We start from the raw sequence: 135,540 nt of genomic DNA, 5'->3' as shown, positions 1-135,540 counted from the left end.
GCCAGGCGCTCGGCAGCCGCTGGGCTCCAGGCATAACGGAGAGGTAGAAGCCTGGCTCCTGGGAAGGCTAGTCTGAGAGCCTCGGGCCCTGGCAGTCTCTGATATAAAGCCATCAGCCACCCAGCCTCAGGAGATAACTTGGGCGCAAGACGGAGAAGAGTAGGGTGGTGCTAGTGGGCTCCAGACCTGCGTGGGGAGTCCTGATTGCCACTTCTGCGTGCTTCTGGGCAGAGGCTGCCCCCTGTGAGGGCCTCACTTTCCCCATTTGTAAGATCTGGTGAGGAGAACAGGGCACAGCGCTCACCTTTGGGGAGCACCTAGTCTGATGCAGGAGGAGGAACAAAAAACATAGCGGTTCACAAACACAGCGACCAGAGCCATAGAGAAACAAGACCAGAGTATGATCAGGGGACTCTGAGGAAGTGACATTTGGGCATAGGGGTGGGGATGGGGAGATGGGAGCGCCGATGTGGGGAAGGGCGTTCCTAACCGGGTAACGGTCAGTGCAAAAGCCAAGAGGCCAGGCCTGAGCTTGGTGTGTGTGGAGAACAGCCACGGAGACCAGAGTGGGAGGCTGGGGCGGTGCCGGGGCCAAAGGTGCCGGGTGGGGGACACATGAAACCGCCAGATAGCCGGGTGGCTGCTCGCTCTGGACCAGCCACATCCGCGTCTGAGTCAACAGCGCCGACCCTACAAAAACGGCACGCCCAGCGCTGGAGGGCGGGGGATTGGGGGGGGGGGTGGCAAAGTCAACAACACGAGCACGCGGGCGGCACGTCCCCGCCGGCTGGGGCGCGTCACGGGGGCGGACGTCCAGGACCAGGAAGTCGGCGGCAGACTCGCCGGCCGGGAGCCCTGGGCGCCGGCCCGAGTTCGCGGAGGCCAGAAGAGGCTCGGGGGCGCCCGGGGCCGCGGGGAAGGGCCCCGAGCCCCGGGAGGGCAGCAGACACGCCCAGCCGTGCGCCCGCTCGCCACGGGGCCAGGACCGGGGCCGGGCTCCCCGCCGGGGGCGCCTTCCCCGCGGTGCGTCCCGGCCTGCGCCATGCGCCCGGGGGGCGTACGCAGCTTCGTGCTGGAACTGGCCCGGGTCCCCGGCGGCGCGTATCGCGGCGGGGAGCGGCTCTGCGGCCGGGTGTTGCTGGAGGCGGCAGCACCACTGCGGGTGAGAGCGCTCGAGGTGGCCGCACGCGGCGGGGCGGCGACGCACTGGCTCGAGGGCCGAAGCGTGGGCGTCAACGCGGTGTCCAGCGACTACGCGGCTGCGGAGACGTACTTGCGGCGGCGGCAGCTGCTGCTCCGAGGTGAGCCGATCGCTCCGCACTCCCCAGCCGGGATCCCCCGCGTGCCCCTCTCCCCAGGTCTGGGCGCTCTTCTTCAGTGCCCAGAGAGTTTCGACTTAGAGATTGCGTGGTCGGGTGACCCGTCTTAAGAAGTGGAGACCTCCTCCCCAGGGTCTGGACCCTCTCGCCAGGACACATCCACCTACCTCCACGCCCAACCCTCTTTCACAGGGTCCCCTCTCAGGGTCTAGGCATCACCCCCCTTTCCAAAGCCGGGAAGCCCTCCATGTAAAGACTATGCGGCTGGACCCCTACCCCCCACGAGAGTCTGGAGAAACCCTGGGTAGAGGCAGGACATCCTCCTCTCTGGACCCTAGGATCCCCCTTTATCTCCAGACTTGGGGTCCCTTATTTCCCAAAGACGACCCCCATCTCACGTTCTACCAGTGCTTCCTCCCTCAGTTTACCCCTAGGGCTTGCAGGGATGAGTTCAAACCTGGGTGGGGAGTTCTGGTGGTGTTTGCAGGCAGGTTTGCATTCCCAAGAGGCAAGAGACCTGGGATGGGGCCAGATCACGCTGGGAGGACTCCCAGATGTCTCCCAGCTCTAAACTTCAGTCCCTCCCACTCAGGGCACACAGCGGGATCAGAAGCAAGCCAGGGGTGAGTCTGTGCCTCCGCACTGAGCTGTGTTTGCTGGTGGAGGATGTTGCCACCCGCTCAGCTAAGCCAGACCTCACTATACTCTTCTGTAAAATGGGCAGAGGCAGAGCTGTACACAATAGACCCGTTGCCCACAGCCTTTCAGCCTTAGCCCAACAGCCCCAGATGTGGGGACTGTCCCTACTAGCTATGGAAACCCAGGCCTAGAGGGCCCTAGGACGGGACAGGAAGAGGCCCCAGAGGCACTTCCTTTCCCCTGAGACTTAAGGGAAATTGGTCACACCCCTGGTCCCACTCAACCAGCTGCTTCATTAAGGCACTGGGGTGAAGCTTGCAGAACCGCCAGGTAAGGTCTGGTGAGGCCCTGCTCCTCTTTGGGCCTCTGCGGACCCATCTGTGAAAAGGACTCACCACATCCTCCACCTTCTCCTGGGCTTACAGCCTCCAGGGCTTCACTTGGCCCTGGAAGAAGGTACTAGACTTTCATTTCAATCCCAGAGTTTCCTCCTCCATGCAGCCCCCCAGGCTGATCGTTGTGTCTACAGCCTCTGCCCCTCCCTTAGGTACGGCTCTGACCAGTGCCTCTGTGGTCACTCTGCAGGGCACCATGTCCGATTATGACCGCCCACCATTGGGGTTCCGAGGCCTCAGGAGGTCAGACTCCACAAAGGTGGCCTCCCTGGTAAGGGGTGGGTTCGAACGGCTGAGCATCTCGCTGCCACCAGAGGGCGTAGGCGTCCTGCAGACCGCGACCAGGAAACCCTTCGCTCAGAAACGCTGTTTGAGGTTCTTGTCTGAGTACACTGAGGCCCAGACAGCAGTTCATACCGTTTCGTGGGTGGCTCCTGGGGTTCATGGGAAGTCCCCTCCACTTGGCTCTATCTGTGAAGGGATTGGGGCAGGGTGGAGGTGCCAGGAGAGGGCCCAAGGGCTGCGTCTAGGGGGCGTGTAGGAGTTTGGCCGGGGGGGGGGGGGGGGGCGCAAGTTGCGACGTGAACTTCGGGTGATGGGAACAGCTTGGGCAGAAACGCTAAGTCGTGACCGAGTGGCGATATGTGGGGAGTGGGCCGAAGACCTGGGAGCGAGGATCTCTGGAAACGGAGGGTGTCCAAGCAGGGGCTACACCGTGACTCATGCACAATACTCTGAGGTCGGAGCCGATTTTCTTCCAGCTCTACAAACGACAAACGTGGAAACTTAGGCTCAAGAGGTTGTCACTAGCCCGGGGTCATCCAGCTGAGCGGGATTCGAATCACAAGAGGGGGCAGCAGGTGCCCAAGCAGAGGGAGGCCCTACCCACTTCCTCCTCCTTCCCGCATCGCTCAGAGTGGGGAATTGACGCTCAGTCTAGTCCGAAGCTCCCAGCCCCGATTGGAGCCAGGCCATTCCGCAGCCTTCCCGCTCGGGGCTGGACATGCCTCGAGTCAGATCTGCAAGCTGTGGCCAGTTGATGATTAAACCTAGTGGCCCCATGCTCTTGCTGGGCCTGGGGCCCGCTCCCGGCCCTGTTTCCCACTCTTTACCCCCGAGGTCCGCGAGAGACAGGCTCTGGTCCGCGATGCTTCAGTCTCACGCTAGGGTCCACGAGGGTAGAGGGCAAATGCAGAGTTTGTTATTTTGTTTCACGCCTGGGAGGAGCCACGCCCCTCGCCGCGCTATTGGCGTATTCCTTCATGGGGGTGGGGCCCGCGTCGCGCCCCGCCCCTCCCGCCGTATAAAGGCAGCGCCGGCGCAGGCCGCGCAGGAATTTCTGACCTGGTCGGCAAGTGCGCCTGCGCATCCCGGGCAGGTTCGCGTTCTGAGACTGTAGCCTCCGCGCCTCGCGCCACCGCGTCGCGGGTTCGAAGCCAGGGTCTGTGTGTCACGGGTTCGCATCCCAGGTGCGATGCTGTTCGACAAGGTGAAGGCTTTCGTGGTGCAGCTGGATGGCGCGAGCGGCGGCGCCGAGCCGGTTTTCAGCGGCGGCCAGGCCGTCGCCGGCCGGGTGCTGCTGGAGCTGGCGGCCCCGGCGCGCGTGGGCGCCCTGAAGCTGCGCGCGCGGGGCCGCGCCCATGTGCACTGGACCGAGTCGCGCAGCGCGGGCTCGAGCACCGCGTACACGCAGAGCTACAGCGAGCGCGTGGAGGTCGTGAGTCACCGTGCCACGCTGCTCGCGCCAGGTACGGGCCGGCTACCCCGACGCGGCACACGTGCTGCACGCTCCTGGAACTTGGAGCTGCCGCTGAGCCTCCCCCTCTTGCTCCTACCTGCAGACACAGGAGAGACCACGACGCTGCCTCCTGGGCGCCACGAGTTTCCATTCAGCTTCCAGCTGCCTCCGTAAGTCCGGCGTCTGGGGCACGGGATTGTCGGGGAATCCCTCAGCCTGCAGCTCCTTTCAGGTTTAGGTCTCCATTGCTTGGTTTCTGGGGACCTCTGGACCCCAAGACTGCCATTCCCCGGGGGAGGGGGTCCTTAGTGTCTCTCTCTCTCGCTCTCTTAAGTCTCTGGGACCACCCACACACACCTGGGTGTCTCTGTTTTTCTGCCCCTTGAAGTACCTTCCTTCAACCCTGCAGGACACTAGTGACGTCATTCGAGGGTAAGCATGGCAGTGTCCGGTATTGCGTCAAGGCCACCTTGCACCGTCCCTGGGTCCCTGCCCGCCGGGCAAGGAAGGTATTTACGGTCATTGAGCCGGTGGACATCAACACACCCGCCCTGCTGGTGAGTGGCTGCTCCCAGGGGAGATAGGTTGAGAGACCTTTGCAGGTGGGGGAGGGGGCGGGCTGGTAACTGGGTGACCCCAATTGGCTCCTCACCCTTTGGCTTCCTGCACAAAGTGGGAATCACAGCTGGGCTCTGGCAGGGAGGGAGGCAGGCACGGGAATGCTTTTGGAGTCCGGTGGAGCTGGATGCAGATCCCACCTGTGCCAGTTTGTTGTGTGGCTCTGGGCAAGTGTCTTACTCTCTCTGAGCCTCAAAGGCCTCATCTGTGAAATAGGGGATAGCCAGGGCTTGTGATAATAATAGCTTTCTGAGAACTAATTACATGCTAAGTAATTAGCCTGTTCCCTTCATCTTCAACTTTATAAGATGGGTTTCATCTGTGGATTTATTTGTCCAGACGGTATTTGGTTGTTAAGAGAAAACCAGGAACTCTGCCCCCGAATCCTCCCTCAGCTGGGAATGGCTTGCACAAAGTGACCTGTTACTTTCCCTTTCCTCCAACCCGCCAGGCCCCTCAGGCCGGAGCTCTAGAGAAAGTCGCCCGGTCCTGGTACAGCAGCCGTGGTCTCGTTTCCCTCTCCGCCAAGATCGACCGAAAGGGTTACACCCCAGGTACCAGGCAGGCGGGGTGAGATGGGGAAGAGGGCTGACCTCAGGGCTGCAGACAGGGAGTCTGATGCCCCCCACTGCACCCCACCACAGGCGAGGTCATCCCAGTTTTCGCGGAGATCGACAATGGCTCCACGCGCCCCGTGCTTCCTCGGGCAGCCGTGGTCCAGACGCAGACCTTCATGGCTCGGGGCGCCCACAAGCAGAAACGAGCGGTGGTGGCCAGTCTCGTGGGCGAGCCTGTGGGCCCTGGGCGGCGGGCGCTGTGGCAGGGCCGGGCGCTGCGGATCCCCCCTGTCGGTCCTTCCATCTTGCACTGCCGGGTCCTGCACGTAGACTACTCCCTCAAGGTAGAGTGTCCCGTTGATCCGAGGAGGGCAGGGGGTGGCTGAATCCACCCGGTCCCCCAGACCGGAGTTCCCCCGAGGCTGTCCGGGCGCCCTCCCGCATGGCTTGTTCCCCGCCTCCCCAGGTCTGCGTGGACATCCCCGGCACATCCAAGTTGCTCCTGGAGCTACCACTGGTCATCGGGACCATCCCCCTGCACCCTTTTGGGAGCCGCTCATCCAGCGTGGGCAGCCATGCCAGCTTCCTGCTGGACTGGGGGCTGGGAGCCCTGCCAGAGCGCCCCGAGGGTGAGCCCCTCCCCGCCATTCTGCTGCAGGGGGGCTGGGTGGGCAGAAAGGTGGCTGCTAGGTGGGCTCTCCCTCCCCCAGCCTCAGCGGCCCCCTGTTAAAGGGCAGGATAGTGATCATGCTGGCGGCCACAGGTCTCCCCAGAATCTCAGCCTGGGAACCCGCAGCCCACCAGCCCCAGAATTGGCCCAAGCCAGTTCCCGGCCATGGTCCCCAATTTCGGGGCTCCCCTCCTCCACCAGCCTCACCCAACCCCGTCTGTTTTACTTGCAGCCCCTCCCGAGTACTCAGAGGTGGTGTCTGATGGGGAGGTGGCGGCCGCGGGGCAGAGCCCCTTTCCACCACTGCAGGACACCAACCTGAGCCTCGAAGGCCCCTTCTTCGCCTACATCCAGGAATTCCGCTACCGCCCGCCACCCCTGTACTCCGAGGTGAGTGTGGGGGTCCAAAAAGCCCCTGTCCCTCTCCAGGCCCTGGGAGCACAGGTGGGAGTGGGACTCAGATGAGTTTGGGGCTTGGGGTCGCCTTGCACCCCAGTCTGCTCTGCACGTTGCCCTCCCCTGCCCCCTGGTTGAGTGTGGGAGTTGGGGAGCTGGAGATCAGCAGGGCGGTGGAGGGGTATTTCTGAGCCTCCGGTGCCCCCCTGAGACCAGATGGACTATTTCCCCCAGGAGGATCCAAACCCCCCCTCAGAGGCCATGAGGCCACGCTGCATGACCTGCTGAGCAGCGAGGGGAGACCTCGAGGGATGAGGTCGCACACGCACTTCCGGCCGCCGTGGACGCGGGCGATGCTGGGTCAAGAGCTGACCAACCAGCTTCAACTTGACTGTGTTGAAGTTGGGGACTCCGAGTCTCAGAACGGGCACGGCTTTCTGACATCACGCAGGACAGAGGAAGAGCCGGGCAGGAGTCTGATGTATCCGGATCGGTCCTCGTGAGGCATTGAGTGCCCGTCGACGGATCCTGTCGGTCCACACCGGGCCATGGATAGGGCTCGGGTCCCCCAGGAGCCTCTAGTCTGGGAGAGATGTAGCCAGACATAAATATTTCCAGTCTCGTGGGACCAGAGGAAGAGACCCAGGGCTGGGAGAGTCCCGAAGGGAGCAGAGAAGGCTTCCTGGAGCAAAGGGTCTTCGGCTGAGTCCTCGGCAGTCAAACAACCGCTCAGCAGGCAGACAGGCAAAGAGGAAGAAGTCGGAGAAGGTCAGAGCTGAGTGATGTTGGAGATCACCCCCTTTGGGGCTTAGAGAGCAAGTGCCTCAGTTGAGGCCCCATGGCAAGGTCCGGCAGGCGAGAGGGCCCAGGAACAGGGCATTCGGGGATGCGTGTCGTCGAAGCAATGTGGGACCTATGTGGGGCAGGGACACCGGCTCCAGCCTTTGAAAGCCAGAGAGAGATTGCTGGCCCAGGCCAGGACTGCCTGGGGACTCCTCCAAGTATTCCAAGACATGAGACCTCGTCTGCATATTGTATGACCCCGGGAAACCTGGTTCAGAACATTTAGCCGGGCCCTGGGGACAGAGGTCAGCCTGGGGTAACAGCAGGCCCAGTGCAGCTCTGGGAGACCTCCTGGAGGGAGGGAGGGACAAAGTATGAGGGGGGCAGCCGGACCAACCCCCCACCCCCGGGTTGCAGATTCTCAGTCCTGGCTGGGGCAGGGTCCCCGCCTGGGACTCAACATTTCTGATAAGCCTTAAATTGTTCCCTTTTTTATAGTTGGGTTTGTTTGTTTTTTAAATAAAAGTGTGGGGAAAGAGACTACGTTTCTTGCCTTATTGCCTACAGCTGCCGAAGACGAGTGGCTTTGGCTTCCACCCTGGGTCAGAATCTCCGGGATTGAATGCCAGGCTAAGGGAGAGGGTTTTGAGAGGGCCCATTGTCCGGAAGGAGAAACAGGCCCAGGGACACATAGGAAGGCTGAGTTCAGGTTGGAGCTGGACCCCCTTCCCCTTCCCTGGTGTAGTTACAGAGGCTGGGAGTGTGAATGGGGGAAGGCTTTTGTTTTCAAGACAGTTCGTATACCGTGAAATAAGCCACGTGAAGTACCGTTTGGTGGCACTTTGTACATTGACATTGTCAGCTACCTGTCACCTCCATGTAGCTCCAGGACATTCCCATCACCCCAGGGGATGACCCATCCCCAGGCGCAGTCCCTGCCCACCCCACCCCCCTCACTCCTGGTACCCACTGATCTGTGGATTTGCCTGTTCTGGACATTTCCTGTACGTGGGATCATGCTCCCTGTGGCCTCATTTGTGTCTGGCTTTCTACTCAGCTTAAAGCTTCATCCAATGTTTCATTCCTTTTTATGGCCAAATAATACTCAGTTGTGTGGACGGACTCCCACTCTGATTGTCCCATCACCCCTTTGATAGGCATTTGGGTCATTACCACCTTTTGGTGATTGTGAATAGGGCTGCGGGGGACACGGGTGTCCAAGGATTCGTTTGAAGACACACTGGGCTTCCAGGCAGCCCTGGTGACACGGAGGTCGCGTCTTCTGGAGGTGAAAGTAGGGAAAGGGAGTCCAACAGAGTGAAGTGACTCCTGCAGGCTCTGGAGTCGCCACTCAGAACACCCACACCTCACAGATCAGCGGCACCCGTGGCGGTGCTCCCTGCCGGGTAGGGGCCCTCGGCCCCGCCCCAGACTCGAGGCCCCGCCCCAGCCCTGAGGCCCCACCCTCCTTGGGGCGGGGCCAAGTTAGAAGCCCATCTAATGGCTCTAACTGGGCTCAGTTTGTCCAAGGCGGTGAAAATTAAGTGGCGGTCTGGGATGACCATTGGCAGGGCTGAGGCACAGGAATGAGGATGGGGGGCGCCCCAAGGTTGGACACTGGCAGGTATGGGTTCAGGCTTAGCTCTCTGAGGGACCATGGGCAAGTCACTTGCTTCTGAGCCGGTTTTCTCATCTGGGATTCCGGGCACCTCTCTGCCACCACCTCAAATGCCTCCCATCCCTGGTCTGAATTTGAATCCTGATTTCCACCTGCTTCTGGTCCTGGGGTTTACCCAGCCCTCCCTGTCCGGCAGCATCTGCCCTGGCATCTAGTTCAGAGCTTGTCAGACTGGGGGTTCCTCTGGGCCCAGCACAGGGGAGATGGACCCACATGGCACAGTCACCCCAGACCTCCAACATATAGCAGCCTCAGGAAGGGGCAAGTTCCCTGTCACCATGGGTGTGCAGGACACAACTCCTCAGCTTCCGGGTCCATGTTCCCAAACTGAGAAGAGTCTAAGACATCCCATTACAGCTGCAGATGGGGGGACATAGGAAGAGTTTCTCCCCAGCAGGCTTGGTCAGACAAGCCACCTTGTGTCCCCAGGACTCCTGCATCTGCAACTGTCTGGAACCTGATCTCTAGAATAAGTGGATTATCTGGTTCAGATAAATGAAAACCAGAATGGAGTAAGCTTGGGTCATCCAGAATTCAGGGAACTCCCTGAACACAGAGTGACGCCCATAGGGCATCAAAGAGGTTGGTCAAATATTCTTTCCCTAAAATAAAATCCTATTCCTCTCTAGGCCCCTAAGATCTCTCACCACCTCTCAACCACCCACCTCTCCTTCTAGCTTCCCCTGAGTGGTAGGCAGGATACCTGACTGCCACTCAGATACTCCAAGTTGGGTCCTACCTCAGGACCTTTGTACATGTAGTCCCTCTGCTGAAAGGCTTTTCTCCAGGACTGGCTCCTCTCTGCCTCCTAGCCTAATCTTTTCAGGAAACAGCCCAACCTCCTGGTTTAAGGTGCCACTCCCCATTACTCCCTCTCCCATCCCCCATCCTATAGTCTTCATAGCCCTCATCGCTCTCTGGAATTTTTTATTTAGATATTCACTTGTTTGTTTGAAGCTTTGAGGGCAGGGTTAGAGAGGGCTGTGTCTCTGGCCCCAGCACCCAGCAGGCATGAGAGGCATGAAGGGAGTTGTTGATTGCAGGAGACTCCCCACCCCCTGTAGTGTGGACCAAGATTCTGATGGGGATGGGAGTATTACCACCTTACATTGTTCCCAGGACCACCTAGAATCAGAACTTGTCACTCATTCGGAGAGTGAAATACCAGGTCTCTTCTCTGACTCACCCTCCTTATCACTGTCCCCTCTGGCTCTGCCTCTCTATGTGTTTTTTTGCACTGTCCCTTTTGCTCACTGTCTCTGTCTCTCATTGTTTCTGTCTCCCCTGTCTCTGTCTCTGGTTCACCATCTCTGCATCTCTCTCTCATTATCTCTTTGTCTCTGTCTCTCTCTCACCATCTCCTTGGATATCTCTCAGGCTCTCTCAGTCTCTGACACCTTCAGCAACTCTGTCTCCTCCCCTGGCCTGGCCCGGCCCCTAGGCCACAGGGTGACAGGCAGGCAGGGCGCCCTCGGCTTGTTTTCCGCCCTCGCTGGCAGGGGGCCCAGCTGGGCTGCTGTTCAGGAATCTTCCAGCTGCCCGGCTCCAGCCACCAGGCATAGCCGCTGGCCTCTCCTCCCAGCACATTCTGTCCCGAGCAGGGAGCACTGGGGGTGGGTGGGGTGGGAGTGGAGGGTTCCTGTCAGGCTCCGGTTACAGGACAGCCCGTCCTGGTGGCCTTGCTCCCCACCAGTGCTGCCCCCTGCTGCCTCTCCTCCCTACTTTGGGCTTAGATCTTCCTGAATGGGGCCCCTCTGTCAGCTCATCCCTACCTCCGGGGCTTTGCACCTGCTCTGCCTTCTACTTGGAGCTCCCTCTCCTCAGCTGTGCCCAGGACCTTCTCCCCAGCAGCCTTCAGATCACAAATCACCTCTTCAGGATGTCCTCTGTGTCTCTGGGCCCAAACGCCCTGCAGTTCCCCTACTTCTGTCCTGATGCCTTTTGTTTCCTGGTCTTTCCCCTTCCTTGGAGTTCTATATTTACTTGTTTGTTGGTGTGGTGTCAGTCACCCCATTGCCCTGCTCTATCCTCAGCCTTGGGCGTGCACGAGATGCTCAGTGAATATTTTAGAGTTCGTGCCATTTCGTCCCCAAAGCTCAGCTCTGCCTTAGCCCCCAGGCTGGCACACACAGCTCCCATCTCTTCAGCCGACTGACCAAGCCGTTCCCTGTGCCTCTTCCCAAACCTGCGGCCTCGCGTGCCCTGCACACACCTTCTGCCGCTGTCCCCTGCGCCTGCAACCCACCAGCCATCTCCCAGCCCTCTCATCTCTTCCCAAAGAGTTCCCCCACCTAGATGCACCTTTTCCAGTGAGGGGCTGGGTCTCTCCGTCTGGGGCTGTTAGGACACACACATGCACGCACAGAAATGCATGCACACACGGGAAACACAGAGATAGGCCCACGGACCCCGGGGCACAGAGCCTGGACCTCGATGAGCACGGGCCCGCGTGCACATGTATGCACACGCACATAAAGCAGGTGCAACAGTACTGACAGTGGGTGCGCACGGCTCGAGAGGGAGGGCGTGCAGGCTGTTCATGTGTGGAGTCCCCCAGCTCTGCCAGGAAGCAGGTAAGACGCCCTCCATCTCACACGTGGGTGCAGGCTGGGGACTTTGAACCCACGCCAGGGTGTGCACAGGCTTGTCCACGGGCGTGCCTCTGCCCTCGTTTCCCCCACCTCATTTCTGATGGTCAAGGCCAGGAAAGTCCCCAGAAAGCACAGGCCGGGCAAGGGGCCCAGGAGGAAGAAGTGACTCAGCCACTTGTCCACAGTGTCCATCCGGGCCTGCAGAGATGGGAGACCCTTTGCAGGGGTGGGGGTGGGGGGGTGGAAGGGAGAGTTGGGGGATTCACAGAGAACAATAAAGGAATGGGGGGCGGGGACATGGTAAACAGGGCCTGCTGAGCAGGATTGAGGCATGGGCCATGCCTCAGTGGGTCCGCAGTGCTCCAATACCTCCCCTCTGCCAAGCCCGATTCACAGGTGGGGAAACCGAGGCACAGAGAACAGGTGACTTGCCCCAAGACCCTCCAGCCAGGATGGGGCAGGCAGAGGACCCCTTAGTGCTTCCACAGTTTCTGTGGTTTTGTAGCTATTCTCCCCACCTGCCTTCCAGCAAAAGGAGCCGGGTCCCCTCGTTGCTCCAGATGCAGACACGTGACCAGGTCTGGCCAGTTAGGGCCTTTTGTGACCACAGACTCAGGGATTGGTTCAGGAATAGTGACTCTGAGTGGGCCAGTCACCCCGGGAGTTGGGGGGACTCCTGAAGGGGAGAATGGGCGCCATCTTTGCTACCCTAAGGAGGGGCAGAACAGAGAGTCCCCAGGTCATTGTGGTGAAATCCACAAACACCCCCAGCCCTGTGGAGTGAGGTAGAGCCTGAGGGTAGGGTGAGGGCAGGAGAGCCCTGGGAGGGCTTCCAGGAGGAGAGGAAGCTGGAGTTGGGGCTTTGATGGATGAAGAGGAGTTCTCCAGGGAGCTAGAGAAAAGGGCATTCCAAGCAGAGGGAACAGCCTGTGCCACCATAGCAGGCCAGAGAGGGCCAGGTGTGTCCTCAGCCATTCCTGCGGCCCTGGGGGGGTTGGAGCAGAGAGGGCAGTTGTAGATGTGTGGGGTTCTCTGCTCCCAGGCACCCCCATCGGCCTCTTAAGGGTGAGACCAAGTTTTTACTGGCAGCTTTGTTGGAACCTGACATTTCTTTAATGTTTGTAGTGTAGGTGGCCCTTCTTTGGGGACACGGATGAGAGACATGGGTGGGTAGTGAATGGGAGAATTGGGTTCACAGGGCAGGAGAGCCTGGGGCTGGGTGAGGATGGCCCCGGGAACCCGAGAACAGGACCACAGTCCAAGGCAGGAGGGAGCCTTTTCCTTTTCCCCGTCTGTGAGCCCTCAACCCCAGGCATGGTGCTCCAGGGGAAATAGGGTAGGGGTTCAGGGTCTGGACACCCAGCACTACCTCTTCCTTCCTGTGTGACCTTGGGATAGTGGCCGCACCTCTCTGAGCCTTGGGTTTGTCATCTGGAACCTGACTTCATTGTGGGACCGGGTCAGCACTGGGCATGGAAGCAATAAAAGGTCTGTGGGCCTGGATGGGGCATGCTGAGCCGAGCGAGGGAGGAGGGGCTGGGTCTGTCCAAAACATTCCCTCAGCAGTTCCTGGCCTCTTTGAAAACAGGAAGCTGGCTCTCAAGGGAGCCCCCAGCAGTGTTTCCTGAGCCTCCTCATGACGTGTGCTGTGCTTGCGGGGGTTGGGGGGGGCACGCACACATGTGGGTTTGCAGACAGCCTGGAGATAAACGGAGCCCCCAGTGCGCATGTGTGTGTTTGCGCGTCAGCCTTGGCTGTGGAGTTGCCAGAGGCGCGTGCATGTGTGTTGCATGTGCCCAAATGTGGGCTGACACATCTCAGCCGGTACGGGGAGCAAACAGGGGCTGCTTGGTGCATTTGCAAGTCTGGGTCTAGGTGTTGGGCATAGGTGTTTGTTGGTAGTGGAAACTGGTGAGTGCTGGCAAGAGCTAGCTTGTGCCGGGGTATGTATAGTGCTCTCCTTTCCTTCCATCTGCCCCTTCCTTCGATGGCCTCTAACCCCCTGGCTCTTCCTGGAGACTGCTAGGTAGTTCTTACCTCAGGCCCTTTGCACCTGCTATGCCCACTAACCAAGCTACTCTGCCCTCCATTCCTGTCTCTCAGGCCTCAGGACAATGGCCTTGAGCGAGTCACCCCGCCCACATCTTGGCTGTTCCCCTGCCCTTTCTTGAGTCCTGACTCAGCTTTGACCACTTCCCTCTGCATCCTAGGTTGTGTGGGCTCCCTCTGTAAACCTCAGTTTGTTCTCCTGTACCTGGGGTCAATCCTGGTGGTGTCTCACTTACCTAGAGTCACCGAAAAAGTGAAAAGGGCTGACTTCAAGGCTGGAACGGCCAGATCTGACAATGCATAAAGCCTTTGTCCTGGCTCACATCCAGTGGGGGAACACCGGAGGGGCAGGGATGGTCCGGGGTCCACTCAGCCAGCAGGACCAGATGGGGCCAAACTGGGCCTCCTGTATGCCATGTGCCTGGAAGAACGGTGACTGCCCCAGAGCTCAGAGCAGGAGTTGATGAATTTTCTCTGTAAAAAGTCAAATAATAGGGGCACGTAGGTGGCTCAGTGGGTTAAGCCTCTGCCTTTAGCTCGGGTCATGATCTCAGGGTCCTGGGATGGAGCCCTGCATCGGCTTCTCTTCCCTCTCTCTCTGCTTGTCTCTCTGCCTACTTGTGATCTCTCTCTCTCTCTCTGTCAAAATAAATAAATAAAATCTTTTTTTAAAAGTCAGATAATAAATATTGGAGGCTTTGTGGGGCATGCAGTCTCTCAGATGCCAGACAGCTCCCTTGAAAGCAGCCATACACAGACACAAATGAGTGGGCATGGCCGGATCCCAATAAAACTTTATTTGTGACCACGGAACTTGAATTTCAGATAGTTTTCATGTGTCATGAAGTCCTCTTTTGGTCTGTTTCCAACACCATTTGAAAGCGTAAAAGTCACTTCCTTCTGGGATGTGGCCAGAGCTGCTGTTGGCCAACCCCGGGACGGGGAGCTCATCAGGCAACTAAGTAAGTATCAGGACTCCCTGTTTACAAAATATTGGAACTCTGCTCCAAGTGCTTCCAGGTCAGCCAGCTATGACGTAGTAGAGCTGGTCAGACACCAACAGTGTCTTACCATTGACAAATAACAGCTATCAAGACTCGCTGTTTACAGAGTATTAGAACAGAGCGAGCGAGGATGGCTCACGAGGTGTCGGGACCCGGGTTAAGTTGGATCCGGCCCCTGGCTCGAGCAGCAGACTGACCAAACGGGGTGCTGCTGCCCATTCTCAGAACACTGTTTACTGAGTTTCAAGTGACAGGGGCCGGTGGCAGAGTATCGAGTCACAGGGCAGTCACACTGAGACTTGGGCACTGTGACAACAGCTCTAGACACCAGCTGTTTACAGTGACATAAGACCGGCTGTTTACAGGGGGCCCAGCTGACCACCAGCTTCCGGATGCCAGAGTCCAGATGGCAGGTGGGACGGGCCCCTCTGCAGGTGTTTGCAGAGGGCCCTAGTCCTGGGGACCCCTTTTGCGCTTAGCTGCCTCTGGCACCGGGAGCCGGAATGTGGAAAGAGTTCTTGGCCCAGGCAAGGCGAGGTTTTTGCTCACCGAGGACCCCCAGACTCATACCTGCTTTTCAGAGGCAGGAATTGAGTCCCACCGGTGTCAGGTCCCAGGGTCTGGCTTGCATCCTCTCTCTCTGCTTATTCCCGGCTGTGCCACCGTGTGCACATCACAAGCTCCACTTCCCATCTGTAAAATGGGCATGCCGATGGATCAGGGTGTCCAGATAAAATACAGGGGAGATACCCAGTTAACACTGAATTTCAGACAACCAGCACCACCCCCCTTTTTTTTTTCATCACATGACCTGATTTTTATATTGTAGCAAAATGGGTGTTATGGAGAGGGGTACGGGGAAGCAGTTGATTTCTTCCGCTGAACACACCCATTGTTTTTTGTTTGTTTTTGTTTGTAAGCTTTTATTTATTTGAGAGAAAGAGAGAGCACGAGGAGGGGGAAGGGCAGAGGGAGAAGGAGAAGCGGGCTCCCTGCTGAGTGGGGAACCTGATGTGGGGCTCGATCCCAGGACCCTGGGATCATGACCTGAGCCAAAAGCAGATGCTTAACCGACTGAACCACCCAGGCGCCCCTCACACCCATTTTTTATATTTGTTCCAAAGCTTCTCACATGATGATGTCATTTCCTCATATTACTGCTGTTCCGATATTGTTCTGTGGCCCACTCACTAGTTGCCATCCCCACACATTCATCTGTCACAAGATTCCTAAAGGGATCAAACCCCCACAGTATTCCTTGGGCATGCCTGCCACCATTTAATTTCAATGATAATATCTTGTCCATAATTTTTTTTCAACTCGGGAGGGTGAGCTTTGCTTATGAGGTCTACTCGGCAAGCTCAAAGATCAAGCAATACATTTTTAGCATAAGTATATCCCAAATATTGTATGGGATTTACTTACACTAAAAACCACAAAGCAAACAAACAAGAATATGAGATGTTTATTTGTCCCATCTGCCTCTCCTGTGAGGACGTCTTCCCGAAGGGAAGCTGTGAAGGTCCTGAGGGGAATCTCGGGCCAGGCACGGAGAAAGGGCCCAATGCGTCGTAGTGTTGATGTTCACTGTCCTTGTCTTTGCCAGGACCTCGTCACGGGGATGAGCCTAAGTGTGGTCTGTTGATGAGCTCATAAATGCATCATGTGTCTCTGGGGAACAGGGCCTGGATGACAAGAATGGCACCATTCAAGAGTTTCACTAGGATGTCAGCAAGAGGTTCTGGGCCACAGGAAGAAGGGAAGGTTCATTCACAGGATGTCTCCCGCACCTGGGTGCTTTGAAGGGCTCAGGGGAGTTGGCTGATCAAATGTAAGACGATGTTCAATAAACAGTTGTTGAAGTCACTGCTTGATTCTATCACTTTTTATTGTATAACTGCTGTATGCCTGGTACTCCAACCCCTGCTTGCTCAGGGCTCCCATCAACAAGGGAGATGGATGTTAATACAGTCATCACCATAAATACAAAACTATAAGTCGGGCAAGACCTGCCAAAGGGAGATACTCAGTGCTATGACCCCCTGAATAGAGTCCAGGAGGGCTTCCGGGGGAGGTGACACTTGCCAGAGACCTGGAGGAGGAGGTTTGCAGGAATAGAGAATCCTAAGCAGTGGGATCCGTGTGTGCAAAGGTCCTGGGGTGAGAGGGAACATAATGATTTCAGGGGCTGGCTTCTTGGCACTCCCAGCTACCTTTGACAATTTGCAGGCTCCAGCAGATAGTCAAGGCTAAGTTTAGGATGGTCAGGGTCGTCTGGCAATTCAGGCAGGATGTAGTGCCCTCAACGGCCCACAGGTGGAAAGACAAAAGTCTGAGCACAACCTTGGCCCAGGGGCCAGGGGAGAGTGGTAGAGGGATGGGCAGCAGGTGAGATGAACAGTCAGCTCGCCTCTGCACAGGAATTTCCTGAGCCATCTGCTTCCCCAATGCACCGTCCTCTGCCCCATTGCCGTGGCTACCTCCCAGGACACAGAGCAGGAAGAATAAGAGACTACAGGCTGCTGCGTAGAGTCAGAAGGCAGAGAGAAGAGTTTTGGGATGCCCCGCTGGGAACTCTCAGGACTGAAAACCAGGGCTGGGATGGAAACAGTAGCAACCACAGTCATCATAGCTGCCTAACATCTCCAGCCAAGTCTCGCTGGAGCTACCTCTAGTAGCCACAAAAGCCCTCAGCAGGCTGGTCCCAGAAATATCCCCATTTCACAGACTGGAAGACCGAGATTCAGAAGGACGAAGCTACTGGTTGAGGGTACATGGGGACCATGATGCAGCAAATCTTTGTTCAGGCTGCTATGACAAGCTACCATAGAATGGGGTTAACAGCAAACATGGACTTCTCACGCTTCTGAAGGCTGGCAAGTCCAAGGTCAAGGTGCTGGCAGATCTGATGTCTGTTGAGGGCTGATTCTGGGTTTACGGACACACACCTGCTCATGGTGTCCTCACATAGCAGAAAGCAGGGAGAAAAAGCCAGCTCTCCTGTGTCTTTTCTTCTAAGGGCACTAATCTTATCATGGGGGTTTCCCCTCATGACCTAATGACCTCCCAAAGCTCCCACCCCAACACTATCACACTGGGGCTTAGGGCTGCTTCAACTTATGAATATTGGGCAGACACATTCAGTCTATAACAACAGCCACCTTTCCTTTTTATCCTCAGTTCTGAGGTGAGAAGATGGAGGCCCAGGTTTCAGGGCTGGAATCTGGGTCACTGGACCATTTGTCTGGGCCATTTGTCTCTGGCCTCAGTAGTACTGGCTATGAAATGGGACTTTGGCCAATTGCCAGTATCCATAGGCAGACCTTCACCCCAGGCTCCTGGACCCGTTCTGGGCTCAACGCCAGGGGACCATGGCAAGAGGTAGTCTCCATCTCCCCACCTGCTGAATCTATAACTCACTGTTTCCAGTTGGTAAGGACAAATGTGTTCACCCAGTATTTATAACTTACCGTATACCTGGAGAAGGGGATTGGCTGCAAGGGGTTAGGGGGCGATAGAGCTTTCTAGGTAATGGAAATCTATCCAGAGTGATTGTTTCAGAATTGTATCCCTTTGTCAATACTCATTCAACTGTACTCTGTTGTATGTGAGCTGTGCCCCAACAAAGCTGACCTTTAAAATAGTTATATGATATTTTATTTTAAGACTGTGGGGAGGGGAAGACAACATCGTAACAAAATCCAAATGCTTTGATACAAAGTCTTCTGTTTCAGGAAGTTGTGTGACAGGTTACAGCCAGGGAAGGGTGAAAAAACATTCCTACTATAGAGTCTAGCTCTCCAGGCGTGCCTGTTCGTGTTCTTTTTCTCACTTCAAAATAAAGCACATCCGTCTTTTCAATCACATGAATATTAATGCAATACATACAAAGCCTTCACGCAATTCACATGCGCATACTGTTAGGTAAAGGTGTACACCCCAGTTGTACGATGAGGTCGTAACCCCCTGGCCACATGGGGACCGGGTGGGTTGGGGGTGGTGTAGTAGGTGCTATAGAGGAGGGATAAGTAAACCCTGGGTTGTATTTAATATCTTTTATCCTCTCTGCTGTATGTATTTGCTTTCTGCTGATGGCAATCCACAGAACAGAGATATCGCACATTGAACCATGGCCCCGCACTTGAGCTGTTCGTCTACAGGACAGGCTTGCTTGTGTGGCCCAGCCATCCCCAGTGCACAGCCGCCCCCTGACAAGGTCCACTTGTGGTGCTGCTTCTATTCTAGAACAATCGTGGGGATGCTGAGGAGCCCAGGCCGGTGTCCTGAGGCCCCGGAGTCCCTGGGTCATTAGGAGTCCGGGTCATTGGACTCCGGGTGACAAATGGGGGAGCTCATGGCCCTTCAAGGGCACTTTGCAGTGCCGGTCAAGGGGACTCAGCACTGTGACTGTCAGGATAGGGGTTAACACGCGGGACAAGGCAGCTGGGTCCCGGCTCAGGCACAGCAAGGACAACTTTGACCTCATTCAAAAGTCCGGCCCGTCAACCACTGATTGGACAGTTCAACAGTATGTCTCTTCCCACTCAGACTAGAGGCCCAGTGGTAGATGCCGGAGTGGGGGTGGGGGTGGGGCGGGGTGAGACTGGGCACCCAATCCACCTGGGAGAGAGACAGACAGACAGTGGGAAACAGATGAGACAGACAGGGAGAGAGGACAGAGAAATGGGGGAGAGACTAGGAGAGAGATACAAAGAGATAGATGGGGGAAAGAGAGATAAAGAGAGACAGGGAGAGACAGAGATACAGAGAGAGAGAGGGAGAGAGAAAAGGTTTCAAGGGTGACTTAGATTTTGGAGCAGGGCTTGTCCTGTGAGAAGCATCTCAGGTCTTGGGTAAGGAGTGTGACTCTGGGATTAGCAGAACCCTAATAAGGTCGAGGGGGAAGGAGCGTCATGGACATGGGTCAGTGCCTCCTGGATCACTGCAAGTCTGGAGACAGCCCATGGGGTCAGTGTGCGTTCTTGACTCCAGGGCATGTTTGAAATTTTCCAGAACACAAGCATTTTAAAATGATCTCTGCGCTCCTGGGTCTGATCCCAGGCCTGATGTCCAGGATGGAGGGAAATCTCAGCTCTTCCTGGAGACCAGCCCAGAGGCGCTGGAGTGGGGGTTGCCGAGAAAAGTCTGAGATTGCCCCAGGCCTGAGACAGAGGCACCAGGCAGCCTCAAGGAGGTGGCTCGGAATTCTGCCCCTGGCATCTCCCTGCCATTTCAGCAAGAGGTAGGTGGCTCACACCCCCCACGCCTGCCGGGAGCAAGGCTGGAATGACCTAGGCAGAGACTGCTCCTTCCTAACCCAGGGGAGGCACTTGTAACATACAGAGTGACCACTCCCCCTGCCATGGGCTACGATCCTGGGAGAGGCTGGGGGTGCGGGGAGGCCAGACCAGAAGAATGAGGAGGAGTGAGAAGTGATGGCCTGAGTTTTAGGGGAACTGGACTCTCATCCCATTCCCTGAGGCTGGGGAACTGAGATTGGCCTTATCATTGATGTCCCTGAGGAAATGAGCTGGAATCCAAATGACCAGATCTGGAGAAGCCCCTCATTTCACCAGGAAAAGCCTCTGAACCATGGCCTCCACCAAGAGTGGGAACAGGAGGACAGATAGGACAGAAGCTTAAAATGAACTTGATATGCACCCCCAAAACGGACAAGGGGAGATGCTGGCCATGTGAAAATGGGTCCCTCTGAAAACAAACAAACAAAACTACTTGGTCCTATCAGGAATGTAGTGGGGGAAACCATACCCTGGTCAAACAGAAAATCAGCTGGAGGACTCCCTACATAGGAAAGAGAAATAAATGAAATAAATAATGTTCTCACCCCTTCAAGGAAACAGAAATGGCTGCCTTAAGAGATGCCAAGGAGGATGCCTGGGTGGCTCAGTCGGTTAAGCGTCTGCCTTCAGCTCAGGTCATGATCTTAGGGTCCTGGGATTGAACCCCATGTTAGGCTTCCTCCTTGGGGGGGGTGTCTCTGCTTTTCCCTCTGCCCCTCTCTCCTGCTCATGCTCTCTCTCTCTCTCTTTCAAATAATAAATAAAATCTTTAAAGAGAGAGGAGAGAGATCCCAAGGAAACAACAGGGATAGTGGATGTACCATATTCATGGACAGGGAGGCTCAGGCTCAAAGGAGGCTAATTCTCCCCATCTGAAGGTTTGGGGTTTCCCCCCCCCCCCCCATCTGAAGTTTTAACACCATCCCAATCAAAGTCACAGCAGGGGATTTCCCTCTGGAACATGATAAGATGATTCAAACATTTACCTGGAAGAGCAGACGGTTGCAAATAGTCAAAATACTTACACAGAACAGGCGGGGTGTTACCTGTCCTACCAGATATGGGAACCCATGACAAAGCCTGTAATTAAGTCAGAGGGATATTGGCACCGGGAAAGACAGGTTGACCAACACATTGGAATTAGATGCCCGCAGACACCCTATGCAGGTCAAGGATTTGCTCCAAGATCAAGAAGGTCTATCCCAGGAGCAGGGTGGGGAGACAATTCTATAAAAGAATCTGTGAAGTGAGAGTCCCTGTCAAAAATAATTCACTTGGGTCCTCACATCACTTCACACAAAAAGCTCAGTCTTTGGCTCCAGCCTCTGCTTGTGTCTTATCTGGCCTGCTCAGCTCTCAGATCCGCCCCACCTTGCTTTTATCTTATAAGGACACTTATCATTGGATTTGGGCCCCATCCTAATCCAGGATGACCATATCTCGAGATCCTTACCTTACTGACAAATGCAGAGACCCTATTTCCAAATACGGTCACATTCACAAGTTCTGGGTGGCCGTGTCTTTTGGAGGACACCATACAGCCCACTTTGGGAGACCCCTGATCTTAAGATCACACCCTAACACCCTGAACATCCATCAGCCTGAGGTTCATAGATCACGTCCCTGGTGCTGCCAATTCTCGCTCGCCTCGTGTCCCCAGCTCTGGCAAGGATGTGGCCCACAGCAGATGGGAGGTGATTCAAGAGCTGGGAGGCTCTCGACAGATTCAGGCTCCAAACAGCTGGGCTTTAAGTCCTAGCCCTTCACATCAGCAGCCTGATCGCTGTGCCTCAGTTTCCCCTAAAGTAGCGCTGATAATACCTGCCTGGAGAACGTTAGATTGTGGCCCCCAAAAGACATGTCTACCAAGAACCTTAGAACGGGACCATAAAGGGCATTAAAAATAAAACAACCAACCTAAAAGGATATTGCTTGGGCCAAGTCACTAGAAAGGGGCTTAATGCCTAACCTAATTGCAGTTTCAACCTCCCCCAGAATGTAAGTCTTAACCAGTCACCCAAGAATTTTCTGATCAGTGAGCTGTCGGACCAGTGAGCTGTCTGACATGTGGGCCCTCTCCATCCCACTCTCCTAGGGAAGAGGAGGTAATCCACCTAACCAGACCCCCTGTCCTTCTCCCTAAGGGAAGGTGGCCTTGCTTGGACTAACCCTTTCTTTCCTTTTGCTGATAACTGTCTTACCCTATCCTTCCATTTTGTACAGCTCCTCTCCCCTCCACCTGCTAAGTGCAATGTTGTCCCATCCATTCGCGGCTTCATAAGGTCAATAAGATCTTCAGATTTACTTGGTCCAATTTTTACAAGGGTCCCTGCAGATGGCATGAGTTATGGGTCTGAGGACAAGACCATCCTGGACTCCGGGGATCCTAAATCCAATGACAGGTATTCTTATAAGAGAGAAGACAAAGAGAGAGACAAAGGCCACAGGGAGATGGAGGCAGAGATCGGGATTCTGCAGCCCCAAGCCAAGGAACCTCAAGGGCTGCTGGAAGCCTCCAGAAGCTGGGAGACAGGCCTGGGATGGGCTTTCCCTCTGAGCTCCCAGGAGGAACGCACCTTGCCACCACTTCCAGACCACTGCCCAACCCCCACCTCCGGCCCCACTGGATTGTGTAATATTGTAGTTGAAACCCAGGCAGGGTTCATGGGCATTTGTTCCAGCAGCCCCAGGAATCTCGCACGTTGCCTTAACAGAGCTATTGGGGGGGGGAGATCAAATGAGCCAGCACCTGGGACACAGCCTGCCAAACAGTAAGCACTTAATACATGCTCCCTGGGAGAATAAAATGTGCTAATTCAGCAAAGCATGAAGTAATGGTTGACTGTGAATTGAATGAGGGATCAAAGCTCCGTGGGGAGGAGGGCTCGGTGCACTCCCAGGCCCCGCCCCCCCAAGCTCCACCGCTGACGTTGGTCAACCCTCCGCCTTCTGCCCCCTCTGTCCAGGGTTGCCCTGCTCCTCGCTCCCCCTCTGCCCCCCAGCCCATGGGCTGCTCAGCCATCTCGCACACAGAGTGGTGCTGCAAGCCTTCCCGGGCTGTGGCTGGGGCAGGCAGGCAGTTGGAGCCTGACACTATTTGCAAACCGAAACTTGGGCTGAGGCTTTGGCCACCCACTTGTGAAACCAGACGCTGCTGTTTCCTCCCTGTGAGAAAGTCCCCCAGTGAAGCTGCATCCGGGAGGGGCCAGGGGAGTGGAGGAAGGCTGACTACTGTGCTCCCCTGGGACCTTAGGAAGTGACAGCACTTTTGTGCCTCAGTTTACCCTCCTGCAACTGGGCGGCTCGGGGTGGGTGGAAAGGAAGGAGGGATTTGCAGGCTCCTGGTTGGAGACACTAGATCCGGAGATGCTGGGTAAGTGACTTCATTTTCCTGAGCCTCAGTTTCCCTGCCTGTGAACTGGGGAGACCCACATAGCTGCTCTTTCCTTTGGGAGACATGAATCAAATCCTGTCACTTGCCTTGAGACATCCCAGGGTGCTCTGTTGCTCTGAAGGTGAAGTGCAGCCCCCTCCCAGGCCCCCAGGGCCCCATGAGTCCAGGCTTGCTGCCCTCCCCACATGCTCTCCGGGCTCTGCCTCCACACAAAGAAACAAGCTCATTCTCATCTCAGGGCCTCAATGCCCTCCCTCTTCCAGGAGGTCTGATCTGAGAAAGACCCTCTCTCGGTGGCGTCTGGCCACGTGTCCTCTTTTATTCATTCTGTCCATCTCTCTCCCTGCCCCCAGGCCGTACGTCCCACCAGGGCAGGGATATGTCTCAATTGTCCTCAGCGCTGTCCCCAGCCCCCAGCCCAGGGCCTGGCACACAGTAAGCGTCTGGGAAATGACTCATCACGAAAGTAATTGTGAGCGCAATGATGAAGCACGTTGGCTTAACACGGCTGTGAATAAAACACAGACTGCTGATGGCAAGAGAAAAAGGGTAATGTGGGCGGACATCGGAGCCGAGACCCAAATGAAGGAGGTGTTGGAGACACGCGGGTGTCTTGGGGAAGACTGTCCCAGGCAGAGCCACAGCCTGTGCAAAGGCCCTGGGGCTGAGTGGGCCTGATGTGGAAGCATTTTCAGGAAGTCCATGTAGATCAAGGGGAGAAAGGGTTGTGTTGGAGTAGGCAGCTAGTTAGGCTTTAACAGGATGCCTAGAGGGCAGCAAACTGTGAGGCCAGTCAGCTATCGGGAAAGTCAGAGGTCTGTCCTGGCAGCTCTCCAAAACAAAGCCACGAAAAGCCAGATTGAACTAGATGAACCCAAAACAAAGAAAAAGAAAAAAAAAAAAGCACAAAACCCTGTTCCCCAAAAAGTCTCCTCCCCAAGAAATAAATATTCCACTCCTTAATTAATAACTATCAACAACAGATAGAGACCCAAACCCCAGGCCCAACTGCCTCTCCCTTGAGCTTGCCTGCTCTCACATCTCAGACTGTACTTTTGCTTTAATTATATGTTCCTTCCTGCACCGTTATGTCTGGTCTCTCCTTGAATGCCTCCTTGTAGAGACGGAAAAGCCTCTGGCAACAACCAGGGTGGGGCTGGGAGGTGGGACCAGCGAGACCAGCAGGGTCCTGCGGTTACAAGTGAACTTCCGGCTTTTACCCTAAGGGAGATGGGAGCCATAGAGGGTTCTGGAGAAAGCAAGGATAGCTAAGTCTGCCTCCGGGCACCATGGAGGGAAGATTCTATAGAGGCTGACAACAGAAGCAAGGAGACCAGGGAGGCAGTGCCTGTTGTTGGTCTCAGGGATAGACTGATACAGGGCAGGAACAAGTAGGAAGAAAGGGTCCGATATGTGAGCAGTTCTGCTGGAGAATGGAGAAGAGAGGCAAGGATGTCTGTTTGATCCCATATCACAGGGAGGTAAACTGAGGATCTGGGAGCAGAGGAATCTAGGTAAAAGAGACCCTGAAAGGGACAGTGGGAAGTTAAGAGGTGGCCAGGGTCCGGGAGGGAGATACGGGGCCACCCCTCACTCACCGGGCCAGTAGGCCTCCTGATACAAACACCTTCGTCATTCCATCTCTGATTGTCTCTATAATTTCAGTCTTGTCAGAGGGAAGCCGCTCACCATTTACGGTCAACAACAGGCCTGACCCAGCTTCGCACAGGTTCATTTACTCCCCTCAGCGATTCTGAGACCAGGGCACAACCCCTGTTTTACAAAAGGGGAAACTGAGGCCCAGAGAGACAGAGCGGTCATGCAGGTTGATGAGTGGCAGAGAGGGGAATCGAACCCAGGACTTCAGGCTCCAGACCCTACTGCTGGGATGGCACTCCGCCTGGGGGCGGGCCAGCAGCATCAAATGTCCCATCCTAGAACGACTACTTAGTACCCGGCTTCCGATGGGGACTGGGGTGGGAGGCTCCAGGTGTAAAAACTCAAGTTTCCACCTGTATGGCCTTCCAAGTCTGGGGTTGTAGAACTGCTCACTCTTCCATTCATTCATTCTTCACCACCTTCGGGTTCCTGCCTCCTGCAGGGTGAAGTCCAAGGTCTCAGGTTGGGAGGGTTCAGCCCTAGATACTCCTAGTTCCACAGAGCCCAGGCCAGAGGCAGGACCCAGACCTCAGCCTGAGACCCCCTTCCCTGTGGCCCCACCCCCACGGTTATTATGAAAGGCAGGGAGTGGGGCCAATGAGGCGCTTCCTGGGCTAGAAGCTCCAGCTTCAAGCCCCGCCTCCAGCCCCCACTCTCAGCTGGCACCAGGCAGCCTCCGATGGGACCGACGGGGACATGACTTGGGCCACCCGCCAGACCACAGCCTCTGGGAAACCAGCTCCGGGAGGTGAGAGTGTCACTGCCCAGTCTTCCCCGGGGTGGAGGCATCTGAAATGACTATTTCTGGGACAGGCCCAGGGGACAGCACACTTGGAGGACGGTCTGAAGCCACAGAGCCTAGTGGCTGGGCCAGAATGACCAGTGATGTCCCTGGGGCTGGAGGCTCTGGATGCGACTTGTTCCTGATACAGGCCTCAGTTTTCCCATCTAAAACCTTGGTGGCGGGGTGGTGTGTGGATGTTAAGAAGCTGGGTTTCCTAGGTCTGAGAGAGATTCTTACGCAGTCTGGGTCTTCTGGACGGCAAGTGAGTGTCCCAGGCTTTCGGGAGCTGCCCCTGAGGCCACAGTGGGGACAGATGCAGGGACATTAGGATCTGGGCTTTAGGGAGGTGCCTATACTGACCACTACCCTGCGCCAGCAGGGGTAGTCTGGGCGATCCTCAGGCAGGGTTCTGGGAGAGACAGAAGTAGGGAGAGACAGGGAAAGAGGTGAAGGAGGAAAAAAAGGGAGAGAAACCGGGAAGGGTGGAGGTGGGTGCAGTCAGGGAGACACAGGCTCATCCCTGCCCTGCAAATCCAGGGGAACCTGGGGGCTCAGGGTCAGCCCCCTGTCCCCTCATTGGAGCAGCCCCTGAGTGGAGCGTTAAATCTCTGGTTTGTTGTTGTTGTTTTAAGATGATGATGATGATGATGATTATTATTATTTTGATTTGAGAGATCGAGAATACAGAGGGAGAAGGAGAAGCGGACTCCCCGCGGGGCAAGGAGTCTAGGATCTTGACCTGGTGGGAAAGGCAGACGCTTAACCGACTGAGCCACCCAGGCGCCCACAAACCATGACTTGAATATTATCATGGACGATGTTAACCACAGCTTCATCTTGCTCCCTCTCCCGCCTTCCCACCCTCAAAGAAGACTAACTACCCCCATTTCACCCACGGAGAAACTGAAGCTCAGGGCGCCCCAGGTAGCACAGCCAGCTGGGGACAGGGCGCAGAGCCAGGGCAGCCCCGGATCCGTGAGGCGGTGTGACCCGTCCCCCCTAACCCCCGACTCGAAAGCACACCCGCGACTGCCCCCTCCCCCCACCAGCCCTCCCGGAGTGTTTTTCTTCCCTCCTCCTGGGTGTTTTGGTTTCGGCCGGAGCGCCCGTGGTGCGGTAGCAGGCGGTTCCTGCCGGCAGGGTCAGCCCAGGGCTGGCGGGGAGCCAGAAGCAGCTCCGGGCCCGGGTAGGGAGGACTCAGGGCGCAACCTACGCCCTCGCCCCAGCACCGGGGCCAGCAAGTCCGGCTCCCCTCGCCCCAACCCGCCCCCCCTCCCCCGCCGTGTCTTCCACGGTCCTGGACAGCCGGAGCCCAGCCGGGTCGCGGCCCCCACGTGTGGCCATAGGGGGCGCCAAGGAGCCGATGGGTCCGGGCGGGGTTTCCCACGTCAGTGCCAAGGTTCCGTGTGCCCAGTTCGTTATTAAACATTGATGGAGACCGCTGGGTGCCTGCCCGAGAGGCCTCCGAGTTGGGGGACTAGGACGCAGATGCCCCAGCGCCAGAAGGAGGGGGGTTGCCGGCCGGACCGGGGCAGTCGCGGGGGGCAGGGGGATGGGAGAGTTGCTCGAGGGCCAGGAGCCTTTTGGGCTAGGACACCTAATCACAAGCAACCAAAGGAACACGTGAATTGGTCTCCATCAAGTTAAAAAAAATTTTTTTTTTTCTGCAAAGGACACTCTTAAGACAGCGAAAAGCTAACTCCCAGAGCGATAGAAAATATTTACAAATCTTGTATCTGACAACAGATCAATATCCAGACGATCTAAAGAATGCCTAAGACTCAGTAATAAAAAGATAAATAACCCAATTAAAAATAAGGAAAGGATTCAAATTGAGATTTCTCCAAAGATATAATAAATGGTCAATAAACACATGAAAAAGCGTTTAACACCAACAGTCCTCAGGGAAAGGCAGATCAAACCACAGTGAGACCCCATGCCACCTTAGGATGGCTCCCCTCTCCCTAACTGGGAAATAAGAGGTATTGATGAGGATATGGGGAAATCTGAACGCTCACACATTGCTGATGGGAATCCGGCAGCGCCTCGAGAGGGAAAGTTAAACACAGAATTACCCTATGACCCAACAATTGTCCTCCCAGGCATATACCGAGAGAACTGAAAACAGGTGCTCACACCAAAGCCTGTAAACCAAGCTCACAGCCGCACTGCTCACGATCGCCAGCAGGTGGCGCCCATAGGATGCCCGTAAGGAACAGAGAAACCGAGCGATCCAGCCGCACAGCGGAATATTATTCAGCCATTAAAAAGAATGAGGTTCCGATTCATGCTACAACAACGGAGCTGAACTTCTAAAACATGATGCTGTTTCTTCCACAAGAGCACAAACAGAGAAGGCCACGTGCTGTGTGATCCCACGGATAGGAAGTGTCCTAACAGGCCAATCCATAGAGACAGCTGATATTGTCGGTTGCCAGGGACTGGGTGAAGTGGGATGGGGAGTGACGGCTCATGGGCATAGGGTTTCGTTTTGAGGTCATGAAAGAGTTCTGGAATTACACAAGGCGGTGGTTTCACAACATTGGGAATGCACCAAATGCTACAGAACTATTCACTTTGCAAGGGTGATTAGTATGGTGTGTAGATGTCTCTTTAAAAGAAAAAAAAAAAAAATGACAGGGGCTCCGAGGTGGCTCAGCAGGTTAAGCCTCTGCCTTCAGCTCAGGTCATGGTCTCAGGGTCCTGGGATCAAGCCCCATATTGGGCTCTCTGCTCAGCAGGGAGCTGCTTCCTCCTCTCTCTCTGCCTACTTGTGATCTCTCTTTCTGTCAAATAAATAAATACAATCTTTTTTTTTTTTAAGACAAAACACGAAAAAACAAAAAAGGAGGCATGAACAAAGGTGCCCAGTTGGGGGCAGGGCAACCTTGTCATGGAGGGCAGTTATGTGTGAGAGGCCCGGCCATGGCTGTCCTGTGTCGTCTCCCACAGCCCAGAGTCCCCAGGGGGCCGCTGATACCTCGGTCCCATCCTGGCTCGAGGGCAGAGACAGAGACAACATCTCTTTCTGACCAAGCCCAGAGGCCACTGGAGAAATAGAAGAGGAATATATCTGGGGAGGTAAACTGAGGCAGCCTCTCTCTCTGATAGAGACATGCTTCCTGACTCGTGGTGGAAGCCATGGTGAGAGGGAGACCAAGAGAGATGGAGACAGAGGAGAGGAAGTGAGAAGGGGCCCAGGGCTCTGGAGAGGCCACCTTATCCATTTTACAGATGAGAACCCTGAGGCCAGCAGCGCTGGGTCACCCGCTCTTCTGAACGGCAGCAAGAAGAATCTTTAAACAACTCAGAAATCGGGTTTCAACAATCCTGCTCTAGGACACCAGCTTCCCCAGCACAGGAATAAACCCCGTAAGTCCCCAGTAGGCAGTGATCTCTTGTCTTCCTCTCACGCACTCCCCCATTAACCACACCCACCTCAGGGCCTTTGCTCACTGGTTTTGCTGGCCTCCCCTCACCATCTTGACCCTGGTATCACCCCTTCCAGGAAGCCATCTCTTACCCCCTGTTCTTCACTGGGCTGAAGTTCAGCCCCATTGTAGCACGATTCAGAACCTCATTCCTTTTTATGGCTGGGTAATATTCCACTGTGTGGCTGGGTCTGTTTCTCCGTTCCTCAATGGGCATGGGCGGGGGGTACCTGCTGGTGGCCATGAACAGTGAGGAGCACAGGAGCAGTAGGGGTGGGTGTGGGGCCCTGGTCTTGAAGGGGTAGTTCTGAGCCCGGGGCTCAGATCCCTCTGGTTTTCTTCTGTGAGGGCGCTGACCCAGCATCCCTTCCTGTCTGCCCACTCGGTCCTGCCACCGAAGAATGAGAACTGATTCACAGGGGAAGGCCTGCCAGACGGGGAGGTGGCAAATTCAAGGGAGGGAGCATGCGCGGAACAAGGAGCAGTCACTCGTGGTTGGAGCACGAGGCCAAGGCTTCTGTGTCCCCATCTAGATGCACAAATGGGGGCCCCCCAAAGGGGCGGGGCCTGGACCACTAGTCTTCCAGCCTGTGGGGCCAGACCGCTCTCACCCAGAGGCTTCAGGTCCTTTTGCCACAAAATTCAGTGGCTCTGGGTTCTAATCTCCACCCCCCCTCCCGTCCCCACTTAACACCGGAAAAGTCTGTTTTGCAAACTCCTAGCGGGCTGAAAGGGGCGGGGAGGGCGGTGTGCCCCCACGTCCCCGCTAGACCAGAGAGACACGTGCTGCTGTTGCCACCTGGTGGCCACCAGGGGAATTCGAGACGCCTCGTTTAACAATGGGAGGAGCTCTGGGCAGGAGGGGAAAGGAAGAGGGTGGATTCAGGGTGTGAACGGCGGGGCGGGGGGGCGGGCACGCGTTCGTGCTGTGGGGCGTTGGGTGTCAGGAGAAAGGGGGAACCCCGATTCCTGACCTGAGCCCTGGGTGGAGGGCAGATCGACCCCCAAACGGGGCGGAGTTGGGGGGGGGAGCCGGCGGAACTGGGGGAATGAACCAAGTCTCATGTTTTGAGGGAGCCAAATCCCACTCCCCCTCGAGTCGCCCCTCCCCTTGCCCAGTCCTGACTCTGCCGAGTGATCATCATTCTGTCTCCCCCCAATCCGGGTGCTCCTGGGGGCGCCCAGAGGGAGAGATGGGTAAATGCGTGTGGAGAATGAATGAACTCCCCTACTGGGGGATTTTGAACATGACACGCAGGCTTCAGCCAGGGGAACGTTACCCAACCGAAGGCTCATTTATTAAGCCGTACACCCCCTCCCCTCAATAGACCTGTGAGTTCAATATTATCCTCACCCCCATTCTAGAGGGGAGGAGACTAAGGCTAAGCAGGAAACCATCGCCTCCCTCAGAATGCTTAGGGCTGCCCTTGTTTTCCAACGACTAGATCTTCCGAGCCTGGAGCCTGCAGTGCTGCAGGAGTTCTGGGCCCAGACTCCCCATCAAGTGCTCCTGGGACACACGTCCAGCTTAGTGTCCTATGGGCCCCCCTCCAATCTAGTCTACCCTGAAAAATTCTGTCCCTTCCCCATGGGTTTCATGGGGTGTGGCAGCTTCCTTCTCTTGGTGGTTCCTAGGGTTCCCGCCACAGGACGTGGTGCAACCTGTGTTGGCAGGAGGGGAGGGGCCGGGACCGGAAATGGGGTCTGGATCTCTCTGCCCAGGTTTGACTTCTGCCTGTGCTGTGCTGGGTAGCTTCTGGCTACCCTCTTGCTCTCTCTGACCTTTAGTGGTCATCTCTGTAAACTAGAATAGCCATGTACCTCTCGAGGTGGTTATGGGGAATCAGGACATCATGGGTGTGTCTAGACAGAACAGACTGGGTATGCAATGTTTGCTTAATAACCGGCCACCTTCAGTCTTCCTGTCTGAAGGTCAAGGCCGGCTTTCGTTTCTCTCACTCAGGCCTCCAAGTCCATGTTCAAAGGGCCACTGATTATGGGGGTCTGTATTAGGTCTCCCAAGGGCAGTGAGAGCCCAACCCCCTGGGCAAGGTTGCCCTCCAGACCTTCCTGCCTGCCTGGCCCCAGAGCCCGAGGCTCAGGATGGTCTTGCACCTGTCTCCTGTCCTCCAACGGGAGCTCTGTGTCCAAGGTCAGCTCAGGAGTGTCCCGAAGTAGCTCTGTCTTCTCCTTGAGATGCATGGGTGTGTCCAGGTCAGTTCCGTCACCTTTTTCCCAGGACATGTTCACCACCAAGGCCTCTTTTGGGGACACCTCCTCCGGGAAGTCTGCCGGGCTTGTCCACTGCCAAGCCTAGATAGGAAGGGTGGGGCCAAGACTATGGGCAGGGCCCTATTTTCCTGGAATCAGGTTCCTACTGGCTTAATTCCCTAAAATCCTGAGACCAGAGGATTAGCTCTGCCTCAATGACCCCCCCCCAACCCATTCAGCCCCTTTTAGGAAGCCCTCCCCACCACACACACACCATTTCTCTTTGGGAAATTATTCCTCCCCTTCTCGTTTTGATGTGGTTGTGCACTGACCCCACCACAATTTGACTGATGGATATGTGACATGGCCCAGCCAAGCAGAGCACTCTAGCCTCTGATTCCGGCAATGGGCTCAGGGATGAGCATGTGACCCCCTCTAGGCCTATTGGTGATGGCCCTGGGACTTTTGCTAAAGTAAACTGAACACCCTTCTTCCACTGGGGAAAGGCTGAACCTGAGTGGGAGGGAAGCCTGTGGGCAGAACAGCAGTCCAGACAAATGGATACCCAGTCTCTGGATTCCTAGACCTAGCCATGCCTGAAGACCACCGTCTGGGGAATCTCCCCATCTCCCATCAGTTTCCCTTTTTGTTGAAGCCACTTTGAGTTGTTTCTACTGCTAAGAAAGGACCCACAGGAGGTTCCTCTCTGGGCCTCTTCTTGCCTATCTGTGAAATCGGACAGGTTCTTGGAGTCCCTGTGTCCATGGTTAGGGGAGGATAAAACGAGTTAGTCCACGGCCATTACTCTGTAGAACCCTGGTCCAGAGTATAGAACCAAGAAATAGGACTTTAAATCAGAAAAGGAGTCCTTACCTGCTTTCCCTGGCTGCTAGGGAACTCGATCACAGTGCTGGCGCAAGGTGTGGGCAGGGGCGGGCACAGGTACCGCGCAGCCCTGGGGACGGAAGGAAACTTGTCAGAGAAGCAGCGTTTTCTGTTTTTACTTTTTAATTGTTCCAACTTACTCTTTTCATCTCCACTACGGTACAAAGGGAGATTGGATGTGGATTGGGGTTGGAGGGTGCGGGAGGCTGACAGACCTGGATTTAAATCCTAGCTCTGCCCCCCTTGCTGGATACCTGGGCCCTGACTCTCTGGGCCTCAGTTTCCTCATCTGTAAACTGGGCACAAATACTGACTTGGCATGAGCGGTTACTATGATCACTATTGGCATAACGGATCATCTTCGGGGAGACATGCAAATTACCTGTTTAGGCAGAGGTACCCAAAGACGCCCAGGAGAAGGATGCTGGCGAAGCTCCCCAGAGACACGAGGAGTACGGACAAATCGAACAACCGGGAAACCTGGGCTTCTGGGAGTGCGAGAGGTTGGGTTGGCAGAGGGGCACCTCCTGCCTCTTACTAGGAAGGGTGTTGGGAGGGCTGGACCCTCCATCAACTCACTGCTGACTGTGGCACACCGTGGGTTCCTCTGTGCCTGGTTCCTCATGTGTGAAGCAAAGAACCAGGGAACCCACCTGCCCTGGGTCTGCAGGATAAGTCCTGGCATACAGGGCTCGGGACATGTTAGCTGCGCATGCCTGCTTGTTGTGCCCCTGTGGTTGCTCCCCTGGGCCCAGATCTGCCACCCCATGCCAAGCCCGACTCACACTGTCTCTCTTGAGACCAAACTGCATTATAAGGGCAACAGGCAGAGACCACGGTAGGAACAGGGATCATTTGGTTTCCAAATCTCTTCTGGCCACACGCCCCAAGACAATGGAGTCCACCTCCTTATCTTTGTGATAAGAGAGATACCCATTCTTTCACTAGCTCAACAAATGGCCCCCTATTATCTCCCCCACCACCGGAGCCCCCAAGCTGGACAGAGCCTGGCAGAGCCTGGACAGCCTCACCCACTCCCAAGCTGTCAGGCCAGGAAGGGAGGATTGTCACAGCTTGGCGGGGAGGGGCGAGGCGCGTGGGGTAGGTACCCTGGAGAAAGCATGGTTGGCTTCCTGGAGGTGGAAGCTTTTGAACTGGGTTTTAAGGATGAATAGGAGTTAGCAGGAAGAACAAACATCCCAGGCAGAGGAGCTTGCATGGGCAAGGCAATGAGAGCATGAAAGGGAGGTTCACAAGGGGACACTGCACAAGGAGGGGAGAGCAGAGTGGGCTGGTACTTTCTCCTGCGGGTGCTACATGGGGAGCAGGGCCAGGGTGGGGCTGCTTGCAGAGGCTTGGGGTGGGGCAGTGCATGCTGGGTACATACCCAGGCCCTGCCCTCCTGCTCACCGATGCTGAATGGCTGGGGCCTGCTCCAGGCACCCTGCAGCGTCACAGTGTCCGCTCGAACCCGCACGGTGTAGGCTGTCCCAGCCCGAAGGCCATCAAGGGTGACCTGGGTCTCTGTGGGCTTCACAGGCAGCTCTGTGGGAGGGAGGCAGCCATGGGTCCCCAGACTCCCTTTACTGCCAGGAGGCCAGACTCAGGAGTGGGATGCCCAGGTCCTGGGTGGGCAGCCGCATGCTGAGAGTGGTAGTGGGGACTCAAGGACATTTTGCTCAAAAAATTTAAAAAGAAAATAATTTAAGATTTTATTTTAGAGAGAGAGCATGAGAGGAAGGGGCAGAAGGAGAATCCCAAGCAGACTCCTCGCTGAATGTGGAGCCTGACTCGGGGCTCGATCTCACAGCCCTGAGATCACGGCCTGAGCCAAAACCAAGAGAGGGACCCTTGGCCCCTTCTGAAAACTCTGAATGCACCCATTCACCCCAGCTTACTTGGGGGACTGTTCTTCCCTCCAATATTTAGTGAATGATGCTATTTTTCTCAAATTCTGACCTCTGCTGGCTCCTTGCTCTCTCCCCCACGCCACCCCATCCTCCAAGCTCCTTAAAGATACCAGGTTCAGTAGCACCTCAGGGCTTTTGCACTGGCCTTTGCACCACCGCCCCCACCCCGTGCTCACCCTTTCCCCAGATAGCCCCATGGTTTCCTCCCTCTCCTCCTTCCCATCTTTAGGGTCAAGTTCAGCATTAACTTTATCTTGCTTCCTCAGTGTTCCTCAAACCTCAGCACACAGTAGGACCTCAGCACACAGTGTGGAATCGGTTGGCTTTCATTCACAAATAAAGCTCTCCATAAAAGTCCTTAAAACGAGAATACAGTGGTTGGCTCTTATCAAGAAGAAAAAAATTCCTAGAACCCTAAGTCTATATTCAAGAGGAATGTTCTTCCAAAGAAACTGGAATGGGGGGAATTGCTCAATTTGGTGCATTCATCTTCAGCATTTTTGACTTTCAGCAAATTGGCAAAGGGGTGGCTTCCAGCTGTGCCACCAGAATGCGTCCCTGAACCCTACTTGGCCCCACTTACCCCCTCTAAACAGCGGGTGATCAAGCAGATGACAGGATGCCTGTGTTTCTGATACGAGAGCATCCCCCCAGTATCCCTCCCCCGCTCCCCGGCATTCACGCCTTGGCCTTGGCCGGTGCTGGGTGCTGGGTAAGAACATGAAGACACGAATAGGCCAGTCCTGCTGGCCCGGACTGTTGCTGCGGGAGGTGGGTGGGTGAGGCCACAGGAAAAGACTGCATGAGGGGCCCCCAGTGTGTGAAACGACAGGAAACTCCAGCGCTGGTGAGACTTACCATGTACAGACTGCTCTTTTTCCCTCCCAGGGGGCAGGAAGGAGCATCTGACTGAGCCCAAATCCAGGCTTGCTTAACCCTTGGGCAGGAGACCCTCTCCAAGCCTCAGTTTCCCCATCTGTGAAAGGGACACGGTCATCCGGCTCCATGGCAGTCAAGCTGCTGATTTGCATGAGGAGCTGACTTCCACACATGGAAGCTGTGCCCAATGAGCCCTCCTGGGGGTCCAGAAAGGGCAGTCTGGCCTCTTGGAGTCGAACAACTCTTGTTTTATGCGTGGGAAAACCAAGGCCCAGAGAGGGCTGGCGAGGTGCTCAGGGGCCCATAGCCAGGCAGACATTGATCCCAGGTCCCTTCTTCCCCTAGCCAGGCCCGTGCTGCCCACGTACCAGAGACAAGGCTGCCTTCCTCATCCTCACAGCGCACGATGTACTCCTTCAGGACACCGGGGCAAGCGCTCAGCGGGGACGGCGTCCAGTCCACGTTCACGGAGCCCTGGCTGAGCTTCTTCACTGACACGTGTTGTGGGCGTCCTGCCCCCGAGGCTGCAACCAGCCCGGTCACCATGGTCAATTCCAAGAGCACCGGCTGAATTTTTTCTGCCTGCCCAGCCTGGCGCTGTCCAGAGACCCAGGGAACCTTGGCAACAGAGTCAGGCGGGCCTGGGTTCGCATCCCGGCTCCACGACTCAGCCCCCATTGCTGCCTGTCTCTGAGACTCACTTTTCTTATCTATAAAATGGGGGCAGTGCCCTTCAGGCGTGGGGAGCAGAGTGGGGGGCGGTCTTCAGGATCCTCTGAGACTTCTGCGCATCTGGATTCTGGTCAAGGCTTGACCTGGAGTAAATGCCTCTAAGAGTTCATTCCCCTCTCCTGACACCCAAGACCCCCACCAAGCCCCTCTGGAGAGACCACCCTGCAGGTGTGGGCTGCTCACCATTGCCCCCGAAGTGGTAGGTGGACAAGACTGTGGACCACGAGATGGGCTTCTCTGGACGTGGAGAGGCGAAGATCGTGATGTGGTAACATACCTTCTGCTCCATTGCCCCAGATCCTCTGCTCCAGCTGTAGGTTGCTAGAAAGATCGGCGAGGCCCAGGCCGGTGGTGTAAATAGGTTGTACTGATGCCTCTGCCCCTTTGCACTGGCTGTGCTGCCTGCCAGGAACTCCTAAAGCTCTCCTGCTCATAATTCAAAGCCCTTGTGCCAATGTCCCGTCTTCCAGGATCCCTTTCTTATTCCCACCGCCTGCAGCCCATCCCCCCCCCTGCAGCCCAGCCCGGATGCCGCGGAGCCAGGTGCATCTGGCTCCATCTCTGTCTCCCCAGTCTAGGAACCTCAAGGGCCAGGTCTGAGGCTGAGGTTTCCGGGGGCCCTGGGCCAGGCCCCGGGTAGGAAGTGGGAGTGAGAGGCTGCCAGGGCTGGAAGGCTCCCCCTTTTTCTCCAGAGGTCTCATTAGTTTGCCACCAGCATCTTGGGAGCTGTCACCTTCTCTGGCACAGGGACCTGTTTAACAAACACCCTGGGATGTGAGACTCATTACCTATTGGTGTGTGATCTGCCTGGGGCTATGGCCCTGACACCTCAGGGTCCTGGTAGGAGGCTTCAGACATGCATGGGCGGCAGGGTCCCAGTCTCAGCCCGTCCCCACCTCTGTGTGGCCCTGGGCAAGTAGCAAGACCTCTCTGGGCCTCAGACACCTCACACGCCCCTATGGCTGGAGCCAACCAGGAGCCCTAAGGGAGGAGGCAGAAGCAGAAGCAGAAACAGGGCGACAGACATGACGGTACCCATTCCTGTAGGGTCCTGGTCCTGGGACGGAGTCAGGGTGCAGTTGGTGAGGTTCCTGTCCTGGTCTTGGGCCTGCCACTCAATGCAATATGCCTTGGCCCTGGCCTGGGCTGGCCAGTGCATGGAGGTCCCATTGGCTCCAACACTGATATTCAGAGCCCTTGGTTCTGGAAGGAGATGAGGGAGGCAGGTTAGGCTAACAATGGTGGTTTGAATGAGTTAGGTCTCCTGGTCTGACTGTGATTCCCCTGCCAAGACGCCCACCATCAGGGCTGCCTGTGCTGCTATCCCCACCCCCACCTGTCACCCTCCCCCAACTGGCTTGGGGAGCATCTCCTGCTCTAGCAGGTGTCTGCAGGGTGGGCCTCCCAGCCGGACAGGAGCTCAGAGGCCTGAGGACACACCCACTCAGGCCCCAGGGTTCCTCTCTTCCTGGGCAACAATCTCAGGGAGGCGGGCACTGCTTCCAATTCCAGGGACAACAACTACCATTTACTGAGTGCCAACTATATGCACCAGGCCAGTGCTGAGCACTTCACAGGTATCATTCTGCTACGAAGTGAGAAGGTGATCACCCCAATAATACAGAAACTGAGACTCAGAGAGGGAGAGCCACTAGCACAAGGTCACACAGTGGGGCCATGACCTGAAGCAGGCCAGGAGCTGACGGACTTGTGGCTGTGCCATCTTGGCACATGGCCTTACCTCTCTGAGCCTCAGAGGTCTCATCTCTGAAATGGGCACGCCCGTACCAGCCCTGTCCTCACAGGATTGCTGAGTGCTCAGCAGGGACAGGACCAGGGTGAGATGAGTGAGGCACGTATCAGGCACAAAGCTAGAGGTACCAAAGAACTCTGTCGTCAAGACAAACACTGTTCCAATGCCATTTTTTTTAAGAACCAGAAAATGAGTGGAGGGGGTGCCTGGGTGGTTCGGTGGGTTAAAGCCTCTGCCTTCAGCTCACGTCATGATCTCAGGGTCCTGGGATCGAGCTCAGCAGGGAGCCTGCTCCCCCCACCTGCCTGCCTCTCTGCCTATTTGTGATCTGTCTGTCAAATAAATAAATAAAATCTTTTTTTTTCTTTAAAGATTTTATTTATTTATTTGACAGAGAGAGATCACAAGTAGGCAGAGAGGCAGGCAGAGAGAGAGGAGGAAGCAGGCTTCCTGCTGAGCAGAGAGCCCGATTGGGGCTCGATCCCAGGACCCCGGGATCATGACCTGAGCCAAAGGCAGAGGCTTTAACCCACTGAGCCACCCAGGCGCCCCTAAATAAAATTTTTTAAAAATGAGTAGGAAAATATGCCATGAGCGCTCTTTGCGATGGCCCAAAGGTGGAAACAGCCCAAACGTTCGTTAACGGATAAACAGATAAACACCACGTGGTTCAGCCACATAGTGGAATGTTACTCAGCCACGAAAAGGAGGGGAAGCCCTGATACACTCTACGATGTGGGGGAACCTCAAAAAAACATGATGCTGGATGAGAGAAGCCGATCACGAGGAGCCACAGGGTGTGCAGTCCCATGTATAAGGAATGTCCAAAATGGGCAAACCCACAGAGACAGAAAGATTAGTGGGTGTCAGGGGCCAGGGATAAGAGGTGTGGGATCGGGCGCCTGGGTGGCTCAGTGGGTTAAGCCGCTGCCTTCGGCTCAGGTCATGATCTCAGAGTCCTGGGATTGAGTCCCGCATCGGGCTCTCTGCTCAGCAGGGAGCCTGCTTCCTCCTCTCTCTCTGCCTGCCTCTCCATCTACTTGTGATTTCTCTCTGTCAAATAAATAAATAAAATCTTAAAAAAAAAAAAAAAAAGAGGTGTGGGATCAGGGTCGCCTGGGTGGCTCAGTGGGTTAAAGCCTCTGCCTTTGGCTCAGGTCATGGTCTCAGGGTCCTGAGATCGAGTCCCGCATCGGGCTCTCTGCTCAGCAGGGAGCCTGCTTCTCTCTCTCTCTCTCTCTCTCTCTCTCTGCCTGCCTCTCTGCCTCCTTGTGATCTCTCAGTCAAATAAATAAATAAATATTTATAAATATAAATAAATAAATATTTATAAATATTTATAAATATCTCCTTTTAGGGATGATAGAAATGCTCTGGAACGAGACAGCGGTGACGGTTGCCCGTTGCTGCAAATGTCCTAAACACCACTGAATTCTACCTACCAAACTGGTTCATGCTGAGGTGTGACTTTCACCTCAATAACTTATGTAGACGTATTCATGTGCATGCATACATAAATATAAATCTTGATTTTTTTCCTCTCATATCTATAAATATAGGGACATCTTTAATCATATCGATACCTTTATAGAACGAGCAAATATCAAGATTTGAAATGAAGTTAGGGTCGGCCGCATATTCGCGTTGTCCTACCTCACTCACCACACCCTGATCTCCGCCCTGGTCCCAGGAAACTTCATTTACAAATGGTTGGCCTGGGCTGTAGTTTGCCAGCTAGAGTTTGGTAAAATATTGCATTCTAACAATACCTTAATTAGTGATTTTGACACATTCCTGAATGAGACACCTGCTTGATTTTTGTGCCTCACCTGCCTCACCCTAGTCTGGTAGAGGCTCAGAGGAGGCATTTAGCTCTGAGAGGCCCTCCCACACCCCTCCCCGGCCGGAGGAGGCACCTGTGTGGGTGTGGGTTTGGGCAGGAATGTGCCATGTCTGGTTGGGGCCGGGGCCGAAGCGATTCTGAGAGATGACAGCCAGGTCATAGGCCGCACCAGAGAGGTCGAGTGGTTTCTTCAGCTGAAAGTTCATTGTCGACTTGATCTTACACGAGCAGGATAGCATGTGCAGGCGGGCACGGTAGGTCACCTCCCCGCCAGAGTTGGATCCGAGGCAGCCTTCTGGAAGCTCAACTTGGGGCAGCTGTCGTGAATGTGAGAGACGGTTTGCGGAGCCTTGAACACCGTCATCATCCCCACGGGCCAACATCGGCATGCAGCCCCTGAACAGACTCATCCACGGGCCACAGTCTGTGACATGAGCCAAAAACTTTTTAAAAACAAACAAGCAAAAAAACAAAGCAAAACAAAACAAAAAAACCCCTCGGTGCTGGTGAGGCTGTTGGGAAATAGGCATCTGTGGCAAGTGCCTATTGGTTGGGGAAGGAAATAATTTGGCAAAACCTACTGAGTGTCAGGAAAAAAATGTTTTTCCTCTTTGGACCCAGTTACCTCAAGCCTGGAAGTGTTTCCTAAGAAAGGGAATTCAGGGGTGCCTGGGTGGCTCAGCAGCTTAAGCCTCTGCTTTCGGCTCAGGTCATGATCTCAGGGTCCTGGGATGGAGCCCTGCATCAGGCTCTCTGCTCAGCGGGAAGCCTGCCCCCCCCCGCCTACTTGTGATCTCTGTCAAATAAATAAATAAAATCTTTTTTTAAAAAAGGAATTCAAATGAAAGGAATGCCAGGAAGTAAAGCTTCACTGTAGGCATACTGGGCCAGCCTATTAGGGAGCCGGCCAATTAATTATGGTAAAGCCAGTGGGTGAAATATCTGATGGTTTTGCCCCTGACTTGGGCAAGAGATTTTCCCTCTGTGCTTCAGCTTCCTTCTCATAACTTGGAGGTTAATTAGACTGCTCTTAATGGGTTGCTCGGGAGCCTTCAAAGAAATCATCTCCCACCTAGACCAACATTGTCTACCCCTGGCCTGCCCACTTCCACCCTAGCCCCCCACACTCTGGTCCCCCCATGGGATCTGGGGGAAGCCTGGGAACACTGAACCCAGACATATCCCTCTTCTGCTCACACACCCTCCATTGTTCCCCATTAAACCCAAAGTCCTCGGAATCCTCGCCTCCTCCACATCTCTTCTCTCACAGTATCCCCCTTGTGCACCCTGACTCCAGCCTCTTGTCTCCTTCTCCCCATCCCAGGCCACCCCACAGCCCCGTGACAGCCCATTACCTGCCCGTGCAGGGTCACCTGCCTCCTCCCATTGGGACGGAGCGCCTCCACAGAGAACCTCAAGCTGGGTTGTGGAAGATGTTCTGTAATGGAATGGTGAGACAGTGACGCGGGGGGTGGTCCCTTGCTCACCGCCACCTCCCACAGACCATGCATGGGGACCCAGGACATTTTCCTTCCCTCCCTTGAAACACAGGATTCCCATGGGTTGTTAAGAAGTTTTCAAAAGCGGAAACATGGAGATCTAGTCTATGACCATGTGACTATACTTAATGCCATAAAACTATCCACTTTGGGGGCTCCTGGGTGGCATTGGACTCTTGATTTCAGCTCAGGTCATGGTCTCGGGGTCATGGGATTAGGCTCCAGGCTTGATGGGGAGTCTGCTTGGAATGCTCTCTCCCTCTGTCCCTCCCCCTGCCCTGCGTGTGCTCTCTCTCTCTCTCTCTCGAATAAATAAATACAGTCCTAAAAACAAAACAAAAAAACAAAAAAACCAAAAAAAACCCTATGCTTTAAAATGGTTAAAATGGTAGATCTTATCTAATGCATTTTCTACTACAATTTTCGTTTTAAAGTCTGAAAAGAACTCTTGGAGCTGTTTCGCAGTGGATAATGCACCGGGGCCAGGAAGAGACCTGCCAAGGCCACAAGGTCAGGGGCAAAATGTTGACAATCACCTCATCCTTCCTTGCCTCTCAGGTCCCATCTCCACTTGGGAGCTGCCCAAACTCCAGCTTCCTGTGTCCTTCGGGAAGCTATGTCTTCACGACACGGCCATTTCCCCCTGCCGACTCCCTGCGTGGCCTTAAAGAACAAAGCCAACAGGACACATGGGAAGGAAAGAAAGACTGGGAAATGTTTCTTTTCAGATTATGGATTCTCCACATTTTACAAAGTGAAACTCGCTCCACCTCTTTTTTTTTTTTTTAAGATTTTATTTATTGATTTGCAAGAGAGAGCACGCATGAGTGAGGGTGGGGGGTGGGGGATGGAGGGGCCCAGGGAGACGGACAGAAGCCGACTCCCTGCTGAGCAGGGAGCCCAAGGCCAGGCTCAGTCCCAGGACCCTGGGATCATGACCTGAGCTGAAGGCAGACGCTTAGCCCACTGAGCCACCTAGGTCCCCTGCCCTAGCACCTTTTACTAATTTCCCCAAATTTCTCTTGCCACCTTATTTCTAGTACCCACTGCTGTATTTTCTAATGCCTGCCCCAGTTCCAGGCTCTGGACTGCTCTCACCAGGGGGGACACACACGGAGCTGCTCCAGCTGCTCCAGGGGTCTCCTGGGTCTCCTGGGGCTGCTGGCCTGAGTCGCCTCCTGCGGAGCTGGAATTCCTGGGCTGCGTCCATCCGCAGGGGGCAGAGGCAGGACTCTGGTGGGGAAATAAGCCGAACTTCAAGCTGAAGGGCTGTCTCAGACTTGGGGGTGCCCGGGGCTTGGCACTCATCATTTAGCCACCAGACACTTAATTGAGTGCCAACTGTGTGCTGGGCCCTGGGACCACTGTGGGAATAGGCCAGGCCCTGTCCTCTTGGGGGACCTCAAGGTGTCCCATTCTTGCCCTGGCCCTAGGTTGACGTCGTGGCAAGGCTATCCATTGGGATGCGAGCCTGGTCAATGGCTTCTCACCCCCGAGCCCATTTCCTCACCTGAGAAATGGGAATAATCCAATATGGAACTAAGGATGGGCCAGCAAGCATACAACGAAATTAGCACTGGGCCTGGCACACAGTAGGCGCTCAATTAATGCTAGCACGCTGCAGCTGTTGTTGGTACTATTATTCTCACCGAAGCCAGCATCCTCCTGAGGTCCGCAGTTGCCCTAGGACCAGATCATATATACATAGTTTTACCTTTTGGTAAAAGGGAAAAAAAAAAAAAAGGTTTTTTTTGAAAGAAATATTAGCTCTTTTATAATTTTAAACAATTATTCTAAGTGCAATGTGGAAGCTTGGGTTAGAAAAAGAAAGAAAGAGGACATTTGCTTTTTGTTTTGTTTTGTTTTTTAAAGATTATTTATTTATTTATTTGACAGAGAGAGAGAAATCGCAAGCAGGCAGAGAAGCACACAGATAGAGAGGGAGAAGCGGACTCCCCACTGAGCAGAGAGCGTGATGAGGGGCTCGATCTCAGGACCCTGAGACTATGACCTGAGCTGAAGGCAGAAGCTTAACCCACTGAGCCACCCAGGCACTTTAAAAAAAAAAGAGGACTTTCGTGGAAAAACAGGTGGCTCAGAATAAGCCCAGGGATTTAGTCCCCAGCAACGTGGCAACGTTTATCTCGGTTGTGGACAGACACGCTCAAGAATGTAAGATGTGGGGTTCCTGGGTGGCTCAGTGGGTTAAGCCTTCAGCTCAGGTCATGATCCCAGGGTCCTGGGATCAAGCCCCATGTTGGGCTCTCTGCCCAGCAGGGAGCCTGCTTCCTTTCCTCTCTCTCTGCCTGCCTCTCGGCCTACTTGTGATCTGTCAAATAAATAAATAAATAAAATCTTAAAAAAAAAAAAAAGAATGTAAGATGTTCGCATGTGGGGCAGCTGGGGGGCCTTTCTAGGGGAGCTGACTACTTCTTTGTAACTTTTCTGAAAATCTAAGACTATTCCCAAAGTAAAAGTTGGCTTAAAAGATTTTCAGAGGCAAAATTACTATTCTGTACTTTCCTACAAAAATTGTTTTAGGAGGGAAAACCTGTATGTCAGTGGTGTTGGGGGTCAGGAGAGTTAGGTGTAGGACATGGCCTGCCCCCCACACCCTGTGTCATGCGGAGAGGTCCCCCAATATCCGGAACTTCAAATCAAACTGACAGAGAGGCCCCTCCCCCAGCAGGAGTCCCATATCACCTGCCTCTGGACAGATCCCATTCACCGGATGGGGTCACTGAGGCTCAGGGGGCTCCGACACTGGAAAGGGAGATGGGGCTGAAGCTGGGGTTGCTCCCTGGCCTGCAAATGCCACCAGTCTGAGGGAGGAGGAGATGCCACGATTCAGAGGCTGGAGGTCTCTGTCTCTCCCCATCTAGGGGCTTCTTGGGCCTGAAGCAAGGGCTGAGGTTCCTTGCAGACCCAGCTTGCTCCACGTGGGGGCAACAGAAGGGACAGCAGAAGGTAGCTGAAGAATGAATGAAGGTCTGCGGAAGACATACAGACAGCCAACAGGTAGAAAGACCATGCTTGACATCACTCTTCATCAGGGAAGTGCAAATCAAAACCATAATGAGGTACCACCTCAGTTCGAATGACTATCATCAAGAAGACACAGACAGGGGCACCTGGGTAGCTCAGTCGGTTAAGTATCTGCTGTCATGTCCCCAGGGTCCTGCGATCGAGCCCCATATTGAGCTCCCTGCTTGGCGGGAAGCCTGCTTCTCCCTCTCCAATTCTCCCTGCTTGTGTTCCACACACACCACCCCCCAACAAATAAATAAATAAATAGTCTTGAAAAAAAATGTTTACTGCAGCCTCACGTACAATAGCCAAGATACAGAAGCAACCAAAGTGTTTCCATTCATCCGCCAATGAATGGAAAAAGAACATGGGGTACACACACACACACACACACACACACACACAGGGATATTATTCAGCTGTAAAAGAAGGACACCCTGACGTGTGTGACGATGTGAACAAGCCTCGAGGGCACTATACTAAGTGAAATAATTCAGAGAAGGACAAATACCATAGGATCTCTCTCGCACACATGGAATCCAAAGCAAAATAAAATGGAACTCATGGACATGGAGAACAGATCGGTGGTCACCAGAGGCAGGGGGTTGTGTGGTGGGAGGAATGGGGCTCAAAGGTACACACTTCAGTTATAGAATAAATAAGTCCTAGGATGTCATGTACTGCATGGTGACTATAGTTCCTAATACTGTATGATGTACTTGGACGTGCCTAGGAAAGTAGATCTTACAAGTTCTTACAAGACATAAGGTTTGTATCGCAGGTGGTGATGGACAGTAGCTAGACTGACTGTGATCATTTCACAATACATACAAATATCAAATGATGATGTTGTACATCTACAGCCAACGTATTGTCATATGTCAATTGTATCTCAAAAAAGAAGAAGAAGAAGAAGAAGAAGAAAAAGGAAGGGAGGAAGGAAAGAAAGAAGGAAAGAGGGAAGTGGAAGAGGAGCTTCCTAGAGAGGCTGCCCTTGAACTAGATCCTGAAGATCAACTGGATTTTCAGCCACTCATGGAGAAGAAGGCATGAAGATGGAGGAGACTGCATGGGCAAAGGTAGAGTTTGGAAATTCAGGGCATGGGCAGAGAATGATGGCCATTCAGAGGGGGCCAGAGGAAACATGAGGTTGGTGAGGGTGCCTGGGGCCAGCTGAGGAAAGGATGCTCTCCCGAGGTAATAGGGAGCTATGGAGGGTGTGTGAGCAAGGGAGGTTCCGATGAGATCTGAGTGTCAAAGAGACTCCAGAGGCTCGCTGCAGGGCAAGAGTGGAGACCAGGCAGGAGGGGAGATGGATGTAGAGATGGTGAAACTGATTTGGGGGTCATGTTCCCCGGGGAGAAGCCTGTGTTCTCTCCTGGCCTGGGGAATAAACTCACCAACTCCCACAGGCTGCTGGATGTCCGGTGCCGGAACTGCACCTCGGCGCCATCCTGGCGGGCTGGGTTCTCCCACTTCAAGAGCACCTGCCCCGAGGACCTGGACACAGTGACGTCTCCAACCAGCGGGGGGTCGTATTTAACTAGGAACAGAGATGGAGATTGGGGAGGGGAGCCAGCATATGTGTAAGTTATTGGTACTTAAAATTTTGGAAAATCTGCCCCACCCAGCCCAGGGTAACTGACTGAGTCTCCAGGATGTGCATCAGGGAAACCCTTACAAGTTCCATCTAAGCCTAGGATTCTATGGCTCAAAGATTCAAGACTGACACTCCTTGTAGCAATATTGTGGTGAGATGGGCACTTTTGTGAGTTGCTGATAAGAGGATAATTAATTGAATCTATTTTTTAGAAGACTATTAGGGAAATCTTACTAATCTTTTAAACCCTGACTTGAAGAGAAGCATCCATCATTCTTTTCTGCATCTTGGTCATACCATGTCTGATTCTACCTCAGGACCTTTGCACTTGCTGTGCCCTTATGCCCTCTGCCTGAAACACACTTCTCTACCCCTAATTATTGTTGGATCCTTTTTGTCCTTCCGTGCTCAGCTTGACCTCCCAGCAGCATTTCCTCATATATAATAGTCCTTCCTGCTCATCACTTCCTCTTGACTCTGGCCTCCATTGAGGGATGGTCGGATCCTGCCTTCATCTTAAAATTTGATACATTGTTCATCATGGATTTTTTGGCATTAATTTTGATTTTTCAAAAAACATCTGTTTTACAAAATTATTTATATTGACTCCTGAGTTTTCTGGTATCCCTTACAATTTCGTGCCCAAGTCAGGTTCCTCCCTCACCTTACCCTAATGCCAGCCCGGAGAGGCCAACTTTTTTGGCCTCACTCGTGTCCCCTATGAGTCAGCATAGCACACAGGAGCATCTCAAACTCTAGGTATTAAGTGTCCGTGGTTGCGTCGTGAAAACAGATTTTAAAGACCCAACGAGGTCCCAGTGGTATTACAGTTTCGGGGAGAAACCAGAAGCAACCTAAGTGCGCAGCAGATGGGGATTGGTGAGGGGACCGTGAAGAACTCTACCATGTTCTGCAACAGGGTTTGATGTGAAAATCATTGGCATTATCAAGCCCCTGGCCTAGATCCCTGCGGGTCTAGGCTCAGGGACCCAAGGCATCTCTGGATGAGGAAGGGGCGGCAGAGAGGAGGAGGAGAACGGGTGCTGACCTGCACTATGAAGCTTCAGGGTGATCTTAGGGGACTTCTGTGTCCGGTTCTCAGCTCGAGATTCCACCCAGAGCGTGACGGCTTGGAGCACAGCTATGCCGTCCTGGTCAGAGAACCGCAGGCTGGTGGCTGAGCCCGCGGCAAAGTAGCAGCAGCGCCCGGACCTGAGGCTGCGTGAGGGGAGCACTGGGGCTGAGTCTGGGGTTGCAGGACCCACAGAGGGGCTCAGCAGCCCCAGTAGATGGGCCGCGTCACATTCCAGGATCTTCTTCTTCTTTTCTTTTTTTTTTTTTTTAAGATTTTATTTATTTATTTGACAGACAGAGATCACAAGTAGGCAGAGAGGCAGGCAGAGAGATGGGGGGAAGCAGGCTCCCCGCCAAGCAGAGAGCCCGATGCAGGACTCAATCCCAGGACCCTGGGACCATGACCCGAGCTGAAGGCAGAGGCTCTAACCCACTGAGCCACCCAGGCGCCCCATCCCAGGATCTTCTTCTGCCCTTTTGACTCCCCCTCCCCAGCCTGGGGACTCAGCCTGCCACTGAGGGTTTGGGGGAACCCCAGAATCTCACGATGCAGATGAAGAAATGAATGGTTGGAAGGATGGACAAATGAGTGAGCGGGTGAGGAAGAAGGATGAGAGAGACCCTAATTGCCACCCAACTTAGATGCCCACCTACGCTGACACGCCCCCACCCCCAAATAGAGTCCCCACTCTCCCTTCTCACATAAGACACTGAGCCACCAGGAAGGGCAAGGACCTTGCTAAGATCACATCTCTGAGAGCAGGGGCATGGGGGCAGGAGCAAGTGTGGGATGATGGGTGAAGGTTTGGGGACCGGGGCAGGGTCCTTACCAGCACCTCAGGAAGTGGCTGACCCCAGTCGTGGGGCCCTCATACTGCCAGGAGCATTCATAACCAGCACTGACTATCCGGTAGCAGTTCAGGTCCCTGGGGCCTGAAGCCGAGCCTGGAGGAGATCCCAAAGGTTTTAGAAGGAACCAAGAGCTGGGAGGGGGCCCTCCTTGCTGGTGCACACTTGGGATGAATCTTTGTGACATTTAAGTAATCCAGTGTCAACCTCAGCCTTGGCGCACTCCCAGCACCCTCCTTGTGCCCTTCGCTCCTGTCTCCTGCCTTCGCCCCTGCTCACCCTCCTCCAGCCACACCAGCCTCCTCACCAGTCCCCAAACACAGCAGGCTCACTCCCACCTCAGGGCCTTTGCGCATGCTGTGCCATCTGCCCGGAATGCTTTTCCCACAGATCTTGACATTCTAGTTTCTCCTTCAGCGTCACCTCCTTGACCACCAGGCAACCTGAATCCGCCGCCTCCTCCATCCTCCCTCCCCGTCCTCTGGTTTCTCATAGCACATTCTGGCATGCTGTCTGTGCATTTGTCTGCCTGTTATCCACCTCCCACACTAGGCTGTGGCCCCAGGAAGTCAGTCGGGCTTGTGGCTGATTCTTTCACGCCTAGAACTGGGTCTGCATGCAGTAGGAGCTTGGTAAATAGTTCTTGCACGAAAGGAAGGACGAAACACCTGTTTGGTGGCAGACCCTGGGACACCGGAGCTTGGTGAGGACAGGAAGAGTAGGCTCTCAGGCTGTTCCCAAGACCTCAGGTGCACCTGAATCTTTGACTGGGCGGGAGGGAGCTGAAGGAGGAGCGGCTAAGGAAGGGGCAGTCAGACCCTAGCATGACCTCTCCCCACAATAAGGAACTGTCCCAGACCTGCGCCTGCATCCGGATACGGCGGGTCCTGAAAACAGCACCCACTGGTACTGCAGGCTTCAGCTGCAAAGACAACGAAGACAGAATGATGTTTCCAGTCTTTTACTGCATGGCGGAGGCGCTCCGGCGGGGGGCTTGCCAAGAGATCATCCGTCCACCCACCCACTCTCCCATCTATGGGTCCGCCCACCCATCCACCCACACATCCTATCTTCCACCCAGCCACCCATCAGGCACGCATGCATTCATCTGTCCTACGCTCCATCCATCCATCCAACCACCCATTCATCCATCGCTCATTCATCCACTCAACAACCTCTGAGGCTGCTCGTCCCCTGTCCTTCTCTCAGTTTCTGGTCTCCAGCCCTGCCTAATCCCTGCAAGCCCTGAAACCTTGCTGATGATCAGTTTACAGAGACACACAGAGAGGCAAAGTAGTGACTTGAGGTCACACAGCAGCCACAGGAGAGCTGGAATTAGATTTCAAACTCAGTCATCTGCAGGAGTCTGAGCTCCTTTCCGTCCAATCCCACGAGAAGGAGAGAGAGTATGTACATATATTTTGTCTAATAATAAAATAAAACTATAAATATGTATATCCATTATATACATACTTGTTCATTATCCTTTTCTTTTTCTTTTTTTTCTTAAAGATTTTATTTATTTATTTGAGAGAGAGAGAGAGAGAACACAATCAGGGGGAGGGGCAGAGGGAGAAGCAGGCTCCCCACTGAGCAAGGAGCCTGATGTGGGACTCGATCCCTGGATCCCGGGATCATGACCTGAACTGAAGGCAGACACTCAACCAACTGAGCAACCCAGGCGTCCCGCTTTTTCTTTTTTTTTAAAGATTTTATTTATTTTACAGAGAGAGAAGGCACAAGCAGGCAGAATGGCAGGCAAAGGGAGAGGGAGAAGCAGGCTCCCCACCAACACAGGGCTCCATCCCGGGACCCTGGGATCATGACCTGAGCCGAAAGCAGACTGAGCCACTCAGGTGCCTCTCCTTATCATTTTTGGATTTTAGCATTTCTCACAGAACCCCAGGGGGTGGTTAAGATTCAGAGATTTAGCCCATTCCACAGAAGATGATGTCAAGACCAGAGCAGAGATGCCCAAGTTTGATAGAGGGAAGACTGAGGCTCAGCCAGGTCCACCACCCTACACGCACATGCCCCGCGGCAAGAAAAACCATGATGTCAAGGTGGGGAACTCACCGCCTTGCCCTCGGAGCAGGAGCAGAAGGAGGGGGACCAGCCTGGCCCACAGCTGTCCCATGGAGCCCACACAGAAGCTCACAGCCCCAGATGAACTTCTGCCAGCCACCCTGTCCTTGCCCCTGAACATGTTGAAGCTGAGTAAGAAGGAGGACTTAAAAGATCAAAAAAAAAAAAAAAAGGAGTTAGATGTCATGGCCCCTCCTGGCACAAGTCAAACTGAAAGAGAAACTAAGAAGTCAGCATCGTGGTGGCGGCCTCATCGCGGCCACAAACCCACCTGGAGTCACGGATCTGGGGGTCTACACTGATGGCCCAAGCCTTAGCCGGAGGTGCCAACCCCTTGAGTGGCCAGCTGCTCTGAGCCCTTGGCCTGGTTTCCGGCCCTCTCTAGCTGACCTCTGAGACTCAGGTGCCAAGCGGGAGCCCAGTGTTCTCGGATGTCTGTGTTCACTCTCCTAACAAACCGTTATGAAGTGTTTGCTCTACGCTGCCCCCTCCCCACACGCCCACCTCTCCATTTCCCCAACTCCACCCCAGGGCACCCTGGGTCCCCGCTCCTGAAGAGCTCTTTGCTTCCTTCAGACTAAGCTTTGTCCCCTCTCTGCGTCTGTTTCTTGGCATCGGGGGCGGGCGGGTCTCAGTTTCTGAGCCTTTCTCCTCACTGTCTACAAAGTCCCAAAATGTCCATGGAGAAGGACAGACTCATGCTAAAAAGTGGGTGAACCCCAAAAAAGTCCTGCTGAGTGAGAACAGCCAGACACAGCAGCCCACATGTTGTATGGTCCCCATGTACGTGAAATGTCCAGAACCAGCAAATTCAGAGACAGAAAGATGAGTGGTTGCCAGGGGCTGGGAGATGGGGTTTGGGGAGTGACTGCTAATGGGGACGAGTATCCATTTGGGGTGATGAGAATGTTCTGGGACTGGACAGAGGAGATGGTTGCAGAACATGGTGAAAGTTCTAAATGTCCCTGAAGTGTAGATTTTTAAATGATTTATTTTAGGTTATGTGATTTTCACCTTAAAGAAAAATGTTCCTGGAGCACAGGGGGACTGAGGAACATGGTGGGAGTCTCTCCCGGAAGAGCATCTGGGGACCGGGACCCAGGTGGGCTGGGAGGAAGCCCAGTCTCAGAGGCTCCCTGTCCCTGCGGGCGGCTGAGCTAGTCAGGGTCAGGCGCCCAGGAGGCCATGAGGTCAGAGACATGGGAACAAAGAGGCAGTGTCCCAGGCCTGGCACAGTGGGGACGGGGACCCCGTGACCCCACACAGAGCAGCCTTCACTGGCAATAGGGCCCAGACCAGGCCAGGGGGTGGAGCGGGCTGCAGGACGGATGTGTGAGGCCTGGGGGGAGGGGTAGAGACAGAGAGAGACAGAGACAGAGACAGAGACAGAGACAGATTGGTAGAAACATAAAGAAAGATGAAAGAGACAGAGATGGAGCCAAATCCTTGGTCTCCTCTCGAAGATCCTGACACCCCTACCCCAGGAGACACCATCTCTGTGTCTCATTTCACAGATGGAGAGACTGAGCCCTGAGGTGCCCAGACCCCTTGAGTCCCCAGCTGCACATGAAGAGATGGATTCAGACAGAGACTCCCTCTTTCCCCCCCAGCGAGGGTGAGCTTTGCATCTTCAGGAACAAGCCTCATGCCCCAGGGCTGGCCCCCACCAAGGCTGGCCCGTCTAGGCTTCAGCTACACCATCTGCAAAATAGACAGTTGTGAAACGCTAAAGGAAGGCCCGGCTCCCGGCAGGTAATGCCCACCAGACAGCCAGGGTAATGAATCGCTCTTTGGGGGGTCCCCAGCAGCCTCTGCTCTTGTTGCAGATCTTTCCCATCCCCCCAAAGTCACCGGACTTCCCAGAGCAGCCCTTGGAAAGACACTGGGGGGGGGGGGGGGGAGGAGCAGAGGAAGGGACAGAGCTGGACACAGGTGCCCACAGCTCCTTGGCGGCAGGGGTGGGTGCAGGGAGTGTCAGAGGCGGGGGCACGTCCCAAGGGAGAGTCGGGAGAGATGCCCAGAGAAGGGGGCTCTTGAACTCGGTTTATAGAAAAAGCATTCCTGGCAGAGGGCACAACAGAAGCCAAGTTCAGGGACATGCTTTGGGGAATATCAAAATGAACACGGCAATCTGTAGCTCCACAGGAGTAAGGCAGATGAGCACCTCAAGTGCCAGGCCGAAGGGCTGGACTTTCTCCTAAGGGGACTGGGGAGCCATAGCAGGTGTGTGAGCACGATACCAGCCACAGGGGAGGTGGTGTTTCTACTCTTATCAAAGTCGGGATCTGAAGCTTGCCCCAAGGTTCACTGCACTTCACCTTCCCCATGCCACATCTGCACACCCACCGCCCCTGGTCTGCCTGCACCCTCCGCCAGGAAGCCCTCAGGGTGCCCCTATGGGTCCCTCCCTGCTGCCCCAGAAATACAGCCAGGATATGCTTCTAGGGCTGCCCCACTTTCAGATGCCTCCTCGCTAGCTGCGGGGAGGGTGAGGCAGGAAGGACTGGGTTAAAAGGGGCCCAGGAAATGGAAATCATGATGGGAGGGACCACAGAATTTCCCCACCCCCTTGGTTTCCGTTTTCTTCCCGGGTGAGTGACTTGCAGCCCAAGGAAGGCTGAGCTTCTCTCCATGTGGCCACGAGACCCTAATGCCTCCAGAGGGCATCTAAGGAGAATGCTGAAGGATAAGTAGGAGTTTGCAAGGAGAAAATCTTAGTTTACAAACACATTTGTGGTTTCTCATTCACCAATAAGATCAATTTTCATCCATTCATCCAGAACTTTCTAATGCCTCCAGGGATCATTTAAGGATATTTTAAATAATACCCAAAAGGACGCGCCTGGGTGGCTCAGTCGTTAACCATCTGCCTTCGACTCAGGTCCCAGAGTCCTGGGACCAAGCCCAGCATTGAGCCCCCCACCAAGCCCTCCATCAAGCCCCCCATCAGCTTCTCTGCTCAGCAAAGAACCTGCTTCTCCCTCTCCCTCTGCCTGCTGCTCCCTCTACTTGTGCTTGCTTGCTTTCTGTCAAATGAATAAATAAAATCTTTAACAAGGAAGAAAAAAAGAAGGGGTATCTGGATGGCTCAGTTGGTTGAGCATCTGACTCTTGATTTCAGCTCAGTATAGTAATCTTGGGGTCATGGGATCAAGCCCTGCATACAGCTCTGCCCTGGGCACAGAGACTTCTTGTCCCTCTCCCTCTGCTCCTCCCACTGCTTGCTTTCTTTCTTTCTTTCTCTCTCTCTCTCAGATAAATAAATAAATAAATAAAATCTGGGTGGCTCAGTCGTTAAGCATCTGCCTTCAGCTCAGGTCATGATACCAGGATCCTAGGATCAAGCTCTGCATCGGGCTCTCTGCTCAGCAGGAAGCCTTCTTCTCCCTCTCTCACTCCCCCTGCTTGTGTTTCCTCTCTCACTGTGCCTCTCACTGTCAAATAAATAAAATCTTAAAAAAAAAAAAAACCAACACAGAAGATTATCAAGAAAATAAACTCTCGTGTTCATTCAACAATCACATTCCCTGATGCCCTCTAGAGACATATGAAAAGGGTTTTGATGGGTGTGTAGAAGTTCACAGGAAAAAATTTATTCATTCAATAAGTGTTTTCTGATGCTTCTCAAAGAAAACTTGAAGTGGGTTTTGAAGGATGCATAGGTGTTCACCATGGGAAAATTTCACGCATTGATTCATGTGTTCAGTCAGTCAGTGAGTCAGATAGATGTCCCTTGTAGCCCATTGAAGGGACAGCTTGGAAATTCTTGTGTAAGTTCTTGTCATCTTGGAAGTTCTATGTATTCTCCAGATGGAGCAGGGGCATTTGATACAGCCCTGATGGCTCCTCCAGCAGGTCCCAATTTACCTGGTCCAACCACTTCCGGTTCAGGGATCCTGTCTTTCTCCGGGATTCCAGACCAAATCCCCAATGATTGGCTGAGCTTGAGTTACCTTCTTCCATGAGCTAATCACAGTGGATGAAGTGGATGATCTCTAGGGGTGCCTGAGCGGCTCAATCGGTTAAGCATCTGCCTTCAGCTCAGGACATGATCCCAGGGTCCTGGGATAGAGCCCTAAGTCAGGCTCCCTGCTCAGCAGGACGTCTGCTTCTCTCTCTTCCTCTGCCCACACCCCACCACCACTCGTGCTCTCTCTCCCAAATAAATAAATAAATAAATAAATAAATGTTTCTCCTCCTCCCTGTGCCTCCCCGTAGTGCACGTGCTCTCTCTCAAATAAATAAATAAAATCTTAAAAAACAAACAAACAAACAAACCATAAAGGCCTTATCTCCAAATGCAGCCACATTCTGAAGTAAAAACTGTAAGGATTTCAACATACAAGTTTTGGAAAGACACTACTCAGCCCATGACCGTGACTGCTTTGGACTGCCCGTAACAGTCTGGCAGTTTCTGGAAAAGCTGAAATAGAGAATTCCCATATGAGCCAGGGATTCTCCTCCTAAGGGTAAAAACCCAAGAGCATTGAAAGCAGATGTCCACACAATAACTTGTGCATGAATGTTCAGAGCAAAACAATTCACAATAGCCAAAAGGTGGGAAAACTCCAGCGTCTATTAACAGATGAATGAGGAAACAAAATGTGGTCCATCCACACAACGGAATACTATTTAGCCAAAAAAAAGGAAGGAGGCACTGACTCAAGCTATGATATGGATAAACCTTGAAAACGTACTGAGTATGCCTGGGTGGCTCAGTGGGTTAAGCCTCTGCCTTTGGCTCAGGTCATGGTCTCGGGGTCGTGGGATCGAGCCCCGCATCAGGCTCTCTGCTCAGCGGGGAGGCTGCTTCTCCCACTCTCTCTGCCTGCCTCTCTGCTTACTTGTGATCTCTCTCTCTGTCAAATAAATAAATAAAATCTTAAAAATGCAATGAGCAAAAGAAGCCAGACACACAAAGCCATGTGTTGTGTGGGCCCATATATATGAAATGTCTAGAACAGGCAAATCCATAGAGAGAAAGCAGACTGGTGGTTGCCAGGGGCTGGGGAAGGAGGACGGGGACAGCTCCTGGGTCAAGGTTTTCTTTTAGGGTTGATGTAATATTCTGGGGTTAGATAGCGGTGATGATTACACACCTCTGAGAATATGTTAAAAACCACTTTAAAAAGCTGTGTTTAGAAAAATAAAAAATTGGGGCGCCTGGGTGGCTCAGTTGTAAAGCGTCTGCCTTCGGCTCAGGGCATGATCCCAGGGTCCTGGAATCAAGCCCCGCATCGGGTTCCCTGCTTAGTGGGAAGCCTGCTTCTCCCTCTCCCACTCCTCCTGCTTGTGTTCCCTCTCTCACTGTCTCTCTCTGTCAAGTAAATAAATAAAATATTTTTAAAAAATTTACAAAGAGTGTATTTTATGGTGTGTGAATTATATGTCAATTTTTAAATGTGCATAAGAAAAGCTAGTGCTGTCAGGGATTTTTCTGTGTTTTTTTAATGTATTTTTATGTGCTCAATCTGACCATTGTGATTGGGTAGGAGCCTACCTATAGAACGTCAAAGGCAAGTGGACCCTCCCTAGGGTCTCCTCCAGCCTGAGAAGATACTGTTAATGCCCAGGTCCAACAGTGGAGTAGCCAAGGGAATCTGAAGCTGCAGAGACCAGAGAATGGAAGTCCCAGAGAGAACACGGATGTCATCTTGGGACTTTGGGATTTTCCCTGCCTCAGTTTCCCTTCTGCAAAGTGGAGCTGACCCAATTATCATCAGATAACCTGTGAAAGGTGGTCCTCATGAGGCACTTAGCCGGGTGCCCAGTTGGCTTAGCAAAAGCAGCCGTCCTCAAAACAGAAACTGGCAACAACAGTGGCTTCCTGTTCTTGTAAATAAAGTTTTATTGGGACTAAGGCAAGGATTAGGGTGAAAAAAAGAGAGGCAGGTTCACGTACAGGCAGAGTTTGATACTGTCTTTATTTTAAATTGTGATATTTAGTTCATCACGCCTCTTTTGCGTTAGTTTAAATTCTTTAAGCTATCCTCTTACAATCTTGGGTATCTTAATTACTGATGTTTGTGGGTCCTCTTAAATTTTGAATGGAACTGGGTGCTTCATTCACCTCACCCTAGAACCAGCCCTGTTGTGTGCCCTGGGCATATTAACTAACTTCTAGGAGCCTCAGTTTCTTCATCTGCAAAATGGGGATGATAACGTTCCCTTACTTCTGGGAGGACTCATTGAAAAAAAAAAAATGTTTTCATCTTCGCTGGTGGGTAGGGTGGGGCCTGGAAGGAGGTCCGGCCATCCGATGGAGGCGGAGCCCTGCCAGGAGGGTTCCGAGAGAGGGGCGGGGCAAGGCCCATCAGCTGACCGGCTTGACCAATGGCGCGGGGTGGCGGGGCTTGGCAGGTTGGGGCGGGGCCGGGGGCGGGCCGGGCGGTGCGGACTAGCGGGCCATGGACGAACCGAGCCTCCTGCGGCGCCGAGGGCTCCAGGTGAGGCCCCTGCGTGGGCGGGCGGAGGGCACCGCAGAGTAGACCTGAACTGGGTGCCAGGGGCGGAGCTTCGGTATCCGGAGAAACTGAGGCGGAAGGCGGGACGTGCGCTCCAGTCTTTCCTTCTGCCCACCCGCTTCTCAAAGTGCTTTTTGCTTTGTGGGAAGGGGCTATACTCCGTTTGACATATGGGGAAACTGAGGCTCCAAGCGCCAGTGTGGGAAAAAGGGGCTGAAGGCCGCGCCCCTTACCTCCAGCTGCTCTAATAATAATATGAGCAACAGCAGCCTTTGAGCGCTCACCATATGTTCATCCTTGAATTCATCTTTCTACTAGTGATATATTAATATTAATTAATGTGTATTATTACCTGCCTCTTGGTTTCGCTGCGCCACCGCGCCCCAGCCTCAGATCACCCCTAAGGTGAGCCCGGGAGGTTAGGGCTGTCCAGGCGCCCATTTGTCAGATAAGGAAAGTAAGGCTCGAGTCCGGAAAAGTCACAAACTCGAGGTGGCCCAACAGGGCTTCAATCCGGCGGCTTTAACCAGCTCTATCGTGCACAGGGCACTGCCAACTGGCTGCGGCGGTGGGGAGTGGGGAGGAGGAGGAGGGCGGGAGCCACTTTTGCTTCTCCGGACCTCAGTTTCCCCATTTGCTGTAAGGGCTCTCCTTTTCTGACCTCTAGCCCTGGGTTTGTGTTTGGGAGGCTCAGTTACTAGGAGGTAAGAACATGGGTGTCAGAATTCGAACCCACGCAGGGGGCCCTGTGACCCCGGTGGGCAACATCTTTGACCTTTCTGGACCTTGGTGCAAAGGGAATTGAGGCGATTTAGCCAATTTCCCCTGGGGCCTTAGACCACACCCTTAACAAGCTCCCAGGTTGCTGGTCGGGAATCTGAGACGCATCATTTACACAACAAACATTTATTGAGTGCCTGCTGTGTGCCCGGCAGTGGAGAGGCAACGGGGTGCTGACCCTCTAAAACCGCTCTTCGGGATCTCCCAGCCTTTGGGGGGAAACAATGAGCAGCAGCGACCCCAAGGAGTGGTCAGCTGCATCGTGGGACGCTCGGGCACACTTGGAGAAGGCGCCTGAACTGAGCGTGGCTGGGTGGCCTCGGAGCGGAGGAAGCAGCCGCGGGGGGGTGGGGGGGTATGGGGAAATAAAAGCGTCTGAGCGAAGCTAAAACCTAGAAAGGACGGGGTGGGCGGTGGGTCAGGGAGGGCAGGGCCAGAGCTGCGGGCAGAAACACCCCCACTCCCGCTCGGCGTTGGGGGGAGGGGGCTGAAAGACGAAAGTCCGAGGCCAGAGGCAGGAGTGAGGGGCCTGGGCCTAGAGGAGGGGGCGGTGAGCAGTGGGGTGTTGTGGGGGGACAGGCCCCGCCCGGAGCCCCAGTTAGACTCGAGCCCCGCCCGCGGCCTCTTAAAATAGAGAAACTGCCATCGGGTAGGCGAATGGGGGCGCTGCTGACGTCAGGAAGTGGGGGCCTGTTGCATGGTGGGGGCATCCGTACCCTGATGGCGAGCCCCATGCTACAAAAGGGGAAACTGAGGCTTTGAGAAGCGTAGCCTCTGTTCAGGTGTCACAGCAGGTAGGTGACAGAGTCAGGATTTGAACCCAGGCAGGTTTGGCTCCCCCTCCAGACCAGCTCTGCACTAGCAGTCCTTCCCCATGGAGGCAGAGGAACACGTGGGGACACCCCCAGATGGGTGCCGGAATTCTGGGCCCAGAAGCATGTAACTCTATGTGTTGTATGGGAAAACTAGAAGCCATTTCTTAGCTCCAGAGCTGGGGATGTCAGAGGGGAACCATCTGCTTCAGGGGCTTCCAGCGCTGATTTGGAAGAGGTTAGACTTTCCCCCTAGGGTGACTGGGAACTAGAAAAAGTGCTGGAACAGGGGAGAAAAACACGCCGGGGCTTTGAAGGACTCCTCTGGAGCCGATGGAGGGCAAAGAGGTGGCCCGAAGCCAGGGAGGGGACTGGAGTGAACGACCAAGTAGGAGACAAAATTACGGGAAAAAAAAAATATATATATATATATATACATATATATATGTATATATATATATATTTTTTTAAGATTTTATTTGTTCATTTGGCAAAGAAAGGGAACACAAGTAGGCAGACTGGCAGGCAGAGGGGGAGGGAGAAGCAGGCTCCCCGCTGAGCAGAGAGCCCAACATGGGGCTCCATCTCAGGACCCTGGGATCACAACCCGAGTCAAAAGCAGACGCTTAACCGACTGAGCCACGTGAAAATATATTTAATAATCAAATTAAATTTATTAAATTTAATTAAATAAATAAAATCTTTAAAAAAGAACAACAAAAAAAAGGAGGGGCACCTGGGTGGCTCAGTCAGTTAAGCGTCAGCCATCAGCTCAGGTCATGATCTCAGGGTCCTGGGATCAAGCCTCTGAATCGGGTTCCCTGCTCGGTGGGGAGCCTACTTCTCCCTCTCCCACTTCCCCTGCTTGTGTTCTCTCTCTCTCTCTCTTTCTTTCTCTCTCGCGCGCGCGCTGTCTCTCTGTCAAATAAATAAAGAAAATCTTTAAAATTATTTATTTATTTACTTACTTTAGAGCGAGAAAGAGAGAGCATGAGTGGGGGAGGAGCACAGAGAGGGTCAAACAGACTCCACGCTGGAATGCGATGCAGGGCTCGACCCCACCACCCAGAAATCCTGACCTGAGCCGAAATCAAGAGTCAGACGCTCAACTCACCGAGCCACCCAGGTGCCCCAGACAATGAAAATAATTTATAAAGAATAATATTAGTATAAATAACGGCTCACATTAAAAGAAATGGAAATCTTTCCATTTGCGACGACGTGGATGGAACTAGAGGGTATCATGCTTAGCGAAATAAGTCAATCGGAGAAAGACAACTATCATATGATCTCCCTGATATGAGGAAGTGGAGATGCAACATGGGGAGTTTGGGGGGTAGGAAAAGAAAACAATGAAAGAAGATGGGATCAGGAGGGAGATAAACCATAGAAGACTCGATCTCAAAAAACAGACTGAGGGTTGCTGGGGGGATATGGTCATTGGGGAAGGTATATGCTATGGGTGGGTGCTGTGAAATGTGTAAACCTGGCGATTCACAGACCTGTACCCTGGGGATAAAAATACATTATATGTTTATAAAAAATTTAAAAAATTAATTTAAAAATGTGACTAAATAGCGGCTCACATGAACAGGCACCTATAAATGCTAAACACTGACTATACATTTAATTCTCCTAACATCGCAAGAGATCAGTGCTATTATTAGCCTCCTTTTTTTAGAGGCGGAAACTGAGGATCAGAGAGGGAGAGTAAGAGATTTGGAATTCTAGCCAGTCTGGCTCCTGTGGGTACAAAGATGTTGAGGACCTCAGTTTGGGCCATTAGGTATACAGTCCCTTAACTGGAGCTTCGTTAATGGGCCCAGGAGCACCACCTCCCGGCCAATCAGGGGGCAGCCTACTGGTCCGAGCCAATCAGATACTCTGGAGGCTGACTTGCTAAAGGTCAGAGAGTCAATTCATAAAAGCTTTAGGAAGCCGTGGCGAGGTCAGTTGCTTACTGAGCAGTCCAGGCAGTGGCTCAGGGCACACTGGCCAGTCTGGTTGTGCCAGTGTAGGCCGCGCAGCTGGCTGTGCGCTGAGAGGTGGTGAACAGGACCTGGTCTTGCCCTCCGACCACCAGTTTGCGTTTGGTCAAGGCAGGAACCGGCATCTGGGCCTTCTGGGTTTGGCTTCAGCTCCCTCTTCTGTGCCATGATTTTAGGGACTAGTTCGTGGAAGCCGTTATTGCTACAAATACTATTCTTACTATTTTATCATTATTTTTATCATTTCCCACTTGGCCTTTTGCTTCACAAAGGACAGAATTTTTTTTTTTTTAAGTTTTATTTATTTATTTATTTATTTGGCAGAGAGATACAGAGAGCACAAGTAGAGTGGCAGGGAGATGGAGAAGCAGGCTCTCTGCTGATCTGGGAGCCAGAGGCGGAGCTCGATCCCAGGACACTGGGATCATGACCTGAGCTGAAGACAGAGGCTTAACCAGTTAACTGAGCCACCCAGGTGCCCCAGGACAGAATTTTAAAACCCTAGGTACCTAAATCCAGGCGGCGAGGAGGTGGTCAGAGCTGGTATCTGTACTTTGTCTCTCCCGCAGCTATTGGAGGGCTTCCCTGAAACGCCCAGCCTTTCTCCTCGTGGCCCATTTCCACTTAACTCTGTTCCTCCCAAAAGCCCTCAGGCTGGTGCTATGTGGTCCCTGCTGACTTCTCTCCCTTCATTGCAGCTGCCAACTTCCCATGGGGCTCTGTGCCAGGTGGGCTGAGTCCCACCTCCACCCTACAGTTTCCCACTAGCCTGACAGACCCTCCAAGGAAGCCTCTTGGCTCCCTCCAGCCCCACCTCCAACCCTTCTCTCCCTCTGGGTCCTCCCTGTTGCCTCCAGTATGGGGGTGTCCATGTCCTGCTCTGTCTTCTTCAGATTGAGGGTTCCTCAGGATGGAGCTGAGACTTCTTGCTGGAAGGCAGCATTGCCCAGCCCAGCCAAGAACACAAGAGGATGCCGTAAATATTATCTTTAAAGGGCAGTTTTAAGGGATCGGAGCCCCCACCTACCCCGTCTACGCGGGAGTCACTCCTTGGGGAACAGCCTGCAAAGAGGGGGCTGAAGGCGGAAGCAGATGGCTCGGGGAGCAGAGGGACCGGGGGCGGTGCCAGGAGAGTTCCATGTGGTCCTAGCTTTCCACAGAGCCTTTGCAGGGGGCTGCCGACCTTCCCTCGCTTCTCTCTGCCACTTCACATCTTTTTTGTATTTCGGAAGCAAATTAAAATATGTGGTTCAATTGGTGGTTATTATTAATCTCACGAAATCACTGTCTTGGCTCTGATTTATCAAAACCTCCCCTGGTGCCAAGCCCTTGATTCCTTCTAGGACCTTGTGTCACCAGGTGGCTTTCCAAATGAAGAAACTGAGGCACAGAGGTGTGAGATTGCTTGGAGGGGGTCACACAGCTCAGATGAGGGGGAGCTTGCCAGAACACAGGACTGCTGGGCTTTGGAAGGAAATGGTTGGGATGGGGGGAGGGTGCAGCTAGCAGCCCTGGCAGACACCAGCTCCTCACTCTTTCACAGGTTAGAGGAGAAGGGTAAGCTGGCATAAGCTCCCAAAACAATTGGAGGGGGCCGAAGGAGGTATTAATGGTGGTGGTGGTGGTGGTGGTTCTGGGACTATGATCAATTGCCCTGAATGATACTGAGCTCCCGGTCCCCAGAGGTATTCATTCAGGCAGACAGAAACATCTCAGGATGGCAGGTTAGCCTCTTCCCGTCTTGCATGGCTTGGTTTTGTTTTGTGGGCTCAAGGTAATTGGGGTCAGCCCTTGGGATTATACCCCAATCCTGTGGACCCTCCCCTTACCTAGCTGGGGGACCCAGCCAGCCTCTCCCAGCTGAGTCCTTCGTGGGGCAGCTTCCGGCCCTCTGGAATTGGCTGCGGAGGCTGATGACGTCAGTGGTTGCCATGGTGAACGCCCCGCTCTGGATGTGGGCAGCCCAGAGCCCACCTGGGTAAAAATAGTCATGTGTCCTCTACGCGACTGCCCTGGTGTGTGTGTGTGTGTGTATGTGTGTGTTTGTTGGTGGTGGGGACGGGGAGTGGGGGGAAGAGGGATGTCCAGAGACCTGGATTCCCCACCTTCTCCCTGCCAAGAGACATGGGCGGCAGGCTTCCCTCTGCGCCTCAGTTTCCCAGCCTGTGAAATGGCCCTGCTCCTGATCTCTAGTAGGTGGCTCGGTAAATGTAAAATGTATCAGGTATTATAACAGTCTGCCTGGACCCTGGCTGAGCTCAACAATAGCACAGCAACACACAACAGCAACTGTAATACTAACTGATCCTTATTACCCTGGACCCCTCCTGATGTTAACCTCCACATTATAGATGGGAAAATTAAAGCACAGATAGTACAAGTTACTTGCTCAAGGTCCCACAGCCAGGAAGGAACGGATAATAAGTAGATCCTGACCCAGGGCTGAGTATCCACAGATTCTAAACTGGTGCTACATAACCTTTTGAGAATTTAAAAACCTTCTTGGGTGAGCCACATTTGAGGATGGATTCAGGTCATGTGGACCCCAAGTTCGGGCTTTTTGCCCTGGTGAGGACACCCAGGGTTGATGCAAGTCAGCTCGTTGAGCTCTAAAAGGGTCTTCAATAGGGAGTCACAGATCAGGGTCCCCACCCTTCAGTGGCTCCCAGGACACAAATCTGCATAGGTAAGAGGGGAAGGGCTTTCAGATCTGGCAGGGGCAGGATGAGGATGAGTCAAGGATCTCCCTTTCTGGGGCATCTGAGTGGCTCAGTCATTAAGTATCTGCCTTCAGCTCAAATCATGATCAAGCCCCAAAGCATTGGGTTCCCTGCTCAGCAGGGAGCTTCTCCCTCTGCTTCTCCCCTTGCTTGTATTCCCTCTCTCGCTGCCTCTCTCTGTCAAATAAATAAAATCTTAAGAAAAAAAAAAAAAAAAGAATCTCCCATTCCTCAGCAGATCGTTAGTATTTAGCCACTACTGGCATACTTCTTTATAAATATAACTAATTTGTTATTTAAAGTTACAAAGCTGTTTTTGGTGCAAGTAGGGTATGAGCTGGGCAGGGAAGTGACTGGGAGTCTGGGAGGGCTTCCGGGAGGAAGGGATGCCTGAGCTGAGGAAGGATGTAATTAACTAGCACCAAAGGAGAGGGAAGGCCGTCCTGGCAGAAGACACAGCAGATGCAAAGGCTCTGAGGCAGGGCAGAGCCCAGCGTGTGGGGAAGTAGAAAGGAGACATTGGCTGGAGTTGGGTGATGAAGGGACCAATGGGGTGGGGGGGGCTGGGAGGAGGGCCAGGGATGTGAAGGCCTTGCCACCTCAGGAATGACCCTTGTTTCCTCTCATTTCAGAAGGAGCTGAGCCTGCCACGCCGGGGACGTGGGTGAGTTCATCTAAGGCCAATGGGCTGGGCCCTATGGTCCTGGATACAGATTTTTTCAGCAGCAGCCTCCAAACTGTGAATATATTTAATAATTATAACAAAGCTTCTCACTTTGATCCTTTCCCCCGGCGTTTCAGAAAATGTTTCAGAAGTGCTTTACTTGGTGGTCACAAACTGGGAGGCCCAGGCAAGTTTGCAATTTAGGAAACAATTGACAAGTGCTGCAGGGTTTACCACGGACACAAGGACATCCAGCCTGGAAAAGGGAAAATTGTCTCACACCTAAAGTCCAAACTATAGAATTCCAGCCAAGTATCCCAGAACCAGCTTGCATGCCTCCCGTGATGGGGTGCTCACTCTCAGGAAACACGGGTAGAAAAGTGTATGCTTCAGGGTCTCATTAGCATTTGTCTGGAGGTTGGCATTTTTGGATCCCAAAAGCTCACAGAACATTTTGGTCTGTGCCTTTGCCAGTGTATGGATGGGAAACCAAAGCCCAAGACAGGGAGGGGTTTGCCTTGTGCTGGTGGTCCGAAAGTGTGTAAGTGCAAGACACCCCCTCTGTGGGGGCTGTGTTGGCCTGAGGGGTGGGAATTCTCTTGCCTTGCAGTGAAATCATCCACTTAACAAACTTTTTTTGAGTGCCTACTGTGTGTCAGGCCCTATTCCAGGCAAGGGGGACCCAGAGATGGGGTCCAATGCTGAACCCTGCCCATGAGCTCATACTCTCTTGGGGAGAGTGATGGTGAAGTGATACTATGCAGGGGAAAAATTAAACAGAGATAGAGGGGCTAGGGGCCAGCTTTAACCCTGAAGATATGGGGCCTCTTGAAGGAGGTGACATTTGAGCCTAGATCTGGAAAAGGAGGCAGAGGCAAGGGGGAAAATTCGAGGGGAATGGCCTTCCAGCTAGAGGGAATAGCATGGGCAAAGGTCCTGGGGTGCAAACCAGCTTGACATTGGAAGAACACCGTGGAAACGGGTAGCTGGAGTGAAGACAGCACAGGGGAGATGGAGGGTGAGAAGGGGGAAGTCCTAGGGGTTGGTTGAGAGTTTGAAATCGGATGGTGGGGATGAGGTCAAACTGGCCCCCAAGCCCCAACCATCTGTTCTTGTTGGGCTGGGGATAGTGCAGCTGGTGAGGAGGAGCCTGAGGGGCCCAGTAGGGGCAGGGCTCCAACACTGACCAGAAGGCGGGCACTGTTTCTGGCCTTTGCCCAGTTTGGGGGCGGGGTAGTGGGCAGGAAAAGGAACCATAGAGGGCAAAGTCCTGGGCTACTGGGGCAGGACCAGGACAAAGACTCCCTGAGGGTTGTCTACTCTGCTACCTGCCGTGTTCCTGATTGGGTCCAAGTGGGGTGTCAAGGGGGCCATAGCCAGACACAAACAACCCCGGACTCTTGGGATCTGCACTGGGCAAAAGAGAGGATGGGACTCAGGGAGCCATGCGTCGTTGTGTAGGGACGGCTCCGCGAAAGAGGGGCCCGCGGGCCTGAATTCGGATGTGGGTGAGGGGGACGACGCTCCTGACGAGAGGGAACCCGGTGAAGCAAAGGCCTGGAGGCGTGGCCCCGGCCCCTGGTAACCGCGGGGATGCTGAGACCGCCAGGAGGGGCTCCGAATGCTGTGCTGAGCTGCTGGGGATGGGGAACAGGGTCAAGTCGCACTCAGATCCCGGGTGCGAGTGACACCCCGCCCCCACGCAACCCCCGGGGGGGGCGGGGCGAGGGCAGAGACCCGGCCGTAGCCGGGAAGGGGCGGGGCCAGACGATGGAGCAATATTGTCAATCTGGAAGACAGTGACCGCCCTTCCTTTCCGGTGGCGCAGCCTGGGGGCTCGAGACCTGGCAGCCTTGGCATCGATCTCCGGGAGGGGGTGGCACCCGCGACTCCAGCCTCCCGCAACCCGACTTTTCCTGCTGGGCTGGGCCTGCGCGCAGGTGCGGGGCTCCGAGCCCCGCCCCGAGGAGCAGAGAGCCCGCCCCCCGCGCCCCCAGCGGCCCAGCCTCCACGCCGCGTTGGTAGCGCCGGCCAGGCGTGCTGTCCCCACGTCCGCGTCTGTGGGTCTGTCCGACCGCACGGTGATCGGGGTTCAGGGGGCCACAAAGGTGGTTTTGGCACCCGGCCACGTAGACGCAGCCCCGGCCTCGGCATGAAGTCTCGCAGAGACAAGCTGCACATCCCGGCGCTGACCCTTGAGTGAGTGCTTGTCGGAGAAGGGGGGAAATAGGGTGGCGGGGAGAGAAGCAGACAGATAACCACCCTTATCCGTGTGTCTCAGTTTAAGTCGCCCAGAGTCGCACCGCCGCCTCCGGGGAGCCCTCCGGGGTCATCAGTAAGGCCCCGCCCTCGCGGCCTGCCAGAGACCCAGAATCCCGGGCCTTGGGGCCCCTTCTCCCTAAGGGAACTGAAGTCCCTGTCCATCTCCGGCTTTGGCCACACGCAGGGGCCACCACGAGGTTCACCGTCCCCGGCCTCTTTCTTTGCAGTCTGTCTCCGAGCAGCCAGAGCCCATCTTTGCTGAGCCCCAGCAGCCCCTGCAGCCCCTGCAGCCCCTCGCTGGGCCTGCACCCCTGGAGGTAAGTGACAGCCTATCGGGGCGGGGCTCGGACATTGCCCTGGCACCCCCAGAGCCTCAAAAGCAACCTAGACCCTCCCCACTAAGGTACTGTGGGCTGGTGACATTGCCTCTCTGGGCCTCAGTTTACCCCTCCATAAAATGAAAGTGCTATCCACACTAGGACCTTGATGGGAAATTCCATTTTCAGCTCTAGCCAACAGGTCCTCCATCCGACAGGTGGCCAAGGTGAGGCCAGAACTTGAGCTCTTGCCCAAGGACATCCTAAGACAGGTGTTGGGTTCCCAGCCTTCCAGGCTAGGACCTCAGGGACCCTCCCCACATCCAGGTCAGCGGGTCGGAAAGCTCCTCCCTCAGAGTTTATAGACACACACTCACGTGGGCACACGCACACACATACCCACCCAAGGCTGAGAGTTCACCATGACGGCCCCATGCACTGAACAAGGCAAAGTGGTGTCAGGAGAGAATCAGCCTGACTGGGGCCAGCTCTCCCAAATGCCTTCTGTTTCCTCCCCCAGGAGGGAGGAAAGGTGCCCCAGGAGAGAGGTGCCCTTCCCGACCCCATTCCTCAGCTGGAGAAACCGAGGCTTAGAGAGGAGACACCAGTTCTCCTCGTTTAGTACATCTGGAGACTAAGCATCAGGGCCAGCTTGGCTGCCCAAGTCTTTTGAGGGTCTGAGCCACCCTCTGTGACTGGTGCATCTCAGGGTCCCCCCCATCCCCTGCCTGGTACAGGTGGGAATATAAGGGTTATCACGGGCTCTTCGCACAGCTTGGGAAAAGTTCAGGGAGACGACAGATGTGTGAATCAGTGATGTCTAGAATTTGAGGTCCCATCAATCATTTATACCTTAGGGTGAATGAGCTGCTTAGATTCTTTCCACACTCCTTTAATGGGGAGAAGAGAGAACAATTTGAAGTCCACACTGGGTGCTGGGTAACAGACAGTTAACATTAAGTAGATGCCTACTGCAAGCCAGGTGCTAAGGGCATAGATGTGAACAGGACTGAAATAGCCCCTCCTTCAAGTGGCTTTTAGTCAGCTCTAGGGAGGTGGGCAGTAAAGAAGTGAGTGGACAAACAGGATACATTCAGATAGTCACCTCTTGGGGGAGGTGGTATTTTATTTTATTTAAGATTTTATTTATTTATTTATTTATTTATTTATTTATTTATTTATTTGACAGAGGGCACAAGCAGGGGGAGTGGGAGAGGGAGAAGCAGACTCCTCACTAAGCAGGGAGTCTAATGTGGGGCTTGATCCCAGGCCCCTGGGATTGTGACCTGAGCAGATGACAGATGCTTAACCACCTGAGTTACCCAGGAACTCCAGGGAGGTGGGTTTTAGTCAAGACCTAGGCAGAGCCAGGGACAGGGGGGCACCAGACAATGGGAACTGCACATGCAAAGGTCCTGAGGCAGGGCCAAGGTTTTTGTGGGGTTTTTTTGAAGATTTTATTTATTTATTTGAGAGAGAGACAGAAATAGTGACAGCATGAGTGGGGAGGAGAGGGAGAAGCAGGCCCCCTGCCAAGCAGGGAACCCAATGTGGGGCTCAACCCCAACCAAGACCTGAGCCGAAGGCAGATACTAACCAGCTGAGCCACCCAGGTGCCCCAGGACCAAGATTTTTAAAGCCTCTGTGGCTGTTTGGGGGGAAGAGTATCTGCTGGGGCATGTGACAGTAATGGAGGTGGCAGTCAGGGAGGTGGCTAGGACAACGTCTGGGTAGGAGATGGTGGGGGCTGGACCAGGTGGGGGTGTGCTGTGGAAGGCAGGGACTGCTGTACCCCTATTTAGGAGAGGAGGAAACTCAGGATTTAAGAGTGTGTTGTCCAGGGCCACCCTGGGAGAGAATGTCAGGCCAAATCTGACCCTGACTCTTTGGCCTCTACTACCTCCTTGGCCTCTACCCGGGGTGAGGACCAGAGGAGGGGAGGAACCTGTTGTGAACCACTGAGCCAGCTTTACCAGGAGCAAATGGAGGCAGTGTCTGGGGTTCTGAGCAGAAAAGTCTCCTCACCCACCACGAGAGGGCAGCAGAACCACATCACTTGTGGCCAGGAAAGGAAATGGGTCCCTACCTCCCCTGCCCCAAGCACCCTAGGAATAAGCCCACATTTTTTCCCTCAGCTTCTGAGGCCCCATCAGTCTGGCCCCTGCAACCCCCACCTCCTCCCCGTCTATCTCCCGATCTGGCTCACCCTACCCTAGCCATGAGACCTCCTGGGCTGCCAGAACACAAGCTGGTCCAACCTCAGGGCAAGTGCTGCTTGTCTGCCCAGAGCTCCATTTCCTCCATTTCTTCATTTCTTCATTTGTCAAATCTCTATCAAGCCCCCATATAGGAAGCTTTTCCAAACCACAGCCCCCCATTCAGGGTCTCCCAAGCCCTGATTATGTCCATTATACCTGTCCCTTTCCCTCATGGACACTGCATTATAGGTGTGATTTCTATGTTTTCTTGTGTGATTTTTGGGTTGTTTTTCTTACCCAGAGGCTTGGGAGCCCCTTGAGGACCAGACCTGGATCTGTCCTCTATCCTAGGGCAGGGCTTGGTCTATAGCTGATGCTCAGTTTAATGCTTGTGGCACGGACACATGGGAAGCAGGTAGGGCTCTGCTTGTGGTGGTGGTGGTGGTGGGTAGAGGAAAGCTGTGAGCTTGGTCCTTTTCGACAGGGTCACAGCAAAAGGTATTGTCAGAAGAGTGTTCCCTTGGGGCCTTGAGTGTCAAAGACAGGAAGAATTTGCATTTTTCTCTCCAGGGTACTAAGAAATGCATAGCATCCGTGACTGGAAGTGATGTGGACAAGACATGGGCAAGTGGGAAGGGCGGTCAGACCAAGGAAGAGTTGGGGGTAGGGGTCTGTATGCTCCCTGTGGCTTTGCCATTTACGCAGTCACGAGTACAAGCAGAGGGAGACAGATCCTGAGTCGTAGACAGGGTTGGGATCTGAGACGAATTCACCCAGAAGTGTGGTTTGGCTGTAAAAGCAATGAGGAGCCATGGAGAATGTGTGAGTTGGGGAGGGACAGGATCTGCTGGGCAGCGAGCTGGCGCCAGAGATCAGCGGCTTGGTCAGGCTTTCATGGGAGGCCTTGGCTGTGACCACGAGCACTCTGGATTGTGAGCTGCATCCCTGTTCTGCAGAGGAGGAAACTGAGGCCAGATGGCCGTGGGAGAAGTGGCTGCTGGGGATGCCAGAGCAGTGGGCGTAATGGGGCGCATGTAGATGGTGTGGGGTGTAGCCACAGCTGGGATTAAGCAGGGTAGTTCCTTTCCTAACTGCGCAGCATTGTCCCTGGCACACGTGGCAGGGAGGGTTCGTGGGCATAGCATGTCAGCAGAGGGTGACGCGAGACCATGACTCCGTCCCTACTTGGGTCCCCAGACCTATGGGAATTTGCATTTCCCATGAGCAGGAGGCTCTGTCCCTGGCCCATGGCCCAGATGGGACACCTAAGGGTCAGAAGTGACTGCTTCCATCCTCCCTTCCACATCTGGCCCTTCAGCAGGGCCCATCCATCCATTGGCCACAAAACAATTGCAGAATCTCCCCCACTTTTCTCCACAGCGTCCCCCTGGTCCAGGCCTCAGTGTCTCCCCTCCCAGACCTTGTCACAGTCTCTCACTGGCCTAATGCCATCTGCATTCCTGTTCCTGATATCTCCTGTTCCACATGGCAGACATGGGAGGGCGGTGACAGTTCAGATCGTGCCCCTCCCCTGCCCACACACCCTTCATGGCACCCCTTTGATTCTACTGTTCAGCTGTACTCCTCTTAACAGTGCACAAGGCTTACATGGTAAGCCCTGCTGGCATCCTTCCCTCAGTCCTGTCTCAGGACCTTTGCCCAAGCTGTGCCCTCTACCTGGAACACTGTTTCCATGACTGGCTCCTCTTCCTTCTCAATCTCTACTGGCTTTAGTGTCATCTCCTCACAGAGGCCTCCAGACTAAAGTCATCCTTTGCCATTGTTACCTCTGTTCCTTTCTTTCCTTGACTTCAGTGTTCGAAACTACCTTGATCATTTCATTGCTTCCGGTTTACTCTCTGCCTCCCCCTCCAGACTTGGGGCCTCTTGAGGGCATGGTCTTCAGGGTTCAGCGCAGGGTCAGGCACACAGTAGGTACTCAATGAATGTTGAGTGACTGAATGACCAGTTATGGGTGTTTGAGACCCAGGCTTGGGGGACCTGGAGATGGAGAGCGTTCTGGGGGACACACCCAAGAGATACCTGAGAGTGACACTGGCCGGGAAGACAGGGTGGGGAGTCTCTTGGGAGACCCGAGAAGCAAAATTGGTGGCAAGAGGTTGGAGAGAGTTAGGATTACATATCAGGCAAGGGTGCCTTTCTGTGCCTTCCCTTCTCAGATGTGGGGTCTGGGCTTAAATGTCAGGCCCCTTGGGTTAGTTCCCAATGTGTCCTGTGACCTGTGAAGGGGCTGCTCTTAAGGTGACACCGTCCCTGTCTTCTTGGGAGTGTCACAAGCAGAAGCATTAATTCTGCCTACTGCCTACTGCCTACTGTGTGAGATAGTCCTATTCCCATGGTGAGCAGGTACCATACTCCTAGCACTTTCTGTCCCTCTGATTCGATTCCATTTTCATGAGGGAACATTTGTAGATGGAGAAGCAGAGGCGTGGAAGTTAGCCTGATGCTAACATTGATCAAACATGTATCAGGCACTGTGGGTGCCACCTTGCATTTAATTCGTGTAATCATCCCATTGACCTGGTTCCCCTCCCATTTTACAGTCGAGAAGACAGGTGTGAGGCGGTACCTATTAGGTGTCCTCTGACTCCTGACTGTAGCCAGGTTGATGGCCTTTCCATCACATAGGCAGAGCATGTCAGATGCCCTGACTCGATTAATCATGCCCTTTCTGCCAGTCCAGTGCTGGGAGATGCTGGGACCCCCAGGAGCCGAAGCCTGGGGAAGACAGAGCCAGACACAAGAAAAGGCTCCCTGGGAGAGGGGACACTAGATTTTGCCAGGCAGGAAGGACATTCCGAGAACTGAAGCCAGCGTGGGCGCGGTAGCATGAGCCAAGCCAGGCCATTGAAGAGTTCTCAAGTGCCACACTCAGAAGAGGTTAGCGCAGGGGAGTGGGGGGAAAGAGAGAGAGGGAAAAAGGAACATGAACAGATTTACATTTCGAGGAAAGGGGCCAAGTTCCAGGGCCTAACCTACTAGGCGCCAACGCTCCGCCCCCGCTGCTCGCAGCCCTGGCAACGCCCCGCCCCTCCGCCCGCGGCCCTGGCAACGCCCAGCCCACTAGCCTGCACGCGGGTCCTCCAGCCTCGCTTCCGCGTCGCTCGCCCCGCCCCGCAAGGCCCCGCCCCCGCAAGGCCCCGCCCCCGCGCTCGCCTGGGCGGGGTTCCCGGCCGCGCTGCGGGGCGCGCGCTTCCTCCTCGCCCCCTACCCCAACCCCGCGGCGCGCACCCTCTGCCCCGCTCCGCGGGGCTCCCGGGGCCAATCCGGCCGCGGAGGTTCGCGCCCCGCCGCCGCCGGCTGCGCCCCCGCGCCTCCCGGGTCTCCGACGGCGGCGGCGGCACAAAGAGAAGCAGCATGTCCGATCCCAGCTACTGGACGGCGGTGGCTGCGCCAGGCCACCGGAGCCGCCTTGCCAAAGGCGCGCTGCTGCAGCGCTCCAAGAGGTAGGGGCACCGTGCGGGCAAAGGCTCGGCGGCCGGCCAAGCAAACACGAGTTGCCAGAAGTATATCCCGGCAGCGTGGTGAGGGCCGCTGTTTGTGCGACAGTAGGGGGAAGGGGGAGGACGCTTTGGGATCAGGGTATTCGCTAGGGGCTCAGACAACCTCCTTTTGCCCCTCGTTACCCGGAGTTGGATGTCTGCCTGCCGGGGTCGCAGTTAGAGTGTGGGACCGGGCCAGGATTCAAACCCGGGTCTTTAGGCCTGGGCAGACCTGGAGAGGATCTTCTTGGAAAAACTGAAGCTCGTCTGTCCCTGGGGCCCGCGTCAGCGGAAATACTGTTTCAGAAACAGATATTTGCCGCACGAGGCTGGTGTGCAGGTGGTGTGGTAGGAGCGGGTAAATCGGGTAAAATACTGGGTTTAACCACAGCAAAGCCTCGCCTGTTTTGGAGTCTCCGTTTCCCTTTCTGAAAAGCAAAGGCCAAGTAAGGGCTGTGGACTTGACAGGACTCGGCTTCAAATTACAGCTCCGCTCCCCTGGCTGTGTGACCTCTGGCAGTTCCTTAACGTCTCTGTTTTCTGGCCTTTCACTGGTGCTGGGTTGGGGCATTCCTAGAGGGGAGCACAGGCAAAGGCCGGGCAGGGACGGCAGCTGCTAAAGGACCTGGAGTACTAGGGGTCAGGACTTAGACCCTTTTCCCAGGTCCTGTGGAGTGACAGAGGACTTAGGGGCACCTCAGGGATCAGGTGCAGGCAGCTGGCCTCAGGCCAGTGTTTTCTGCCATATTCTGACTCTGTGTTGTCCCACGTGGGGGTTTATTGAATGACCAGGCAGCCTCTCAGGGTCGTGGGTCTTCTCCAGGGAGGGCTGAGCGGGTGGACACTGGACAGATGCTCGGCAAGTGAATAAATGATGCCCAGGTTCCCCTTGAGACATCAAATATGGCTGTTTTCAAGAAGGCCCCGCCTGAGTGCAAGAGGGAGGTGGGGCAAGTGTTTTTCCCAAAGGCTGTCACTGGTGTCAAATGCGCAGCATGGGGCTGAGGACCCAGATGAGGGCTGGGAGAGGATATGGCACCGGCGGCTATATGGGTGGGGGGGCTGGGTGTTGGCAGGAAGTTTTGCAGGAACCTGTGGGTTTCACTTTTGCTTCTGCACATCAGACTACAGGCAGTTCCCTGCGGCTGTTGACATCTGTGGCCTCAGTTTCCTCGGCTGGGAAATGGGTGCAGGTGGTCTCTCCCACCTCTGGAGCTGTTGGGATGGGCAGCTGGTGACTGAATTCACTGGGGAGGCGTTGCCTGGCCTCCTGCTGCACATCCCAGGCCCTGCAGGACGTGTGGGGAGAGAGACAACACCGCCCGTACCCACTGCCGTCTACCCAGTGCTGGGCCCAGACCTGAACACTGTGTATATACTTCATCAAATCTTCCTGGTACCTTGCAAGGTATACAGGTTGGGAAACTGAGCCTCAGAAGGGCAGCTGCTCATGGCTCCCTGCTTGTCTTGATGCCTCAGTCGGTGGCTGACCCATGCCTTAACCTGCACTGTGCCTTCTGCCTGGGACACCATTCCTGGCCCCGTGAGGCCCTGAGGTTTCATCTCTCCCTCCCTGAGCCACTGAGCTGCGTTGGCGGCTGGGAGTCTGTGGGCTGATGCACTTCCAGAGCCGTTGCTGGGCGACTGCACCGGGGAGGGAGGGGAGATGATGTTGCTCTCAATTTCCCTCTGCCAGGGCGGGGGCTGGGGCCCCCGACACAGGTGGGAGAGGCTGGGCCAGGGTGGGAGTGGCCTGGGCCAGGGGGTTCTGGAAGAAGGGAATTGGGATGGAGGGAGGGATATGCGTGGACAAAAGTTAAGAAGGATGTCACCTTCTGCAAGGTGCTGGCTTGAGGGTTTTTAAGGGTCAGATTGGCCTTTTGGGGAGGTCCGGGGGAGCGGGGGTTGCCAAGACACTTGGGGCCACGGGCCTGGGAAAGGGTGCATGGGATGGAATTGACACCAGCTTCAGTTCCCCAGGGCTCCAGGGTCCTCTCCGCCATCTGCTTTATTTGCCAGTGCTCCTGGCAGCGGGCAGGGCATAGGCAAAGGTGTAGGGGTAGGATCACGAACACAGAAGCCCGAGAAGGCGAGCCAGGGGCTCCTGGCCGTGGGCAGGGTTCACCAGGAGCCCAGAAGTGCTCAATGCCACCACTGATAATAACCACAGTAATCTTAATAATAGGTAATATTCGTCAAAAAGTGCTACCCCAGGCCTCAAAGGTGGTGTGAACAAGGGGCCATCCCGGCATCCAGCTGGGGTCAGAGGGGCAGTGGTCGCGCCTAGCTTCCCGTCCTGCCCCAAAGGTGGCCAGATGTGTTCTCCGGCCAGGGCATGCACGTCTCTGTGCCCGGAGGCCTGGGCCAGCGCCTAACCCTGTCCCCTTGTCTCCTGACAGCTGCCGTAGCGGGAACCGCAAAAGCCTGGTGGTAGGAACGCCCTCGCCGACCCTCTCCCGGCCCCTGTCTCCACTCTCCGTGCCCACAGGTGAGTGTGGGAGCAAGCACGCAGGGGCGGCGTCCTATCTTCGCCCCCTCTGACTCATTGTCCCCCGCCTCGTCCCCAGCAGGCAACAGCCCCCTGGACAGTCCTCGGAACTTCTCAGCGGCATCTGCTTTGAACTTCCCCTTTGCCCGAAGGTGAGTGGTCACTGGCTTTGAGGGCTGGTGTTGGCACAGCTGGGGAGGGGACAGGCAGGAGCATGTGCTTGGTGGCTGGGCCTGCCTCCTCATTCACTTTTCCCCCTCCCCTATCCCCTGCCCTGTGGTGGTCTCTCCCTCTGGCTTCTGCCCCTGGCAAACATGCACGGCCTTCTGCAGCCACATCCCACGCGTGGAAAGGTAATTTTAGGGAGCCCTTGGGGAGGAGGAGGGCACACCTTCCCGTCTAAAAACTATTAACTCACTAAAAGCCACGAACTCACTCAATGAGAGTTGATGAAGGACCTGTTGGTAGCAGGCGCTTAAATGTCACTTACTCTATAACATTTACTCGGTATTTGCCATGTGCTATACCCTATGCTGGGGGCCGAGGAAGGGGAGGCCAGACTCCGGCCCCTGAGGAGTCCTCAGTCTGGTAGGGCGGGGGCATGACTAGCATGTGTCCCAGCAGCTGCAACTCAGAGAAGTCAGAGCTTTGATGGGGTATGCTTTGACAGCTGGGTCAGGGAGGACTTCCCGGAGGAGGTGTCTGAAGGATGAGGAGAAAACATATAGCAGACTTGTTGACCTTGAATCTCTGTTCTCAGCCTTTTCAGAAGATTCTTCCTCCAACAGAGCCAGAATCTGCCAGCCATGGTATCTGTCTTTAGTCCCCGCACACCACGGGGGCCATGCCTTCCTTCTAACTCTTCCGGTTCTCCTCTCTAGGGCTGACGGCAGAAGATGGTCCCTTGCATCCCTCCCATCTTCTGGCTACGGAACCAACACGCCCAGCTCCACCGTCTCGGTACCCACAGTCCCACCTTGGCCAGCAGACAGGCGGGTGCGAGGTGGGGCGGGACACGTCTTTGGTTTTTATCAAGGTGTTGGATAGTTGTCCAGTCAGCCAACATCCTGGCTGCCCCCTTTGTGCCCCATTCTGGGCAACATATGCGTCCCTGAAAAGACCCAGCCTCAGTCCCAAAGAGCCCCCAATCTGGAGGACACAGACATCCTCATCCCATGGGGTTAGTGCCCAGCCAGAGGGAGTCTTCGGGTTGCTTAGGGAGCAGGCGGGGAGGATTGCTGGAGGAGGGGGCATCGGAGCTTGGGTTTTAAGGGATGCATAGGAGCCAGGCAGGAGCATATTACCATCCAGTGACCAGCAGGCAGCCTAGGCCTTAATGGGTAATGCTGGGGTTCTTGCTTTGGCGCTGACTGTGAACTCGTGGTCTTGGTACCCCCTACTGCCAGTCGAGCTCATCCTCCCGGGAGCGCCTCCACCAGCTTCCTTTCCAGCCGACGCCGGATGAACTATGCTTCCTGTCCAAGCATTTCCGCAGCTCAGAGAGCGTGGTTGATGAGGAGGGTGGCCACCGCTCACCCCACCTTCGCCCCCGTTCCCGCAGCCTCAGGTGGGTCTTGACCTCGGACTCCAGCCCCTCCCTGGGCTGCTTTGGGGCCCACATTGTGACTCCTCCTCCATCTCTGCCCCCGACCCTGTCCAAGCTTGGCCTCTGATCCTCAACCCTCCCCTGAACTGGGTCTCTGGTCCCACATCGCAAGCTGACTGCGTGTCGTCATCCCCCCCTCCCCCAGCCCGGGACGCACCACAGGGACGTTCGACAATGAGATCGTCATGATGAATCATGTATACCGGGAGCGGTTCCCGAAGGTGGGCAGTGCCGGTGCCTGCACCGGCCCTAACTCCCCTCCGTGTTGTTGTTCCTCCGTGACACTCTGTCTTCCTGGCTCTGTCGCCCCGCCTCTGTCCCTTTCCTGCCTGTCCTTACCTCTCTGTCTCAAACTGCCCCTCCCACAACCTAGGCATATTGCTCCCTGTCCCGCCGCCAATTCCCTGACCCCATCGCCACGTCTCTCTCCCCAACTGTCTCTCTTGCTCCGATCTGTGTGTCGCTCCCCAGCCCCATCCAATGACCAGGTTGCCCCGTCCACCCTGCCCAGGCCACGGCACAGATGGAAGGCCGTCTGCAGGAGTTCCTGGCGGCCTTTGCGCCCGGCGCCCGGCTGGCACTGGCCGATGGCGTCCTGGGCTTCATCCACCACCAGATCATTGAGCTGGCCCGCGACTGCCTGGCCAAGTCCGGAGAGGCGCTCGTCACCTCCCGCTACTTTCTGGAGATGCAGGAGAAGCTGGAGAGGCTGCTTCAAGATGTGCGTGGGCAGTGGGGGGAGCACAGGGGTTCAGGGGTCCCCAGGCCGGCCAGGGCCCGGGGCCCACAGGTGACGCCATCACCCAACCTGCCCCCCAGGCCCACGAGCGCTCAGACAGTGAAGAGGTCGGCTTCATTGTCCAGCTTGTCCGGAAGCTGCTCATCATCATCTCGAGGCCAGCGAGGCTCCTCGAGTGCCTGGTGAGTCTCTGCACACAGCCGGGTGACAGTCCCACCGACGTACAGGAGACAGTGCCCGTGGGGGTGGAGGTTTGAGGGGCACCCAGGGTGCCTCTGGGCCGGGGTGGGCTTCTTTCCCCGGGGAAGGGTCAGGCGCTGAGACTCAGGGGAGAGCTGGGACCGCCCCTCAGGCTGCTCCAGACAGAGGGAGCACCATGTGCAAAGGCCTGGGGGTGAGACCAAGCCCCGTCTGACCAGCCTCTCTGCACCTCCAGGAGTTTGACCCCGAGGAGTTTTATCATCTGCTGGAGGCTGCGGAGGGCCAGGCCCGAGAGGGCCAGGGCATCAAGACGGACCTGCCACAGTACATCATTGGGCAGCTGGGCCTGGCTAAGGACCCCCTCGAGGGTGAGCTGACAGGGGAGTGGTGTGGAAAGGGAAAACCCAAGGCAAGGCCAGAGCAGACCTGTGGTTCGAGCCCAGGCCCGTTGACTTCACAGCTGCCATATTGTCCTTTATCCCTCTGTGGCCCTGCCCTCAGCCACCTGCGGGGCCCACTGTGGGGAAGTGCCTGGGGTTCCTTCGTCGAACAGCCACACGTCAGACCCCCTGACCTGCCAGGGCCTAGGAGCCTCAGTGTCTTCCAGTGCAAAGTTAAGATGAGCCAGGGAGCCACCATTAACAATAGCATTCCCATCATCCCGTAGACTCCAGAAATACTTCCCTGATGTCATCTGACTGTGGCCCAGGAGGTAGACTCGGAGTCAGTCAGGGCGACCCATGGGCTGGACCAAGCTGGCCAGGGACGACCCCCATCCCCCCCAGATAGCTGAGGCAGGAAAACTGAGACTTGGTACTAGGGGAGCATCGAACTTGGACCTGGCCTGGTCCAGGTGTGGTCACGGGTGGCTCTGGGGAAAGGTGACATGTAAGCTGAGTGCTCACAGATGGAGAGGTGACGACATATAGCTCTGGGGAAGGGAAGGGGTGAACCAGGCAGGGGAGGGGCGAACGCAAAGGCCCTGAGGTGGACCTGTGCACGGGAGGAGGGGTGTGGCTAGAGCCGAGGAAGGAAGGAAGCTGGGAGGAAGGCGATGGTGTTGGCAGAGCTCCATGCTGTGGCCGGTGTCCACCCAGCATCATTGCTGTGTTAACCTTGGGACTGGGCTGCCATCGTCCCCTTTAAAGCTGGAAAGACTGAGGCTCTGGGTTGATGAGGTCGAACAGGGGTCAGACCTCAGTGGGCCCAAGGCCAGACCACTTAGAGACTTGCTGTGTGGCCATGGCTGGACTTGGCCCTCCAGTGGAGATAACGCAGGTGGTGCTGTGGGTGGTCCCAGTGTCAGAGGAGACAGAAAGTGGCCAGGTGGTTGGCGGCTGACACTGTGGGGCAGATCATCTGTCCTGTGCCCCCGGCAGGGAACCCTCGGCGTGGAAGAGAAGTGGAAAGGGCTGCATTCAAACCCGGGCTTCCCTCGCCTGTGAGACTCCACATTGTCCCATCCCAGCCCTGCCCTGTGACCGTGAGACACTGTCTTCATTGCCATCCTCACATCTCATGTTCCCCCATCACTCAGTTGGGGCCACCCCTCTGCCAAGCCCTAGGGCCAGAAAATGGCGAGGGGCTCCCTCTGGGCCACACCCCAAGCTGACGAGGATATTAGGAGCCAAAACCCAGAGGCCCATGTCACAGCCTATGTTAACAGGCTCAAGGCTGGGAGCCAGGATGACAACGGTGCCATCCAGAGGCTGGGCTTCCCACTGGTCCTTCTAGAAGGTTCCCAGGTTATTGCTTCATTTGGCCTCCTGGGTTTGGCCAAGAATTGGATGTAGTAGGGGCTCACTGATGGTATCATGGGATCTGGTCAGGGAAGCACCATGTCTACAGCCCAGGATGAGCCTTGGAAGCCGTAGGAGATCTCTGGGGGATTGAGGGGCAGGGCATGGAGGCCACATTTCAGGCTCCTCCCTTGTCTTACAGAGATGGTGCCTCTGAGTCACCTGGAAGAAGAAGGACAGCCTCCAGCTCCTGAGTCCCCGGAAGTAAGTCACAGAGCTTTGATGCTCCCACCTGTCTTGTTCTTTTCAAGATAGACCAAGCGGCCATGGGAAGGGCTGAGTTTGTTAAGCTTTTGCATGTAGTAGGTGCTTAATAAATGCCTGTGACTTCAGGGAGAAAATAGAGGCAAATGAGACTACCCTGCCGTGGTGGTTGGGCAGGGCCAGACTGGAGGGGGCATCAGAAAGGGGAGTTTTGGAGGATGTAGAGTTTTCTGGAAGGAGAACATTGCTTGAGCCAAAGCTTAGAAACTCAGAAGCTGAGCTGGAGAAGCTGAGAAGGAGGAAGTAACACCAGGCCCAGTAGTTGGGACTTGAGGGCAGGGACACTGACCCCTTCTTGCCCGCTAGAGCCGTGCCCTCATCGGCCCATCACGGAGGAAGCCATGTGAGAGCGACTTCGAGACCATCAAACTCATTAGCAACGGGGCCTACGGGTAAGTCCTCAGATCCCCCATAGACCCATTTCTCAGATGCCCATGGGGCTGCCCTGGGGTCCAACAGTGGCCCCTGAATGTGGAGATGGGGAAACCAAGGCCTGATGAGGAAAGTAGAAATGCAGTACAGCCAGGCCAGAGCCTCAGACGGTCTCGTCCATGATCTAGGCTGTTACCTGCCCCAAGTAACTCTCCACATATAGGAAGTCATAGGCATTTCAGGGCCATGCAAGCCAGCAGATGGCTGCACGGCAGCAGGAACGTGCAGCGAGCATTATCTGAGACCCCCCCACTCACGGATTTGTGTGGAGGTGGGGGGGAGGGGCCTTCCCCACAGCATCAGACTATGGAGCGGGTGGCCAGAGAGGGGGGCTTCTCGTCTGGGTGACGTCACTCAGCAGCGTGGCCAGGAGTCCAGGTCAGACAGCTCCAGAAGGCCGTAGTGGCTCTGGGGTCTTCATAGCCCCCTGGGTGATCTTACTGTTGGCTAGTCAGTTCAAGGCAGTTTTACTAGATACACAAACCTGGCAAGCTCTAAGTGCCTCAAAATCTGCTCATTTCGGCTGTGCATAAAGCAGTTTGAGCCTGGTGCTGGGGCTTTTGAGCTAAAAGGTCACCGTCTGCTATGAAGAAGTAACCTAGAGGCCATCTTGGGCTTCTCTGTAACACCAGGGAGAGTGGCTGAGACCCATAGCAGGGCTGCTTTCAGAGAGGGGCTGGGGAAGGAGAAAGGCTGTCCCGGATATAGGGTCAGATGGCTTGGGTGAAGGCCTGGCCCCACTGAGTGTGGGGGCCTCAGCGTCCAGCCTCAGCGACCCCGGTTCCCCCAGGGCTGTCTACCTGGTGCGGCACCGAGACACACGGCAGCGCTTTGCCATCAAGAAGATCAACAAGCAGAACCTGATTCTGCGCAACCAGATCCAACAGGTCTTTGTGGAGCGTGACATCCTCACGTTTGCCGAGAACCCGTTTGTGGTCAGCATGTTCTGCTCCTTCGAGACCCGGCGCCACTTGTGTATGGTCATGGAGTATGTGGAAGGTGCGGTCACAAGGGCTTTGTATGCCTCTGGTGACGGGGAGCTCACCCTCTACCCTGAAAGAGAGTCCCTCCTTTGACCATGCTGGGGTTTGCTCTGTCCTCCAAGGGGTCCCAGCTTGCCTTGGGGGACCCTCAGTCTGTGGTGGAGGGGCCCATCCTCAGGGCTTGGGGCTGAGGGAGCTCAAAGAGGAGTGTGAGAGTAGAACCCTGGGGGATAGGGTGAGGATGGACATCTTCGGCAGGGGGGACCTGATGAGCAGAGGCCTGAAGGCCAGGAGTTAGTTAAAGCAGGGAAGGGAGGGAGGGGTGGGGCGGAAGGGCTGGCATGGTTGGGGGCCAGGGAGAGGAGTTTGGGGAGCAAGTTTGCAGTTTAAGAATGAGCACTCCAGGTGAGTGCAGGGGTTTTAGGCAAGGAAAGGGAATGACCACTTAGGAGGCACCAGCTGTGTACAGGGTAGGGGACTGGTGCCCTTCCGGAGCTGCTGTCCTGCCAGCAAAAGAATCAGGAGTCAAGGTCTGCCCACCCTCCTGCCCCTCTTGGTTCCCTGCCTTGGTTCGGTCCAGACTGGGGACATTCTATAGGAGGTTGGAGTGGTCCTGTAGACCTGGGGCGAGGCTGTAGAGCCCAGGGCCTCTGTGAATGCGTCTGCGCCCCCCACAGGCGGTGACTGCGCCACACTCCTGAAGAACATGGGCCCACTGCCCGTGGACATGGCCCGCATGTACTTCGCCGAGACAGTGCTGGCGCTCGAATATTTGCACAACTATGGCATCGTGCACCGTGACCTCAAGCCTGACAAGTGAGCAGCCTGGAGTCTTGGGGGTATGGGGGTAGGTAGGGCCTCTGATTGAGGTCTGGGGCTGCTCAGAGCCTCGCCTGCCCGGATTCTCCTGCCCCCTGGGGCCCCCGGTGACAGGAAGACACAGAACAGTGGCAATCTTGGGCAGCTGGTGTATACAGAGGCAAGCAGGTACTTAATAGGCACCTGCTGTATGTAAGGGAGAGACAGTACATTTATAGAGAGGCTGCCAAGCAAAGAGAGAATGGATGCACAAAATATACAGGGGAAGGAACTGTGCACTCACAGAGCTGTTGCTCCAGGGGGAGAGAGAACATGCACTTAGGAGGCAACATCTGTATACCAGGAATAGGGATAGGCCCTTTGCAAGACCTACATGTGAAGGAAGGGACTGTGCATATCTTGAGCATGTGTTGTATGTTCGTGAAGGGAAGAAAAGAAAAGAATGTGTTTCTTGAAAGCTTTGGGAGGTTTATTTTACTCTAGCACCTAAGAAGCACCTACTACATACCAGGTTCTCTATGGGTGACACATGTGTGAATAATCCTTCATGCTCTGTAAACCCTACATAATTTGTAAGGCACTTTCACCTGCATTAATTGAGCACCTGCTGTTTATAGAGCCAAGGGCTGTTTTTATATCAAGTGCCCTGTGGCTACCAGGCTAGAAGCGTTAAGAGCCCTGCCTGTTTCCAGGGCATCTCATAGTTTGCCAGTGGCTCAGAAGATGAAGTATGTATTTGGCACCTGCTATATACCTGGGCCTCTATGCTCAACGCTCTAAGGAAGCCCAGCAAAACTCGGTGGATCGTCCTAGAGTGGGGTGGGGTCTCCCCAGGGTCACAGGTCACACCCCAAGGCAGGACCTGCCACTCCCAGGTGTGGGACCGTCATCTGCAAAAAGGTACAGGCAAGTGTCTGGCCCCAGAGTGCTCAGGGAGGTAGGCACATGTAACAGGTGCTTGAGAACAATAGATTTTTTTTTTCACTTTGGAAAATTTCAAATATATCCCAAAGTCAGGAGAAGGTGCATTCATTGGCGAGGGCTATCAGAGCAGAGTAGTACAGACTAGGCTGCTGAAGCCACAAAAATGTGTTTTCACGGTCCTGGAGGCCAGAAGTCCAAGATCAGGGTATCAGCAAGGGCTACCTCTGGAGGTGCCAGGAAGCGATCTCTTCCAGATCTCTCCCCAAGGTTCTGGTGATTTCATGGCTTGTGACAGCATCGCTCCAGCCTTCACGTGGTATCCTCCCTCTGCATAACTGTTTCCACATGTCCCCTCTTCATAAGGATACTAGTCCTGTTGGATGAGGGGCCGCCGTGCTCTAGCACATCCTCATTTATTTATTTTTAAAAAGATTTTATTTACTTATTGGACAGAGAGAGAACACAGCAAGAGAGGGAACACAAGCAGGGGGAATGGGAGAGGGAGAAGCAGGCTCTCCGCTGAGCTAGGAGCCCGATGGGCTCGAACCCAGGACCCTGGGATCATAACCTGAGTGGAAGGCAGATTCTTTTTTTTTTTTTTTTAAAGATTTTATTTATTTATTTGACAGACAGAGATCACAAGCAGGCAGAGAGGCAGGCAGAGAGAGAGGAAGGGAAGCAGGCTCCCTGCTGAGCAGAGAGCCCGACGCGGGACTTGATCCCAGGACCCTGAGATCATGACCCGAGCTGAAGGCAGCGGCTTAACCCACTGAGCCACCCAGGCGCCCCAGAAGGCAGATTCTTAAACGACTGAGCCACTCGGGCCCCAATCCCTTGGTTTTAACTGTACCTGGTGGCTACACCAAAATGGTTTTCCTCGATTGGTGTACAGAGTAGTTGCTCAGGAAACATCCCTTGTGTTTAAAAATAGTGTCTGCACATAGTCGGTGTAGGGAGTTGTTTCTTCATAGAGTCGAGGTACACAGGATGTGCCAAATGAAGGGTTTATCAGACCACTTGGATCTACACAGTGAGTTCTCTAGAAATGAACCAGCCCATGTACCAGGAGGTACGTGAAAATGTGACTTTATAAAGATGGTGGGGGGCGTTCTACAACCTAGGAAAATGTGTATGTACTTCAGCTGATGGGAAAACTCCAGCAGCAGGGTACACAGTAGGTGTACAAGTTTTCAAAAGTGGGTCCTCTTGTGAAGTGCATAGAAAGATTTCTGTATACAGCAGCTCCTCAAGCTTTGTTCACTGTTCAACAGGGAATGTAAACAATAAGTGCCTGAAAGGGTTTAGTTTGTTAAAAAGAACGAACACGTGTACAAAAATACATTGTAGATCCCCCCCCCCCAATAGGGGTACAGGTGTTTTAACACACAGTGGGGAGACGGAGTGATTCTTAGGAATTTTATATTTGAAAAGTGGTGTATACAGTAGGTGCTCAGTAGCAACAGCAGAAGCATGCAGTAGGTGCACCAAGGTGTTTGCCAGATTTGAAATACCGCCTAAGAACCTACTGGTTATTATGAGAACGTGCCAGCGTTCGGGAAGCTTCCCTGGCTGGACCTCCGCCCAGCTGGGGTGGCACCAGGTTCCGGGGTAGCATGAGCAGGCACCAGGCACCTCAGGGGGGACTCCCTCCGGCCCTGAGTACACCACTTACCCGCCCGCAGCCTGCTCATCACCTCGCTTGGCCACATCAAGCTGACTGACTTCGGCCTGTCCAAGATTGGGCTCATGAGCATGGCCACCAACCTCTACGAGGGTCACATTGAGAAGGACACCCGGGAGTTCGTGGACAAGCAGGTGTGCGGATGTGCCAGTGGCCCCAGGGGTGGGACCACCTCCCTCTGTCTGGACCCCGACCCTCGGGACATGGGGAGACCCTGCAGCACCTCCACCCCCGTGCACAGCCTGGCCTTGGCCGCTGTCTCTCTCGCGGCCTCTCTAGAGTTGGAGGCCATCCTCCTCCTCCCCCTTCTGCCTGACCCAGGTGTGTGGGACACCTGAGTACATCGCGCCCGAGGTGATCTTCCGCCAAGGCTATGGGAAGCCAGTGGACTGGTGGGCCATGGGCGTTGTCCTCTATGAATTCCTGGTGGGCTGTGTGCCCTTCTTCGGAGACACCCCCGAGGAACTCTTCGGCCAGGTGGTCAGTGGTGCGTTTCTCCCCACATGGCCGCGGTTCGAGTCTTACCCCACCCTGCGAGGGCTCTGGGCAGCAGCCGCGCACCCCCTTCAGGGTGCCTTGCCCCAACCAGACACTGGGGACATGGCCAAGGGCAAGACAGACAGTGAGGGAGATCAGTATGCAAATTACGGGACATCAGATACCAAAAATGCCAAGGAAAAGAAGCAGGAAGAGGGGAAGGGATGAGGTACTAGACGTGACAGGGGCTGCCTTAAATAGGAGGTCACAGAGGCCTCTGAGGTGACCGTGTGAGCAAAGCCTAAAGGAGCAAGAGGGAGCCGCAGAAGTAGGAGAAGGGTGCAGCCCTGGTAGAGGGGCGCAGCCAGAGCAAAGGCTGTGGGCAGGACCGAGCCTGGTGGTGTTGAGGGGACAGAGGAGGCTGCTGGTTTGGTGTGCAGTGAGAGAGGGGAGGTGGGGGAGTTGCTACGAAGGGCTATCCTCACGCTCTCCCTCCCTCTTATTTTATTTCATTTTATTAATCTATTTATTTCAGCTTATTAATTTATTTCATTTTTTTTTCCTCGCTCCTCATTTTAGATGAGATCATGTGGCCAGAAGGGGATGAGGCCCTCCCAGCTGATGCCCAGGACCTCATCACCAGGCTTCTCCGACAGAGCCCACTGGACCGTCTGGGCACTGGTATGTGAATGTGGGGGGTGGGGGCCCAGGTGGGGGGTAAGCAAGAACTCTATTTTGAGAGGCTACATGGAGGAGGGGGACTTGGGGCTGGGGTTTTGAAGGATACATAGGAGTTCACCAGGAACTTGCAGATAGCTGGGTCTGATGCAGACAAGGGGCACTGAGGCCAAGTGTGGGAGCCTGCAAGGTCACCATAGGCTATGTCCTAAGGTCCTCAGAGGCCCAGCCCACTGGATCCCACTGTTTGGATTTCCCTAACCATCTAATTAATGGTTAAGGGACTGTTTGAGACTCTTGGAGCCACTATAGGTCACGTTCTTGATGAAGCTTAGCCACTGGGGAGAAGCATAGGGGCTAAGGCTGGGGAATAGGATACCTTCATGCCGCCAGCTCTACTCCATGGAGTTGAAATACACGGAAAAAGCCTGGGAAGGAAGCCCTCCTGGGGCTCTGCGGTTTCTCCAGGTGGTGGGATCTCAGAATCCAGCAGAGGCAAGAGCAAGGCCTGGGTTCTAGGCCCAGCTCTGTCCCTCTTCAGGCTATGAAACAGCGGCTGCTCCCATAGCCACCTTCATGGTTCTGTGTTGGCCAAGTTCGGGCTCATAGCTGGCCCAGGGAGCCGTGGGGACAGGGACCTGCAGGGCTAAGCTGGACATTTCTGCAGGGGGCACCCATGAGGTAAAGCAGCACCCCTTCTTCTGGACCCTGGACTGGGCTGGGCTCCTGCGACACAAAGCTGAGTTTGTGCCACAGCTTGAAGCCGAGGACGACACGAGCTACTTTGACAGTAAGTGCAGCTTGAGGGGGTAGGCTCTGCCATCCCACATTCTCCTGAGACAGGGAGGGGGGTGTCTTCCAGGGTCTCCACCCAAGTGCCTCACCCTGAGCCTGGAGCTTCTGACTTCCTGAGCTTTCTGAGAAATTAGAGCATGTCTGCTGGCAGCTGCTCCCCACTTGACTGGTTTCCTGTGCATCTGGGTTCAGGAGGCCACAGCATCCTCCTGGTTGCGGGAGAGGAAGCCGAGGTGCTGAGTGTGGCACACCCTTGCCCGGCAGGTTCAGCCTCCTCAGTGTCCAGCCCTGACCAGACAGGGAGCCCTGTCTGTCAAACAAGAGGGCAGGGCGCTTTGCTGTGTCCCTCTGCCACTGTGGGTGGGCTCAGACGAGTCTTCCTTTGCCTACTTGGGGTTCCAGCCAAATAGATGAAAGGCCGTCCGTCTCCCAATTCCTCTTCCAGAACTTGCTGTATGATCTTGGGCATGTCAGAGGTCCTCTGAGCATCTGTTTCCTCTTATGTAAAAAGGGGAGCATCCTTTTAAGATGCACAGAATTCCCTAATTCTGGGTGACCCATCCCAAGGGTGAGGATACAGAGGGCCACACACAAGAATTCCCACCCACAATGCCACAGATCATAGGGACACAGCTGGGGTTTATTGCCATGTAGTCTGCCACTCAAGCATCCTGTGGTCCCTGAGTACACCAGACACGGTCCCACTTCAATGCCTTTGCCCTGACAGTGTCCCCCTGCCTAGGACGCCCTCCACACATCACCCCCACAGCCTTTGCAGCCACCTCTGGGCATCGGGTGGGCTGCATGTGCCTTTCCCTCCCGCAGCACGCTCAGAACGGTACCGCCACCTGGGCTCGGAGGATGAGGAGACCAACGATGAGGAATCATCCACAGAGATCCCTCAGTTCTCGTCTTGTTCCCACCGGTTCAGCAAGGTGGGCGGGGGCCCCAGACACTGCTAGTGCTCTGGAAGACTGGCGAGATGTTCATTCTGGGGGCGCAGCAGTGTTCTTTAGTACATTCAAAATGTTGGACCCCCATCACCTCTGGTCTAGCTCTAGAACCTTCCTGTCACCCCAGAGGGAGACCCCTGTCCGCAGGGGCAGTCACTCCCCTGCCCCCCTCCTCTGGCCCCTTGCCCCTGCAGCCACTAATCTTTCTGTCTCTGGATTTGCCTGTTCTGGATCTTTCACCGAGCCAGAATCCCACAACACATCTGGCCTCTTGCATTCTCAGCCCGACATCTTCCAGGCTCATCTGCGGTGTAGACCGCATATCAGCTTCATTCTTCTTTATGGCCCAGTAACAGTCTGTTGTATGGATGGGCCCCACTGTGTTCACCCCTCCAACAATGGACATTTGGGATGTGTCCGCATTGGGGTCGTTGTAAGCAGTGCTGCTCTGCTGGGTCTCACCTTAGAGCCTCGCCAGCTTCAGGGCCTCCTTCCTTTGTAACTGGATGGAAAAAACTGTGCCGCTTACCGGCCTGAGCCCCATGCGGAGTGCCCTGATCAGCAGCAGAAACTCCCAGCTGGGGCCCCATTGGTAGCCAGGCCCCTCTGAACCTCAGTTTCTCCATCTGTACAGTGGGCTAAAGACTCCTCTATTCTTCGGGATGTGGCGGGTATGGATGGAAGGAAATGACTCACGAGGAAGCATGGGAAATATAGGAAGCTTTTGACTCAGCGAGCTCTTCTTCCCTGGGGGTGTGGTTGCCTGTCTCCTTGTCCTTACTGGTGTGTTCTCTTGTTGCCAGGTCTACAGCAGCTCCGAGTTCCTGGCTGTTCAGCCCACCCCAACCTTCGCTGAACGCAGCTTCAGCGAGGACCGGGAAGAAGGCTGGGAGCGCGGCGGCGAGGTGGACTACCGCCGCCGCTTGAGCTTGAACACCGCCTTGAGCACGGGCTTGAGCACTGGCTTGAGCACAGAGATCCGGTAGGTGGGCCAGGGAGCATGCGCAGATCCAGCCTTCCAGCCCACCGGGGGCTGGAGCCACTAGAAAGCTTCCCAGTGGCCCAGTCAAAAAGGGTCAAACCCATGGGCCATCGTGTTCAAGCCCCGTCAATGTGGCCAGGGGCTTTGCGTCTCTAACCACAGCGAGCATAGCGCAGCGGCGCCACCATACTGTGTTGGCCCTGTTCCCTCCACCAGAATATCCTTTGCTAACGAACTCCTGTTCATTCCCCAAAGACCAGACTCAACAGAAAAATAATCAATGTCGGCTAAAGGATGAGTGTTGGAAGCTGGATTTTAATAAAAGACAAATTCCTCAGGCAGACAGAAGACCCAGCATGCACAGCGAACTCACTTGCATTTATAGATTACCTCTGTTTCTAAGCTGGAAGTTAAAATATGGCCACTGGGGGCGGGGGGTGACTGGGTGTCCTGGGGCCAGGGTACCTGGCAAGTGTGACTTTAGCTCTTCTCTGCTGCAGGCTACGGTCCTGGACATCCTCTGGTTCTTCCTGCCAGTCGTCTTCTTCCCAGCCTGAGCGGGGGCCCAGCCCATCCCTCTTGAATACTATTAGCCTGGACACAATGCCTAAGTTTGCCTTCTCGTCAGAGGATGAAGGAGCCAGTACAGCCTCTGTGGGCCCCAAGAGGCCCATCTTCATTCTGGGGGAGCCTGATCCACCCCCAGCAGCCACCCCTGTGATGTCCAAGCCCTCAAGCCTTTCTGGTAGGTGAAGTCCCGGATGAGAGGGATAGTTTTGTAGAAAGTTATCCAGAGGAGGGACTATTTGAGATGGGCTTTGAAGGCTGAATAGGAGCTCTCCAGAGAGACCATTCACATGCCTAACAAAGGCTTTAAGATAGGAAAGGCCAGGGCTTCAGAGAGGCCTCAGGCCTCAGTGTTACTCCCGCGTGATACCCCCAGTTTCACGGGGTCAGAATGGGACTGGAATGGGGAGGAGGCTGGGGAGCTCTGAGAGGGATGTAGGGGTGTGAGGGGTGGGGGAAGGCTTCCCAGAGGAGGGGACTTGAGAGTGGAGCTTTCCAGGGAGAGCAAGGCAGGAAGGAAGTGTAGGAAGAGGGAACTGGAGAGGAAGGAGCTTAGCTCTGCTCCCTGAGGGCAGAGGGGCAGAGTGGTGAGACTGGCCAGGCTAACCCCCAACCGTGCTGACCCCCAGCTGACACAGCCGCCCTCAGCCACGCGCGCCTGCGAAGCAACAGCACTGGAGCCCGACACTCGACACCGCGGGCCCTGGATGCTGGGCGGGGCCGCCGCCTTGGGGGCTCAAGAGAGCCAGCTCCCGAGAAGTCCCGGGTCTCCCCCAGCGGGGGCCGCGTGCCCAAGTCTGCCTCAGTGTCCGCCCTATCCCTCATCATCACAGCCGGTACCGCGCATGGCCCAGCCTTGTCTGTCTTTGCCTGCCCACGTCTATTTCGACCTCTGGGTTGGGGCCATGCCATGGGACAGGGGGCCGCAGCTAGACCCAGGGAGAGCTGGGGGACTGGCATTCCTGTGCAGAAACCAGATGGGGAGACCGTGCTTGGGGCATTGGAACAGCAGCAAAGCAGCCAGAGTGATCAGCTTGGTGGGGGTGGGGGGGTGCCCTCCCAACCCTGGTCCCTGCAAGGGAGTGACCCCCTCCCAACCCTGGTCCTGCAGATGATGGCAGCGGCGGCCCCCTCATGAGCCCTCTGTCCCCACGCTCACTGTCCTCAAACCCGTCATCCCGAGACTCCTCTCCGAGCCGAGACCCGTCCCCTGTGTGTGGCAGCCTGCGGCCCCCCATTGTCATCCACAGCTCAGGCAAGAAGTATGGCTTCAGCCTACGGGCCATCCGCGTCTACATGGGCGATAGCGATGTCTACACTGTGCACCACGTCGTCTGGGTAAGTTGGCCGCAGGGTGAGCAGGAAAAGCGGGAACTGGTTTGAGTCTAGCTTCCCCCTGCCAAGGTGCCTCACTTTTGGAGCTGCCCTCTCTAGTCTCAGGAAGGCAGGCTCATTCCCTGCAAGATTTGGAGTCCAGGGCAGGGAGCTGGGGCCACCTGGGCCTTTGCTGTGCCTCTTCTTTATGGGCAGGGGGGTTGGGCAAGACACACAGGGAAGGACAGAGAGAGAGAGACCTCAGTGGGGCACGAAGCTCCCACCCCATGCCTGCAGGTGCGGAGTGGGGTGTCCTCCTGCCTCCCCCCAGCCCAGGGCCTGTTCCCTCTCCACTGGTCACTCTCTGAACAGCCTGCAACGTCAAGGAAACAGCATGGGCAGCAGCAGCTCGCTGAGCTCCCCCGGCTGACTCAGGTGGCATGGGGTCTCCAGCCGCGGGGCCCCAGACCACTGACGCTGCCATCCACCCTCACCCCCAGAACGTGGAGGAGGGAAGCCCCGCCCAGGAGGCGGGCCTGCGAGCTGGAGACCTCATCACCCACATCAACGGCGAGTCCGTCCTGGGGCTGGTGCACATGGACGTCGTTGAGCTGCTGCTGAAGGTGCAGCCCCCTACTGCTGCCCACCCTTGGGGCTCCCAGAACCCCTGCCCCTGACCTCGACACTCTGCTTTGCTCCTGTGACCCCCTGACAGCTCCAGACTCTGAGGTTCTTGCCCCAGAACCACACCTTTCCACACTTGGTCCCACCTCCAGGCCTTGCAGGTCCCCTCCCCTCTGCCCAGGTTGTACCGCCTTCTTTGTCCCCTTCCCCCCCCCCCCCCGGCCCATGCCCCTACGTTCGGCTCTCCCTCTGGCTTACCTCAACCATTTGAGGCTGGGGGGATCTGTACTGTCTTTGTCTTCCTCAAACCATGCGTCCTTAGGGGCTGAGGCCTGGGGGTGGGGAGGCGGGCACAGGCCAGGAGGCAGGGCCTTCCCTGGATAGCTCCTAGGACCGGCAGGTGGGGGGCGGGTGGCTGGTTGCATGGGCACACAGATGATGGACATGTACCTTTGGTCCACTGGGTGGTGGACATGAGGCGAAAAGTGGGTAGATAAGATCGGGAGCTTCAGTGGATGAGGAGACAGGTGGGCAGGTGGCTCCCTAGATGGGAGGCACCCAGGTCACCCCTCACTGTCCGGCCGGCAGAGCGGCAACAAGATCGCCCTCCGGACCACCGCCCTGGAGAACACCTCCATCAAGGTGGGCCCCGCCCGGAAGAATGTGGCCAAGGGCCGCATGGCGCGGCGGAGCAAGCGGAGCCGCCGGCGGGAGACGCAGGACCGGTGAGCGCTGGGTGGGCCCTCCACGGAGTGTTGGTGGAGGACCCGGGCAGGCTTCCCAGGCTGCTGGGTGTGGGGAGGCGAGCGCGGGTTCTGAAGCATCAGGCTCTCTCACCCTCAGGCGGAAGTCGCTCTTCAAGAAGATCTCAAAACAGTCCTCTGTGCTGCATACCAGCCGCAGCTTCTCTTCCGGCCTCCACCACTCCCTGTCGTCCAGCGAGAGCCTCCCAGGGTCGCCCACCCACAGCCTCTCCCCCAGCCCCACCATGCCTTGCCGCAGCCCAGCTCCCGATGTCCCAGCAGGTACAGGTACGTGTGCTCCCCTGGGGCAGCTCAGGTCTGTGGTGCCCGGGGCCATTGAGGGAGCCAGCTGGGTTTAAAGGAGGGAAGGACAGGAGGTGGGAAATGAGGCCCCCAGAAGGGCCTTTCCAGGCAGCCTGGAGGTGGTAGGAGACAGGCGTGAGAGCAAAGGAGAGTGTACCCCACCCCCAGCCAAGGGAGCATCACGAACAGCAGACAGAAGGGTTGTGAAAACAGGGGAAGAATGGGGAGGGAGGAAGTTGGGAGATGGGTCAGGCCAAGGAGCTGGGCTTATGTTGGTGGGCAGTTGGGAGCCATGGAGGGTGTGTGAGCAGAAGAGTGCATGTTTTAGATGGATCTGAGTTTTAGAAAGATCATTCTGGGGTAGGAAAGGGTGACTTGGCCCAATGCTGAGCACCCCAGTCCATGAGACAGCCAAACAAAGACACCCCCAGCCTCACTGGGTTAGCATTCAGCTGAAGGGAGGAATAGGCTGGGGCAACCCAAAGGGGAAGCAGGGAAGGCCTCCAGGGGGCCGGGGCACCCCAGCTGCTACCCCTCTGGCTCACTCTGACTTCATGGAGTGGAGCATATCTTTGGCCTTTTGAGAACTAGGTCATTAGATGGGAAGTGGGTGGATAGGAACTAGGGCTTTGATGGATGAGTAGGAGTTCACCATATCCAAGACAAGGGAACAACTTGCACACAGAATAGGAGACAAGAAAAGCAGACATTCTGGGTAGCCATGGGGAAGGACGTGGGTTTTGGCAGGTGTGCTCAGCCCCACCTCAAGGCTAGAGACATTGAAGCTGGTGGTCCTGACCCTCATCTGTCCCCCACAGACACCACATCCCCTCCCAGTGTCTCCCCAAGCTCCAGCAGCCCTGCCTCTCCTGCCGCCAGTGGCCACACCCGCCCTAGCTCCTTGCATGGCCTGGCCGCCAAGCTCGGGCCCCCCCGCCCCAAGACTGGCCGCCGCAAGTCTACCAGCAGCATCCCGCCCTCACCACTGGCCTGCCCACCCGTGCCTGTGCCCCCACCCCGCTCACCCTCACCCCTCCCCGGACACCCGCCGGCACCTGCCCGATCTCCACGGTTACGCCGGGGGCAGTCAGCTGATAAGCTGGGTTCTGGCGAACGGCTGGATGGGGAGTCGGGGCGCCGCGGCCGTGGGCCAGACTCAGAGCTGGTGGTCATGCGGCGGCTACACCTGTCCGAGCGCCGAGACTCCTTCAAGAAGCAGGAGGCTGTGCAGGAGGTGAGCTTTGATGAGCCACCCGAGGAGGCCACCGGACCACTCACCTCTGTACCACAGATAGCCGTGGAGGGCGCTGAGGCTGTGCTGGGAACTCTTGGACCTGCCGGGAAGGACTGATCCCTCCCACCTGGCCTCTCCCTGGCCTAGGAGTTGGGCTTTTTTTGTGCAATGTGTTTTCCATAAAGTGACTTCTGGATGGAGACTGAGCCACCAGACTAAGACACCTGGAAGGCGAGAACCCATCTCGGTCCTTACTGGAAGGCAGAGACCGCACCTCCCTTATGTTCTGGTGCAGATCAGGGGCCGTAGGGGCCGGAATGGGGAACGAGGGTGGCATTGTAAATAGCAGCAAATCCCTGCGACTAATTTATTACTTTTTATAAGCGCTGGGTAGACTGAGCTGCCACTGTGAAGGCGGCTGCCCGGGTCCTGCCCCTTGCACCTGGGACCCCATTTGCAGACGCTGCCCCCTGGGCTGAGAAGGAAGCACTTTGGACAAGTCATGTATGTTCGTGTTTTCTAGGTTTCCTGTATTTTTTTTAGTTTTGTATGTGTGTGTGTGTGTGTTACTTGATCCCATCCTGGCCCAAGATCCACTGCTCTGAGGGGATACAGGCAAGCTTACCTGTCTGGGCCCAGTTTGGAGAGTCTACAACTGATTCCCCTCTACCACAAAACAAGCAATGGCGATGATGAACTGGATTCTGGAAGCTCCTTCTCACTATCATAGCCTCCATCCTTAGGCCAGTCTATTGCTAGAGTTTGTTTCTAGTCCTGAAGGCTTCAGCTTAGAGGAGGGGGTGTGGAAACTGGGACTTTGATGGATGAGTAGGAGTTCGACAGATCTAGGCAGAGGGGTCCTCCATCCCACAGGGTGACACAGATGCTCTGGGAGGGAGACTCAGGACTCCAAGGGTACTACTGCCAGAGCAGAAGAATGTCCACCCTGCACAAGATTTCATGTGCTTGATGCCCACCAGGGTGAACCCTTGACCGTGATGTGTCTGAAACACCCCATGGCAGGGGGTGGTCCCTCCATGTGTCACAGCCTTCCTAGATTGAAATTCAAGTGAGAAAACCCAACTGGGGGGCAATGGGGCCCAAGTTTGAATCTTGGCTTCCATGTGTGGCTCTGGGAAAATGGCTTTCCCGCTCTGTGCCTCAGTTTCCTTGTGTTTACAAAACTAATCCCAATGACTATTTATTCAGCATCTACTCTATGCCAAACGCTTTTACTCGTGGCTTCTTCCTCAGCCAGCCTTGAGAAGGCTGCAGGTGGTGTCATCATCCCCATTTTACAGTCAAGTAACTGAGGCCTGGTGAGGAGTGGAGACTTGTCCCACAAATCACATGGTAAAAATCATGCAGCCAGGCCCTTTGATGGGCCTAGTCAAGAAGGGAGCTTGAATGGAGAGTCTGGTGCCAGATACAGCTGACTCCCATCTCCAGCTTTCTTCCCTAGGATGCTATATGACCCACTGGGCATGTCAGATAGAACCTCCATTTCCTATTTGGAGGTGCCTGGCAAGATCACTGTGCCCCCACATGGTAAGGGCACTTTCCAGGCACTGCAGCCCACTCTGCATCCCTCCCAGAGACCCCCACCCAGCACTGGCTGGTGTTGGAGCTAGACCGAGGCTGTGCATGACTTGCTCCCTCTTTCCATCCTGGAGCTGACCGTGAATAAAAGCCCACATTTACAAAGAGGTCCAGTGTCTGGATTTGTGAGGGGCAAAGGAAGGGGTAAGGGAAAAGAGAGTGCGGTGGGGACCGGGTGAAAACTGGCTTCATTTACAGGGGTTCTGAAGGCTGCATAGGAGTTCACCAATGAGGCATCCCTGATGCCTTCTCAGGTCCCTGGCCTCCTGCTGCCCGCTCCCTGAATACCCATCATAGGCTCTGCCCTTAAAATCTTCATCCAGACAGCGATCTGGGGCCCTGAGCTGTGTTAAGTAAATAAACTATCTTTGTGCCCTTTATATACAGGTCTTTGCTTGGACTGTACCCCACCACCAAACCCCCTCTCCCCCGCCCAAATCCCCCTACTCAGCTCAGCTCTAATGCTTTGGGTTACTTCCTGAGCTCCGGGTGGTACCAGAAACCTTTGGCCACGCCCTCGTCCCCGAGTGTCTTCGGCTATTTCCGGAAACACTCGTCCACATCTAGGCTCTTGTTGGGCGTGTTCTCGCGATCGCAGGGCTGCGTTCGTTCAGCTGGTCCCACAAGCTCTAGGTTGCCATGGAAACACTTTCAACCCAGGCCTGTTTCGCTTTCCTGAAAAGCTCAGCTTTCTGTGGCGAGCTCCTCTTCCATCCGACGTTCCTTCCCTGAGCCTCGGTCCACCTCAATCGCCCTCTGGAGTTATCCATTCTTGGCAAGTTCCGGAAGTTAGTGGTCAGCCTGTGGATCTAAACTTCCAGGGCCTCTATCTGGGTCCGAGCACACGAGTGTTCTTTTCAAAACTCTCCGCAGTCTGGAGGCTCAGCCTCTGTTCCGCCAGTCCCACTGGAAGGCGCTCGGCGATTTCCGAAATTGCTCCGTCATCTCAAAGCCCAGCCCAGCCGGGGAGAGGCTTAGCTGACCCGATTGCACTCGGCTGTTTCCGGAAATGATCGGCGATCTCGTGGCAGCCTCTACCCGCCAGTCCCGCGGGAGTATGTTCGGTTCTTTCCGGAAATACTCGGACGTCCCGAGGCTCCGCCTCCGCCGCGCTTCGCCCGCCTGGCCCGAATGCGCTCGGCCATTTCCGCCGGGGGCGGGCCCGGCTGTTCGGAACCGCGGCGGCGGTGGCGGAGGCGGGGATCCCGGGGCTGCGGCGACGGCGGCCGCGGTGGAGCCACGGGTCGGCCTCTGCTCGTTGTGACGGTGGCCTCGGCGGCGGTGGCGGCCGCGACCAGGTAAGTCCAGGCCGGCCGGCGTGGCAGGCTGGGCTGGCGTGCGCTCAGATGCGGGGCTCCTAAGCAGAATGTGGGGCCGAGGTGGAAGTCAGAACGCAGGCTCGGAGCTGCATCGCGTCCCGCGGGAACTGGGGGCCTCAGGGGACGGGAGGGAGGCCTCGGGCTCGACCTGGCAGCGGTGTTGCCTGCCCAGGACTGTGGGAGGGGAACGGAATGCTCGCAGGCCGAGCTAAGGGGCTGGGGCTGCGGCCCCGAATGGAAGGAGGCCTTGCCTGGAGTGGGGCGTCGAGCAGTAATGAGGGGCACCCAGGCATTGTGTGGGACATAGTGGGATGCAGGAGGGTCGGGGGTCGACTCCGCTTGCGTTGCCCGGGCTAGGCTGCGGGGTCCACGGAGGCCCGCGTGCGCGTCTGAACACGCATGAGCGCGCGCGGGCCCTGCGTCCAGCCGCCAAACCCCTGGCCAGGCCTAGCCCCTCCACCCCGCCTCTTGGATTCGGGGAGCGCTGGTTCCCGGGCGCACACACTGGGGCGTGTGCAAACCTGTGCATGCTGGAGCGCGGAGGCGGGCAGGCAAGCGGATCCAGGCGCTTTCCTGGATGTCCCCTCGCTGGGACTCAGTTTCCCCACTTGTAGAATGGGAGTACGGGGCGGGGGGGAGATCAGGAAGCAGGTAAGTTTGGGCACGCCGGAATGTGGAGCCTCTGCTCCCTGCTCCGACACCTTCCGAGGCTCTCGTGGTCGGGGCATATAAAGCCCGGACCTGCTCTCTGGCACTCGAGCACCAGCGTGGTCCACACTTGGTGGCTTTATAAAAGCCAACCTGAACTCTTGGCAAGCAACTTCCCGCTGTCAAGCCTTTGCAGGGACTATTTCCTCTAGCCGGTGCTGTCTCCTTGCCTCTGTGAGGACCCACCCTCTAAAAAAGCATGCCCTCCCCCACTACCCACTCTCTGGAGAACTGAATCTGCAGGACTGAGACTGGGAATGCTATGTGTGGTGGGCTGTTTCCCCAAAAGTTGGGACTCCTGGGGCTTGAGCATCGCCCTGCATCCAGCAGTCTGCCCCCTTGGCAGCTATGATGCCCTCCTCCCATTCACGCTCTCCTGGCTCCATGTCTCCCTTGGGGCCAAGATCCCCTTGATCTCCCATGACCCACCCCCCTCGTGTTTTGAGATCCTCCTCTAGGCCCCTCATTTAGTCAAGCCGGGACATGGTCCCCTCTCTTCATTTCTCCCCTGCAGAGACCTTGGACTCACTTCTTAGTCCTTTGACTGTGCTGGGGCCTCTGCCTGGACCGGCTTTCCTACCTCTTTGCTTCCTTACTGCCTCATCCTGTGCTTAAGTGGCCCAGCCCCTCCTCGGGCTCTCACAGTACCCTGAGAATTCCCCATCACACTCCACCCACTGTGGGCATAACCACCTGGCCATGTGGCTGCTGCCTCCTGCCTCCTGCAATCCATTCTGGGCCTTGAGGTTGGGTGGATCCGGTCTTTGAGTCCTGGCTTCCTGGTGCACTGAGTGATCGAACAAAGACCTCCAGCTCTGAGCCTCAGTTTCTCCATCTGTAATTAAGGGGCAAGGAAGAGCTGGTTTACTGAGCATGCATTATGCCTGGGGCAGGTTCCTCGAAGCTCTGCTCGCAGGGACCCCCAAGGCAGGGCTGTTGTTACACCCATTTTACAGCTGGGGAAACAAGCCTAGAGAGGGGCTGGGACTGCCCCAAGGTTACCTAGTGAGTCAGGGGATTGCGACCCTGTATTGGGGCCCATCTCTGGGGCGGGGGGGGGGGTGGTGGGAGGAGCCCAACCTGGCTGATGCCACCCTGCCCATCTCCCCCCTAGGTCGGCGTCCTGGCCAAGCATGGTGACAGCCTGTGCCCTCGGCCCCCTCGTCTGGCGCAGCCGGAAGAGCCGCCAGCCTCGGGCGCCGATGGCCCCCCATGTGAGGGAGTGAGCAGCCTGGCATTGCCCTACGGATTGAGGGGGGACGCAGCGGCTGAGTGAGCTGAGACCACGCTGCCGACCCCCTCCCACCAGCTGACGAATGGTGGACCGAGCAATGAGTGACCCATTTCAGGGTCATGGAATAATGGTGGGAAGCAAGGCATGAGTGACCCCCCCGCGGTCACCTGTAACTTCTCAGTAGAAATAGTGGTCTCAGTGCCCCAGGCCGACTCAGCAGACCCTCCCAGCCCTCGGCCCAGCTGATGGGGCCACTGGGGCCCCGAGCAGCAGCTTGACCGTCCAGACCCCACCCGGCCCAGCCATGGCCGGTGCCGAGGGCTTCCAGTACCGTGCACTGTACCCGTTCCGCCGGGAGCGGCCGGAGGACCTGGAGCTGCTGCCGGGCGACGTGCTGGTGGTGAGCCGGGCAGCCCTGCAGGTGCTGGGCGTGGCTGAGGGCAACGAGCGCTGCCCACAGAGTGTAGGCTGGATGCCTGGCCTCAATGAGCGCACGCGGCAACGAGGTGACTTCCCTGGCACCTACGTCGAGTTCCTGGGTCCTGTAGCCCTGGCCCGGCCTGGCCCTCGTCCACGTGGCCCCCGCCCACTGCCCGCCAGGCCCCGGGATGGGCCCCCTGAGCCAGGTGAGCAGCAGGCAGGGGCCCTGGCAGGGACGGGGTCCCCTCAGACCCTCAATTTCCTCTTCTTTCTAGTGAGGCAGTGGCATGTCTTCCAGAGGAGGAGGAATAAGCTCATTTGGTCAGTTGACAAGTGTTGACTATGCTGCTGTCAGGGCTGGGTTCCATTCATGGCACTGGGAACACAGTGGGGGGCATAGGCCTGGCCCTGCCCTTGCGGGGCTCCCTGTTCAAGAAGTGACAAGGATGTGATTAGGTGATGAAAAATGCTGTGGGGAAGGAGCCTCAGTGGGGAGAGCTGAGGGTGAAGGGCTCCAGGCTATGAGGTAGGAATGTAATGGCAGGTTCGGGGAACAGCCAGCGGAGTGGAGTGGGAGGGGAAGGGCAGCGGGGCTGTGCCTCAGGGACTCTGGGATTGATTTTGATGACAGTGGGGAGCATTCAGTAGGATTCAGAGGTTCACCTTAGCTTCGTCCCTCAGTTTGCAGATAGAGTCCCTTGAGAAACCCCCTTTGTTACCTGGTTTCCAAAATGAAGGGAGCCACAAGGCCAAAAAGGATGGACTGATCCCTCGGGGCCGTGCAGCGTGAGGACCCCATATCCCTCCCCGAAGATCCTTGGCCATCTACACTTCCAAGGGATGTGCTGGGAGGGAAGAATTGAGGGCACTCAGGGTATGTGGCAGTTGCTGTGTGCTGGGCAGAGTGCATGGGCTCCAGCCAGGGAAACTGAGGCTCAGCTTGTGGGGAGGAGGCCAAGTTCCCAGTGCCTGGTAGTCTGCACCAACCTTCACAACAACCCAGGGAGGCCCCGTGTACAGATGGGGAGACCGAGGTGCAAAGGGGTCAAACCACGCACTCGGGGTCCAAGGCCCCGGGAAGCACCATGGTCCTGACCTTTGGCCTGCCTGGTTTTGTGCCAGAGGGACCCTGGTACACCAAGAGGGTCATGCCAGAGCCCCACAGCATGGGGCCGGATGGGAGGCATGGAGGCGAGGGTTTGCAGCATCTGGTGCCTCCAGGGCTGGGGCCTATGTCCCGCCTCAGCCTGGAGGAGCAGGAGGCGGCCCCATCCGGGCTCCCAGCCAAAATCTGCCTCTCCCCCTGGTAACAGCCGCCTCCCTCCTCTGCCTGGCCTCCGTCCAGCCTCCACACACATGCCCACTCCGGGTGGCTGCCTGGCCCCGCCCTCCAAATCCTCCAGGGTTGTGTGACAGCCGCCGGGGCCAGCCCTCCCCGGGCCTCAGTTTCCTCATCTGGCAACTAGAAGGCTTGGTTCTTTGCACGCTCAGGCCCGGCCCCTCCAGGGTCCTAGGACCACCCAGCAACATGCTGTGGCCGCCTGTGTTTCCTCTACTCAACCCCACACCGGGAGCTGAGTGCAGAACGGTGTCACCTGGGCCCCCAGAGGGAGGTTGCTCCCTCTCTCAGCCTCAGTCCCGATCCATAAAATGGGCGTGACACATGTTCTGATGAGTCTTCCCTCCCCGTTGTGCAGACTCATCACAGGCAGATTTTAGAACCGTGCCTTCCCCTCCGTCACCCACCTGCTCTCCCCTTGTTCTCTCTCTCCTTTTTTTTTTTTTCCCTTCAGTGTTTTGGACTTAGCTGGGCCTTTCTCCAGCTTGAGGCACCACCTGGCCCGTCACTCAGGGACGCCCCGCAGGCCTGGGCTTGCCCCTGCTCTATGCCAGGGCGTCCCTGCCGAGGGCCAAGCCGCATCAGACGGTGGCCGGGCAGGCAGAGCGCGCCTGCACACAAAGGGCCCGGTGGAGCGAGAAACGCAGGGCCATGGAGGCCCCTGGCACCTGCTGAGAGGGCTTTCAGCATTGTTAAAAACGGGGGAAATACTTTTTTTTTTTTTTTAAGACAAGATGACTTAGAGAATGAAGGAAGGTCCTCGGAATGAGGTGTTCTGACCCACAGAGGGATTTCGTCCTTTTATTCTTTTCAACCACTTTGTTGTTCACACGGAGGAGGGAGAGAGGACACCGTGAGCAAGTTTCTTAACTTGAGGAGACTGAGGCACAGAGAGGGCGAGTGCTGGGCCCCAGGTTGCACAGCAGAGCCCTGGCAGGCCCCTGAACCTGCTCTCCTGAACGCCCACAAGCTCGATGGCTTCAAGCAAAAGTTTACTTCCTCGATATTCTGGAGGCCGGAAGCCCAAGATCCAGGTGTTGGCGGGGCCCTGCTCCCTCTGGAGGTTCTCGGAGTGGATGGTTCTTTGCCTCCTCCGGCTTCCAGTACCTCCAGGTGTCCCTTGGCTTGCGACCGCATCACCCCAGTCTCTGCCTCTATCCTCATGTGGCCTTCTCTTCTTATGAAAATACCAGTCATTGGGTTGAGAGCTCAGAATCTAAGATCTTGTCTCAGAATTCTTATTTTCATTATATCTGCATAGTAAGGTCATAGTCACAGGAATCAGATTAAGATGTGGACATATCATTTTGAGGGACACTAATCAACCCACTATACTTAGTCTCTGAAGTTGTGTAAACTGATATTTTAACCCAGAAAATTGCTGACCACCAACTCAGCCCTCCCAGCCCCTCCAGCCAGGTTTTGGCTTCCCTAGGATGGTGGTGCAGATGTCAGGCACTTGCTTAGACCAGACCCTACCTGGAGCTGCCCAAGCTGAGGTCCACCAGGCAAAGAAAGGGGATGGGGGCCTTCCAGGGACCCCACCAACACGCCATCCCCTTCTGCCAGGCCTCACTCTCCCCGACCTGCCAGAGCAGTTCTCCCCACCTGATGTGGCTCCCCCGATCCTGGTGAAGCTGGTGGAGGCCATTGAGCGGACAGGTGAGCCTCAGCTCCCTTAGAACCCCTGTATGCTGCTTGCTTACCTCTGGTGATGGGCAACTCATTCCTTTAGGGGGCTGCCAGACACTCTGCGTGGAAAGAAGCTGAGCTTGGATGCTCTGGGTCTCCATGTTGAGTCGGGGCAGTAGTGACTCTTAGGATGTGGATGGGAATGTCACCAGACCCTCCATTGCATGTACTGTGCCCTCTGGCACCATCTTTCTCCCCTGCCCCCTCCAATTATCCCTGGGAGGTTGAATAGCCATCCCAGGCCCCACAAACGGGTCCAGGAACCATCTTCGAGCTGGGCTTGCCACCTGGGGTAGAGCTGATCCACCCTTTCCCCTTTCTCCCCAGGTTTAGACAGTGAATCCCTCTACAGGCCTGAACTGCCTGCCCCGCGCACAGGTAAGGGGAAGCTTCGATGGGCAGGGGTGGGGGGACAGCTGGCCCGGACATCACGGCCGACATGCCCCCCCTGCACCTGCAGACTGGTCCCTGAGCGACGTGGAGCAGTGGGACTCCGCAGCCCTGACAGACGGTGTCAAGGGCTTCCTGCTGGCGCTGCCCGCGCCCCTCGTGACTCCCGAGGCCGTGGCCGAGGCACGCCGGGCCCTGCGGGGTGAGCCTGGCGGGAAGCCCGGTTGGGGAGGGGGCTGCGGCAGACAGGAGCCGACTCCGGCTCACCCTGCTCTGGCCGTCTGTCCGCAGAGGCCGCGGGGCCAGTGGGGCCTGCGCTGGAGCCCCCGACGCTGCCACTGCATCGCGCGCTCACGCTACGGTTCCTGCTTCAGCACCTGGGCCGGGTGGCCCGACGCGCCCCAGCTCCAGGCCCCGCCGTGCGAGCCCTGGGCGCCACCTTCGGGCCGCTGCTGCTGCGGGCGCCGCCTCCCTCGCCGCCGCCAGGGGGCGCGCCCGACGGGTGAGCTGACGGAGGGGGCGGGGCCTCTGCCCGATTAGCAAGGGGTGGGGCTTTAAATGGAGGAAGGGCCCCGAGAGCCTCAGCCTGGCAGGGGTCCAGACCAAGTTAAAGGATTGCGAACAGGGCCCTGGGGGGAAAGAGGCCAGAGCTGTGGTGACAGCAGGCCAGAAAGGATAGCGAGGCTGGGACCTGGGCCCCAGGAAGACCCCAGCAGGCCTAAGACGGAGTGATGGGACCCAGACCAGAGGGAAGGCACATGGGTGGTAGGTGTCCCATCGCTTCTGCTCCCCACCACCACAGTGCTGGACTCCTGTGCGTTCGTTGTACGAACGTTTATTGAGTGCTTGCTGCATATACATAAACAGGAGTTGGTTTCCCACACCTGCCTGTCATCTGCCCTTCTTCCCTACACCTGCTTTCCCGTCCAGCTGCCCCAGGCGTGCAGAAACGGTGCAGGACCAGGTGCGCCTCAGGCCCTACCCACTGCACTCCCCTTCCCCCCAGGACTGAGTCCAGCCCTGACTTCCCGGTGCTGCTGGTGGAGAAGTTGCTTCAGGAACATCTGGAGGAGCAGGAGGTTGCGCCCCCAGGTGACCCCTGTCCCCATATTATCTCTTACTGTTGGGAGCCTTGAATGCTAACTCAGGGCTTTGCTGATACCCAGAAGGTCTGTTGCAGTAGGAGCTGGCCACAGTATACAGTCGGTACTCAATGTGCATTTTTTCCTGTCCCTCAGCGCTGCCTCCCAAACCCCCCAAAGCAAAGCCTGCCCCTGCAGGCCTGGCCAATGGGGGAAGCCCACCCTCCCTGCAGGACGCGGAGTGGTACTGGGGTGACATCTCCAGGTAGGGTTTGGGGATGGGCCACGAGGCGGGCAGGGCCCAGAGGGCAGGGTCTCTGGGCGGGCGCCCCCAATCCTGGGTGTCGCCACAGGGAGGAGGTGAACGAGAAGCTCCGGGACACGCCTGATGGCACCTTTCTGGTCCGAGATGCATCTAGCAAGATCCAAGGGGAGTACACGCTGACCCTCAGGTGGGGGCCTGTCCCTTCAGGGTGACTGGGTGTGAGAGCTGCAAGGGAGGCTACCAGGTCAGGAGGACTGGGGATGGCATGGGGAGCGGGATAGGTACAGTTAGCAGGATGGCTGGGGGTCCCCCTGGCTGCTGACCCCCCTTCCTGCCCCCAGGAAAGGCGGGAACAACAAGCTGATCAAAGTCTTCCACCGCGACGGGCACTACGGCTTCTCGGAGCCTCTCACCTTCTGCTCTGTTGTGGACCTCATCACCCACTACCGCCATGAGTCGCTGGCCCAGTACAATGCCAAGCTGGACACCCGGCTCCTCTACCCTGTGTCCAAGTACCAGCAGGTCTGTGGCCAGGGAGGGCGGCTCCAGTCGTGGGCCCAAGTGTCCCCGGCAGCTTCTCTGATCACACCGGCTCTCCCCAGGACCAGATTGTCAAGGAAGACAGTGTGGAGGCGGTGGGTGCCCAGCTCAAAGTCTACCACCAGCAGTACCAGGACAAGAGCCGCGAGTATGACCAGCTCTATGAGGAGTACACCCGCACCTCCCAGGTACCACAGGCACCGAGGGGCAGTGGCGAGGCCCTGGGGACAGACACCTGCTTCCAGGTCACAGAGCAGCCATGTAGTGCCCAGGACAGAAATCAATGTTTTCAAAAAAACACAAAAGAACTGATCAGAAAGCACCAGCCAACGCCCTGGGGAACAGCCAAGTCAGGACCTTGGAGTGTCTCCTTGAGCCTCTGAGTCTCCCTGGGCCTCACTTTCCCCATCTGGAACTGTAAACTGGGGCCGCAGGTCTATTTCTCCTGGCCCTTCAACCTGGATGTTATTCAAAGTGCTAGCTAGTAACCTGATGAGAGTTGACAGAAACAGAGTCAGGAGGTCATGGGAAAGGGCAGGGTCTTTTAAAACAGGGAAGAGGGAGGACGGTTTTGTCACATGAGGACTTTGTTAATAAATTACCTTTCAAAAGTTGGGATGTAGCTTATTCAGACCAGACATCCCATCTCAGGCAGAGAATATTTCTGTCTCCCCTGTTATCCCCAAGAAATTTCTTTCTTGTCCCCGTTTTACATGATGGATCAACTGAAGCTCTGAGTGGACAAGATGCCTGTCCAAGATTGGTTATGAACATCAGGATCTTGGAAGTGACTTAGAGCCCCTGAGTCTGTTTCCCCATGAATAGTTCTGACTTTGTAGGAGGCTGTTGGCAGGTTCTACAAGATGATGTATAGAAAGTACTCCGCAGAGCATCTACCCTGAGAGGCCCCGTGAACTGTATGTTGCAACTAGATCTGTCTTTAATTCTTAGCAGCGCTAAGGAGGAGTGGGTTTGGGGAGTGGGGTTCTGAAGGCTGAATAGGAGTTCGTTGAGTACAGTAGGGGCTAGAGGAATGAGGCACCTGATAGAGGGAACAGCTTGAGCAAAGTCTCCATATCGGAGGTGGGCTCTGCCTTCGCCCCCCATGAGGGGCTTGTCAGGAGTCTCGTCAGAAGCTGAGATTCGCCCCCGTTCCCGCAGGAGCTGCAGATGAAGCGCACAGCTATCGAGGCCTTCAATGAGACCATCAAGATCTTTGAAGAGCAGGGCCAGACACAAGAGAAGTGTAGCAAGGAATATCTAGAGCGCTTCCGACGTGAGGGCAATGAGAAGGAGATGCAGAGGTGAGTTGCCTCCCCTGCCCTGCCCTGCCCTGCCCCACCTGATCTGGCATAGGCAAGTGGGAAAAGAAAGGAAACACTGGGCAGCCTGAGTTCCAGGAGGAGGGGCATCATTTAAAAATGGACTTGGGATGCCTGGATGGCTCAGTGGGTTGAGCCTCTACCTTTGGCCCAGGTCATGATCTCAGGGTCCTGGGATCGAGCCCTGCATCGGGCTCTCTGCTTGGCGGGGAGCCTGCTTCCCCCCCACACCCGCCACGCTCTGCCAACTTATGATGTCTCTCTATCAAATAAATAAAATCTTTTTTTTTTTTTTAAAGATTTTATGTATTTATTTATTTGACAGAGAGAAATTACAAGTACACTGAGAGGCAGGCAGAGAGAGAGAGAGAGAAGGAAGCAGGCTCCCTGCTGAGCAGAGAGCCCGATGCGGGACTCGATCCCAGGACCCTGAGATCATGACCTGAGCCGAAGGCAGCGGCTTAACCCACTGAGCCACCCAGGCGCCCCAAATAAATAAAATCTTAAAAAGTAAATAAAAATGGGCTTTGAAGGATGAATAGGAGTTCACTAGCAAGCAGTCAGGGAAATCGGCATGTGCCAAGGCTTGGAAGCTAGGAGCCTTCTGAGGCCTCAGAGCTGCCCCTCTGCCAGGATCCTGCTGAACTCAGAGCGGCTCAAGTCTCGCATCGCCGAGATCCACGAGAGCCGCACAAAGCTGGAGCAGGAGCTGCGGGCGCAGGCCTCAGACAACCGGGAGATCGACAAGCGCATGAACAGCCTCAAGCCAGACCTCATGCAGCTGCGCAAGATCCGAGACCAGTACCTCGTGTGAGTGCCCGGCCCCATGCTCACCGGCAGGCCCCTTGGTTCGGGGACATCTGGTGAGGTGATCTCTGCCGCTGTCTCACTTGTGTTTTCTCCACCAAATGGTCCCACCTTGCCCCTGAGACCCCTCAGCTGTCCAGGAGCCCCCTCCCTCTCCATAGGTCCCTCCTGGCCCCCTCGGCAGGGCTCCCTGTGGGTGAGTCTCAGCCTCCCAGGTGTCTGTGACATGGGAGCACTGCTCCCCTGGGGCTGGGTCGCTGGGAGCCTCCCACAGGATGGACTCCCTGAATGCTAACTGGATGCCCTCGTACATGCTGGGGCTGCAGCAGCCCCAGTCTGGGCTCAACTCCTGCCTCTGCCCCATGGGAACCTCCCTGCCTTAGGTGCTCACATGTACCTGCCGTGTACCAGGCACTGTGCTGAGCACCCCGTGCATATGAGCTCACTCTGTCTTCTCAAAGTTCTTTGCAAAGTTGCCCTTTAATAGCTGAGGGAAACTGAGGTACAGAACAGACAGCTGCCCTGTGTGAAGTCACACTGCCATGCAACCCTCAGGTGAGACTGGTGGTGATAAGACCTTGCTGGAATGGTGTATTCTGGGGGTTCAGTAAGAATGAGCAGACACATAATAATAGTAAGTAGTAAGTCCAGCTTTCCTTGACCAAGCCAAGGCTGACCCCTTGTGGCAACTGGCGTCATTGCACCGAGAACCGGCACTCGGTCCCCCGCACCCCTTGCCTCCAGCCAGGCCCGCCCTGGCCCACTGGGGGCTTAGTCAGCCTGTGCTGCGGCTGCTCTTCCCCTACCAGCAGTGTGGAACAAGCCCACCTTTCCTCTTCCTCCAGGTGGCTCACTCAGAAAGGCGCCCGGCAGAAGAAAATCAACGAGTGGTTGGGGATCAAAAATGAGACTGAGGAGTAAGTGAACCCCTACCTGCTAGGGGCCAGGGAAGGCTTCCCAGAGGAGGGGCCATTTTCAGGGGGTTTTGCAGAATGAGTAGGAGTTCCCCATGAGCGCTATCCAGGCAACAGGGGAGCCTCAGAGGCATGGGGGTGAGTGACCAGGACCCCTCCTTGCTTCCCCCACAGCCAGTATGCGCTGATGGAGGATGAGGACGACCTGCCCCACCATGAGGAACGCACGTGGTATGTGGGCAAGATCAACCGGACACAGGCTGAGGAAATGCTGAGCGGCAAGCGGGATGGCACCTTCCTCATCCGCGAGAGCAGCCAGCGTGGCTGCTACGCCTGCTCCGTGGTGTGAGTGCCTGGTGGGGGCTCCGGGAGTGAGCTGAGGGGTGGGGGATCTGCACCTCTGGGAAGATCTGCCGGGAAGGAGTCCTGCCCTCCATGGCTGCCAGTGGCAGAAGGGATTGTTGGGGGGCAAGGGAGGAAGCTAGGGCCGCATTTGGGCAGGAGGTGGTGGCATCTGGGCCAGGTTAAGGTCGTGGGAAGAGGTCACCAGAAAGAAACGGCAGGAACTCAGGGGAATCCTGCGGGAGCGCCCCCCACCCCCTGACCGCCAGCCCCTCTGCCCGTGCCTGCAGGGTGGACGGCGACACCAAGCACTGCGTCATCTACCGCACAGCCACAGGCTTCGGCTTCGCGGAGCCCTACAACCTGTACGGGTCGCTGAAGGAGCTGGTGCTGCACTACCAGCACGCCTCGCTCGTGCAGCACAACGACGCGCTCACGGTCACGCTCGCCCACCCGGTGCGCGCCCCCGGCCCTGGGCCCCCGCCCCCTGCCCGCTGAGCGCTGGGCGCAGGACAGCGCAGAGCGGATACACCCCAGGGCCTGGAGGCTGGGGAGGCAACCACCCCCCCCACCCGACCGAGGGCTCCGTCTTTCGGGTTTTCTGTCTGCCTCTCTCCTTTGTGAGTCTCTTCCTGTCTCTTTCTCCATTTCTCTCTTTCTGAGCCTCTCTCTGTCTCTCCCTGTCTCTTTCCCTTCCCATCCAACTGCCCTTCTCTCTGCCCTCCATGTCTCTGGGTTGGGACTCCTGCCTCCCCTGCCCCATATGCCCCTCTCTTGTAGGCATTGCCCTCTGGCCACCCTGAACCCTGTGCCCTGCCCACCAGAGGCCCCCCCCCCCCAGGGTCCCCAAAGACCCACCTGGCTGCACCTGCCATGTTTACAGAGGCCCCTGGGCTGTGCGGCCCCAGCCTGGGTGCCCCAATTTTTAAGCCATAGACCTGGAGTCACGGCAGGAAGGAACTTTACTTGGCCACGTCCAAGAACCACCTTGGCCGGGACATTCTGGGCCGGGCGGGACCCGCCCCACAGACCCCAACTTCCCCTCCAAACCCTGAAGTGAAACCACCACTTGGTCGTCCCCACAAAGGGGCCACTGCCAAGAAGTACCCCCAAAAAAAGAAAAGAATTAAAAATAAACGGACGAGCCCGCTCCACTCGGCAGCAGGCCTCCCAGAAGTAGAGGTGGCCCGGCTGCACTGCTGCCCATGGCACTTCTACCCCGTGCAGAGTCAAGGCTTTTCCTCGATCACCTGGGTTCTGATTTTATTTCTTCTTGACTGTAAAGCCCTTTTTTCTCTCCTCTTTTGGGACGAGAGCCCTGGTTTTCTACACTGCCCGCGGACCCCCAACCCCCTCCCCCCGCCTGCCCAGCTAGGCTGGCGGGCCGGTTTTGTATGGTACGTTGATACTGATATGGATATAAAACACAGAACATGTGGATGCTTCTGTTGGTGGTGGTGGGGGCTTCTCTACAGCTGCAGTGTGCTGGGGACCCCGGCGTTCCCAGGGTCACACACACATCTAGCCCCTGGGTTTATAATTCCAGGGAGCAAAGGAAGGCTGACCACCCTCCCCGAGCACCACCCAGTTTAGCTGCTTGTAACCAGAGAAGGTGAGAGACTTGCCCAACCAAGGTCACACAGCAAAGAGGTTCAAACCCTGAGCTCTGCTCTACAGTACGGCCTGCTCAAGGCACCCCAGACATCAGACACCAGCCTTTCACCAGTACCCGGGCTGCCCCCCACCCTGGCCCCAGCCCCCCAAGGCTGGAGTCCCAGCACTCAGACACCACCAGCCAGGCCCTTTGGAAAGTCCCCTCCCCTGACATGCAGCAGCATCATGGTCGGGTGGAGGCAAGAGCACGACCCCTTCCCCGGCACCCAGAGAGGGCCCCCCCACGTCCTTAATGCCCTCAGTGCCACCCCTCCCTGCCGACTCTCTTCTGACCTCCTCCCCATACCTGTCCCTGACGTGCAGGCCGCCAGGTCCCAGGGGGACATTGACTTGAGGCCTCATGGCGTCTTTGACCTGAAACATTCGTTACCCTCCCCTCCCCAGAGTGTCTGTGTCTTGGCCCTTCCATTCTTAGAAGACTAAACCTGCCCCCCTCCTCTCCCCATATGGCACCCATCAGAGCCCAGCATGCCCACAGCAGCCGGTGAAGGAACAAAGCTGCCCTCTAATCTTTTCTCTGCTGGGATCTCAGAAGGACAGGACCTGGCCCCCTTGCCCCCGGCCTCAGAGACCTCGGGCCTTCCCAAGTGCTGTCCCTACTGTGTGCCCAAGTCAGGAACTGCCGCAGGAGGAACCCCAGCCCCGATGCTATCTCCCCTGCGGTCTTCACCCACCGCAAGGGCCGCACAGAGTAAAGGCCACTTTCTAGATCCCGTGACCCCAGTCGGCGGAGCTTGGAGACAGAAGATAACAACAGCCCACGTGGCCTCACATGGCCTCTGCAGGTGTCTGTCCACCACCACCAGCCTGGGCATGTCACCTCGGGGGAAAGTCACCCCCCACCTCTGATCCTCAAACTCCTCTTATCAAATAGGGTCAATATCTGCTTCCCCCAACCCCCAAGGGGAAGTCGCTCAAGGATTGAGGATCGGACAACCCAATGAGTGAGGTTACCTTTGTGAAGCTATCCATCAGGGCCATGCTTAGTGAGCCCTGGGAAAAGTAGCCTCGGATGACGGCTTCTGTCCCACCCAGCAACAAGGCAAGCATGGGCTAACTGCCCTCGGGCTGCTTAGTCTTAGACGCATCACAGAGAACCTGGGTTTTGCCATGGGAACTTGAGAGAAACCCCAGTCTGGGGCTGCTGCTCTAGACAGCAGGCTGGGGCTTCCCCCACCGGAAGAAGACAGGAGCTGGGGACTTGCCTGTAATCTGGGCCAGACGTGGGTGTTTCCTCCCGTGGGATCAGGTGCCCGGTAATGCTTGGCATTTGAGGCCCTGCAAATTCTGAACATCTGGGTTATTCCCTCACCACCCCAGCCTCCACGCCTAGGCCCTTCTCTGCCTGCCTTCCCCTCGGCTGTCAACACCCCTCAACCGGCTTCCCCCACCCCCACCCCAACCTGGGGCAACTCTACTTCTGCCTCCGAGCCTTCCGGGTAGCTGCACTCCCCAAGCTTCACTCTTGTGCCCATGGACAGAAGGGGAAGCTGAGGGTCCAGCGCTTGAGGTGCCTGGTGCAATCCTGAGGCAAACCTGGTGACTCCAGGAGGTCTGGGTCCCACATCACCAACCCCCTCCCCCAGTCTACCTGACATGCATGCACAGTATAGGCTTCCTCCCAACCCGGGCTTCCCTCTCCCGTGGGAGTTCCTGCGGGCCTGCATGCCCCCTACCCCACCCCAACGACCGCCTCGAGCTCTGGATGCTGGAAAGCAGCAACCCGGCTTTTCTTTTACCCCCCCACCCCCACCCCCACCCCAGACAGGACTGGGAAGACCAAGAGAAGTGAGGCGCCCTCCCCGCGCTGGCTTCTGCTTTCTGGCCTAGCAGTGACGACGCCTGAGTCAGCCCCACGCGACCACGCTTGGTGGGACTGGAGCGTCGGGGCGGAGGACCCTGAGAGGAGGACCGGGCGCCCGGGGCAGCTCCGATGGGTTAAGGGGGAGGGAGTGGGTGAGGGCCGGGTCGCCGTAGTCCCTGCCCACGATCGGGCAGGGGATCAGCCGCCGTAAGAGGGCAGGTTAGGGAGGCGAGATTCCCAGGCTAGGAACGGAGGGCTTGGATCACCCCGGCCGCCCCCAGATCGATCCGCGGGGCGTGCGTGCGTGGAGACCCGTCTCAGTCTGCCTGCCTGTGTCTCCCTGACTCTGAAGCCGCCACCTAATCTCTGCTCTTGCCCCAGGCTCATGTGACCTGGAGGCCCTGACGGCCCGGAGGGGGCGGGCGGGAGAGTGGAAGTAGGGCGGCCCCACGGCCGGGTGACTGCGGGCCCCGCACTTGGCGGGAGTGCGGATGGGGGCCAGGTTGGAAGAGGACCCAGACCTGCCAGTAGACACCGAGAGACGCCCGCCCCAGCCCCCAGGGGCGTGGACACCGGGAGGCGGGTCCGGCTCGGGGGCTGGGCCACCGCCGGGTTAAAGGCGGCTCCTACCCGGGCCGCTGCTCCCGCCTCCGCACCCTGGCCCCTCAGTGATGGCCTCGTCGCCACTCCTGCCGGTCCTGCCGCCCCTGTTCTTGCTGCTGCTGCTGCTACTGCCAGAGGTCCCCGCGGCGGCGCGGGCGTCCCCGCTGGGGACACTCCCCGAGGGGGCGGCCGCCTGCAAGGTAGGGACGGCAACGCGGTGGGAGGCCAGGGGGACAGGCGCCCAGGCAGCGGGTGCTGCGGGACCGGCGCTGCCTCCCCTCTCCCCAGGTTTTGCCGCGAAAGACCGGTTCGGAGAGGGGGACGCTGCCCCGCTCGGGACTGAAAACCCCCCAGCACTGTGGCCTCGCGCCGAGTCGTTTCACTTCCCCATCTCGCGTCTGACACTCTCAGCTGTCCTCTACCCCATCCACACCCGCCCCACGCGGGGGTGCATTGAGCTCCTGCTGTGTACGTCTGGGGCGGGAATGGAGTCTCCTCTCGGAGTCCAGGGGAAGCCCAGAGAAGTCGGGCCGTGGCACAGACCCTCTAGGTGCTGCTTACTGGGTGCCTTTCGGCCAGGGAAGAGCTCACAAGTTTCTGGTGCGGGGCGGGGGCGGGGGATGGGGGCGGCAAAGAGATTCCCCGGAGGCTGAGCCACTTGCTCTCGGCTGCATAGACACTGGCTGCCTGCTGCCCCGCAGCTGCAACCGGAAGTCAGCACATATTAGGCGCCGCCTCAGCAGCAGGGCTCGGGAGGGGTTCACCTGGGCGCCTTGAGAGGAAGAATAAATAAAGGCTCAGCGCAAATGTAGGGCCTTGCTCAGGTCAGGACCAAGGCTCTGGGGATGAAGTGGCAACAAATGAGCAGGCATTAGTCTCCAGTGGTAAGCACCTTGGGAAGGCAGGATGGAGAGCAGTGACCAGAAATGTGCATGTGTTGAGTCCTTGCTGCATACATTTACCTGGGGAGCGAGGGGTCTCACCTCAACTGAAGGAAAGCAAGAGCTGTTCATAAATTAAATGCCTACTGCTTCCAAGTCTATGTCACATCCGTTTTGCAGATAAACTGAGATCAAGGAAGATTGAGGGATGCGGTAAAATCTTAGAGTCTGGATTCCACCTGGCCTTGTCTGGAAAGAGTGCAAGATAGACTACCTACTGTTTGTAGTTGCCAGAGAACCAAGCAGGGCTAAACTCCCTTCACACCCCTTCCTCCTGCATAGGCTGGGGGCCTGTGCCTGCCGGTGCCCCTCAGGAAGTCACAAGCACCTCCTGTCAATGTAAGCCTCTACTACGAGGCGCTGTGCCCCGGCTGCCGGGCCTTCCTGGTCCGAGAACTTTTCCCGACCTGGCTGATGGTGATGGAAATCCTCAATGTCACACTGGTGCCCTATGGCAATGCCCAGGTATGTTGGTACTGGGGAAATCGAGGCACTAGGCCAGGGAGGGGGGCACCTGATGGGCTGGCCAGCACTCACCTAGCTGCCTTACAGGAACAGAATGTCAGCGGCCGGTGGGAGTTCACCTGCCAGCACGGGGAGCAGGAATGCAAGCTCAACAAGGTGGAGGTGAGCGGCCCGCCAGGAACCTGAGCGGTGGGGGGCATGGAGGCTGGGGGGCCTGCCCACTGTTGAGAAAGGCTAAAGCCAGGCTCAGAAGGGACTGGAAGCAGCCCCATCCTCTGTGTCTTCAATCACCTCTTCATTCGCCGCTTCATTAGGGAACACCCGTGATCACTCCCAGAGCGGTCTCGAGCTGCCCTGGGCCCGCTTTCTGCCCTTGCTTATCCACCTGCTATCCTACAGGCCTGCCTGTGGGACCAACTGGAGAAGGAAATAGCCTTCCTGACCATTGTCTGCATGGAGGAAATGGAGGACATGGAGAAAAATCTGAGACCGGTGAGCAGCACCCCTCACTTGGCCCTGGGTTGGGAGACCCTGATCTTCCCTGTGCCCAGACAGACCCAGGTTCAGGTTCTGGCCTGACCACCACTCTCTTTGTAGCCCCAGGAAAATGGCCTTCCCTCTGGAAGCCTCCGATCTCTGAAGCAAGGGAACAAAGATCTTTGGGAAGCATGAGTAGATCAAGGAGGGCTTCCTGGAGGAGGTGCCTCTGAGCCAGGCTTGGATGAACAGAAACATGCAGGGACGTAGATGATGATCTTCACCTGGGGTATGGGGATGGCAGGACAGGCCCGCCTGCTTCTCTGGAGGGTTATGAAAAACAACTCCCAGTGGAGTGACTCATTGACACCAATAGCTTATTCATTCATGGAACATCTGGACCACCCAAAAGGCTCATCCTGGGACACCCCCAGCAGCCCTGCAGAGTCATAGCGGGGCCAGAGGTGGGCAGAGGAGGAGGGAGCACTGGAAAGATTCTGGGGGAAGGAAGTGGAAGGGCATTCCTGGTGGAGGGAATAGCACAGACGGAAGCTCTGAGGAAAATGAGACCCTGTAAGGGGTCCGGGGCTGCGGTCTTCTGAGTCTGGTCTTCTGAAAAGCAAGAGCAGCCTGAGCCCCTGCCTTGGGAGCGTCCACTCAAGTAAGTGTCAAGCATGTGCTGTCTATGCTGTGGACCCAACTGTCTCCTATTGCCCAGGAGGTACAAGCTTGGCCCCAGCAGCCGGGGAGGGTGGGGGGGGCGGGGTGGCTGAAGGAGTGAACACTGGGGAGACAATGCCTAGGAAGCTGAGGCAATGCTCCTGCTCACCAGGCACCCTTGTCTGCCCTCAGTGCCTGCAGATCTATGCCCCAAAGGTGTCCCCGGACACCATCATGGAGTGCGCAATGGGGGACCGGGGCATGCAGCTTTTGCATATCAATGCCCAGCTTACCGATGCCCTGCAGCCGCCCCACGAGTATGTGCCCTGGGTCGTCGTCAATGGGGTAAGAGTTCTTACAGCCCTCGCTCTGGCCACCGGGCCAGCACCAGCATGACGGGTGTGCCCTCTGGCAGGAGGCCAGCCATGGGGCCATTTGCGGCCCTTCTGAACCGGGCGTGGGTTGACGGGGGGCGGGAAGCAAAGAAGACTGTGTGACTTCCTGTCTTGCTTTCTTCAGAAACCCCTGAAAAATCCAAGTCAGCTCCTAAGCCTCGTGTGCCATCTGTACCAGGCAAGCCGGAAGGGGAACGGAGGGGTCCACTGGGGGCAGGGGTGGGCAGCGGCTGCTTTCAGGACCCCCAGCTCATGGCCCTCTCCTCCAGGGTGAGAAGCCAGACATCTGCCAACCTATGGCCAGCTCCCAGAGGGAAGTCTGCTTCAAGTGACAGCTGGTGCCCTGGGAGCGACCTGCTGGAGGAAGAGCAGGAGCGCACCTGTCCCTGCTTGTCCCGTCCCTGACTCTCAGCAGCCCCTGCCTACCATCCAGATGGACTTCTACACACTCCATGAAAGCCCAGACTCAGACTCCCGCCCCAGGATCAAGCATCTTGCCCCACTGAGAATGGTGCTACATTGAAACGAGTTTAATAAACACTTCTGGATTTTGTGATTCATTTAATAAGTTAACAAATTCCCCCTGGACCACGACACGCTGCTGGGACCCTCCTGAGAAGGCCCCTTTCTCGGGGAGGCAGAGGCGGACAGACACTCCTCATCCCACGGGGAGCAGAAATGGGCCAGAGGGAGGCACCAGGCCTGGAGGAGCCCAGAGAGAGAGTGAAGGCTCTGCTTAGGGAATAGGAGCACAGGGGTTGGGGTTTTGAAGGGTGACTAGGAGTTCATGAGGCAGAAGACATACTCAGTAATTCAACAAACAACCCTAACTACTCCCTTTTGCAGACCCCACAATGAGCCAGAAGATGGAGCTGGGGATTTTGGCTGGGAGTTTCAAAGAATGTGTTCCCTGGTGGTAGGGGCTGTGTCACAGTGTTCCAGGAAAGAGGAACAGAGTGCGCAAAAGACAAGCAAGCGGCAAAATCTGAAGCTAGAATGGGGGCTGAGACATCTGAGAACATCAGGGCATGTTATGGGATACTATTAAAAAAAAATCATGATTCTTACACTGATCTAGAATGATTACATGCCAAAGATTTTATTTAACCCATGACTAATGAGGAAAACTGGTCAAATGTTTCAAAGAACAGATAGATTTATAAATGAGAAATCTTGAAATGATGGTGCAAAGAGAAAATTGATCCACTTTTTCACAAAGCAGTGGGGGTAACACTTTCTTCACTCCCGGCTTTTTTTTTTTTTTTCAAAATGTGTTTTTTTAAAGATTTTATTTATTTATTTGACAGAAATCACAAGTAGACGGAGAGGCAGGCAGAGAGAGAGAGGGAAGCAGGCTCCTGCTGAGCAGAGAGCCCAATGCGGGACTCGATCCCAGGACCCTGAGATCATGACCTGAGCCGAAGGCAGCGGCTTAACCCACTGAGCCACCCAAGCGCCCCTTTTTTTCAAATTTTAATAATAGGTTTTATTGCGGTAGCACAGCCGGTTAAGTGCCCAATTTGATTTTGGCTCGGGTTGTGACCTGCAAGTCATGAGATTGAGTCCCGCTTCAGGCTCCCGGGTCAGCAGGGAATCTGCTTGAAGTTCTCTCTCTCTCTCTCCTTTTGCCCCTCCTACCACTCTCCCTCTCTCAAATAAATAAATAAATCTTTGCCCCTCCCCCCAAAAAGGAATAGATTTTCTTTAACCTGATACAAATCTGATACATTATCATTTCAACCCCTAGGCAATACGAAAAAAAAATTTTTTTTTTAAAGATTTTATTTATTTATTTGTCAGAGAGAGAGTGCGAGCGAAAGCGAGCACAGGCAGACAGAGTGGAAGGCAGAGTCAGAGGGAGAAGCAGGCTCCCTGAGGAGCAAGGAGCCCGATGTGGGACTCGATCCCAGGACGCTGGGGTCATGACCTGAGCCGAAGGCAGCTGCTTAACCAACTGAGCCACCCAGGCGTCCCAATACGAAAAAATTTAATGAGAGCCTCCTCATTCTTTTTTTCTTCCTAAGTCTTTTTCTCATACTAAGTCTTAACTGCTGTGTATTTTATAGCATCTCTCAACTCAGATTAACTACACTGCAAGTGCGCACGAGCCCAGTGGGTGATTGATTACCGTACAGGGCAGGAAACATCACTGCCCCCATCCTAGGCTCTGCAGCGAGACTCCTGTAATAAAGATTAACAAGAGAAAGACAAATTTAATAATACGCATACGTCATGAATACATGGGAAATACCCACTAAAACGGTAAACTCCCCAAAGTGGCCAAAGCCACCACTTTAATTTTTTTTTTTCAAATTTTTTATTTTGGGGGCACTTGGATGGCTCAGTCATTAAGCATCTGCCTTCGACTCAGGTCATGATCCCAGCGTCATGGGATCGAGCCCCGCACTGGGCTTCCTGCTCATGGCGGAGCCTGCTTCTCCCTCTCCAGCTCCTTCCTGCTGTGTTCCCTCTCTTGCTGTTTCTCTCTGTCAAATAAATAAAATCTTTGAAAAAGTTCCTTTTAATATTTTTATTTTAGATTTTATTTGAGCGAGAGAGAGACAGAGCATGAGCAGGGGGCAGGGGGAAGGGGCAGAGGGAGACACAGGCTCCCCGCTGAGCAAGGAGCCCAACATGGGACTGGATCCCAGGACCCTGGGATCATGACCTGAGTCAAGAGCAGACCACTTTTAGCTGACTGAGCCACCCACACGCCCCTTTGTTTTTATTTCGCAATAATCTCCACACCCAATGTGGGGCTCGATTCACAGCCTGGAGATCAAGAGTAGTTCCACCAATAGAGCGAGCTAGGTGTCCCCTGAGTTGCTATTTTAAATACCACCCTCCTGGGTGGCTCAGTGGGTTAAAGCTCTGCCTTCAGCTCAGGTCATGATCCCAGGGTCCTGGGATGGAGCCCCGCATTAGGCTCTCTGCTCAGCAGGGAGCCTGCTTCCTCCTATCTCTCTGCCTGTTTCTCTGCCTACTTGTGATCTCTGTCCGTCAAATAAATAAATAAAATCTTCTATAAATAAATAAATAAATACCACCACCTTCCGGGGGTGCCTTGTGGCTCAGTGGGTTAAACCTCTGCCTTCGGCTCAGGTCATGATCTCAGGGTCCTGGGATCGAGCCCCGCATCAGGAAGCCTGCTTCTCCCTCTCCCTCTTCCGGCCGCTCTTCCTGCTCATGCACACACTCTCTCTCTCTCTCTCAAATAAATAAATAAAATCTTAAAAAAAAAAAATTGGAGACACTCCATCTCTTTAGGACTCTCCCCCAAAACCCAGAACACCAGCCCAACCATGAGAAAATATCATCCCAACCCAGACTGAGCGACATTCTACAGGATATCTCACCAGTATTCCTCCAAAGTGCCAAAGTCATGAACAACAAGAGAAAATGAAGAAAGTGTCACTGACCGGAGGAAACTAACTTAGTGGGATCCTGGCTAAAGGAACATTTTAAGGAATAACTGGAATTATGATTAACATGGCACTATTCTTCTTTTCTTTCTTAAGATTTTATTTATTTGATGCAGAGAGAGAGAGAGAGAGACAGCGAGAGAGGGAACACAAGCAGGGGGGAGTGGGAGAGTGAGAAGCAGGCTTCCAGCTGAGCAGGGAATCTGATGCAGGGCTCCATCCCAGGACTCTGGGATCATGACCTGAGCTGAAGATGGGCGCTTAATGACTGAGCCACCCAGGTGCCCCAAACACAGAACTACTCTTGCCTCAAATCAGTCAAGGCTCTTTTAGGAATCTGACAGATAGAAATGTATCACAGACACTGAGGGTATTAACCAAACTCCCTTTAGATGAACTGATTAGGATAATTATGCCTGTAAAATCCTTCCTGGAATATCACCTATTATCACATTCACATTCTATCATACCGACAAGATCTACCCGCACTGGAGGCGGACACGCAGGTGCACATCTGCGGTAGAAACCTTGGGGCCAACCTAGACTCCTGCCTCTCACACCTCCTGATGTAGAAAAAGATGACCAACTCACACAGTGAGAAGACCTTTCTGAATTACAGACCAGTATATGGGCAGAGAGAGTTTATGGCTTCAATTCTAAAAATTTTCAGCCACTGGGGCGCCTAGCTGGCTCAGTTGGTAGAGCGTGTGACTCTTGATGTCAGGGTTGTGAGTCAAGTCCCATGTTGGGTGTGGAACCTACTTACATAAATAAGTAATTAATTAAACAAAATAAAATAATATTTCAACCATGGGAGAAGACAATACATAGTGGAGGCAAGGTAAAATTTAGAATTTGAGGGGCGCCTGGGTGGCTCAGTGGGTTAAGCCGCTGCCTTCGGCTCGGGTCATGATCTCGGGGTCCTGGGATTGAGTCCCGCATCGGGCTCTCTGCTCAGCAGGGAGCCTGCTTCCCTCTCTCTCTCTCTCTGCCTGCCTCTCCATCTACTTGTGATTTCTCTCTGTCAAATAAATAAATAAAATCTTTTAAAAAAATTTAGAATTTGATTTGGGGAACTTGGTTGAAAATGTCAATGGTTTGAACATTTGATTAAATAGGAGGGCAGGAGGCACCTGGGGGGCTCAGTGGGTTAAGTCTCTGCCTTCGGCTCAGATCATGATCCCAGGGTCCTGGGATTGAGCCCCGCATCAAGCTCCCTGCTCAGCGGGGAGCCTGCATCCCCCCCCCACCCCCGCCTGCCTCTCTGCCTACTTGTGATCTCTGTCTGTCAATAGATAGATAGATAGATAGAAAGATAGGAGGGCAGGAGCCTGACTGACCCAGTCAGTGAAACATGTGACTCTCAGTCTCAGGGTTGTGAGTTCAAGCCCCAATTACAAAACAATACTGGATTACTTATTTTTTTATTTTATTTATTTATTTAAGAGAGTGAGAGCTTGGGCGCCTGGGTGGCTCAGTGGGTTAAGCCGCTGCTTTCGGCTCAGGTCATGATCTCAGGGTCCTGGGATCGAGTCCCGCATCGGGCTCTCTGCTCGGCAGGGAGCCTGCTTACCTCTCTCTCTGCCTGCCTTTCCGTCTACTTGTGATTTCTCTCTGTCAAATAAATAAATAAAATCTTTAAAAAAAAAACGAGAGAGAGAGAGCTTGAGCAGGGGGAGAGGCAGAGGGAGAGAGGAGCAGATGCCCAGCTGAGCAGGGAGCAGGAGGTGGGGCTCGATCCCAGGACCCTGGGATCATGACAACCTGAGCAGAAGTCAGATTCTTAATCGACTGAGCCACCCAGGTGCCCCTAATCTGTTACTTATATAATAGCAAAGTGACAACAAAAGGTTTTAAAGACAAAAACAGTAAGTTCTACAGTTGGGGGTCAGGGGAAGGCTTAGCTCTTTTAATATTGAGGAGACTCCGTTTTCCTAAGTAATCAAAGACCTCCAAGCAACAGCATTTTGGTAAAACATAGAGAATCTTTGTTTTCCCCGTGAATCACTCAACAGGTAAAGAAAAGCCTTTGACCATAATCCAAGATAAGGTCGTTCTTTTAACAGAGAAAGCAGATCGAATTCTAGTCTGCACAGTTACACTGATATTGAAGCTCATTGTTAAAACCCTTATAATAAATCCATGTGATTTGCACAACCTTGCTCGCACAAGATACAATTTTCTCTCTCTCTTTCTCCCTCTCCAACTTTCTCTACCGCCTTAGATTTTGGTCCTTTGTTTTCCTCATTCTTATTTTGAACCAGTCTTTTTTTTTTTTAAGATTTTATTTATTTATTTGACAGAGAATGCAAGTAGAGAGGCAGAGAGAGAGAGAGAGAAGCAGGCTCTGCACCGAGCAGAGAGCCCGATGCGGGGCTCCATCCCAGGACCCTGGGATCATGACCTGAGCTGAAGGCAGAGGCTTTAACCCACTGAGCCACCCAGGCGCCCCTGAACCAGTCTTTAAATACGCTTAAGACAAAATTACTCTCCTTCCAGCCTTCATATTTCCTTCATTTCCTACCAAAACACACCCTATTTTCCTTGCATATTTTATGAGTTTTTTTCCTGTACCCTGATTAGTAATAATAGTTTCATTTTCTTATATTGATTCGAATATATAACACTTATTTCCAGTAAAACCAGGCAGCTGGCAGTTGTAAACTGCAGACATGCCCACATTCCGCCCTAGGTCAGCAAATCTTTGAGTCCACAGTTTTGTCATTCCTGAAGGCATACGCTTTCTTACAGTGCAATATTTCAATGTGTCGGGGGCTCCTGGGTGGCTCAGTCAGTTAAGCATCTGCCTTTGGCTCAGGTCATGATCCCGGGGTCCTGGGATCGAGCCCCGCATCTCCCTGGTCAGCGGGGAGTCTGCTTCTCCCTCTCCCTCTGGCCCTCCCAGCACCCCCCCAGCCCCCTCCGGCTCATGCTCTCTCCTCTCTCTCAAATAAATAAATAAGATCTTAAAAATTTTTTTTTCAAAAAAGAAAAAACAATATTTCAATGTGCCAAAGGACACGTTCACAAACTAACCAAGTATCTTTTAGTCCGTCTGTAAAAATCAAGAAGCCAAAGGAGACAAACTTGAACTCATTTTTAGTAAGTATGTTTCAGCATTTTATCTTATTTGGAAAGGATCTAGATATTCAACAATTATCCATCATCTAACTTAGCCAAACTTCAAGGTTCCAAGTTTCCCAAAGGATTTGGCGAACTACTTTTGAGCTGACTTTTTTTTTTTTTTTAAGATTTATTTATTTATTTGACAGAGACTACAAGTAGGCTGAGAGGCAGGCGGAGGAGGTGGGGGGAGCAGGCTCCCTGCGGAGCAGAGAGCCCAATTTGGGGCTCCATCCCAGGACCCTGGGATCATGACCTGAGCCAAAGGCAGAGGCTTTAACCCACTGAGCCACCCAAGTACCTCCCCGCCACCCATTTTTTTTTAAAGATTTGATTTATTTATTTGACAGAGAGAGATCATAAATAGGCAGAAAGGCAGACAGAGAGAGAGGGGGAAGCAGGCTCCCCGCTGAGCAGAGAGCCTGATGCAGGGCTCCATCCCAAGACCCTGGAATCATGACTTTAGCCGAAGGCAGAGGCTTAACCAACTGAGCCACCCAGGCATCCAAACAATTCACTTTTAACATAGATTTTGTTCTTAGGGTTGAATTTATAGTTTTATAATCTTAAACAGAGAGATAATGTGTTTTACTAATCTTATGTAATCACTTTTTTAATAAGTCAATTAAATATTTAGAGCTCTTGACAATGACTTTTTAGCAATAGCTTCTGGAGGTAGAAAAATATTACATAAACATGAGAGACACAATCACAGATCTTATAGCCCTTTTTTTTAAATTTTAGGCCATGAGACAGATACAAGAACACAATACTCACATGTTTAAAAAAATAGAGTTGAGGGGTGTCTGGCTGGCTCAGTTGGAAGACTGTGTGAGTCCAACTCGGGGTCATGAGTTCACGCCCCATGTTGGGTAAAGGGATTACTTAAAAAAAATTTGTTTTTAATTATTTTTTAACCTTTAAAAAAAAATAGCTGAGGAGGCCCTGGGTAGCTCAGTCATGAGGGGCTCTTGATCTCTGGGCCATGAGTTCAGGCCCCATGTTGGTCATTGAGCTTACATTAAAAAAAATTAAATTAGGGGTACCTGGCTGGCTCAGTTGGTAAAGCATGCGACTCTTGGTCTCTGGGTTGTAAGCTGGAGTCCCACGCTGGGTGAAAAGATTACTTAAAAAAAATCCTTAAAAAATTTTTTAAAATAAATTTTAAAAATTTTTAAAAAGTAGTTGAATTGAAACTATGTTTCTGGCAGATGGAACAAGTTACTATTTGCAAAGAAGACTTTTAAGAGATTTCACATGCTAGTTTGTTCCCAAATAGCCCTCTGACTAGGTAGTTCCTTTTAGCTTTGGAGAGAAGGCTTTGGAAATAGTTCCTGTCAGCCTGGGAACATTAGCCTCCAATTAGGCCGATTTCTGTCTACAGAGTTCCTGTAAGAATAAAAAGAGTCCTGGGGTACCTGGGTAGCTCAGTTGGATATTCGTCTGCATTTAGCTCAGGTCATGATCCCAGGGTTCTGGAATCAAGCCTTCCTGCTCAGCGGGGAATCTGCTTCTCCCTCTCTCTCTCCCTCTACTCCTCCCCCCTGCTCAAGTTCTCTCTCTCTCTCAAATAAATAAATAAAATCTTAAAAAAAAAAAAAAAGAATTTAAAAAGTCCTTTCAAATATCTTATCAGGTTTCAGCTCAAACAAACTAAGTTTTCTGGCACTACTGAACTCCTTTTTTTTTTTTTTTTTTAAGATTTTATTTATTTATTTGACAGACAGAGATCACAAGCAGGCAGAGAGGCAGGCAGAGAGAGAGAGAGAGGAAGGTAAGCAGGCTCCCTGCTGAGCAGAGAGCCCAAGGCGGGGCTCGATCCCAGCACCCCGGGATCATGCCCCCAGCAGAAGGCAGAGGCTTTAACCCACTGAGCCACCCAGGTGCCCATCCCTTTTTTTTTTTTTTTTTAAACCAGAAGTATACCTATTCCAAGTGATTCAGAACCCAAACCCAAACTAAAGTCTTTTATGATCCAACCAGGGACACAAGAGATGCCTCCAAGAGCGTACAAAAGATGCATACTTCCCAAGATCCAGAGCCACTCCCAAAGACAGCCAAAAGACAGACAGACAGACAATGCTCTAGAGAGCTGACAATGACCCTAGCCACAGTGGAGTACAACTCACATACCTGTCTGCTCATCGACATATTCCCAGGGCTCCTAACCTGATGTCTGGTCCCCTGCAGCATGCAGAAAGCCAAGCCAAGCTTTCAGCACACAAAAGGAGACTCATAACAGGGGCGCCTGGGTGGCTCAGTCGGTTAAAGCCTCTGCCTTCAGCTCAGGTCATGATCTCAGGGTCCTGGGATCGAGCCCCGCATCAGGCTCTCTGCTCAGCAGGGAGCCTGCTCCCCTTCCCCACCTCTGCCTGCCTCTCTGCCTACTTGTGATCTCTGTCTGTCAAATAAACAAATAAAATCTTTTTAAAAAATTTAAAAAAAAGAAGAAGAAGAAGGAGACTCCTACAGAAAGCAATAGCTGTCCCTGGAGGCGGGGACCAACAAGTGGGTACCCAAAACCAAATTTACAAGAGTCACAAAGTTTCCAAAGAACTAATCCTTACAAATGCTTGTCTCTTGCGCATCTAAACCCAGAGAGGATGGACAAGGAAATTTTTACCATCCTCTTCCAACAGAGATCCAGAAAGCAAACGAGGCAAAAATTCTTACCTTACCTATGGGCTTCATCAGGCCCCGGGACCTGTCAGCTGCAGATCCCAGAGCCAACAGAGCCCCAGCCAATGCGATCCCATCTCATTACCAAACCGGGGGAAACTTTACAAGAAAAAAAGAAGATCCAAGAAGTAACTGGACCTCGGTGATTTACCTACTAGGTTCAACAAAGGGAGACAAGGATGAAAAAACAACTGAAGGATATGCAGAGACTACAGGAAGATCAATTATTTTAATAAGGTCTGTTTGGGGCGCCTGGGTGGTGCAGTGGGTTAAGCCTCTGTCTTCAGCTCTGGTTTGATTCTTCAGTTCTGGCTCTCTGGTCAGCGGGGAGCCTGTTTCCCCTTCTCTCTCTGCCTGCCTTCTAATCTCTCTGTCAAATAAATAAAATCTTAAAAAAAAAAACAAAAAAAAAAACAATAAAACAAGGTCTGTTTGGACGGACGCCTTCAGCCTCAGCTTCCCCTCTGGTAATAACAGTGTTTCTTTCTCCTGGTACAGGGGCAGCACCTTCCACTTGGGGAATTTTATCTCCTGGTCTTAGGAAGGGAAAAGCAGCTCAGTATATCCTTTGTGCATGTTGCTGTCTTTCAAAAGAATCAATCCGCCAGAGCGGCGTATTTTGGGGTGGCCTATCTTGACCACCTTCAAAAGAGACACTAAATACCACAGGTTCAGATACCAAAGTCCCTTCTTCCTGATGTACTCCTTTTTATTTTTTTTAAAGATTTTATTAATTTATTTGATGGAGAGAGAGAGAGATCACAAGTAGGCAGAGAGGCAGGCAGTGATAGAGGGGGAAGCAGGCTCCCTGCTCAGCAGAGAGCCCCACTCGGTCCTCCATACCAGGACCCTAAGATCATGACCTAAGCCAAAGGCAGAGGTTTAACCCACTGAGCCACCCAGGTGCCCCCTCCCCCTTAGGATTTTTTTTTTTAAGATTTTATTTATTTAATTGACAGACAGAAATCACAAGTAGGCAGAGAGGCAGGCAGAGAGAGAGGAGGAAGAAGACTCACCGCGGAGCAGAGCCCGATGTGGGGCTTGATCCCAGGACCCTGGGATCATGACCCGAGCCGAAGGCAGAGGCTTTAACCTGCTGAGCCACCCAGGCGCCCTCCCAATTTAGGATTTTATTCTTAAGTAATCTCCACACCCAACAGGGGGCTCAAACTCACAACCCCAAGATCAAGCGCCACCCATTCTGCCAACTGAGCCAGCATATAGTAAATAGTTTAGTTACAGACCATGCGGTCTTTGTTGCAATCACTCACTGTAGGGAGAGAGGAGACAATACAGAAACAAATGGGCAAGGCTCTGTTCAAATTATAGCTTTATTTATGGTTTAAAAATTTGATTTTCATATAATTTCCATGTCATAGAATATTATTCCATTTTCCCCCAACCTTTTGTCAACTAAGAAAAGGAGGCAAAACTGAAAAGGAGCAAATGTTTCTTTGGGGGGCTCAGAATTACAATTTGGGAGCCCAAATTCCAGAGTAACCAGGAAAGTGTCTCCTTCATGGAAGGAAAGGGTTATGAGAAAGAAGGAAGGGGTAATTACCTGATTGAGATAAAGAAGAAAGAAATCCTACTCATTTGGTGCTGACTGAAGTTGGAAAGATGTTAGGGTTCGAAGCTGACAGCCAAGAAAAAATCCTTGAGACATCTTTGGTGCAAAAAGGTGGTTTTATTACAGGAAGGGGACAGCACCCCAGGGCAGAAGGAGCTGCACTGTGGTCATAAAGAGTGGCCAGTTACATACTTTCAGGTTGGGGGGGGTGGTTACGGAGAGCATAATTCTCTAAGCAAACTGGAAGCAAGGTTTCCAGGACCTCCAAGGGGCTAGCTCTTGTTGGGAAAAGGTCATTTATTACCCTCTAGTAAAACCCGAGTCATAAGAACCTTCCGATGCATATCGATGGGTCATATGCTTGGGGGATGATTGCCAACATGTATTTTGGGGGGTGGGTTGAGATAAAGGAAGTTTCCGAAGGAATTTTTATGTTAAAGTAGACTTACAGGATCCTGGGGGTCAGGTTAAGATTGCCTTTTGCCCTGAGCAAAGTATTATCATCAAGGCAGTTGAGTCCCTAGAGGAATGTCACTTTGCCCGTTTCAAGGACTTGTCAGCGGGCTGTAGGTAGTAAGGAAATTAAATTTTCTTTTGCCTTTGTTTCCCACATCACTGACCAGCTGAGTCACTTCTGGTTATTATAATTTTATTGGTGCTATCAAATGAAACTGTCCCTGATATTATTAACTTTACTTCTCCATATGATCCCAATGCCAATTGCTCTGTTGAAATTTTATGAGCAACTGCTTGTAAAATTATTGCTGCTTCAGGCCAGTCCATGAGCTCATTCGTTGTAAAGGAAACGGGATTCAAAACGGATTCTCTCATGTCCAGAAACTTTATACTATTTCACACATTTAAAAAATTTAAGAAACATTTTTACCTCTTGAACCTCACAGGAACAGCAACGGAATTTGAATCTCTGGCCGCAGTTTGCAACACCCTCGTTCCCTGTAAATAACGCATAGGTTTCCATGGAAACTCCTATTTTCCGCTATGGGAACACAGGAGGTAAAGTAGGGATTTAGCTGTTTGCAGAGGTGCCTGTGGGGTAAGTTAATGCACGCAACGTGCCCAGATCACCGCCTAGCGTTTTAACTATTACTATTTTGGAACCGAGGTCAGATACCCAGCTAAAGGTCAACGGTTGGATCCGATCCTACGGGGCCGCGGGCGCAGCCAACGCATAACCCGCTCCGACTTCCGTGAATCTTTGCGAGATTAGACTTCCGCCCGGGTCGAGCCGCCAAGGACCCAGCTGAGATCCCTTCTCTAGAATTCCGGAAGAATCGGAGAATCTGGAGGGCAACTAGTCTGGAGGGAGCAAGATTGGCCACCTCCACCGGGGAGGCGGGACAACAGGCGGTCGCTGGCGTAAGACTAGCCTGCGATTGGTCAGTGCAGTATCGGGCTGGTTGGTTAGAGTCCGGCGGCGCTTGTCCATAGGCTGGCGCGGAAAGGGGCGGGGAAACGAGGTGGCGAGGCGGCCATTGATCCGTGCGCTGGGGTGAGACGCTTATTTGCGATTGGCCCGCAAGTGGGGAAGGCAGCGTTTGGCCTCGTTCAGCGATTGGCCTGGGAATGGGATGCCGGCCTTTTATTGGCTACTACGTCTCGAGCCCGGCAAAGTGGAGCGCCGAGCGGTCAGCGATCGGCTGGCGAGGGCTGGAGCGGGCGTGCAGACCGCGAAGACCGCGTGCGATTGGTCAGCGCCGGGAGGGCATCCCCGGTGCGGGGTCCTGCGGCTCGGTGGGCTATGGCTTCCGGCGGCTGGCGCTGGCTGCGCGCCCTGCGGGCCGCGGGGCAGCCCCTGTTCCAAGGCCGTGCGCTGCTCGTCACCAACACGCTGGGCTGTGGTGTTCTCATGGCGGTCGGGGACGGTGTGCGCCAATCCTGGGAGGTCCGCGCCCGGCCTGGCCAGAAGTTCAACCCCCGGCGCTCAGGTGAGCAAGTCTGGAGCCACTGGCCCTTGACCCCGGGGGACCTTTGAGCCCAATCTCAGAATCGGAGACCCCTGACCTGAGGCCTCAATTCCCGGCGGGACCCTTGACCATGGTGTGCATCCAAGACCCTCATAGCCCACGCTCGGGTCTCCGTCCCTCCTCCTCACCCCGGGGTCTCAGTCCGCTCCCCACCTCAGGTCTCCATCTCCTTCTACTTCCTGGTCCCTGTCCCCTCCCGGCCCCAGTTTCCGCCCACCCCCTCGTCCGCTTCCCTTACTCCAACACTGAGACCAAACATTGAGCACTGGAAACTACACCAAGGATAGTCAAGGGCTCAGCGTCTGGACCCAGCCAGCCTGGGATTGTGCCTTGGCCCCACACTTCCCAACCTGTTATGCCTGTTTCCTCCTCCGGAAAGCAGAGCAGTGGTAGAACCCGCTCTCAGGGTAGTGAAGGGGATGAGGAGAGAAAACGGGAGAGGAGCCACTGGAACGGTGCCTGGCAGTGGGGCTTGTAATGGAAGAACTTACAGGTGGGCTCGGGGAGGGCTTCAGGTTTATCAGGGAGGGAGGGTACCATGGACTGGGGACTTGCTGGCCTGGCCTGACTCTTGAACTGCTCTCAGCGAGCATGTTTGCAGTGGGCTGCAGTATGGGTCCCTTCCTGCACTACTGGTACCTCTGGCTGGACCACCTGCTCCCAGCGTCTGGCCTCCGTGGCCTCCCAAACGTCCTCAGGAAGGTCCTCATCGACCAGCTGGTGGCCTCTCCCATGCTAGGCGTCTGGTACTTCTTGGGTAAGGAGCCTTGTGAGCTTGGGCTCTGCCCCCCCCCCCATGTCAGGAGGGGCAGAGCCAGCTTTGTGTTAAGAGGGGTGCTGAGTTGGCGTTTCTGATGGGCCTCTTCTGTGTGTGACTCTGGACTGGGTGCTGGGTCACAGTAGCGCCAGGACAGACCCACGGGGGGCAGGTATGAACGGCAGAGTTGGACAGCAGTGCTTTGTGTAGGAGGGATGAAGCGGTGTTGGGTGGGGCTGCCCTGGGCAGTGGTTGGGAGGACTGCCCAGAGGAGAGGCCACCCCTCTGAGACTTGAAGAAGGTGCCAGCAGGCATGAAGAATGGCCCATGCAAAGGCCCTGAGGCTGAAAGAAGAGTTGCTGAGGCTAGGGTTGATGGGGTATAATCATCCAGCCCTTGGCTCTGAGAAGAGTGTCAGCCCCGCCCCCCTGAGCTTAGTTTCCTCCTTTGTGAAAGAAAGGAAATAAAACAGCCTCAGCCTCAGGAAGGGTGCATCTACCTTGGGGTGCCTGTGTGTCTGTTTGTTTGTTTGTTTGTTTGTTTTTAGAGTAAGGGAAGTGGCAGGGGCAAAAGGGAGAGGGAGAGAGAGAATCCTAAGCAGGCTCCATGCCCATTGCAGAGCCCAACTTGGGCTCAGTCCCAGGACCCTGAGATCATGACCTGAGCCAAAAACCAAGAACCAGTTGCTTAAACTACTAAACCATCCAAGTGCCCCTAAGGGAGTGTGTGTTTATTTCTGACCTCTCCCTCACTGGAACCAACTTGTTCTGCTGTGTTCCTCCACACCAGCCATTCTGCTGTGTGTGGCCCTTCCCACCTCAAGGCTTTTAAATTTCTTGGTCCGTCTGCCTGGGACACCACTGTCCCTCAGGGTTCCTGCCCCATCTGCTCCATCACCGGTACTCCCGAGCCTCTGACACTCTTAATTTCTTGGTCTCCTTCCCAGGCCTGGGCTGCCTGGAGGGCCAAACCCTGGATGAGAGCTGCCAGGAGCTGCGGGACAAGTTCTGGGAATTCTACAAGGTGGGCCCTGCCCACCCCTTCATTCCCTTGCCCTGCCCTTCGCAGCCCCCCACCTCCACCCCTGTGCCAAGGCCCCACCCCTCACCACACTCCCACCCCTCCCCGCAGGCCGACTGGTGCGTTTGGCCGGCGGCCCAGCTGGTGAACTTCCTCTTCGTGCCCCCGCAGTTCCGAGTCACCTATATCAACGGCCTGACGCTGGGCTGGGACACGTACCTCTCCTACCTGAAGTACCGGGTGAGCTCAGTGGGTGGACCAGACACCCAGGGGGCTCCTCAGGGGCCACATGTGTAAACTCCAAGCGGCAGTTCCGGCAGTTCCGCTGTGCTCTAGGGTGAGGTCCTCCTGGGCCTGTGATAATCTGCCAAGCACAGCAGGTGGGCGCGGAGCTGATCCCCAGCAGGGTGAACACCCAGCCTCTCTGCTGTTGGATGACCTTGGCCAGGTTCCTGCTGTGTCTGTCCCACAAGACTGAGCCTAGCGAGAAGACAGGTGGGTGAGGACTCGCTTGGGTGAAGAGGAGTCCACAGGGGTGGACGGGCTGTGTGACCAGACGCCTCTTGCACGGACAGATCCGGAGCCATCCACTCCTGGCTGTGTGGCCCTGGGCACTGTGCAGACTGAGCTGCCCCAGCCCTCCCAGCTGGGTGCCAGACAGGGCAAGACTGACTCTGAGCACAACAGGCCTGGTCCCAGCCCCTCCCCAACCCCTGGGCATCTGGCTGGGCTGCCTCTTCCAAGCCCAGTATAAGACCTGTTTCCCCATCTGGAAGACAACCGTGAAGATGGTCATCCGGGAGCCCCTCTCACCACAGGCCCTCCATGAACCAGTGACACACGTGTTCCCATCTACAGCACGTGGCCCAAGCCAGGCAGTCCCAAGCCCCAGCCCCTCAACACGATTATGAGCTGGGCGTTGGGCACAAGGCGGGGACACAGCCTGGAGTTAGCCCCCAGAATCCGGAGCCTAAGGCAAGGCCTAGTGGCCTCTGTCTCATACTCAGGCCACAGGCTGTAGAAATTCTATTAAATTCTCTCATCATTGCAATTCCTGTGGGTGACCAAGGCCACCGTGGCAGGCTGGCACTCATAGGGACACAGCGTCATCCATTCGCTTTATTGGGTGTGTGTAGTGTTGTCATGACATCTGGGGATTTGGGGGTCACGTTTGACACTCATGACGTCAGAACAGGTCTGGTGTTAGGGGGGAGTCCCAGGGTGGCGAGTACCCACAGCAGCCCTCACCTCCAAATAAGGGTAAAACGTAGGGGGTGAGGAGCCAGGCAGGCCATTACCTGGCTCTGGTCCACCCCGTGGTCCATGCTGAGATCCCCCCCACAGTGGCCTTGGCCCACCAAGTCACAGCCGACAGGCTTGCTGACCTGACTGCATCCCCTCACCCAATCAGCCTGCCCTGGGGGGGGTCATCGGGCCCCCTCTGCAAAACTGGTAACTGTTGATAGGGGTGAATTTTTAAAAAAGGTGGGGTCTTGAGAGGAGGGGGAGCGGTGAGTTCACAGGGCCACGACACGCCACAGCAGAGTGGGGACAGGGCTGTATGTACAGGGCGGGAAGGGGAGGGGGTGGGCAGGGAGCCTGAGCCCCTGGGGGACCTCTCCAATAAATAAATAAATAAATAACTACGATAATAAATAAGAGTGAGGGGCTAAGTTGGGGGTGGGGGTCTCACACCCTGGGCCGCTGCAGGGCTGGATCAGGCCCAGGGGGTGGGCAGGGGTGGGGCCGGGAGGGGGCAAGGGCAGCTCTCAGCAGGCGCAGTCCTGGTGTGGGGGCGCCTGCTGGTCCGTGAGCTGTGGGCCCTGCTTGGCGCCCGTGACTGCGGGGTCGGCCGTGTCCAGAGACTCGGACATCTTCTCACAGATGACATCCACCAGGCGCTCAAAGGTCTGCTTGACATTAATGTTGTCCTTGGCGCTTGCTTCAAAGAACTCAAAGCCTGTGGGTGGGGAGGGGAGGGGTGAGGACCCCGGCCCCACCCCCACCCCATCCCAGAGACGCTTCTCAGAGGGCAGGAACATCTGGAGATTCCTGGTGCTGACCACTTGTTAGAAGCGCCAAGTCCTGCAGGGAGGCCGCTCAGCCCTGTTTCTCATACTCTTTCCTTTGCTCTAAAACTGTCCCCTTGTCATCTCCAGGCACCCCCCCCCCCCCAGACCTATTTCCTTGCTCCTGCCACCAGCTGTAACGTGTGCACTGGCCCCTGGCAGCATCTGAAACTCCCAACCACCTGGGCCCTCCCTTGCTTACACACCCTGTGGCTCCCTGTCGCCCTCACAGGAGTCCCAGATCTTTGCCGTATCGTTCAGGCCCTGCGTGATCAGCCAGGTTTCCCCCAAGTGTCCCTTGTGTTCCAGCCATAGAAAATTACTTGCCAGAACACCCAGGATCTTCCCCAGCTCGGGCCTTTACCTACAGTTTCCTTTGCCTGAGAGACCACCCTTTGCCTGAGCTCCAGATCTAGCACCTTCCTCCAGGTCTTACCTACACCAGGCAGAGCAGCTCGCCGCCCCCATCAGTGCATTGCCCCAGCCCAGGTCTCTCCCTCCACCCCCCTCTTGGGCCTAGCAAACCAACACGAGGCTGGCAGTGAGGGTGTCAGAGTGAGTCAGTAACTTAACTGCACAGCGAACTCCTATGCATCCTTCAGGATCCGGCTCCAGGCCATTTGCAGAAAGTGTGAATTGGCTGGATTCAAATCCAGGCCCTGTCCTGACTTTGCTAGGAGGTCTTAGGGGTGTCCCCTCCCCTTACAGGGCCTCAGGGTCCCTTTCGTAGCCTGTTGGTGTGTAGCCCCGCTAGGCACTCACCGAGGTGGTCAGCCAACTGTCGGCCACGCTCGGATGATACCACCCGCTCATCCTCCATGTCGCACTTGTTCCCCACTAGCAGCACCTGGGCATTGTCCCATGAGTACGTCTTGATCTGGGTCGACCTGGAGGAAGCAGCGATGAGTGGGTTAGGCCTGGGAAGATTCAAGCTCCACTGACCTCTGTTTCCCCCTCCCTCGCCACCCTCTAGCCCCCCACGTCCCGATTATTGCTTGAACTTGGCAGGCTTGGTCCTTCCTCCTGGCCTCTGTCCTGCCAGGAACGCGGTCCCACGGCTCCCTGATCTTCAAAAATCCCTTTCACGCAGGTTTGCCTGCCCTTCCCAGAGCCCCACCCGCCCCAGACACAAGACCTTCTCCCTCTGCTAATTCAGAAATTTCCCTAAAATGTATCATTACTTTGGGCAGAAATGTAAACGTTTCTGTTCTTCCGTCCAATACAAACTGACCTTATATTTTCTGCCCCTTCCCTGATTTTTTTTTCTTCTTAACCTATAAATTTACAACGAGCTCCTTTATTCCCCTTAGTTGGAGCCAGTGCTACGTTTTTGTTATTACAGAGCAGGTCAGAATCCAGCTCCAAAGACCGTCTGGGAGGGCGTGAGGCTGTGCTCACCAGTCCTGCACGGCGTTGAAGGACTCTTCATTGGTAATGTCATACATGAGGATAAAACCCATGGCTCCCCGGTAGTAGGCAGTGGTGATGGTCCTGTACCGTTCCTGCCCTGCTGTGTCCTGGGAGGAAGAAAACACGGGGGTCAGAGAGGCCCCACACGTGAACTAAGAGTGGAAACCAACTCTGAAATTGTCCAGTCCAGCCCTGGTGAGAACTGGAGAGGAGCAGGGGCCAGCCCAAAGGCACAGTGGGTCAGGAAAGCCGACTGGTCACCTACACGGAGAACATGGGGTTCAACCACCCTCTGGAGGCAGGTACCTACAGAATCATTCCGTCATTCATTCAACATACCCGCGCATTCACCTGTGTGTGCCACACCCCGTGCTGGGCACCGGGGACACAGCTGTTAACAAAATGGACAAGAATCACTGCCTCGTGGAACCAACTACCCAGTACAGAAAACAGACGATAAACACGTAAAAAGGAAGAAAATGTATCCCATATCAGAGAGTGATGTAGACAGAGGAGAAAAAGAAAGTTGGACAGAGATGGCCGGGCAGTGGGCGAGGGTATGATTTTAGAAGCTGAAGGGAGTGAGGAGGGAACCATGTGGAGATTTGGGGAAAGAATCCAGGCCAAGGGCACAGCAGGGGCCAAGGCCCTGGAGTGGGTCTGTGCCGGGTGCATCTGAGAAACAATGAGGAGGTGGAGGTAGAAGGAGACAGACCAGGTAAGGTCTCCCAGGCCAGGGGACGGGTGAAGTTAGAGCCATGGGAACACAGCACAGAAGGGACAGTTCCAGCTTGGGATTTAACAGGTTCCTTCAGGCCTCCATGGGGTTAAGGAAGGTGGCCAGTAGACCCTACAGAAGGTGCTTGCTCCTGTCCCAGAGGATGAGGTTGGGCCCAAGATCCTGATGAAACCTCATGAAGACTCACAAGAAAGAACATAAAGGGGGAAACTGAGGTACCGAGCTAAGTGATGCTCTCCATAACAGCAGGCAGAGGAGGGGACCCAGCCTTGGCTCCTTCCTCACTCCTGGAGAGCAGTGATGAGGCTGGGAGAATAGGGCACTGTCTTCTGGGCTTCTAGCCCCTGATACACAGTAGGCACCCGATAAATGCCCAGTGTGTGAATGAATGAATCGAAGCAGGAAAGAGGCAAAGCAGGGGCTGCTTTTCTGGAAAGGTAAACTGGTAAGAGACAGGAGCTCTCCAGCTGGACCCACCCAGATCTGCAGCTTGATCCTCTTGTCGTTGCGGTAGATGGTCTTGACCTTGAAGTCGATGCCCACAGTGCTGACGAAAGCAGGCGTGAAGGAGTCGTCTGCATAGCGGAATAGGAATGAGGTCTTGCCCACGCTGCTGTTGCCAATGATGAGGATCTTGAACATGTAGTCAAAGTTCTGGTCCGAGGACTCTTTCTGCCCATAGCGTGAGTCTGTGGCGGATGCCATCTGGGTGTGCAAGGTGTAGGTAAGCCTGAGGAGTCCCATTCCAGACCCCAACTGCCCAAGTCCCAGGCACAGGGTGAAGAGAACTCCAGAGCTCTTGAGAGGGACTAGTGTTTATAGAGATTACCCTCATATGGTCAGGAGCCCCAGTACCATTGGTGGGGCTCACTGGCAAAGGGTGGGCCATGACCTTGAAAGGCCAGAAGTGTCAAGGGAGGAGCTCAGAGAGATGGGGATGGGGACACCCCTGTAGACCCCTCCAGCACGCCTTTCCCCCCAGGTCGGGCTGTAATTCTACACTCTTAAGGCTGAGCAGGTAGGGGCAGCTGCGGCCGGCCCCGCCCCCCATCAATCATTTATGTTGCTCAGAACGGACGCAAGTGCATACGCGTGTACGTTCCCGCGGGGATGTGCGTCGCAGCTCGCAAGCAGGGAAAGATCGGGCTGAGACAGCTGGTCGTGTGATAGGGGCGGGGCGTGCACACGCTAACGTGCACGCAGTAGGAACACACCCGTTCACGCGTGTGCACATCAGAGTCGAATACACTCGGTGCACAGGAAAGAGACACAAACACTTGTGCGCACACCAACACACATATGCAAATGTACAAACCCACCCGTGCTCAAAGCCTCCTCCACCTATGCAGGCGTGTACACGACACCCACGCGGACACGCATTCCCGTGCACGCACACGCACAGTCCATGCGTCTCCTTCCATCCGCGTGCGGCATGCACTCTCCGGGGTCGGGACACCCACAGGGTCACACGAGCATACCCCGGTACATAAGCAAAAGGGTATGCACACAGATCCGCTGGCACAGGCGGGCGCGCACACGCGTGTTCACACCACACGCACGCGCACGCACAGAGCCTCCCGCGCGCACAGCTTCCCGCAAGGCACTAACCTCCCCTCCCCCTCCGCCGCAGAGGCCAGGGGCGGGGGGGTGGGGGTGAGGAGCGGGCAGTTAGGGGGAGCCAGGGCCCTACCCATACTAGGGCTGTGACCGCCGCATCCTTCCCCGATTTAACCCTAGCCAACCTCGTCCCCTACTCGGGCAAGCTCATCAGTCAAATGAAGGTTATGTAGGTGTTCGGAGAGGCGGCGACCCAGGCCGCCCCGCAACTCACCTTGCCCTGCACCGATGCGGTCGTGACCCTAGCGGCAGCGACTTTTTGGTGGCGGTGGTGCCGGGGCCCCCTGCGTTGATGTGGGGCTGCGCGACGGGGGCAGCGGCGGCGGCAGCAGCGGCTCAGGCCCCTGCAGTCCGCGGTGACGTCCTGCAAAGAGTGAGGCGGGGCCTCACATGCAGATACAGCCGTGACGCCATCCTGGGGCGGAGCCGCGCCTGGAGAAGTAGCCCGCTGACGCACGTAGAAGCCAGGAGGGGCGGGGCTCCTGCGCAGATTGACGCACGAATGGGGCGGGAGCCAGTGTGCTTATCCAGTAGCGCGCGGGGGAGGTGTCTACTTGCTCCGCCTCCTGCCTGTGTCAGGGAGGCGGGACTGAGTGCCAACCTCTCACTGGCTTAAACGTCCGAGCGACGGACTGAGTACCAATCAGAGATCACCACCTTTCTGTTCTGGTCCAATGATGGCTCCCAAGTGGTTGCGGGGATAAAGGGTTGAGGCCTTCACCGAGCCTGGGTCTTCAGGGGGCGTTCCCTTTCCCCGCCCCCTCCCACCTTTGGTGTGGGACTTCCGTGGTCCCCGCCCTGTTTGGGGTGCAACGACCTCTGGTTAAAAGCGTTCCCCAATTCCCAATCTCAGAAAAGAGGAGTAGGCAGCTGAGAGTTGCTCCATGCTCCCTAACTACGGGTTCAAAATAAGGATAAATAAAGAAAAAGCGACAGTAGGGGTCAAGAGGGACTCCTTGCAACTTCTGAGGTTTAAGATCTCCAAAGAGGACCGGGTTGGTAGATGCCCGATCCTGTTTCTGAGATGAAGAAAAAAAAAAAAAAAAAGAAGAAGAAGAAAAAATTGGGATCAAGGGAACTAATTTCTAGAAAAGAAGAAGAAGAAAAGGGCTACCCGACCCAAGAACCCCACCTCTCCCTGAGCCCCACTTTGCGGAGAAAAATTCGAAGATAATGCTGAAGGAGGGCAAAGAAACGGCTCACCTCCTAAATCCCCGCAAACCTGCAGGAAACAACGACGGGAAATGGGGAGGGTCTTAGCGAGGTTCAAAGACCCCAAAATAAAGATGGGGCTGGGAGATGCTTAACCGATCCTGGTTCCTGACTTAAATGACAGGGAACCCATTCCCCCCATCCTGGGTAAACAAGACTCAGAGAGTGGAGACTTTGGGGACTGAAGGGCTCAGGCGTTTATTTCCCCAAATCTTGAGGGGGGGAAATGTCAGAATGGCGGAGGGGGGCGGGAGAATGAGATCCTTACCCCCTTTTTGGATCCCTCCCCCTCAACTCTGGTACCCAGACCCGGAGGAGCGTGGCCCCCAGAGAATCCTGATCTCCTTGCTTGCTTCCTCCCCAGGCGCGGGGCGGGAAGGGCGGGCGGTGTTCGTCCTGTTTATAAAAAGCTCGCCAGCTGCGGAGGCGCCTAGAGACCAGAATAACTTAGCGCCTCGAGCCCGCCTCCTCCCCTCGCCCCCTGGAAGTGCGGGACGTCCCTCACTTTTTCCGCAAGCGTTTGGGAAACCTATTTTTATTAAGGGCAACATTTTTGTCCCTCTCCTCCACTCGAGACTATAAAAGTATTAAGAACCTACTGCGGAGAATTGGAAAATTGAGAAAAACATGAAAAATAAACAAAAATAGGGACGACTGGGTGGCTCAGTGGGTTAAAGCCTCTGCCTTCAGCTCAGGTCATGATCCAGGGGGTCCTGGGATTGAGTCCCTCATTGGGCTCTCTGCTCAGCGGGGAGCCTGCTTCCTCCTCTCTTGTGATCTCTGTCAAATAAATAAATAAAATCTTAAAAAAAAAAAAAAAGAAAAAGAAACAAAAATAAATTCACCCCCGATCTCCCCCTCCAGGGAGACTGGCAGTCGGTGGCGCCCTAAACACGGCTGGCCCAGGAACAGGCCGCATCCCGGTGGAGGTGAGGATCCGTAAGGCTGCTCAGCTTCCTCACTTCCCAAATGCTTGTTTTGGGATTTGTACGTGGGTGGCACCTGAACAGAAATACCTGTTTTGGTGCCCCCCCCCCAAGGAGAAAAGGCCTACAACAAGGCACGTCGTTGCTGAACAGAGGGATTTTTTTTTTTTAATGTATTTATTTGAGAGACAGAGCACAAGCAGGGGAAGGGGCAGAGGGAGCAGCAGACTCCCCACTGTGCATGGAGCCCCACACGGGGACCAATCCCAGGACCCTGGAATTATGGCCTGAGCCAAAGGCAGACCCTAAACCACCTGAGCCACCCAGGAGCCCGAGATCATGACCTGAGCCGA

General features: G+C 55.2%; 8 protein-coding genes and 1 long non-coding RNA gene across 44 annotated transcripts; 5 read left to right on the top strand and 4 right to left on the bottom strand.

Moving 5' to 3' along the window:
• The first annotated feature begins 819 nt into the window (after positions 1 to 819).
• On the top strand, positions 820 to 7,655 carry ARRDC2 (arrestin domain containing 2). Of its 2 annotated transcripts, none has more exons than XM_082710082.1 (8): positions 820 to 1,301; positions 4,195 to 4,261; positions 4,501 to 4,648; positions 5,161 to 5,263; positions 5,354 to 5,610; positions 5,733 to 5,895; positions 6,169 to 6,326; positions 6,567 to 7,655. In XM_082710082.1, the coding sequence occupies exons 1-8, from the start codon at positions 1,043 to 1,045 to the stop codon at positions 6,618 to 6,620; spliced, it is 1,209 nt and encodes a 402-aa protein (XP_082566208.1). In that variant the 5' UTR covers positions 820 to 1,042; the 3' UTR covers positions 6,621 to 7,655. The 2 variants fall into 2 exon arrangements, with proteins under 2 accessions (XP_082566208.1, XP_082566207.1); XM_082710081.1 differs by lacking the exon at positions 820 to 1,301 and adding an exon at positions 1,344 to 4,101.
• Positions 7,656 to 30,277: 22,622 nt separating this feature from the next.
• Positions 30,278 to 49,739, bottom strand: IL12RB1 (interleukin 12 receptor subunit beta 1). The gene is made up of 17 exons (XM_082709123.1): positions 49,624 to 49,739; positions 49,344 to 49,497; positions 48,127 to 48,189; positions 47,249 to 47,363; positions 46,393 to 46,562; positions 45,145 to 45,287; positions 42,367 to 42,400; positions 41,816 to 41,950; positions 40,574 to 40,656; positions 39,292 to 39,535; positions 36,658 to 36,825; positions 35,806 to 35,943; positions 35,259 to 35,414; positions 33,512 to 33,646; positions 32,484 to 32,589; positions 32,090 to 32,171; positions 30,278 to 31,318 (listed from the first exon to the last, which is right to left on the bottom strand). Exons 2-17 carry the CDS (start codon positions 49,471 to 49,473, stop codon positions 30,965 to 30,967), a joined length of 2,256 nt encoding a protein of 751 aa, XP_082565249.1. The 5' UTR covers positions 49,474 to 49,497; positions 49,624 to 49,739; the 3' UTR covers positions 30,278 to 30,964.
• Positions 49,740 to 55,707: 5,968 nt separating this feature from the next.
• On the top strand, positions 55,708 to 93,370 carry MAST3 (microtubule associated serine/threonine kinase 3). Of its 32 annotated transcripts, none has more exons than XM_082708132.1 (29): positions 55,719 to 55,798; positions 62,749 to 62,780; positions 65,270 to 65,359; positions 73,460 to 73,548; positions 73,631 to 73,700; positions 73,881 to 73,901; positions 74,430 to 74,544; positions 74,955 to 75,115; positions 75,300 to 75,375; positions 75,666 to 75,875; positions 75,974 to 76,075; positions 76,330 to 76,462; positions 78,036 to 78,097; positions 78,464 to 78,549; positions 79,380 to 79,588; positions 80,250 to 80,388; positions 82,998 to 83,130; positions 83,318 to 83,483; positions 84,053 to 84,154; positions 84,819 to 84,941; positions 85,772 to 85,881; positions 86,703 to 86,881; positions 87,382 to 87,626; positions 88,078 to 88,284; positions 88,560 to 88,786; positions 89,263 to 89,385; positions 89,975 to 90,111; positions 90,230 to 90,417; positions 91,251 to 93,370. In XM_082708132.1, the coding sequence occupies exons 1-29, from the start codon at positions 55,760 to 55,762 to the stop codon at positions 91,781 to 91,783; spliced, it is 4,107 nt and encodes a 1,368-aa protein (XP_082564258.1). In that variant the 5' UTR covers positions 55,719 to 55,759; the 3' UTR covers positions 91,784 to 93,370. The 32 variants fall into 32 exon arrangements, with proteins under 32 accessions (XP_082564267.1, XP_082564265.1, XP_082564263.1 ...); XM_082708121.1 differs by having other exon boundaries at positions 73,628 to 73,700; XM_082708150.1 differs by having other exon boundaries at positions 55,720 to 55,798; positions 74,430 to 74,508.
• LOC309853215 (uncharacterized protein) lies at positions 93,363 to 96,388 on the bottom strand. The gene is made up of 2 exons (XM_082711058.1): positions 95,106 to 96,388; positions 93,363 to 94,622 (listed from the first exon to the last, which is right to left on the bottom strand). The coding sequence occupies exons 1-2, from the start codon at positions 95,111 to 95,113 to the stop codon at positions 94,148 to 94,150; spliced, it is 483 nt and encodes a 160-aa protein (XP_082567184.1). The 5' UTR covers positions 95,114 to 96,388; the 3' UTR covers positions 93,363 to 94,147.
• Positions 94,434 to 107,077, top strand: PIK3R2 (phosphoinositide-3-kinase regulatory subunit 2). Its single transcript, XM_082709174.1, has 16 exons — positions 94,434 to 94,563; positions 96,407 to 97,152; positions 99,855 to 99,947; positions 100,305 to 100,355; positions 100,438 to 100,569; positions 100,659 to 100,869; positions 101,374 to 101,459; positions 101,606 to 101,714; positions 101,803 to 101,901; positions 102,056 to 102,236; positions 102,317 to 102,442; positions 103,416 to 103,558; positions 104,210 to 104,386; positions 105,229 to 105,300; positions 105,472 to 105,642; positions 105,930 to 107,077. Exons 2-16 carry the CDS (start codon positions 96,831 to 96,833, stop codon positions 106,135 to 106,137), a joined length of 2,181 nt encoding a protein of 726 aa, XP_082565300.1. The 5' UTR covers positions 94,434 to 94,563; positions 96,407 to 96,830; the 3' UTR covers positions 106,138 to 107,077.
• Positions 99,052 to 109,122, bottom strand: LOC309853376. 2 transcript variants are annotated; one of them, XR_014305630.1, is made up of 3 exons: positions 108,268 to 109,122; positions 99,992 to 100,101; positions 99,052 to 99,538 (listed from the first exon to the last, which is right to left on the bottom strand). It is a non-coding gene; the product is annotated as an uncharacterized lncRNA (long non-coding RNA). The 2 variants fall into 2 exon arrangements; XR_014305631.1 differs by lacking the exon at positions 108,268 to 109,122 and having other exon boundaries at positions 99,992 to 100,294.
• An 82-nt stretch (positions 109,123 to 109,204) lies between these two features.
• IFI30 (IFI30 lysosomal thiol reductase) lies at positions 109,205 to 113,218 on the top strand. Its single transcript, XM_082710860.1, has 7 exons — positions 109,205 to 109,920; positions 110,944 to 111,126; positions 111,214 to 111,288; positions 111,526 to 111,618; positions 112,456 to 112,608; positions 112,783 to 112,836; positions 112,928 to 113,218. Exons 1-7 carry the CDS (start codon positions 109,789 to 109,791, stop codon positions 112,988 to 112,990), a joined length of 753 nt encoding a protein of 250 aa, XP_082566986.1. The 5' UTR covers positions 109,205 to 109,788; the 3' UTR covers positions 112,991 to 113,218.
• An 11,832-nt stretch (positions 113,219 to 125,050) lies between these two features.
• On the top strand, positions 125,051 to 128,870 carry MPV17L2 (MPV17 mitochondrial inner membrane protein like 2). 3 transcript variants are annotated; one of them, XM_082691977.1, is made up of 5 exons: positions 125,051 to 125,398; positions 126,024 to 126,194; positions 127,141 to 127,217; positions 127,326 to 127,454; positions 127,790 to 128,870. In XM_082691977.1, the coding sequence occupies exons 1-5, from the start codon at positions 125,212 to 125,214 to the stop codon at positions 128,123 to 128,125; spliced, it is 900 nt and encodes a 299-aa protein (XP_082548103.1). In that variant the 5' UTR covers positions 125,051 to 125,211; the 3' UTR covers positions 128,126 to 128,870. The 3 variants fall into 3 exon arrangements, with proteins under 3 accessions (XP_082548103.1, XP_082548102.1, XP_082548104.1); XM_082691978.1 differs by having other exon boundaries at positions 125,084 to 125,398; positions 127,326 to 127,467; positions 127,535 to 128,870; XM_082691976.1 differs by lacking the exon at positions 126,024 to 126,194 and having other exon boundaries at positions 125,073 to 125,398.
• Positions 128,321 to 133,418, bottom strand: RAB3A (RAB3A, member RAS oncogene family). Its single transcript, XM_082692015.1, has 5 exons — positions 133,264 to 133,418; positions 131,910 to 132,137; positions 130,682 to 130,800; positions 130,046 to 130,170; positions 128,321 to 129,174 (listed from the first exon to the last, which is right to left on the bottom strand). The coding sequence occupies exons 2-5, from the start codon at positions 132,135 to 132,137 to the stop codon at positions 128,984 to 128,986; spliced, it is 663 nt and encodes a 220-aa protein (XP_082548141.1). The 5' UTR covers positions 133,264 to 133,418; the 3' UTR covers positions 128,321 to 128,983.
• Positions 133,419 to 135,540: the final 2,122 nt, after the last annotated feature.

This window comes from Mustela nivalis, assembly GCF_964662115.1.
Source record: "Mustela nivalis genome assembly, chromosome: 1".
In the NCBI taxonomy this organism is placed as follows: Eukaryota; Metazoa; Chordata; class Mammalia; order Carnivora; family Mustelidae; genus Mustela; species Mustela nivalis.
The sequence above is the reverse complement of the archived record's forward strand: the minus strand, read 5'-3'. Positions and strand labels throughout refer to the sequence as shown.

Bases quoted from the DNA above. Each gene is read 5' to 3' on its own strand.
- ARRDC2 (XM_082710081.1), top strand. From the start codon at position 3,828: ATGCTGTTCGACAAGGTGAAGGCTTTCGTGGTGCAGCTGGATGGCGCG. The intron at 4,262-4,500 runs GTAAGTCCGGCG...TCAACCCTGCAG, and splicing joins TTCAGCTTCCAGCTGCCTCC to GACACTAGTGACGTCATTCG. The intron at 6,327-6,566 runs GTGAGTGTGGGG...TATTTCCCCCAG, and splicing joins CGCCACCCCTGTACTCCGAG to GAGGATCCAAACCCCCCCTC.
- IL12RB1 (XM_082709123.1), bottom strand. From the start codon at position 49,473: ATGTTCAGGGGCAAGGACAGGGTGGCTGGCAGAAGTTCATCTGGGGCT. The intron at 45,288-46,392 runs GTCAGCACCCGT...CTCTGTTCCTAG, and splicing joins CCTGAAGCTTCATAGTGCAG to TTAAATACGACCCCCCGCTG. The intron at 36,826-39,291 runs GTGCCTCCTCCG...ATCTCCTTCCAG, and splicing joins CCAAACCCACACCCACACAG to AACCAAGGGCTCTGAATATC.
- MAST3 (XM_082708121.1), top strand. From the start codon at position 55,760: ATGGACGAACCGAGCCTCCTGCGGCGCCGAGGGCTCCAG. The intron at 90,112-90,229 runs GTGAGCGCTGGG...TCTCACCCTCAG, and splicing joins CGGCGGGAGACGCAGGACCG to GCGGAAGTCGCTCTTCAAGA. The intron at 90,418-91,250 runs GTACGTGTGCTC...TGTCCCCCACAG, and splicing joins CGATGTCCCAGCAGGTACAG to ACACCACATCCCCTCCCAGT.
- PIK3R2 (XM_082709174.1), top strand. From the start codon at position 96,831: ATGGCCGGTGCCGAGGGCTTCCAGTACCGTGCACTGTACCCGTTCCGC. The intron at 100,870-101,373 runs GTGAGCTGACGG...CCTTCCCCCCAG, and splicing joins CCAGGGGGCGCGCCCGACGG to GACTGAGTCCAGCCCTGACT. The intron at 103,559-104,209 runs GTGAGTTGCCTC...CCCCTCTGCCAG, and splicing joins AATGAGAAGGAGATGCAGAG to GATCCTGCTGAACTCAGAGC.
- IFI30 (XM_082710860.1), top strand. From the start codon at position 109,789: ATGGCCTCGTCGCCACTCCTGCCGGTCCTGCCGCCCCTGTTCTTGCTG. The intron at 112,609-112,782 runs GTAAGAGTTCTT...TGCTTTCTTCAG, and splicing joins CCTGGGTCGTCGTCAATGGG to AAACCCCTGAAAAATCCAAG. The intron at 112,837-112,927 runs GCAAGCCGGAAG...CCTCTCCTCCAG, and splicing joins TCGTGTGCCATCTGTACCAG to GGTGAGAAGCCAGACATCTG.
- MPV17L2 (XM_082691977.1), top strand. From the start codon at position 125,212: ATGGCTTCCGGCGGCTGGCGCTGGCTGCGCGCCCTGCGGGCCGCGGGG. The intron at 125,399-126,023 runs GTGAGCAAGTCT...AACTGCTCTCAG, and splicing joins GTTCAACCCCCGGCGCTCAG to CGAGCATGTTTGCAGTGGGC. The intron at 126,195-127,140 runs GTAAGGAGCCTT...TCTCCTTCCCAG, and splicing joins AGGCGTCTGGTACTTCTTGG to GCCTGGGCTGCCTGGAGGGC.
- RAB3A (XM_082692015.1), bottom strand. From the start codon at position 132,137: ATGGCATCCGCCACAGACTCACGCTATGGGCAGAAAGAGTCCTCGGAC. The intron at 130,801-131,909 runs GTGGGTCCAGCT...TCTTCCTCCCAG, and splicing joins GGATCAAGCTGCAGATCTGG to GACACAGCAGGGCAGGAACG. The intron at 130,171-130,681 runs GTGAGCACAGCC...TGCTTCCTCCAG, and splicing joins TTCAACGCCGTGCAGGACTG to GTCGACCCAGATCAAGACGT.